The 142,398-nt window shown below is 41.6% G+C and overlaps 8 protein-coding genes across 13 annotated transcripts; 3 read left to right on the plus strand and 5 right to left on the minus strand.

Moving 5' to 3' along the window:
- Positions 1-2,479: 2,479 nt before the first annotated feature.
- Positions 2,480-31,324, minus strand: slc33a2 (solute carrier family 33 member 2). 2 transcript variants are annotated; one of them, XM_004544226.3, is made up of 6 exons: positions 31,219-31,324; positions 29,899-30,723; positions 17,095-17,242; positions 11,013-11,113; positions 8,292-8,401; positions 2,480-4,543 (listed from the first exon to the last, which is right to left on the minus strand). In XM_004544226.3, the coding sequence occupies exons 2-6, from the start codon at positions 30,596-30,598 to the stop codon at positions 4,346-4,348; spliced, it is 1,257 nt and encodes a 418-aa protein (XP_004544283.1). In that variant the 5' UTR covers positions 30,599-30,723; positions 31,219-31,324; the 3' UTR covers positions 2,480-4,345. The 2 variants fall into 2 exon arrangements, with proteins under 2 accessions (XP_004544283.1, XP_004544282.1); XM_004544225.3 differs by having other exon boundaries at positions 31,184-31,320.
- Positions 31,325-32,855: 1,531 nt separating this feature from the next.
- anxa1a (annexin A1a) lies at positions 32,856-38,124 on the minus strand. Its single transcript, XM_004544227.4, has 12 exons — positions 37,969-38,124; positions 37,255-37,331; positions 36,466-36,556; positions 36,127-36,221; positions 35,908-36,021; positions 35,566-35,656; positions 35,375-35,454; positions 34,808-34,952; positions 34,617-34,712; positions 34,449-34,507; positions 33,517-33,639; positions 32,856-33,365 (listed from the first exon to the last, which is right to left on the minus strand). Exons 2-12 carry the CDS (start codon positions 37,312-37,314, stop codon positions 33,306-33,308), a joined length of 1,014 nt encoding a protein of 337 aa, XP_004544284.1. The 5' UTR covers positions 37,315-37,331; positions 37,969-38,124; the 3' UTR covers positions 32,856-33,305.
- Positions 38,125-40,645: 2,521 nt separating this feature from the next.
- LOC143421462 (uncharacterized) lies at positions 40,646-46,588 on the plus strand. 3 transcript variants are annotated; one of them, XM_076890735.1, is made up of 5 exons: positions 41,358-41,456; positions 41,891-41,976; positions 45,148-45,281; positions 45,930-46,118; positions 46,277-46,588. In XM_076890735.1, the coding sequence occupies exons 3-5, from the start codon at positions 45,179-45,181 to the stop codon at positions 46,411-46,413; spliced, it is 429 nt and encodes a 142-aa protein (XP_076746850.1). In that variant the 5' UTR covers positions 41,358-41,456; positions 41,891-41,976; positions 45,148-45,178; the 3' UTR covers positions 46,414-46,588. The 3 variants fall into 3 exon arrangements, 1 of the variants encoding a protein (XP_076746850.1); XR_013101119.1 differs by lacking the exons at positions 45,930-46,118; positions 46,277-46,588 and adding an exon at positions 40,646-40,757 and having other exon boundaries at positions 41,081-41,456; positions 45,143-45,233; XR_013101120.1 differs by lacking the exons at positions 45,930-46,118; positions 46,277-46,588 and adding an exon at positions 40,646-40,757 and having other exon boundaries at positions 41,328-41,456; positions 45,143-45,233.
- Positions 46,589-55,316: 8,728 nt separating this feature from the next.
- On the plus strand, positions 55,317-64,907 carry kifl (kinesin family-like). Its single transcript, XM_076890512.1, has 20 exons — positions 55,317-55,386; positions 57,303-57,412; positions 57,970-58,062; positions 58,140-58,262; positions 58,451-58,543; positions 58,694-58,754; positions 58,842-58,984; positions 59,132-59,308; positions 59,437-59,597; positions 60,900-61,012; positions 61,209-61,312; positions 61,600-61,699; positions 61,777-61,969; positions 62,473-62,653; positions 62,758-62,995; positions 63,533-63,693; positions 63,783-63,887; positions 63,976-64,073; positions 64,162-64,240; positions 64,331-64,907. Exons 1-20 carry the CDS (start codon positions 55,317-55,319, stop codon positions 64,379-64,381), a joined length of 2,454 nt encoding a protein of 817 aa, XP_076746627.1. The 3' UTR covers positions 64,382-64,907.
- cyp1d1 (cytochrome P450, family 1, subfamily D, polypeptide 1) lies at positions 64,863-70,089 on the minus strand. Its single transcript, XM_004544228.3, has 8 exons — positions 69,924-70,089; positions 69,419-69,725; positions 68,722-69,327; positions 67,967-68,090; positions 67,767-67,856; positions 66,543-66,666; positions 66,360-66,446; positions 64,863-66,246 (listed from the first exon to the last, which is right to left on the minus strand). The coding sequence occupies exons 2-8, from the start codon at positions 69,707-69,709 to the stop codon at positions 65,964-65,966; spliced, it is 1,605 nt and encodes a 534-aa protein (XP_004544285.1). The 5' UTR covers positions 69,710-69,725; positions 69,924-70,089; the 3' UTR covers positions 64,863-65,963.
- Positions 70,090-89,601: 19,512 nt separating this feature from the next.
- On the plus strand, positions 89,602-95,319 carry LOC101472510 (aldehyde dehydrogenase 1A1). 3 transcript variants are annotated; one of them, XM_004544229.4, is made up of 15 exons: positions 89,602-89,688; positions 90,113-90,326; positions 91,058-91,218; positions 91,427-91,531; positions 91,762-91,902; positions 92,015-92,144; positions 92,287-92,348; positions 92,617-92,745; positions 92,877-92,990; positions 93,123-93,225; positions 93,583-93,767; positions 93,852-94,016; positions 94,118-94,275; positions 94,416-94,490; positions 94,661-95,319. In XM_004544229.4, exons 2-15 carry the CDS (start codon positions 90,266-90,268, stop codon positions 94,731-94,733), a joined length of 1,662 nt encoding a protein of 553 aa, XP_004544286.1. In that variant the 5' UTR covers positions 89,602-89,688; positions 90,113-90,265; the 3' UTR covers positions 94,734-95,319. The 3 variants fall into 3 exon arrangements, with proteins under 3 accessions (XP_004544286.1, XP_076746853.1, XP_076746852.1); XM_076890737.1 differs by having other exon boundaries at positions 89,613-89,688; positions 90,031-90,326; XM_076890738.1 differs by lacking the exons at positions 92,617-92,745; positions 92,877-92,990 and having other exon boundaries at positions 94,661-95,299.
- Positions 95,320-95,420: 101 nt separating this feature from the next.
- tmc2b (transmembrane channel-like 2b) lies at positions 95,421-107,916 on the minus strand. Its single transcript, XM_076890736.1, has 19 exons — positions 107,880-107,916; positions 107,270-107,665; positions 106,305-106,464; positions 104,423-104,513; positions 104,259-104,340; positions 104,051-104,157; positions 103,855-103,953; positions 101,917-102,059; positions 101,669-101,816; positions 101,093-101,287; positions 100,798-100,977; positions 99,964-100,122; positions 99,324-99,452; positions 98,691-98,758; positions 98,192-98,431; positions 97,758-97,883; positions 96,018-96,096; positions 95,795-95,921; positions 95,421-95,698 (listed from the first exon to the last, which is right to left on the minus strand). Exons 1-19 carry the CDS (start codon positions 107,914-107,916, stop codon positions 95,484-95,486), a joined length of 2,781 nt encoding a protein of 926 aa, XP_076746851.1. The 3' UTR covers positions 95,421-95,483.
- Positions 107,917-113,080: 5,164 nt separating this feature from the next.
- Positions 113,081-127,891, minus strand: tmc1 (transmembrane channel-like 1). The gene is made up of 19 exons (XM_024804427.2): positions 127,831-127,891; positions 122,413-122,884; positions 122,135-122,323; positions 121,951-122,041; positions 121,782-121,863; positions 121,503-121,609; positions 121,307-121,405; positions 121,071-121,213; positions 120,840-120,984; positions 120,548-120,742; positions 119,020-119,199; positions 118,794-118,946; positions 118,109-118,237; positions 117,927-117,994; positions 117,541-117,780; positions 117,335-117,460; positions 117,133-117,211; positions 116,526-116,652; positions 113,081-113,875 (listed from the first exon to the last, which is right to left on the minus strand). Exons 1-19 carry the CDS (start codon positions 127,865-127,867, stop codon positions 113,682-113,684), a joined length of 2,856 nt encoding a protein of 951 aa, XP_024660195.2. The 5' UTR covers positions 127,868-127,891; the 3' UTR covers positions 113,081-113,681.
- Between the last annotated feature and the right edge of the window lie 14,507 nt (positions 127,892-142,398).

Genomic DNA, 142,398 nt, shown 5'->3' on the forward strand with positions numbered 1-142,398 from the left:
CAGCCCTGGGTGTTGGGTCAGTGAGGATCTGGAGAGGTATGTCCATGGAGGGCCACACAGACCTCTATAGGTTAGGTAACAGCACCATGACTGCCATCAGGTATCAGGATGAAATCCTTGGACCCACTGTCAGACCCTACACTGGTGCAGTGAGCCCTGGGTTCCTCTTGGTGCACAACAATGTATGGCCTCATGTGGCGAGAATACACAGGCAGTTCCTGGGGGATGAAGGATTTGATATCACAGAATGGTCCCCTCGCTCACCTGACCTAAATCCAACAAAACACCTCCGGGACATTATGTTTTGGTTGCACATCAGACTGTCCAGGAGTGATGATCTGGTCCGGACCTGAGAGGAGATCACCCAGGACACCATCCGTCGTCTCATTAGGGTCATGCTCAGACTTTGTTAGGCATGCATTCAAGCATGAGGGGGCATACAAACTGAGTATCATTTTGAACTGCTGCATGAAATTTCCCACATAATTTTTCACACTGATTGTTTGGATTGATAAGTTTAATTTCCATTAGTACAGATATCCATATGATAATATGATATGTTTTTAAAGTGCTCCAACAGGACAGTAACTGGCCTTCGCATTCATAACCATTAGAATAAAAGCTTGCCTATAAATGCTTGGGGACAGAAGGCAAACATAGTATTCTGTAACACATATAATACCTTGAAGACTAATATGCTGACATTTTGGTTATACCATCAACATTAGATGCATTTTAAATGGTCAGATGGTATTTATTTCCCTAATCTTTCTTTGGTTATTTCAGGTAACAGGAAGTGTCTGAAATCTTTGTGTATCCCATCAAAAAATGTCCTAGAGTGAAGTTAGTCGAGATGGCAGAAGAGGAATACAAAGACTAAAGACAAAGCGGTGGGAAGGAGAGATGAGCTTGGAAGTGAGAGGAGAAGGAGACAGAGAGGGAGAGAGAGGTGTCCGTGACTCTCTTTCTCCAAATAAACAAAAAGTAAACACCGGTGGAGGAAACACTGTGACACTTGATGCTGCTGATCGCTCCTCCACCTGCCCACTCAGGTTTCCCAGAAGACCATTCTGCCAACCGCAGGACAAAAGCAGCACCAAAAGCCAACACCTCTCTCCCCCCGAAGCACTCGGACACAAAAGCGAGGGAGAAAAAAGCGATACAACACCTTTGTTTGCCGAGATTAAAACATGTTGCATTCTCTGCCTCCCTCCCTCTCTCCCCAGAGGTAACTCTACCAGGCAGGAGATGTGACTGTCAGCGAACTCTCTCCGTTCTAGGCAGCGCATAAAATCCGCCTTATTATTTCCGTGTTTCCTATTGTCTCGGTGTCATTGTGGCGAGTCTTGTGACACTGTGATTAGCTGATCAGGCTTGGCACAGCGTGAATGGGGCATCTCCTTTTGCTGTGCCTCCTGTGTGATACAGGTATAAAGTTGGTGATGTGACCAGACTTGTGCCCCAACCCAATTGTTAATGAACGAAACACAATCGCAGCTGATAAAAAGCAAAGGGAAAAAAACAAAACAAAACACCCTTACCTTCCCATATAGGGAATGCATCTCTGGTGATAACAGCTCAACAAAATCCACACATGGACTAACACAAAGCACTGCTGATTCAAAGAATAGGTACAGCTCTGTGTGTGCAGCAAATGCCTGATGAATTGAGCCATCTTGTCGTCGAGTTGGCAACAGCTCTTATGCAATTCCCAGGATTTTTATTCCACAAAGTTAGGAGTTAACATGTGCACCAACACGCACATCAAAACCACCAGTCTGTCACTACAATGGGCAACTGTGGCAGGGAGGTCAGCCCTCAGATGCTCACTCTCACCACAGGGAGGTTTGTGGCAATCTGGCAACTGCAGTAGGAGGTCTCACTCTCATCAGCACTGCTGGATCAAGACCACTTCCTTACCTTTCTTTACTCTCATCTGCACAGGCTTTAAAATAGAGCTCACAAATTATTTGCCTGCAGTTGTTTCAAACCTCTTTCTTCATACGAAATCATTTACAGTGATCTCTGAGGAAAAATTAAAGGAAAGAAGGGATTGTTTTATGGAGAGAAGTACAAACTTTGGAAAGGCTTATGGAGACCTAACTAAACAGATACATATAAGGCTCACTTGAAACTCTCCCCTTTATCCCGCAAGACAACAAAATGCCCAGATAACGACAGTGGGTGAAGAAGTGTAAAGTGGAGGTGTATTCAGGTGCCATGTAAGCTGGTTTAATCCTCCTTCATAGCATTTGTTGTGTCATTAAAGCTGTATGGGGTTGGGGATCATGTGACATGGGGCCTATTGACTTCTGTAGCCCTTAGCTAGGACACAACAGAGAGCCAGTGTGGTTTTCAGGGTTGCCACAAGTCAAAAGTGGATTTTCAAAGGCAGGTGTACCCTCAAAGACCACATAGGACCTTTTTTTTCTAGAATAAAAACGTGATAAAATTCAATAACAGGAAGACAAAAATAGACTCAACGTTTTACTCAGCAGTTTTATTTTTGTGCAAATCTCAGGCAACACAGTAGCTGAGAGACAAGAGATATGCTTTGCTTATACGTACCACAAGTCATCGGACCTGGCTACATGGATAAAAGAGTACAGATGTGCTATGGCATCCCTTTATGTGCCATGTGAGTGAAAGCAGTCTTTTTTTATTTAGATAAACGTGCTGAGGTTACTGCCTTTATTTAAAACCAGTCCATCGTTGTCCAACAATGAATTTTAAGACTTAATTTCTATTATTACATTCAGCTATGTGAAGGATTTTACTTTTATTCTCACCGAGCCTTGTAAGAAAAACATTCTACATTGCTGTTTCATTCGTATATTATAACTGGAGAAAATTATTTTCTATAGGATACAGTACCATAAAGAGTTACAGCATATAGAGCGTGTAATATTGTGCATTTGATATTTTTTTAACATGAAAAAACACAAAAAAAGTACAATGTTGTCAAGAACTGCAGTTTCCCAGTGATGTTGGTCATTCAAGTTTTCTTTAATAACAAGTTCGATTCAAAGGTGAGATGAGATGGCACCATGCAGTGTGTAAGGCTGAGGTTTCCTACAAGAAGCCAAGTGAAGGATGAATGTATTTGGTAACAAAAGAAAAGAAGTATTAAGGAGTATTGTACTCTGCAAAGAAATGAAACAGAATACAGTCAGGTCCAGTCCAGTCGGCTTGTGTTTGGACAGAGACGCCCTTTGTTGTTTGTTTGCAGTTTTACTCTAAAAGTCCACAAATGGATTTTTTTTTTAACGAAGCAGTACAGATTTGATTTGAATTTAGACTTTCAGCTTTAATTTAACATTTTACCTTACTGTGCTATTCACAGAGCTATTCTACTTTATTTAAGCTATGTTGTGCTTAATGTTTTGGCTGCTGTGACACAGTATTTTCCCAAGTTTTAGGATAAATAAACGATAAAATATTAAGTGTTTGGGTATTACAGCCATGTAACAAACAGTTTATCCACGTTCCTGAGCTACATGAGCTGTATGGTCCTCATTATTTCCCCATAATATACGACCCTGACTGTAAATACTAAATCTGTAACTCTTAATTCTTTTTTTTTTTAATGAGAAAGTCCCAGTAAATATGACTCTACATTGGTTAATTGTTAGATAGCATGTTGTATGTGTTGCCGCTCTACTCAGTCTGGCTACTCTGTATTTGCCTCCTGTGCATCGTACCATACAGCGTTGATACGAGGTAGCAATTTTTTTTTCCATTTACAGCTGTAAACCATACAACCCAGGAGAATGATTAACAAATTTACATACAGTTCATTATGACCGAACAAGCATAACAAAGAAGCAATATTGCTTTTGGCTACAGCTCTTATTGCTGTCTTATGACAATATTAAAATAGCTCAGATGATTTTATAAAAGGCTTTGATTTTTTTCCCCTTTGATTCCAAGTGATTCTTTTAGACTCCAAACTGCCCAACATTATCCACACCTCATCATCCTCCCTTCAGGAAACTCTACACACTAATCCTTACCTACCCAGTATCTGCAAGCCTCGCCGTACTCCAGTATTTTTAAGACTTTATATATGCAAAAATAAAATATCGCAAATCTGCCAGGGACATGATGTGCAATTAAGAAAACACTCAACAAGAAAAAAACTCTGTGACAGAGTACTTAAATAGCATGGCTGATTTTCCATTAAAAATGGCTGAGATAAACTTATTCAAGATCTCGTAAACTGAAATGAGTTTCTGAAGTCATGTGAGTTACATTTAACAGGATTCAAGAGCTTTTTAATGAGTCCAAATACTCAAATTATTTCACCACTGTTTCAGAACCTAAGCCAGGATGTTTCACCCTGATCTCATTTGGGCTGCTGGTGTTCCCTAAGAGCACCGGTGAAGGTAGCTGTCCACACGTGCAGGGCCGTTCCGGCAGAGAGGGTGAGGAAGAAGAGGAAGGCAACTTGGAAACCAAACCAATCCACCAAGCCTCCGGCCAGAGCGCTGAACATCAGCTTCCCCAGCACCTCGAGAGTAGCCAAGAAACTGTAGTGGGTCGCCTACAGGGAGAATTGGCAGCCGAGAGGTAGGATGAGGGGAAAAGAGATTAAAAGGGGAAGGTAAAGTAGAAGGAAGTGAGAGGAGAGAAGGGGAAATGGAGAGTTTGGGAAAGAAAGACACATTGTGAGTAAAAAGAGATAGCAGTATTGGGAGTAGAGTGCAACACAGTTACAAAAAAAAAACAACAACAACGTGAGACTTCATCCTATCCACCAGCACAGCTTATCACCTTCTGTCTCTTAGGCATTAACATGGTTAACACAATTAACCACTACAGGGAGAAACAGGGCGAGAGATTTGATCTGAAAACTTCTGGGAAAAACAAACTGCAAAAGAAGAGAAAAATCCAAAATGCTGGAATACTGGAAGAGAAAGCGTGAGATCATGGCCTGAGATGATGGAAAAAGGCCAAGTGAAGCAGGCTATCTGATCTCAGCCTTAGGCTTTCAAGAGCGGAGTGAGAGAGGGAGAACAAGAAGGAAAGAGATTACCTAATCTCCCCAAGCCTCCTCCCTCTGCCCAAGAGCAGCAGGTAGCTCTGACAAACATGGAACTCTAGTGACACCTAGACCATTACCTGAGCACATTAATTAAAATTAAGAAAAGCAGAATTCATTAGAACAAATGCTTCGAGTCCTATAATCAGAATACATTTACAAGAAGCCTGCACTGTTAATTGTGAATTTCCCAACTCTGGGGCTAATAAAGAAATCTTATCTTATCTGACAAAGAAATATTTTATCTACAAATTAGTTTTTGTGTTACAAGAGGAAAAAGATACCACACTTAACTTTATAGGACGTTTTTACAACTTTGTCGGGTTCAGAATTGTGCTTTTGTTTGCACACTGTCAACGAGATAAACAAGGGTAACATTACAATCCCTTAAATGTCCCGTGCTGCAAGAAATACTCGTGTTTCTTACTAAGTGACTAAGTGTTTCCTGCAAATTATTTGTATTACTGTAGGAACAGAGCCATGACAGTTAGTCCAATAATTTATCAGCAGATTAACCCTTAACTGGGATCACTTTGATTTCTGTTTTTTGTTAAAGCAAAAACATTTAATATTCTCTGCAGTAGGGCTGGGCCATATTATACCGTTCACGGTAATACCGGTATAATGTTAGGCAATGATAGGAAAATGAAATATCGCGACAGAATATGAGTAAAATGCGCATGCGCAGTGCCTTTGTTTTCATACACACATGGCAGATTGTTGAGTGAAACAGATGAACCAGAATTGGTTTGTAAAAATGGTGCAACTTCAGTGATGTGGAACTGGTTTGGTGTTTGTCCGTCAGATACACGACAAAGCACATTTTTTTGCAGAACATGCAAGCGGCCGTCGTTATTGTCGTATATGTCGGACTAAGATGCTCTTAAATCTGGGAGTAATCTGGGTCCTAAACTCCGTATGTTTCAGGTCAAACGAACACTGCAGCATCACTGAGAGTTAAAAACTGTCTAAATTCTTTCATCTTTAATAAAACGATCAGCATTGCTGCTTTACCAGGTGTAACTATGAAGTTTAACTTCCAGGCATCCATGAATACAAAATTTATTACATTTAATGGAGTTAGAAGTTAGCAGAAGCTAGCGGAAGTTAGCTCGCTAGTTTCGCTAGTTACCTAAGCATGATATTGCATGTTCTGACTGATTTCTGAAAAAATTCAAACGTACAGCTCTGCTTTCACTTCCAACATAAATGAAGACAGGAAACTAAACAGCAGTGACGTTTGTAGGGTTACTGAAGTTGGGCTAGCTGGTATATAATGATGTGCTACGTGATCGCTAGCGACACAGCTATGTTAGCATAACATAAACAGTGAAGCTGGAGGACGAACACTAACACTTTTCCACTTATAAAAGTTAACGTTAAGGTTCCTGATAGTTAGAGACAAATGCAATCGCATGGCAGGATGCTGTAAACGGACCAAACTTCAGTCAGGAGAACAACTGAGATAATCCATCCACAATACGAGGTTAGTTATACTGCAACAACATGGGAATAGAGCGGTTGCCAAAGAATTCAACATTAATGAATCAATGGTACAGAAGTGGAGGAAGCAAGAAGAATGAGTTTAATAAAGTTTGATTTATCTGACTGCTTTGTTTCACTTAATGTGCCTTATAATCCCGTGCACCTTATGGTCCGAAAAATGCGTACTGCACACTGCAGTTTAATGTTGCAAAGCACCTCTTTTTAACTTCAGTGGATATTATACATGGTTATGCTCAGGATATGTCAGCCCATTTCTACTGGAAATGCCTTTTGGTTAAACTTTCAGCAAGGAATTTGCATTTGCACTGTTACATTTTTATAAAGCTTTAATGTACATAAAAACCAGCTTCTTGTTTAAGTGAAAATAAATGGAAGGTTGTCTTTTTGCGCTAGTAATGTTGTGGAGTTGTATTTTGTCTCGCATCAATTATATCGTCAGTTATATCGTTATCGCAAATTTTCAAATATATATCGTGATAAATATTTTTGGCCATATCGCCCTACTCTACTCTGCAGTTCACTACCGTCTTTTCTTTTCTTATTTATGACTTTTTTTTTAGATTTTGGAGAATGGACCATGCTCACTAAATCAGCTGAGGGCATTTCTCACTGGAAAAAAACAAAGACTGAAAATCATATCAGAATCTGATGAGTGGTGAGTGGGGTCTGTGGTCTGCAGGCTGAGGTAGAGCGCTCTGAGAGCCTGTGTAACCACAGTTAAGTGAAGTGCCTTTATTCTGAGCAACTTGTTTAACGGATTCGGTTTCTTTCTCCTGGGGATCGTTAACAAGCACTCACAGTATCAGTTTTCTGTTACTGGATAGCACTACCTTCAGTAACGCACACATTTACACACCAAGCGCAGGTGAGCTAATGCTCTCCTCTCATGTATGTACACACAGACCAAAATCCCACACCGACACTACAAAGAAAAACAGCCAGTCTGTGTCATGAGAATCTCTCAGATTAACCTCTGCTCTCCTTGTGAAATGCTGTACTTGTTCTCTCTCCTTTCATTAAGTTAAATTTCATAACTGGATCCTGGTGTCTGTGCTTCAGCTTGTGATTTTTTTCCCCTTCATCTTTCTTTTTCACTTTAGGACTGACAGCAATTTAAATGATAATTTGTCACCTTCAGAGATTGACTGAGTGACGTCTGAATGGCTGTGTGAAAAACGATCACCTCCAGGCAACGCTGGCCCAGATACGACGGGGACAAAAGGAGTTATGTCAAAGAGGAGAAAATGAGCAAGGAGAGGAAAAAATTCAGAGTTGGAAAAGAGAGCGTTTAAAAGACTAGAGAATGACAAAGAGACAGGCAGTAGGAGGGACAATGTCAGCAAGGGGGCCAGCAATGCAAGGAAACTGGGGCTGCTGAAACTTGACATTTTCCAGGTGGAAACAGCTGATGAAAACTGACAGGTACAGGTGACAAAAGGTATGGCACTTAATGCTGAAAGATTTCCCTCTCCAGCATCACTTTGACAACCAAAGGAAATGAGCTAACATTACATAATTTAACCTAAACAGAGGTGGTTGGGGGGGGGGGGGGGGGGGGGGGGGAGAAAGACAGAGGGTGAAAACAATGAAAAGACTGTATTGTTGGCTTGTTGAGCCACAGGAGACCTAACAGTAAAGCACAACGCAATAAACATTAAAAAAGATGATGACAACAGAGCAAAACTTGTACATGAAAGCAGCCCTGGGCTAGTTAATGAGCTTGTTGGACAGAACTCCTTTTTACCTGAATGCTTTCCTCGGCCCTCTGAGTGCAATGCATCATGGTAGTGAAGGTGAGCGTGGTGATGAGACCACCCAGGAAGTGTTGAACACTCATGCTCAAGACTGCCATACCTGAGAAAGCACACACACGCAAGTAAAATGGATCAAAACCAGCCTTGACGCATCTGAGTCTAACTACAATAAGACAACAGAAAACCCAGCAGTTCCTTTTCTGAAAGCAGGCAGAAAGCTTGCAGCTTTACACGTCGTTTTCTCTGCTACACTACTCACTTTACAATTCTATGTTAAAGTGAAAGCAGAGAGACAAAGCAGCGAGAAACGGTAATCTGCTGAAGTGCAGCTCCCCCCCCTCAGTCCCAGTCCCCAAAACACATGTAGTGTATCCTCTGAGGGGAAGTGGCAGAGCAGTGTTAGTGGGGAAACAGAGGAACCACAGAGCCTATCTGTCTCTGCTCCCACTAACACTGAATTATTCACTCAAGCCGCCAGAGTTTTTGCCGAGCAAGACTCTTCAGTCAGCGACATAAGACTGGTGGAGTCAAAAAGATACACCGACTGATCAGACTGGAAGAACGGGAAGCGGAGGGTTATCATGTAATATTGAAAAATCTGAAACTGAATGTTTTTTTTCTGTTTTGAGGGTTTTTAGTCAAGTTTTCCTGAAATCTTTGTTCTGGGTTTAAAATGGAGGCGGGAGATGCCTTTACTTTGAGTTGGAGAAGCTTGATAGGGTAAGAGACGGGCTCAGGAGGAGATGAATGGTGTGAATGTGAATCCCGACCGGCTGTTCAGCGCAATCAGATGTGTCATTCAGACATTAATAAATGAATAACTGTCTGGAGGGAGACCTCTCCTACAGACGTCCTCCACGTCATGCATTAAGACTGAACGCTTGAACTATAGGCCACTGGTTAACACAAGGTCTAACAGCATTTGAAACTGCCAGTGACATTAGTACCAGGCTTTACATCCAAAGTTTGACCTTTCAAACTTGACCCACTTTTCCTTCTAAGGGTTCTTCACTTGTCATACAGCTGACACAAAAAGTGTTCAAAATCTCAAACATTTTATATTGTAGTCATTCATGATTTCAACAACTCTCTTTTCCCCAATCTTCCTATTTTAGTTGCTCCCATTAAGGGATCCCAATAGGATTGTTCGCCTCCATCTAACCCCTTGCATTCTTTTCCGTCACTCCAACACTCTGCATGTCCTCCTTGACTACATCACGAATCTTCCTCTTTTCTTCCCGCCTGGCAGCTTCATGTTCAGCATCCTTTGTCCAATAATCCCACTATCCCTCCTCTGCACATGCCAAAACCATCTCACCCTTGTCTCTCTGATATCCTCATTTCTAATCTTGTCCATCCTGGTCACTAAGCACCTGGCACCTGTCTTTCTGTCAGGGCCGCCATCTCCAAACTACACGTCATAAAAGGACTCACTACCAAGTTGCAAGCCTTTCCTTTCCCTCTTGCTGCCCTCACCTGTCACAAATCACCCCTGACACTTTCCCCCATCCACTCCAACCTGCCTGCACCCTCTTGTTCACCTTTCTTCTGTACCGTCTGTTGCTTTGGAGGGTTGACTTGAGATATTTAAAATCATTATACCTGTCTCTCTCTCTCATTCATACACATGTATTCTGTCTTACTTTTGCTGACTTTCACTTCTGTTCTCTTCAGAGCACACTTCCACCTAACCAGGCTCTCATCCATCAGCTCTCTACTTTCACTACAGAGCACAATGTTATTTGGAGACATCACAGTCTCTCCATAGGCTCCAGCTAACTTCATCTGTTAGCCTGTCCATCACCACTGGAAACAAGAAGGGGTTCAGGGTCCATCCCTGATGTAATCGCACCCCTCACTTCAGACCCACCTGTCACTCCTACCACACACTATACAAATTGCCAGTTTAAAGAAGAAGGTTTTGGAAGCCCTACTTCTAAACGTCTCTTGTTATATATCCGACTGGAGCGATGACGTGTTAGGCCAATGACTACAGGTCAGCTTCAAGTGCACATGGAAATGCATTAAATCTGAATGAATCTACTGAAAGATTTACATCTTATCCTGTCACAACAAATGTCTAATGTAAAACCCTGCTACCGAAGTCTTACTTAACCTCAATATCAAGTTACTTTCCTGTCACTGTCACTATAAACAAACAAAGAAACAAATAAATAAATAAATATCAGCTGCTTAACCACAGAACTAACACTCATTTTACACATATCCAGAACCTAAATGCACTAGCAGAAATACCATAAAACAATAGCATTGCAGTAAACCTGGGGACTATCATTGCTTGTGTCTTGCTGAGCCTGCCATAAGCACTGAACAGCATTATTTTTGCTGACTTCATTCCCTGCTGATAAAACTGTAACTGTGGCCACTGTTAGGCTTTGTAGCTTCACTGTGTTTGGTGTGTGTGTGATATTATTCACTGCCATTCACAATTCTTAAAACAAAGAATATAAAGATTCTAGGTTAATACGGGTCAGTGAGTATTAACACTTGTTTATTTGATTACTGCATATATGCTCATTGACATGATGACCAAACATGTAGCTCTTTGTTTTCATTGCCCGCTTCTGTCATATTTACATCAGAGCACCAAACATAAACCGGACTAAATAATCCAGAATTGTAGCATTTGTTAAAATATTTTGAAATCATTTACTTTGTGACCATTGTCTTATTGTGGGTTTGCTTCTCACCTTTCATGAGCGGTGATGGTTCGAGGACAGTGAGCAGAGAACTCTGGAAGACCATGCTGATTGTTCGCAACACAAACACGCGCCGCATCAGGGCCCCGATGCTGAGGAAAAACCAGCAAACAAGAAGATCATCAAAGAGCTGTTAACTAACTTTTAAGTGTATTGGTGAGCAGTGTGATACCTGATGAAAGCCACTCCAAGCTAATATCATTACATTTAGAGACACTTTGTTTGTTTCTTCGCATTTCACAGACGCACGCGCGCACACAGTTACATACGTGCACGTGCATAAGTAAACAAGTCCCCAGACACTAATTGATTCCCTGTTAGTGCAAGAAAATCATCCCCCTGTGGGTCTGGTTCATGACGTAATCAATAACCTAAGGAGATCCCCAGCATGAGAAAGATAATTAATCACTGTTAACATACATAAAAACACACACACGCACTCACACTGTTGTGTGACATCAGGGATTAACAATGCCAATCACTCAGAGGATACCTGCCACTCAAGGGACTGTGTGTGTTTGTTTATGGGGGTTTTTTGCATGTAATTATTTATGTGTTTTAAAAAAAGGTTGTGAGAAAGAAAGGGACACACAAGACAGGTTATCTGATTTAGTTAGGTAAGAAAATCTGAATTTATCTTTCATATTCAGACAGACTCTTTAAACATGTCTGCCAGTATAAATGTGACCGGAAACGAGGAGAAATAATGGTTCCCAAATAGATCTGTACCAGGGCTGTCGTGATTATATTTTCCAGCGGAGCTATCGACTATATTGATAAGTTATTTGATTACATGATTAATGGATTAAAACCTGTGCGTTTCAAAACATCTCAAAACCTAAAACCCAAGTTGATGCCATAAACTCTTTTAATTTAAATGTATTTTTATTTCTGTTCAAGACCCCCCCTCTTTCTTCTTTCACTCTTCCCTGTATCTTTATCTGGCTCTCTCTTCCCCCTGCACCCAGCGTTTCCTTACCTCTCTACTGGAAAACCAATCCTGCATCATTCACATGCTAAAGACATTCTTCTCTCTGTTGCTCCTTTGCCTCCCTTCTCAATGACAGCCTTTCATATCGCGCGCTCTCAAGAGATGCTGAGGGATGTGTGTGTGTGAGAAAAAGAAACCTCCCTGGCTGCCACCTCACACGGGCCAGGCCCAGATAAGAATAACTACGTTCTCAGGTTGCCAGGGGCAGTTGTAAAGGGGGTCACTCACTGACCACTCAGCCGTTTCTGATGGTAGTGAGGATATACCTTCCAACGGAGCTTTTAGAGGAGGAACAACAGCCCAGCCTAACTAACAGCCCTTTCTGTGTGTGCGTATGTGTGTGTACGTGTGTGTACGTGCAGGTGATGAGAAGTAGTAACCAAGTGGAGGAGCTGAGTGTACGTACAATCAGAAACTAGTTTTAACACTGAATCTACTACACATTTGTCATAACAGACCCACAGGCACAAACCACTGCTGTGCAATGATGTGATTTCACTTTTTAATTCTCACAGCTTGTAAAATCAAGTTAAAACTAAGGGGTTATCTTCAGCGGTCACATGAGAAAGCATCATACCAAAAATAAAAGAAAAACAGTTCATACTTGAGAAAAAGAATTCTTGATTCTCACAAAACAGGAGATGATTATACGAAATATTCACTCCACCTGTACAGGAATGGACTGTGAGAATCCAGTAAAAACATCACTTTTGCAGAAGACACACTTTCAAGCCAGAGTGAAGCATGTCAAGGACAACCCGGAAAAAGATTATGCAGACTGGAGGCCATCCTTTGGTCGGATGAGACAAAACTAGAACCACAGTACCTGCAAAGAACCCACACAGGGACAGGGAGAATGTGCAACCCCCACGCTCAAACCCAGAGCTTTACACACAGTTCAAATAAATTACTACTAGGGGAAGACAGTTTGAGACTGGATGAAGCCAGTGATTTATTTCCCAATGTACAGTCTTTGAATTTTATTGTACAATGGTTTTAAACCTAAAACATCACCAAGAATACTTACTAAGTATATTTTGGGTCAGTGCAAAACCTTGCAAAATGAAAAAAAGATTGGTAATGAAATTGATGGCTTGTACAAATTTAAAGGTATAATTTCCAGGCTAAATCTGTCTATCTTGTGCAAAATAACACATTTAGAGAGTATTCTCTGTGTTGTGAGGGTGTGAAGATTTTACCGCCTTTACAAGTTACATAGGTGTGAAATGGAGAGGGAGAGTGAAAGATCAAAAGCCAAAGTATGACAATGACATCTTTTGAAAGCACTTTCCCTAAAAAAAAAAAAAAAAAAGAAATTTTTGCCTTTGGAGGCTTTCTTTGTGTTTGCTAGTGTCACCTGACAAGTGGAGAAAGCCTGGAATCCAAGTGGAAGAAAAAGGACAAACAGACTGACATAAGAGAGAGCACATGGCAACTGATACATGTCAACAAACAGGCAAGCAAACACACTCATACAGCACTGACGCAGATAACAAAACAGGGCAACAGAGACTTTGCTTATCCATTAGCTCGTCATTATACCATGTACATCTAACATATGCTAATTACTTTATGCACATAGGTGCAGAATGTTCTAATCAGCAAAGATGTGAATTAATAGCAAGAATAAGGATTTATATTAAGACTACATCACTGCATGGAGTGGGAACTAACATAATATCCTCTGTCCAGGTATTGTTGTTAGTCACAGTTCCCATCGCATCACAATGGCCATAGGCAGGGCCGTCCTACAAAGTGATTCTATAGGCAGATCGAATAATCTTACATAACTGTGGTCAGGTGCAAATGGCAATTTTATGTCATCTGTATTTAACATGGAAAATGTTTAAAAATCATATTATTAACACAAAAGATGTTTATTCAAATACACCAGAGTCTATGGAAATTTGTCTTTTTTTATTATTGTAAGATTGACAGGTTTTGTTTTTTTTCCTGAAAAGGTTTTTGGTATAAACAGTAATTAACAAATCTCATAACTTTACGAATCTTTAAAAAGTTTTATAGATTACTTTTTTGGCTCCTCCCTTCAAGAGTCACCAGAGTGGATCATCTTCCTCCATCTCACCTGATCTCACCCCATTCCTAGCATCCTCTTCTGTCACACCAACCCTCCACATGTCCTCCTTCACCACAGCCACAAATCTTCTCTGTGGTCTTCCTCTTTTCCTCCTGCCAGGCAACTTAATCTTATCCAGTATCTGTACTCTATACATGCCTAAACCATCTTGCCCCTTTTTGTCTCCAAACTGCATCTAAGCTGTCCCTCTGATGTACTTGTTTCTAATCCTATCCATTCTGGTCACTCCCGGTGAAAAGCTGAGTATCTTCAACTCTACCACCTTTCTTTTTGTTAGTGTCACCATCTCCAATCCATACATCATAGATGGTCTTGCTAACATCTTGCAAACCTTCACTTGCCACTTTCCTTCTGTCATACATCACCACTAACACTCGTCTCCACCCACCCCACCTTTCCTGCACTCTCTTCTTTACCTCTCTTGTGAACTACTGTCCATTGCTTTGGACGGTTGATTCCAGGTATTCAAACTCCTTTACTACCCTTCACCATTCCATAAGCATTCTGTCTTGCTTCTGACTTTCATTCTTCTTTTCTCCAGAGCATACTTTTACCTCTGAAGTCTATCTTCCACCTCTTCCCTACTCTAACTACAGATCACCATTACCATCTATAAAGACCATAGCGCACAGTCTTCCTTCCTGACTCCTCTGTTAACCTATTCATCACTATTGGAAACAAGTAAGGGCTAAGAGCAGATCCCTGATGTAATCCCACCCCTGACAATGTTTATTCATCTCAAACTGTTGTAATTTACAATTGAATGTTCTAACAGGTACCTGTCTGTCACCTGTAGCAGAAAGTCTAGCATCTTATACCTGTCTGTAAAGGTGACAATTAAAAAAACTAGGTGGATATTGTGTCAAACTTGAGGGGTCCTTGTGTGTGTGTTTGCATTGTGTCTTTGCACACATCAGTGTTTGTCTGATGGATTTGCTGCTCATGTCCACGCTCCAGAGAGAGGGTTCCCATGCTCTCAAACAAGGCAGTGTTTACTTAAATTACTGCAAACCATATAAAGAGTGATACGAGGCTTAAAACATGAGATAGAGAAGTAAAGGAGACAGTCAGTGCACACAAAATCACAGATGAAAATAATGGTGGGTAAGTAATTTCTTGACAGCCACTCTTCCACTTAGACCCTTTCTGATAAAGCTTCAGTGAACAGTAGGTGAAACAAGTGAAGTGAACTTTTTCACCAGTTTCCTCAAATTTTTAAGGACTCACTACATACACACAAAGCACAATTTTTAAGGCTAATAGCTCTTTGAGAATTGTTTGATATTTCACGTTATGAAACCACTCTGGCCTATGCAACACTGCATACTGTGAAAAGTATTACTACTGTTTATTTCACCATCCTTAGTTAATCAGTGTGTTTACTGGACTATTATTTTGTCTCAGTTTTACTGAAGTAAACACTAAAAAGTAATTAACACTGGAAATACTCAAAGTCATTATAAATTTACAATAAATACTGGAGTATTATAAAAGATTAACACTATAGGACACTTTACTTTAGTTTCCATATAATGGCCCAGTACTGTACTCTCACAACATGCATAGTGTTCAGAGCACAAGTTAGCGACATGTTGTGCTCAAGTATCTGCACTAAAGAGGTGATTGTTTTGTGTGTGCGTTATGCTTGGACACCAGATGTGAAACCCATCCAACAAGACTAACACCTGGGCTCATCGGATGGTGATCATGAGAACACATGGCTACATCAAAAGGGAATGGGTTCTTCAAAGGGGAATGTTTTGACAAATAGTATGACGTTGAAGTCTGACCTAGCTAAAAGTAATAAACTACAAACGAGAGAGTACCATTTTATTAGAGCTGAATACCTGCTAGAATGGAGGCAGGAGGGGGAGGGCACAGTAGGCCATTCTCTATAAATTAAGACCCCCCCTCCTACCGCCCGGTGTGTCTGTCTTTAATAGGGTTTGATTTTGTTTGTCTACTGTTTGCATCCCCCAGGGCATTTTTGTCTCTTTTTTGTCTGAGCTTTGGGTTTATTGGAACTGCTTTTCAATAAACTCTTTTATGCAATTTAAACTTGAATCTACAGTGGTTTTTGTGTATTTTCTGACTACATTAGTAATAGTTTAAGATTTTTGTTTAGAGAGTAAATCAAATCTTCACCTCCAATTTTTGAAACAACAGAATAGCCTTGTTGGTGCCTATCAAACTATTATCTCTGCAGTTTATTCTTGGATTCAAAGAAAGAAATGGGTAAAAATTATGTGTTTTTGGTACAGCCTGCTTGTAACAAAGTACCTAAAGCTACAATTTAAAATTGGTTCTTTGCTACAGTTGTCTGTTATGTATAGAAAAATTACAGGTTCATCTCTTGAGTAAGGAGTCTTTTTTATGTATGAATGATTCAGGGGACAGTGTTATGTGGCTTAACAAAAAACAACTAAACAAAAATAAGAAACCCCAACAACATACTCTGAAAATGGTCAGGTTCAAGGACGAGACCGAAAATGAATGACAAAGCAGTCAATGTCCCAAGAAACATTTTATAGACCTTCAGAAAACCCAAAGAATTATTGTTCAAGGCCACTTTAAAAAGTGCACAGTACTATATAACAGAAATGGATAGACCTATAAGAAAGTGATTTTGCAATGTCTTCTTGGATTGATGGTGATGGACTTTTTTCAGTACTCTTTAGCACTTGATATTAAATAATCGATTAACTGAAGAAACCTACCTGCCAGGTTAGTTCATGATTAAATATCTTAGTTTCAAGCCCAGGTGACTATTACACAGTTTCATGAAGAATGTGGAGTTAGTAACATGCAATTTAAAGTTTTTCACAGGCATTTTACACATTTTTCAAGGGCAAACACCCCCCAAAGACGCCACTTAAATTGAAGGGTTTTGCAAAGTGAGACCACTTAAAAGAGTCACAAAATATTTCTGCCACAGAAAGGCCATGGTGAAACCAGTGATAAATGATGGTGCTGATGAAGGCTACCTAAACTGAGCGAGCAGCAGGCCTCCCAGGGACGATCCGCAGATGGAGAAACCCATGGCGATGACGCCGTTCCAGAAGCCGAGCTCCCTGGCAGTCATGTGGTGATCCAACAGGAACAGAGGAAACATGGTTACTGCACCCTGCTCACCTGCATACACAGTGATAGTAGACAGAGGTGGACAAGAAGAAGACGTCCAAATGAATGATGAATTAAAATGGGTGAAGGGTCAGGGTGGTGGTTTAGGGGTTGTAGGATACAATGAGTAAAAGACGCATTATCTACCGTATACATCTGACTAAGCATTGCTATTTTCACCAACGGTAAATATAAGAGACACTTTCTGAATACACATGCCTATTCCAATCACAGTCAAATATTATGAGGGTGCTGTATCAAACTGTTTAGCCTGCAACACTGAAAAATAAAACATGGTTTTCCTGGGATGACGACTGCAGAATCAAATGCGGAACATGTGGCGCACCCAGGCCTATTCCTGGAAAGTGTCAATAATAGATGCCTGACAAGAAAAAGAATACCCTCAGTCACTTTATCAAACGGGGGCCTAGCACTTTTCCTAAAGCACAAAAAGGAAAACACAACAAAAACACAGAAACTTCCACAGATGAAACAGACCGCACAAAGACCTTTCAGTCAAAATAAAAAGTTTCTGTCAGGCAGTAAGACTTTCTCTGTGTGGTATTGAGTGTGGGGGTAATGTTCTGCTGAACATTACAGTAAAATATTCAGTGGTGCCGACTATACGCCATTATTATATTAATGGAGACTGACTTCAGAAAGACAGTGGGACCAAGGAGCTGTATGAGTGACAGCTTGGCTCCCAGACTGCTGTCAAATACGACACAACACAACCGACGACTCACTCACTCAGTCAGCCAGGAGACAAACAAAAATAGAGAACGAGGGGGGGGAAAAAGACAGATGAAACAGACTGAAATGAAAAAAATAATAAGAGAAAGCCGAGGAGCTAGGTAGGGAGTGCAGCAGCGGAATTAGAGTGTCACTGCCGAAACAGCGGTGTGACAAGCCTGCGGAAATTCGGGGAAGGAAACGTGGATTCTCCACGTCTCCCTCCTCTGTCACTCATATTTTACTGCTGGAAATTTGCATATGGTTATCAGAGATGGGAATGACCATGTTCGAGCTTGTCCTGAAAGGTCATTTAGTCAGAAAGGATTACTTCTAAAACAAAAGTGTTTGACTGTAAAATATTTGTTGTTTAGTGCTTCAGAAAATATGCGAAACTGACCCAAGAACTGCCACTGCAGCAAATCTAAAAAGGTTTCTTACATCACACAAAGGAGGGAAACCCCATAAAATGTGCAGATTTTAATAGTGGTTGATTTATATTGCTAACTTGAAATGAATAAGTCACATGTACTAACAACACATAAAACCAGAAGTTTAAATTTCACAAAGGATATCCAGAACTTGTGCATAAATAATAATAATAATTAAGGAAAAATAATATTACACTGATGCATCACTAAAAATTAATCAATGTCTCACTATTTCAAAACTATTTTTACAATAAATCTAAAAAAGTTTGACTAATTATAGAATGGATTCAGAACAATTTTGACAATTCTTCAAGGAGCAAATTCAGATTCAGAGCAGAATGTTTTTGGGTTCCCGCCACACAAATGTAAAGACATGATGCTTTCCCTTTTTCTACATCCTGATAAAGTAAATATTTTTGAGTGCTGGTTGTAAAAAACAAAACAAAAAACCCCCCAAACAAACAAAGAAAACCCAAGCCATATTTTACTGCAGTCAAAGCAATTAAACGGTGGCGAAAAGGGAAAATCTGAGTAAATGAGTGGTAACAACGATGCTGCAGACATTAAAATCCTTGAACTTTAATGCACCTCGTGAGGAAAAAAACCAAAACACTGGAGATCATATTAGTTTTGATCATTGGTATCTTATAGAGATTACACTCATGAACAGTGACACAGGAATTTATTGTTTATTACAGTATGGCACATTTTTTTCAGCGGTCAAGTGCAACTTAAACGGTATAGCAGCAAATTTCTACAAAAAACAGTAAAATCCTTTCAGTCCACGCACTCCGTGGGTGATGTCTGTGCATTACTCACATTTTAATCTGTCATCCTCTGTGCTGAACTGTTCTGAGTTGCATCAACTGAGCAATAACCATGTTAGTCATAATAAAGTAAACACTGGCAGCAGCAGTACCCATGATGCCAGAGTTGTTTACCCATGGTTCTGCGCTCCTGTGCCTGTCTGTCTGTTGTTCAGCTCAAAGCTCAGAGCTTTCACAGTCCTGCCTTCAACTAATTATTTCTTTAAAGGGGGGAAGGGGTGGTAACATGCAGGCACGCACACACACACACACAAAACAAGGCTGATTATTCCTTTCTATAAATATTCTCAAAGCAACAATTGTCCATTTCAGCAGGGATTTCATTAAACATCCGCTAAGATTAAACAGAGTGGAGGGAAAATCAGAACGAATGGAACAAGACTGAAGGAGAGAGATGGCAAGAGAAGAAGAAAGTGAGGAGGGAGAAATAAAGAAAAGGTGAAAAACTAAGAGAAAACAGGAATACAAAAAAAAGAAAAAAAGGACGAAGAAAGAAATAGGTGAAAAGGGCAAATACATAAAATACATAAAATGATATGAGTTAAACATGACTGGAGAGATAGGACAGGGATGGAGACTGCTAGAGACAGAGGAAGAGGAGGAGGGGCAGATGAACAGAGACAATGTTAGGAGGTTAGTGAAGAGGAAACAGAGGAGGAATGGCAGGCTCAAAGAAAAGTGTTTACAGAGAGAGCAGAAAGACAGCATTATTTAACATTAAGAGTGACAGCATGAAGGAAGCTCTGTTTATTCTACTAATTTAAAAAGTGCCCTATAGTAGGGTGGTGCAGATGGACAATGATCTCTGGGATAAGCAACGATCTCTTGATAAGCAAGAGAATGTTTTGTTTTCTCATCAAAGCATGAAATTATTACCATCAATATTGCATTCATATGACAGTTTATCATGTCTCCTCAAATTTTTAGCTCTTGGTGTGAGTGGCCGTGAGAGAAAAACTGTAGGTGAAGAGTACAGGACAGACAGATGAGCTACTTTAAACATACATAAAGAAGTTGGAAGAAATCAAAAAGAGCCAGGCAAATGTTATGACATAATACTGTTTTAGCTGTCCAGCTGATATCTGTCCACTTCTGTTAATTACAGCAGACAACAAAGCTCTCCTGCTGGTATACTTTGTTATTTCTCTTTGTGCTGGAAGTGGGAAATAAGCTCCCCGGTGTGTCTTTTCCTCTCTTTCATCAGGAGCAGTAACACTGTTGTTTTTTGGGGCACACAGTATGAATCAGGGTGGGTGGCTAGCAAGTGCCAGTGCACAAACGAATAACAAAAATACAAAACCTGGCATTGATCGATGACACTGATGACTCATATCATTCTGATAGATATCAAAACCATTCAGTGAACCCACGTGCCCTATGGATGGAGAACAGATGACAAAAACATGCCATCATAGGATAAAAGTGATCAGATCAAGCAGGACAAGTGGGCCCAAAATATGCATAACAGAGATTTTCTCACTGAACTGGTCAACTTTTCCTTAACTCTTTACCCCCTTAAAAGTCTACTAGGAATAACCTTTGAAGCTCTCTTCTGAACTGAGAGGTTTCTGTCAGATGTCAGGCCTGCTTATAGAAAATGACTGTGTGTCCATGAGAAGTGCATCGGCTAGCCTTGGAAAAACCTGAAAACTATTGGTCATTAAACCACGTATTTATTGAAATATACAGAAATATCTAGAAGCGTCATTAAGGATATAGGGCAGGTCATCAAATGTCAACTTTATGGGGGAAAGAGTTAAGCCTCTCGGTTGTCTGTATAAGCGTGTTTGCAGCAGACGGGGGATAACTGGTTATACGTATAGGGATCACAGACAGATAAGCTTGAGATGAGGGGAAAAGGTCAACGAGGACATTGGGGTGAAATGCTGACATTCATGCTGCACCTTAAACAAAAGAGCTGGCAGAGCAGGTCCAGGAGAGATCACCGAGGACACACAGTCAACATTTAGTGACCCTTTATCACTCCCTGGTGAAAGCAAGGTAAAAGGAGACAGGTTCATACATACTACATGTCTCAGCAAAGCACTACACACACTCTCTCACACACACACTCACACACACAAACATAGGTATAAACACACACACATACACCTTCAGCTCTTTGGGTTCCCTCAGGACAGAAGAGTAAACAGAACCCTCTCTGAACACAATTACATATAATCCTGTGTATATTAGGCTATTGACACAAACAAGTCCCTGCAGATCGATGCAGATGTTCCCCATGGCCCGTAGGTCTCACGAACACTGAACACTGAACGATACATCATCACTCCAACTCAAACCTGCTACATTACTGGGCTGCTTATGCTTGTCACTTGTGTTTATTTTCTGAGTGCAGTATTACTATGCACATCCTTTCCATCTTAAGGCAGCTGCACAGTTTCCATTTAGGTTTTTAAAGCATTTCAAGCAATCAGGGGAATATCCTCAATAGTTGTCAATTAATAAAGGCAGCTGATGTTGATTTCAGTTCATTAAGGCAAATCAATCATAAATACCTGTGGTTCATGTGGTAAAAAGGAGGATTTATATCTTTAAATGTCTAAAATGATCATGCACCCATGGATAAATGTGTTTATTTCTCTTTCCATTTTGCTCTCCGTTTCTCAGGGCACCATGTGGCGGTTGTTCATTAATTCATCCCCTCCTTCAGCCTCCCTTCCTGCAGGCCTTCCTTTTCCCTCTGGAAAATAACCCCCACTCTCTCTCCAAGTTTTTCTCTAAATCTGCTAGCTAAATCTAATGCAGCAGTGCTGCATTAAATTCTTTCCTTGCAAACCTTATATATTTTTTAAATTGCTGAGGCATTGATGCAACTTTGTGGTTATCCTGGAGGCATTAGTTGATGGTGCCAATGAGCTGTATCACAGTACACTGCTGCAGTTTCTCATATTATGTTTCCTAAATTCATATATCCTCAAAGCCATTTTTTGAGCAGGAAATGCTAAAGTTAAAAGCAGGAACAAAGCTTCACTTCTACTGTTCATCCATCCATCCTTACACCTGAGCTGTTTCCTGGAGAAAGTCACCAGGGTTCACACTTGTCAAGCATACAGGGCCTCTGTTTGACAAGTGGTGGACTGCAAATTGCTGCTCTGATGTATTTATTTAGTATTTAAAAATTCTACTTATTATAAATAAAGGTGGCACAGGCACACTTGTACAGCAAAAAGTGCTTATATGGACACACAATCAGATTTTAACTTCCTCTATATTTATCTATTCATACACACTAAAGCATCTGTATTCCAAGGATAGAAAGCTGACTTTTAGTGTCTTTAACACATTCACATACATATAGTATCTAATAAATCAGTTCGCCTTATACCCACACTGATGTCCAAACACTCTTTTGTTTAGCCACGTGCACTCGTAGTATCGTGACTTAGCTAAATGTGTTTTCCTATGGATCAAATTCCAGCTTATCCGATATTTAATGAACTGATGTAAAGGAACCTCATGGAAGTTTGCTAACAACCAAAGTGACCAAATGCACCATGGGAATATTGGATGACAGCAGGACATCAAAATGTTTGTGTCCAACACTGAGCTTATTTGGAACTCATATCCACCATTGTTTGTCTCTTTTTTTTTTTGGCTTTTTCCCCCATTTTCTCCGTCTGCTTCCCTCCCCCTCGCTCCCTCCGTCCATTGCTCTACCCAGACAGTTCTCCCATCATGCCTGTAGCCTCAGATGGCACAGGGGTCACAGTTCATACACAAGGCTGCCAATGATTGGCCACAGTGTTGGACGCAGCACAAACTCAGAGTTCATTAGGGATAGATGAGGGAGAGGGGTGTAAGTTCGTATGTGTGTGTGTGTGTGTGTGTGTGTGTGTGTGTGTGTGTGTGTGTGTGTGTGTGTGTGTGTGTGTGTGTGTGTGTGTGTGTGTGTGTGTGTGTGTGTGTGCGCGCGCGAGTGTGAGAAGTTGGGGGTTCAGACAGGCAGATTACCGGTCTCACACAAACATACCCACATAGCCCTTGAACAAAAACAATACTGTCTCACATAGGCAATTATGCTGGCACATCTAGGCCTAATCTAAAATATTACACAACCATTTATTTTTTGTAATGCAAAGAAGGGGGATGTTTAAATCAAACCAATATGAAAACCTAACAAGTGAGAAGACTTTAAATGTATATCAAAGGCATTTATTGCTGTTATCATTAGCATCAGCCAATGGCATGCACGTGTGTGTGTGTGTGTGTGTGTGTGTGTGTGTGTGTGTGTGTGTGTGTGTGCATGCTATGTAACGGAGAGAGTGTGGGGTGTGGAGGGGGATGCTCCCGAGACAGATTAGGGGGTCCAGCCAGCCTTCATATTTTGTCTAGTAGTATCGTCTGCTGGGGCTTATCCGATTACTGAGCCACTCTCCCAAAACAGACACACACACACACACACACACACACACACACACACACACACACACACACACATATACATATATGTGTACATATACACACACACACACACACACACATATATATGTACATGTATACACACACACACACACACATATATGTACATGTATACACACACACACACACACACACCTCAAGACTATGAAAATATGAGGAGACAATTATATTCCCACCACCCACGCACAGTGTAAACACACGCACAGAAACACACATCACCAGGATGCGCCATCTTCCATTTCAGGTTCTGAATGCCACAGACACAAAGACACTCTAATCCTTACATAATCCCCTTCTGCTACCAAACACCAAACTCTGGCCACATCAACTCTCTCTCCCCCCATACACACAAGCTCAACTATTTCAAAACTACTTTAATTTTTTTCCCTTTCTTTTCTTTTTCTTTGCTTCTTGTTGGAAGAAACTTGTTCAAATTCAAAACTGTGCATTCAATTAAGAATGCATTTTCATCTCAACTTTGTATGTGTGTCACTGTGACTTTAAAAACAACTGCTTTATCTGTCTAACGTCTCCATTTCCCAATGTGCACGCAGGACATGCCTTGCAAGGATCACTTCTCTAACTTCTTCACTGCGCTTGTGAGTGCAGTACTCACAGAAACACCACCAGAGACATCTAGTGGTGATCTTTGGGCCCTACATCAACACAGCAGCGACTTCAGAAATTCAAACTGGGACGAAAAAGGGCTTGTTTCTAAAAATTCTGCATTTTATTGCCTCTGGAAAGTTAGACTGGACTGAACAGAAAAGAAATAAAAACAAATCAAGTGTTTTTATTTCTAAAATTGGTATTATAATCAAATACAGCTCTATGTTTAATACTTATTTATCCTATACCGGGCCTTGGTACAGCCTCTCAATTCATCCATTCTCTTAAACAAGCCTCCCTTTAAGCTTTGCGCTTATGGGCCTCTCATCAATAACAGAAGGTTGAGCAGCAGGTGGGTGGGGTTTCTGTACTTGCACCCATCCATCCATCCATTCTCATCCTTTTTAGGTTCGGGGGTGGGGGATGACACAAAGACAGACAACCATTCGCACTTACATTCACACCTATGGGCAATTTAGAGCTTTCAATCAAGCTAAATTGCATGTCTTTGGACTGTGGGAGGAACCCACGCAAACACAGGGAGAACATGCAAACTCCACACAGAAAGACCTGATGGTGGAATTAAACTCAGGACCTTCTTGCTGTGAGGCAAAAGTGCTAACCACCGTGCCACCATGCCGGGTGCCACTTGCAACTTTTACCATGTTAAACCATGTTAGAGGTATTTCCTACCTTTGACATGATACAAAGGCTGAGAAAACTGCTAAACTCATACATAAACTTTTTGATATAATAATCCGACACTGCAATAGTATAGACTCGCTGGCCACTTTGTTAGATACACCTGTTCAACTGTTTACTAGCACATACAGTGGGGCAAAAAAGTATTTAGTCAGCCACCGATTGTGCAAGTTCCCCCACCTAAAATGATGACAGAGGTCAGTAATTTGCACCAGAGGTACACTTCAACTGTGAGAGACAGAATGTGAAAAAAAAAATCCATGAATCCACATGGTAGGATTTGTAAAGAATTTATTCGTAAATCAGGGTGGAAAATAAGTATTTGGTCAATAACAAAAATACAACTCAACACTTTGTAACATAACCTTTGTTGGCAATAACAGAGGTCAAACGTTTACTATAGGTCTTTACCAGGTTTGCACACACAGTAGCTGGTATTTTGGCCCATTCCTCCATGCAGATCTTCTCGAGAGCAGTGATGTTTTGGGGCTGTCGCCGAGCAACACGGACTTTCAACTCCCGCCACAGATTTTCTATGGGGTTGAGGTCTGGAGACTGGCTAGGCCACTCCAGGACTTTCAAATGCTTCTTACGGAGCCACTCCTTTGTTGCCCGGGCGGTGTGTTTTGGATCAATGTCATGTTGGAAGACCCAGCCTCGTTTCATCTTCAAAGTTCTCACTGATGGAAGGAGGTTTTGGCTCAAAATCTCACGATACATGGCCCCATTCATTCTGTCCTTAACACGGATCAGTCGTCCTGTCCCCTTGGCAGAAAAACAGCCCCATAGCATGATGTTTCCACCCCCATGCTTCACAGTAGGTATGGTGTTCTTGGGATGCAACTCAGTATTCTTCTTGCTCCAAACACGACGAGTTGAGTTTATACCAAAAAGTTCTACTTTGGTTTCATCTGACCACATGACATTCTCCCAATCCTCTGCTGTATCATCCATGTGCTCTCTGGCAAACTTCAGACGGGCCTGGACATGCACTGGCTTCAGCAGCGGAACACGTCTGGCACTGCGGGATTTGATTCCCTGCCGTTGTAGTGTGTTACTGATGGTGACCTTTGTTACTTTGGTCCCAGCTCTCTGCAGGTCATTCACCAGGTCCCCCCGTGTGGTTCTGGGATCTTTGCTCACCGTTCTCATGATCATTTTGACCCCACGGGATGAGATCTTGCGTGGAGCCCCAGATCGTGGGAGATTATCAGTGGTCTTGTATGTCTTCCATTTTCTGATGATTGCTCCCACAGTTGATTTTTTCACACCAAGCTGCTTGCCTATTGTAGATTCACTCTTCCCAGTCTGGTGCAGGTCTACAATACTTTTCCTGGTGTCCTTCGAAAGCTCTTTGGTCTTGGCCATGGCGGAGTTTGGAGTCTGACTGTTTGAGGCTGTGGACAGGTGTCTTTTATACAGATGATGAGTTCAAACAGGTGCCATTCATACAGGTAACGAGTGGGGGACAGAAAAGCTTCTTACAGAAGACGTTACAGGTCTGTGAGAGCCAGAGATTTTCCTTGTTTGAGGTGACCAAATACTTATTTTCCACCCTGATTTACGAATAAATTCTTTACAAATCCTACCATGTGAATTCATGGATTTTTTTTTCACATTCTGTCTCTCACAGTTGAAGTGTACCTCTGGTGCAAATTACTGACCTCTGTCATCATTTTAAGTGGGGGAACTTGCACAATCGGTGGCTGACTAAATACTTTTTTGCCCCACTGTATCTAATCAGACAATCATATGGCAGAAACACAATAAACTTAGGCTTGTAGACATGATCGAGTCAGCCTACTGAAGTTGAAGTGAACAGAAAGAAATGAATTTAAGGGTCTTTGAATGTGTCATGGTTGTTGGTGGCAGACTGGCTGGTCTGAGTATTTCAGGAGCTGCTTATCTACAGGGATTTTTTTTCCAAACAATCATGTCTAAAGTTATGGAGAATGGTCGGAAAAGGGAAAATATCCAATGAGCAGCACTTCTCTGGGCTAAAATACCTTGACACTGACTATGTCAATACCCATATGACCATAGTGAACTCATCTTTTTGGTACACTGGTTTCTTGAAGATGACAAGGAGTTCTTTGTACTCAAGTGCCCTCCAGAGTCACCAGATTACAGTCCAAAAGAGCACCTTTGGGATGTAGTAGAACAGGAGATTCACATCATGCATGTCCAGCTGACAAATCTGCAGCAATTGTGTGATGCTACTAAGTTAATATGGTCCAAAATCTCTGAGGAATATTTCCAGCAGCTTAATGAACCAGATCAATGAAGAATTAAGACAGTTCCAAAAGGCCAAAGCAGGTCTAACTTGATACTAGCAAGTAGGGCTGCCACGACTAGTCGACTAGTAACGATTACGTCGACTATTAAAATCGTCGACGACTGATTTGATAGTCGACGCGTTGTTTGAAGCTTTGTAAGATCTCAGAAGACGCAGGAATAAGTAGTAGTATTTAAGAGTGTAATAACGGACTGAAACAGAAGATGGCAGCACTGCATGTATAAGGAGGCGAGGAATTACAAACCCCTCATCATCAGTGGCACGCCAGTGGAGAGAGTGGACAGTTTCCGATACCTGGGTGTCCACATCACTCAGGACCTGTCATGGTCCTGTCACATCAACACCCTGGTTAAGAAAGCCCGTCAGCGTCTCTTCTTCCTCAGAAGACTTAGAGACTTCCATCTGCCACTGAAGGTGCTCAAGAACTTCTACTCCTGCACCATCGAGAGCGTCCTGACGGCAAACATCTGTACCTGGTTTGGGAACAGCACCAAGCCGGGGTTCAAGGCTCATTAGAGCCGGTGAGAACACCGGACTCCCAGCAAATCGTTTTCAAACCCACTGCTGTCTTTCGCTACTCAGGTTAAACATGTAATATAAGTCACTTAGATAACTTAAAAATGTTACTGTTTGGCTTTTTTTTTAGTATTTTATTTGTTCCTGAGTAAATCGGTTTGGCTGAGAAATAAAGTTATAGTTTTTACACAGCTGAATAAACGTCAAGCAGACAACTGATTATCAGAAGTGTGAGATGCTTGAGAATATACTCCGGTGTCCTGTTATATTTTAGATAGCAAGGAGCAGACGAGACTGAGTTTATTAAACTACAGATTTCATTAAACTTTAATAAACTATCATCTTGTCTTTATTTTTAGTTAGCATGTACCTTAAACACTTCAAGTTGGAAGCCAGGGCTCTAGAGTGCGACCAATTTGGTTGCAAATACGACCAAATTTTTCAGTGGTGCGACTAAAAAAAAACCATTTGGTTGCACCTGTGCGACCAACTGTTCGGGTAGCAAAAAAAAATAAAAAAATCTGCAACCTTCCCTGTGGTCAACAACAGACACATATTATGCCCCTATCGTGGACTAAACCAATCAGAGATAGTAAGGGGCGGGACCTCTCTGATTGGCCGTGGTCCAGTTGAAAGTGCAGGTGGGAGTGGGAGGTGAGTAGCTTGAATAAAGCGATATCAATTCATTAAATCCTGAATAGACTTTTAAATATAACTGTGTTTGGCCAGAAATGCCAGATTCTCAGATTAAAGCTCACAAAACCATTTCAACAACAACCAAACAGCAAATGAGAGCAGGTACACGGATTCCACACAAAGACGTAAACACAGAGCGGACCGACTCATCAGAATCAACTTTGTCTTTCTCGGGCAGCCCGTAGACGGACACGCTGATCAATGTCGTCATGAATTTTGCTGTTTTGCTTCCACGACTATTAAAATCACACTCTATGCACAGCTAGCTCTCTCTCTCTCTCTCTCTCTCTCTGTACTTCAAGAACAGTTTCCCGTCTCCAATCTCTGTTTTCTGTATTATTCATTCGCTTATTACCCACCAGTCTACCGTTGTTTACAGCGCTGTCGGCTGCTGTCTTTTTCTTTTCTTTTTTTCACTTAAATGACCTCGGACAAGAAAGCCTATTTTTTCTGTTGTTCAATACTGAAGAAATTTAAACTTTATATGCAGAACATTGTAGAATATTTTTAAGGTTATCTGCTATAAAAAGCCAGACCAGGAAAATCTCCTTCATGTTTTTCTGTGTTTTATTCTCAGTTACTTTCACACAAAGGCATCTGCTGTGATGTTCACAATTCTGATGAAGTCAGTACTGATAAATGATCAGAATTATAATATTTCTGACTGTCTGGGGCTAAGTTGAATCGAATCGGGACTTTGAAAACCAGAATCGAATGGATTATAGAAATCAGTGATGATACCCAGCCCTAGTGAGCAGCCTAGGCACGACAGAAGTGGATGTAGCTGTAATAGGAAAAGAACTATTGCTAACTTCTCTGTTAAGTTAAGGCCTGATCCTTCTGAAATTCATAGCCAGTGCTCTGACACGGTGTCATCAATCTTTGAATGCTGAAAAAGCACAGTGTATCCAGAAAAACACATTATATTATATAAATTATTATAAAATTTGTGTACGCCTAACTTTAAAAAGTTAGGCGTACCGGTACGCCCATGGCAAAAAGTTAGTCTAGAGCCCTGTAAGCTAATGATATTTATATAAGAGCAGATGCATGCTGGTGCAATAAGCTGTATGTTTTACGTTCAATGGATGCATGATCTGATTAGTCGACTAATTGCAAAAATAATCGGTGACTAGTCGACTATCAAAATAATCGCTTGTGGCAGCCGTACTAGCAAGGCATTCCTAATAAAGTGGCCAGTTAAGTGTATAAGTGAAAATATCAAAAAAGGAAAATTCTGCTTTAAAAAGAAAAAAAAAACCATACACTATGAGAGAACAATTAAAAAACAAATCTATAACTACATTGACAATAAATACTGAGCATTATTGCCCTTCTGGAAAATAAGCGAACATTTATCACAACAGATCACTTTACCTAAACTTAAACCAGTGCTTGAATAATAATCAGACTTACCCAATTTGTATGTTAGCACATAGAGAACTGTCCAAGGTGTGCCAGGCACTGCCAGCAGCTTCCTCCACACCCTCCACGGCCGTACAGCATCTGCTCCCTGCCCTCCCTTTTTGCTGCCGTCTGCCTGCTGGCCCCTCACAGTCTCATCATCCAACACAGGGGCCCCCCACACAAACAGGGCTACACCAGCATACACAAATGTCAGCAGCATAAACATCCAGCTCCATCCAGCCACGTCAATCACAGCTAGCAGCCCACCTCCGGCAAACACTGACCCAGCTTTATACCCTACAACTTGTGCTGTGTTCCCAAGGCCCAGCTCCCCACGTCCTTTTAACAACCCCACTGCAGCTCCATCTACAGCAATGTCCTGAACAGAGGCCAAGGTGTTCATTGCCAGCAGGGTTCCAGCTACACCCCAAATATGTGCCTCTGGGGCCAGGGCAGCACTGGAGAGGCATGTTAGAGCAAGGCCAGAGACTGTTCCCACCAGCCAGCGACGCTTAGTACCAACTCGGTCCACCAAAGGCGCCCAGAGGACTTTGAGTACCCAGGGGAAGTAAAGGATCTTGGTAAAACCGATGCGTGTGAGAGAGTGCCCAGCTCCTCGCAGGTATACAGGAAGCAACGATGACTGGAGACCATAGGGAATGCCCTGGACAAAGTACAGCAGGCCCAAGAACACTAGTTTGTCATTCATGATCTATCCCCAAACGTGACCCTGTGGTAGAGCAGACACTGTCTTGGTCCATTGGTCAGGTCATCGTCATTGTTTTGATTAAAGGGGACTCCCTCAAATGGACTGGTTGTTCCAGGTGCGCAGGCCTGAAATAAAAGACAGAGTGTGAAATTAAAGGTTGTTACAGTGAACGTCCACAGCTCATACAGGCAGCCTTAAAAGGCTGGGTCTTCACTGCTGCTTTATTGCTTCTCTGCCCAGCTCAGTTACCAGCAACGTTGCCCCAGCTAACGAGAGCCCCCTCAAAGTCAATGACTCGTGCTAATCATGTTCAGTACTGTTGTCATTGCATCTGGTTCATCGTTTACCCTGCATCACAACTCAAACACGACTTTGCATCGTTTACATTTCACTACAGGTGCACAATTTAAGTTTGTTGCCTGGCTACCGTTAGCAAGCTAGCTTGCTCTCAAGCTAAACGTACTCAAGCGATTAGCTTAAAACATATTTCATCAGAAGTCCAGTATTATTTTTGGAATTTTATTTTGACCCGGAAGTAACTAGAAAAATATCAGCGTCTGTTCTAAGCAAAATCTTAAAGCATACTTAAAGGAAAGTTAGTTAGCTCTGTGCCAGCTAACCGGAGAGGGTGCTCCGCTTGTTTTCAGTCGGGATGAGCTTTGAGGTTGCCAGATTCTGGCCAAACAATCCCCCTTTCTGCGATGCTAAACCAAGAATAGTTTCTTCCATCATTTAAACTTGTTTTTTTTTTTTTTGACGTGAAATGATATATACCGGCTTTTAACCTCCTAGGACCTGGCGTCCACATATGTGGGTTATTTAGACCAAAATACTCAATTCTGCTCTACAAGGGCCTGATATCCACTTACGAGGACATTATACTGCTACTGTTCTATCAAAATTTTAAACTAATATCCTCATATGTGGCTCTTATTTTTCATAAAAACAAAAATAAGGTAAAAAAAAAAAAATCTGGTAATTCTTTGTTTTTACATTCATCGGGCCCCAATATGCCCAAATATCAAAGAAAAATAAAAAATGCATGCCATGCAAGAGTTCGGGTCTTAGGAGGTTAAATATTTTTATTTTTTTTAAAAATTTTTTTACAATTACCACGCAAGATATTTTCATTACTACCCATCTAGTAATCACATAACGGCTGAACACGCTTTCTGCATCTGGCTCGGTTTTCAAATCAACACCAGCATTTCTATATAGCACATGATGGGAAAACACGTTATATGGACTTAAGAGACTCATTTAAAATGTATTCATATTGTACTCATACTACCAATGTGTAAATATTTGGCAACATCATATAAAATGTCATGGAAATGTATGTCATGGTAATTTGGGCTTTTAGATGAAACTTTATTAATCCCTTGGCTGGGTTCCTCCGAGAAATTCAGTTTTTTGGTTTTTTGGGGGGTTTTTTTTAGATTAGGTGAAATTTTTAGATTAGATGAAAATTTTAATAATTTCTTTGAACTTTTCTTTTTACAAAGTGGATTTATTGCACAGAATACATATTTAATGACTTAGATCAGAGCATGATGCCACCACCACCATCATGCTCTTAGGTTTGAAATCCTCACATTTACTCCTCCAAACAGATATCTTGTAATTATGGCCTGAAAGCTCATTTCTCATCCAATCATAAAACATCTCCAAAAGACATTTGGCTCGTCCGTGTGGGAAGCTGCAAATTTCATTCGAGGTTGTCAATTCTGGAACAAGGGTTGTTGTTTTGGTGGGCACCCTTGTAGTTCATGGTGATGTAAAACTCACTTCACTTAGGAGTGTGACGCTGGCATTCCAGCAGTTTCCATTTCATGACAAGCTTGACCCTTGGTGGTTCCTAAACATCCTAACCAATTTCCTGTCATCTGTGGGTGACAGTTTGGGTCTTCTTCCAGACCTTGGTAAAGTGTTGATATATCCAAATAACTTGTACTTATGTATAATTTTCATAACAAATGATAAATTATCAGGGTTTCCCCCCCCTTTAGAAATAGCTCTAACAAATCTGGTTTATGCTGGCAAAAGTAAACTACTAGTTGTCAATCACGATCAAGTCAATAGGCCTTGGCTTTGTCCAGTTAAAGACATTGTAGAACCTTCAGCACAACTCCTTCCACCCTGGAAACATAACAATTCAAAGACATTCACACCCATAATGTATGCATGTAAACCTTGACCACTTATTTGTTCTCATGTCTGATATGTGTTGTATGAATTTATAAATAATCAAGACCACTTCAGTAAAAAAAGCTTTTATTTGCAGAACATCAAATCTCCTTCAAGAGCAATGGTAACATTAAGCTATTGGCATGTGGTGATCTGGATACATGAGCTGCACTGTGATCACATCAGCTTCTCTTTGGACTTTAGTTATAGAACCTAGTAAGTGCAAGCAAAGTCTGTCTAGAACATAGATCTTCTGGCATAATGCTATGAGATCTGCGCTGAAATAAAAAGGATTTCTCAGAAAGGAAACGGCCTATCTGCTCTGCCAACTCCAGGTTAGTATTCGCTCATTGCCAATATCATCTAACTATCATGACGTCTTGCAAAGAAAGACAGTCTTGTCAGGTCTCCACAAGCACAAAAGGCACATTATGTATTTAAGAGATAACAGGCGATTTTCCACAGTTGTACACTGGCATGGATATTCTGCTGTATGAGCTTTGATCCCAGCGATAGGCTGTTAGTTTTCACCCCCACAGAGAGCGAGCAGAATCTTCTCGTAATCATCTGCGGTGTCATCCTAAATGGGGAAAAATACAAGTTTGTTTTTTTTGTTTTTTTAAATCCATAAATCTTTACATGTTTTCTTTTGACATTTTTGTACCGTCATATGCACAATCCATTCAAAACTGAACATCTGGAATGGGTTTAACTTTTAGATGTTTGCTCACCAGAATGTCCTGGTAGAGTGTTTTGCCATAATTCTTCTTGTAGTCTTCCTTGATCCGCTTCATGTCAATTTCAGAGCGGCTCACCATGATGCGGGTCAAGATAGGCTTGCGGGTACCTTTACCCTGAAGGGCAGAAAAGAGCCAGTCATGAAACATTTATATTATAACATACCATTGATTATATTATATGTGGAAAAGATAACAGAAATATGAGATTAATGGGAATTTTTAAAAGTAAAAGGTTTTAGATTTGACTATTATTTCTATTTAGCGAAGAGCTGTTTTGCTACAGAACTTCAAGAACTGGACAAATTATAGGGGATTTACTCTCTATATCTATGCAACTGACTAAATGAAAGTCAGTTTGTAACTTAAAAACCATCCACCTAGTTATCTTGTTTAGTAAAAACAGATCAAACATGTCAAAAGGAGCTCCAGTGGGCAAAGGAATACCCTTTTTCAGCATTATGATGCTACTATGTTCAGACATTCACCCAGTGATAAATGTATTAAATGCATGAAGACTCCTTTGTCCATGGCTCAAGTTTCTCATGCTGGGACACTTCTCCAGTTCATGGGAGCCTATTTCCGACACTGACTGAGTGGTTTATTATTTATGTGACTTAGCAGATTGGCTAATTCACATAAATGATCTAAAGTTAGCAAATTCTGATCCAAAGCAGCCCAGCATTGTTCACCAACAGCTTGCCCAAGGACACGTCAATATATAGATGCAGAAACTGGGGACTGAACATCCAACCTACTAAATAGCAGACAACTGGCTCTAAAACCTGAGCCACATTGACAGCCAATCAGTTTTTTCAAATGGCAATTGGCATCATCCAAATTAAGGAGTACTTCTACATTAATCCACTTGTGAATTATTTTCCCTGTAATATTCAGTTGTTCCTGTAGCAGCACATATACTGTACCTTCATGGCCAAGTAGAGTTTCTCTGCAAAGAAGGCAGTTCTGCTTCCAGCACACTTCACTGTGAATATATATATTTTTAAAGTTTTAATCCAGTCCATCCAGAATATACTGATTTAATGCTAAAGTAATAGAGTTTAGAGGTTTCGTAAACAGAGGTTTGACTTTACCAACTGCTGTGAGGCAATTCTCAATATCTCCCTTCAGTTCGAGGTCAAGGGCTTTGGCCACATCCACTTTGCTGTACTTTTTGTACCTATCAAACACTGAAATAGAATACAGATTAGGTGCTATTCCTAAGAAGGAGATGTTAAAGATAAGACTTAAAAAATATATATACTTAACGGTGCATCAAACAGACCTTGACGGAGATGAATGGCACTCCTGCTGGTTAGGATGTCGATAAAGACAGCGCAGTTCGTGCCCTTCCTGGCCTCTCCCGCCTCATACAGAGCCCTGGCATCACTGTCAACCAGCTGCTCGCAAACTCCTTCAGTCCTGGCAGCCTGCGATATGAAGAAACAGATTGATTGGTGTACTGATGGAATCAAACTAGCTAATTAGCTAATTTAATAAATCATAGATATTTTTAAGAGTTGGAAAGCTGAAAAAGCACAGTAAGCACAAACAATGTTCTATTTAATGCCACTGAATTCACCAAGAAAGCTTCACATTTCTCAAAATTTAATTAAAATGTGGCTTTCAACTTTAAAATGTGAACTGAGTTTGTAAGATATCCAAATGAGAGTACACGTGACTGTATGTGTGCATGTCTAGGGAGTAAGTTTGCTTTTTATAATCAGCTCAGTGTTCCAGCTTCAGTGGGGAGTCTTAGGTTGTTTCAGAACTTAGAGCATCCTGGTGCTATGACAGAATAAATGATTTTGAGATCCTGCAACAGATCAGTAAATAAAACACACTCAAGTACCTTGCAGAGTGCAATGAGGGCCGTCCTGAAGTCTCCACTAGTGTCAGACTTGATGTCCTCTTCCAGCTCTTTCTTGTATTCTTGGCAAAGTAATCGCAAAAGTGGAATTAGTTTTCCCACTGACACTTGTGTCGTTGTTCAAATTTTAGCTTATGGAAACTGAAGATTGTTGCTTGAACTTTGGCACAAACCTTCCTTGTAGACTTTCTTTAGGTCTACGATCTGCCTGTTGGTTCGGGAAGCTAAAATCTCAATCAGAGTGTCCTCGTCTGTTCCCAGACCCTGAGGCAGAGATGCACAGATAGAAGGATTGAGACAAAGTCTCTTAATGCTTCACAAAACCAGTTAAACACCTTTTAGCCACCTCCCTTTAGAAAAACAAAGGATTAATATGTTTAAGTGGGTGGATATCATCATGTGCCAACAATAAGAGATCATGGTGATACCAGAGAAAGCATTTACACAAATGTAGTCAAGTACTCTAATAGCTTTTTCTGTCAATGTGCTCATCTTAGTAATGTGTGTTTGTGTACCTTCATTGCCAGTTTTAGCTGCTGGGCATCATACTGGGCAGGAGTTTTCAACAGAGCCAACACGACTTCCTCCAGATCTCCCTTCAGAGCATTTTTCAGGGCTGTGTCCAGAGGCTATGAGGTATCAACGGATGATTAAATGTATGATCCAGAGGAAGTAATGTTTCCTGTCAGTTTTGGAACTTCTTGCTCCGATCGTGTTTGTCTAATTGTCATTACCTTGCCGTTGGCCTTCTGGTAAGCCTCTTTGATCTGCTGCCTCTGCTCGTTGCTCCTTTTGACCAGAATTTCAATAATGGTGTTCTCATCCACACCTGCACAAGCGAGTAAAACAAGCATTCCTGTCATTCTGCAGCAGTATGACTGTTCAGCATTCATTGTTTGGTGTGTGTGATCCCACAGAGAACAGAATGTAATCACATATGATGGCCAGCAGAGGGTGTTAAGATTCTTGACAAGGAAGACAAGAAAGTCTGTACTTAACACTTAGATACACATTGCAACGCCAAAGCATGCTCGCACACGCTCCAAAGCGTCCCTCATGCATTTCAGCTTCACCTTTTGTCTTGATGGCCTTGTCCAAGACTGCTGCATCTCCACTAGGGTTGAAATTGAGCGCTGGCTTCACCGTTCCTTCATTCTTTAAAGCCTGAAACGTGCCAGATTATTGTGTTTGGTAAATACTTGTCTGCAGTTTAGAGGAATGTACAAGGTGGGATACAGGGGTGCATTTTTCAAATGTTTTAACTACAAAAGTGTTGAAACCCAGTGACTGTATCCTTGAAATTAAGGCAGAAAAAAAGGAGCCCCTACGGTTCCTCCCTTATTATTTCAGATGTCAACACAAAGCTTTTAAAATGTTGGCAGATGCCCTGTTTGGACTGAAGTGAACAATGAAAGAGTCCAAACTGTTATCCTACAACTTGTGCAACTTTTTCTAAACTTACTTTAAGAAATCGGTGAAAGGAGAAGTACCATTTTGTTCTGTTTGCAGAGTTTATAAAGGGAGGAGCTCAAATTCCGGCTTCAGTGACTCATACATTCCCAAAACTCTCTCTGGTTATCATTCTCTGTGCATATAATCTTTACAGTTCAGGCCCCTTTTTACTTTAATGATGTTTCTATAATTAATCTACCACCATTTTTTTTTTTTTAGTTAATTTCCTTCCTCTCTTCAACATCTAAACTCATTCAATCTTTTTATATCGACACCTCCTACGCAGCGATTTTCTACTCTGCTGTACTGCCAGATCAGTTTTTCCACCCTAGCATACCACAGGAAGAGACGGGGAAAAAAAGAAAAACAGGGTGTTTGGCCTTAGCAACTGGAACCACAGTGTTACGTACTGAATCATCGGGCATGCCCAAGTAAACGCTCTGCTCCAAGAAGGCCTGGATGAAAGACATGGTGGGGAGTGGTCTGTCTGTAAGAGAGGAGGAGAAGGAGAAAGTCAGCAGTGTTTGATCCAAATATGAACATTTATCATAGCATTTAAAGTTTTGTTTCTCCTTGTGAGAAACAGTTGAGCATCTAAAAATAAAGTTTTTTGTAAATGTTGCTCAAAGTAGTGACTCTTTTGGCAATCTTCTAAGTTCTAAAGCATTAAACTAAAAAAAAAAAAAAAAAAAAAAAAAAAAAAAAAAAAAAGGGGTTTCTTTTATCTGCTGTTGGAGAGGTCAAGTGCAAGTCCAGATATCTACTCTGATTTACAATAAGCAGTTTTCTATAATGACAAGCATCTGTAGCAAACACCCTGGCCACACCCACTCTCATCTCTGATACGGACATACATTATAATGTGGGATAGAACATATCTATTTATATCGATTGATTTTATGATAGAATTTGACTTCTCTATGTAGTTGGGACAGCCGAGCACGTCAAGACAAACGTTAACCTCACACTCCCCTCCGCCTCGTAAGTTGCACCAATCAATATACCTTGCTGCAACTTTAGATCTCATCGGGGAGAGGAGACCAAAAGCCATCAAATCTCGCTCCAAACTCAGCTGAGTTCAGAATCTACAACGCCAAAGATTTCCTGGGAGTCAAAAGACTTACCGTGTTGCCTTAAAGAGAAGAAGTTTGTCTCACCGAGTTTCCAGGGGCGTTGTAGTGACAGAAAGCGTGTATTTATACTCGAGCACAAACCACTCCTAGTGACGGGTCCAGCCCACGCCGCCCTCCGCGGCTACCATTGGGCTGAATCTCTGCTGTGTGCCCTCGGCAGCTGCAATCTAAACGCAACATCCGGATTCAGTAGAGAGCTGGCAACAGATCCTCCTGCAGATTTAAAACAGTCCCGTTGCTTACTTGAAAACATCTGCCGATCACGTGCCAGGTATAAAAAATGTTAATAAAAATTGTGATCTCGTGGACATGTAGGACATCTGGGAGTGGTGTGTTCAGGGTTGGGTTGCTGCTTGCGGCACAGGGAGGAGAAGGCTGGGCGGCAGGGGACTCTCTGGCTGGCTGGAGCACCAACCCGCAAAATAAAAAATAGAGCAAATTTCATTCATAATGTTGTAAATCCAAGCCCATTATAATTATAATTTGAATCTCGGGCTGTGCGAAAACCCAGAAATACACCCTAGACCAGCGGTCCCCAACCTTTTTTGACCGGTTTATGGCCGACAATATTTTCATGGACCGGCCTTTAAGGTGTCGCGGATAAATACAACAAAATAAAACTAGTACCGGTACCGAAAAAAAGAAAATTTATTCATAACACACGTGAAAAGACCCAGGAAAACCGAGTAAACGATAAAAACGATAACAAAATAACGCTGAAAACCGATAAAAACCCTGAAAACTATACATTTCACGCCTGAGCCTCAACTCTCGCGGCCCGGTACCAAACGACTCACGGACCGGTACCCTAGACAAAGTGAATCCGTGAACTAAGTTGTAGGTCTGTTAGGTTATGTTGTGGTGATCCTCTGGTTGGGGGATGTTTGTTCATACTGGAGTGCAAAATTAAAACCAATGGGAGATGGACAAGAAAAGGTCAAAGCCATCAGGTGCTCAGTTTAGAAAAAAGAGAAAAGAAGAGGAGGAGAAATGAGCAAAAGATACAGATAAGCAGATGTGTCATTGGATAATGGCAGGTCATGTATCCTGAAACAATCATAATCATAATTCTTTATTAATCCCTAAGGAAATTATGTGGGTTACAGTTGCTCCAAGAAGAAAGTGTAAAAATAGTAACAGTAACAGGCTAAACTCCAAACAATACATTATGTTACAGATTTTACACATTTAAGAAATAGTACCAATATATACAGATCACTCAATTATAAATATCAAGGATTAACAAAGGTGATTATAAATAAATATCAAGAAAATTGACAAGAACATTATAGAGTAGAAAAGAGCGTATGGATAAAGGGTGTAACTATTGCAGTGTTGACATTGTATTAGATGGAGAGGTTGTACAGGGAGATGGCCACGGGCAGGAATGATTTCCTGTGTCATTCAGTGGTGCTTTTTGGTAATCTCAGTCTCTCACTGAACGTGCTCCTGTTAGTAGCCAGCATGGCATGGAGTGGGTGGGAGGTATTATCCAAGATGGTCCTTATCTTGGACAACATCTGCCTCTCAGACACCACCCTAACGGAGTCCAGCTCCATCCCTACAACATTACTGGGCTTGTGGATCAGTTTATTTAGTCTGTTGCCATCTGTGACCCTCAACCTGCTGCCCCAGCATGCAACAGCATAGAGGATAGCACTGACCACAACAGAGATACACCAAGATAACACTAATTAGTAGGGATAGTGAAAACTTCTGTTTACGTTTGTTAGCCACTTGGCTATGATAGTAAACCGCAGACACTGATGTAGCTTACTGAATCTTTTGGACTGTGTTCAGCACAATATTAATTAGTCATTGTTGGGGTGATCGTGGCTCAAGAGTTGGGAGTTCGCCTTGTAATCGGAAGGTTGCCGGTTCGAGCCCCGGCTTGGGCAGTCTCGGTCGTTGTGTCCTTGGGCAAGACACTTCACCCGTTGCCTACTGGTGGTGGTCAGAGGGCCCGGTGGCGCCAGTGTCCGGCAGCCTCGCCTCTGTCAGTGCACCCCAGGGTGGCTGTGGCTACAATGTAGCTGCCATCACCAGTGTGTGAATGTGAGTGTGAATGGGTGGATGACTGGATATGTAAAGCGCTTTGGGGTCCTTAGGGACTAGTAAAGCGCTATATAAATACAGGCCATTTACCATTGTCAGTTGTTGATTTGTCCTATTCTCATTGTATGATGAATTATGATGGCTGTTTGTTAAGTGTATGCATACTCTCTCTCTCTCTTCATATATATGTTTGTGTGTGTGTGTGTTTCGCCAAAGGGAGTGTTCGTCCAGGGCGTCAAACATGTTAGGACCTCTACTGGTCTTACTGGTTGGTAGATCAAATATCTGTCTTTGACGTTCCTGCTGTTTTCTCTTGTCTTTGCAACAAGTGACGTTAAACAGTATGACAGCACTACTGTCATGTATTTATGTGGGAGTCCAGCATTACATTGTCTGTATGAATAACCAAGCTAACCAAGACCTCAAAATTTCTCCAAAGTCTAAGCCTTGGAGTGATGTCTGAGGTGTGTTGTGTTGTCATGACAGCAGGGTCAGGTTGTCATACTCCTTGAAGTCTGCATGTCTCAACAGAGTGTTAATGCTGTCAGTGATTACAATATTTTAACCCCGTCAGACTTTGTAATCAGACGGAACAATCGAATTCCCAGAGGCTAGTGGCGACATGCAATAAAACCTCTGTTACATATACGATATGTCCTGATATTTTCCAGTGATGAAAGACTTGTGTGATTAATTGGTTGGAGTTTCCAGACTGGAGAAAAAGGGTGAGTTTGATATCCAGGGTTAGGGTTGCGAATGTGGAGAAATAAAGGGAAACAGCAGGCAAAGCTGCATTTTCATTAAAGTGGTATCACGGGTGGATTTACCTCTAAGGAAGGTGTGTTAAACAGATGCTCAAGCTGTGGGCCAAATGTTCCAAATGAGTTTCTCAGTCTAAGAAAGAAAAAAAAGGAAACTGTAACAGAGACCCTCAGCCAAGGACAAAAGGACAACATTAGCAGCTGCAACTGATATGATTTTATTACAAAATAAATTCTATTAGCAAGAATTTCTGATTTTGTCTTCATTCTCTTCTTATTTTCTGTAGGTGGTGTGTTTTCAGTTTTATTAACTTTATTTGGGAAAGTGTAGGTTTCCAAGGAAAGAAAGAGAAAAAAACAGAGCCCAAGTGAAGAGTGTGTGTGTAACCTATATATGTGTCTGTTAGTATGAGGAAGCATCCAGTTACAATCTCTATCTCACACACGGGAAACCCGAGGACTGTTTATGGCATCTTTTTACCCTCTGGCTGTGCAGAGTTTAAGCTGGTACCCGGTGAAACTCCATCTCTGCAGGTTTAATATTTAAAGACTGTTTAGAGTTTGGTTCCCATAAGAGATCAGGATCATCTCGTTCTCCTGATCAGCACAGCAGCACCCTGGCCTGAATCACATCGAAGGGATCTGAGCTGCTCTGACAACCAGGTAGTTCTGCTTTTTTCTCTCTCTTTTTTACTTTTTTGTATTTAAATATACATTCATTTGCATATTTTTACTGTTTAGTGGATGCTGTTATAGTAAATTTGCACAAGTTTAGTAAAGGAAGCTGAAGATTTGTCCTGATACGGCACAGTGAAATGAGAGAATCTGAAAATAAAAATAGGTCCACAATGAAAGTTTGGGATTTTCAGTTTTTCCTGTTCTGAAGCTTGCAGCTTATAGTAGCTTGGAGTGGCTGACTGAAGGATTACACTCCTTGAGTGAAGCTGCTGAGTGGGCATTTAGACATCTGCACATAGTTTGAGGGCGCGATTGAAAGTTCAAGATATAGATCAAAATATTTGAGGATTTTCAGTCTATAAGTTCATTTTTTTTAGCTTTCAAAATTCAACATGATTTTTCCTTTTTGTGTGTTTCAGACGGGTCCACTCTCATGTGTCAACTTAACAGAGATCAACCTAAAGAATACACTGAAAAAAAGGGATTGTCCATCTCTTGGATTTATGTAAGCATCTTGCGTGTATTTAACACAATTGCCTCATGTTTTAAAGTTAAGTGTAACTATATAGTGTAGAAACTACATGATATGCAGAGAGGGTAGATTAAATTGTTCATATCATGTTCGAGTGAAGTAAGTCAATAATATATCAATGTTTAATCTCGCGACACTGCATGGGATTTCAGTCTCGTGTGCTTTGGATCGTGGTGTGAGGAAGGCATCCATCTCAGTCAAGTCGAGCAGCTGCCTCTACCTTTTTCGGTATACCGAAAAATATAAATTAGGTGGTTGTTAAATTAAAAAAGGCTACCTTGTAATTTGAACACAAAAATGTCATGTTTTGAGCCAACCATCCCTTTAACGTTAACTAGTAATGACTTCATGAACTTCTTCACAAATAAAATTCTTATCATTAGAGAAAATAATGCCAATAATCATCCCACAGATGTAATATCATCTACAGTTACTCTTAGTACCATTGATGTTAAGTTAGACTCTTTTTCTCCAATTGATCTTTCTGAGTTAACTTCAATAATTACTTCCTCCAAACCATCAATGTGTCTTTTAGACCCCATTCCTACAAAACTGCTCAAAGAAGTCCTGCCATTAATTAATTCTTCGACCCTAAATATGATCAACCTATCTCTAATAATCGGCTATGTACCACAGGCCTTCGAGGTGGCTGTAGTTAAACCTTCAAAAAGCCATCTCTAGACCCAGCAGTCTTAGCTAATTATAGGCCAATCTCCAACCTTCCTTTCATATCAAAAATCCTTGAAAGAGTAGTTGTCACACAGCTAACAGATCATCTGCAGAGGAATGGCTTCTTTGAAGGGTTTCAGTCAGGTTTCAGAGCTCATCACAGCACAGTGAAGGTTACAAATGATCTTCTTATGGCCTCTGACAGTGGACTCATCTCTGTGCTTGTCCTGCTAGACCTCAGTGCAGCATTCGATACTGTCGACCATAATATCCTATTAGAGCGATTAGAACATGCTGTAGGTATTACAGGTACTGTGCTGCAGTGGTTTGAATCATATCTATCTAATAGACTCCAATTTGTACATGTAAATGGAGAGTCCTCTTCACACACTGAGGTTAATTATGGAGTTCCACAGGGTTCGGTGCTATAATTCTGTTTACATTATACATGCTTCCCCTCGGCAGCATCATTAGAAGACATAGCATAAATTTTCACTGCTATGCAGATGACACGCAGCTCTATCTATCCATGAAGCCAGATAGCACACACCAAGTTGTTAAACTGCAGGAATGTCTTAAAGACATAAAGACCTGGATGGCTGCTAACTTTCTGCTTCTTAATTCAGATAAAACTGAGGTTATTGTACTCGGCCCTAAAAATCTTAGAAATTTTTAGGGCCGAGTGGTATCTATCCAGATTCTTACTCTGGATGGCATTACCTTGGCCTCCAGTAACGCTGTGAGGAACCCTGGAGTCATTTTTGACCAGGATATGTCCTTCAACGCACATATTAGACAATTATGTAAGACTGCTTTCTTCCATTTGCGCAACATCTCTAAAGTTAGAAATATCCTGTCACAGAGTGACGCTGAAAAACTAGTTCATGCTTTTATTACTTCCAGGCTGGACTAATGTAATTCATTATTATCAGGATGTCCAAAAAACTCACTGAAAAGCCTTCAGCTAATCCAAAATGCTGCAGCAAGAGTCCTGACAGGGACTAGAAAGAGAGAGCAGATTTCTCCTGTTTTGGCTTCCCTTCATTGGCTTCCTGTTAAATCCAGAATTGAATTCAAAATCCTGCTCCTCACATACAAGGTCTTAAATCATAGGTGTCAAACTCTGGCCCGCAGGCCAAATTTGGCCCGCAGCCTAATTACATTTGGCCCGCGAAGCCATACCAAATTACTATTAGAGCTGGCCTACTGGTATTATACAGCTAATATATATATATTGTTTAGTATTAAGCTTTGCTTGTTCCATATTCAGTTTTTCAGCAAAACGTGTTTGAGTCCATAAGAAAAGATTCATTCTTATATCTGGAGGAATAAATATATTTCAATAAATATTAACGTTAGCCCGCGACTTTGTTCCAGTTTTGAATTTTGGCCCACTGTGTATTTGAGTTTGACACCCCTGTCTTAAATAATCAGGCCCCATCTTATCTTAATGACCTTGTAGTACCATATCACCCTATTAGAGCACTTCGCTCTCGCTCTGCAGGGCTACTTGTTGTTCCTAGAGTATTTAAAAGTAGAATGGGAGGGAGAGCCTTCAGTTTTCAGGCCCCTCTTCTGTGGAACCAGCTTCCAGTTTGGATTCGGGAGACAGACACTATCTCTACTTTCAAGATTAGACTTAAAACTTTCCTTTTTGCTAAAGCATATAGTTAGGGCTGGACCAGGTGACCCTGAATCCTCCCTTAGTTATGCTGCAATAGACGTAGGCTGCCGGGTTTCCCATGATGCATTGAGTTTTTCCTTTCCAGTCACCTTTCTCACTCACTATGTGTTAATAGACCTCTCTGCATTGAATCATACCTGTTATTAACCTCTGTCTCTCTTCCACAGCATGTCTTTCATCCTGTTTTCCTTCTCTCACCCCAACCGGTCGCAGCAGATGGCCGCCCCTCCCTGAGCCTGGTTCTGCTGGAGGTTTCTTCCTGTTAAAAGGGAGTTTTTCCTTCTCACTGTCGCCAAAGTGTTTGCTCTTAAGAGTGGTTAGTTGCTGGACTCATGAAATTCACAAGATCGCACAAGATTTCAAACTGCAGGAAAATCACTGGAGTCATAAGAGGCAGACAACTACACACACACCACATGTATGCTGTTGCTATTTATTGTGGTGTAACCTGTCAAGGACAAAAACGTACAGAAAATTCTGCATCAAGCCTTGAGATCATAGCTACAACATGTAGTATTTAAGTGACCAAGTAGTATTGGGGTAAAAGTTATTGAATAGTGTTGAAATAAAATGACAAAATTGTGAAGGATTAAAATATTCCAAGAGCTCAACTTACTTCATCTGAACATGTTTCAATTATGCTTTATCAACACAAAATGCACAGGTTTATTGAATATGAATAAGTTGTGTTGTTTTAACTCAGTTGTTTCTGCCAAAGCAAAACAGTTGTGTGCAACCAATGTCCACTATTGAATGAAGTAAATCCAACATGGCCTTTTTTTTCAGTGTAGCAGTGACCTGCACCACATATTTATATACACAATGTACGTGAACTCTCCCGGAGCTGAGGGTGGATCCTATTCACTGACCTTCCTGGGAAAGAAAGTAGGAAGACATCGATCTGTAGCTCCTGCAGGCAAGCAATGTGAGTTTAAAAACAAAGTCCCATTACTAATGGCTTTTATTTGTATGCATGGTGAAAACAGCATCCTTGGGTTTTTTGTTGTTGTTGTTGTTGTTGTTGTATCTAATATCACATAAGAATAGAGCTGACAGAGGGTATTGGGGGCAGACAGATGAAGTTGGACATGGGTTAAATATTTCAGCTGCTTGGCTGCCTCCTTTGTAAAGCATTGAAGCAGCCAGTGCATTGAAAAAAACAGAACACATTGTTCCTAAAAGAACCTGGTTGAAAATCTAGATATGAGAACCTGTGGAACCAGATCGAAGCACATGCAAGCACACATACTCACTGACAAGTACACAGACTTACATGGCAGTTGCATTAATAACTGGTAGCCACTACATCTGAATAGAAATCACACCAGGTGTGTTTTTCACAATTATTTTTTATGTGCAATTGAATTCTCATGGGTTTAAAGGTCTTTATATCCCATGAAGATGTTATCAGTACCTTAAAGCTGTGTGTCCTCATGCTGCACCTCCTTTTTTGTTCTTTCACCTTTTCTCTGTCTACAGCCATCAAAAGTCTGGCAGTGGAGGGAAGGATCATACCTCATCTTTTCATTTTACTGTCTGTATTTAAAGTTCATATGTAATATGTTTCTCTCAGTTGCCTGGGAGACGACTTTCAGGTCTGCTTGCCCCGAGGACCGTGTGGTGTCTTCGAGGGTTGCTAAAGTCCCTGTGGCAGCGCAGATGCTGGAAGAGCTACCAGGCAGTGTACCAGAGCTTCAAGATGAAAGGCCATGCCCGATTATTCACAACACACAGCTTGACCAGTATGAGAAAACCACAGCAGGTCAGACCAGCTGACTTTCAGTTTTGCCCTGTTTTCTGCCTTTTACCGCTGGGCTCTTCTATAGCCTGCTTTTAGACTCATTCAACTGGATAACTGTGTTTGTATTCCAGTAACTTCCTCTCCAATTCGTGACATAATTTCTGTTTCTCTGCTGAAAGGTGTTTCTGTGAGGAAAGTTACAACACACCCACATTCCTGTACGAGGAACAAAAGAGGGGAGAGGGTGGGATGGGTTCGGCATGACACGGAGAATGATGAAGCTGTCAAACAGGGCCAACTTGTGGAATATTTTTGATTAGGGTGTGAGTGGCAAAGCTTCGAACTGAGAGAGAAAGTAAGCCAGAACTAAGTTTTTAGTTAACTAGAACATATTAATTGTGTTATAATCTACTTTTTGATTGCAGCCTTCAGAAATGTAAATAGACATTAAACTGAATACCATGAATCACTCAACATAAAAATGTAAGACATGTTTGGAATCTTAGAAATAAAATGGAAATGTTTCCAAGTGATTTATGTGTTTTCTTTTTCCCAAGAGTCCTTCCATGTAAGTGCAATAACATGATCATAAATGCGTTATAAAAAAGAGGCGCCATGAGAGTACAAACCTCAACCAGGTTAGCTCACTCTGAGCAGTATTTACTTGTAGGACAATAGTATTGTATGGGTGGACGCTCCCTTAGAGTAGAGTCACTACTCCTCCACTCGGCTGGCCTGGGAATGCCTTGGTGTTCCCTGGGATAAGCTGGAGGAGGTGGCTGGAGAACAAGAGGCCTTCATTTTTTTTTTTTTTTTTCTATCTAGGCAGCTCATTCTCTTGACAATACATTGTGTAAAGATAGTTAACATGTTGGGCCCAACTTGAAAAAAAGTCAGATGTGAAATGCAAAAGTGAGGTCAGAGGTCAAATGTCACATGATATTTGGATACCAGCTGAAATGTGACAGTAAGAATCCCCATATATCAGTATCATAATCTGAATGCTCCCAATACAAACCGATGCAGTAGAATTTTAAGCATTCAAGAAAAAAAATAAAATACATTTTATTGAGGTTTAACCTTATTTGACCTTGAAGAAAAGGCCCAAGGTCCAAAGTAATGTTATATTAAGAATCCCCATATATTATTCCATAAATGCATATACGCTGTCAATGCAAACAATGACAGTAAGAAACATTTTTAAATGCTCTTTATGGCATTACTGTATTATCACTTTGACCTTGAGATAAATGCATTGAGCTTGAACGAGAGGTCAGAGTTCAAATGTGACATAATATTTTAAACCTTTCTATGCTACTAATATATATATATATATATATATATATATATATATATATATATATATATATATATATATATATATATATATATATATATATATATATATATAGACAGTACATGGGCCAGCACAAGGCCAGTTGCAGACACACTGGTGGTCCTGTGCTGGCCCATGTGTGGATTACCTCTGGCAAACCTGATCTGGGCCACCAAACGGCCGTCATTCTTTGCGGTATGTGGGCCATGTGTAAGTTGTGTGCAGCCACGAGCTGCGAGCCATGTAATAACAACATGTGCCGGAATATAATAGTGCGAAAGTAACATGATGAAACTCTGTTCAGACAGTGCCTGATGCTTTTATATGCTCCCAGATTACTCAGTGTGTTTTATACAACATGCCACATTTACACACTTTCTCTAAAACGAGTGCTTCCTAACTACATTCATACACATTCACGACATGCAGACTGGAAGAACTAGGGATCGAACCTCTAACCTTCCAATTAGTAGGTGACCTGCTCTACCTCCTGAGCTACAGCCACCTACAGGCAATGACGAGTAAACCGTCACTAGGTTTTGGATAAAGCGTACACTCACAAACCTGTCAAATCTGCATTTGAAACGTTGGCTACCATAGCAGTATAGTATTGCAACATGGCATTTGGGTCTTTGTTACGCCCCACTTAATGAACGGAGTGTCGACTGGAGTGAGGGGTAACACAAAGTGAAAGGGAACACATGAACTACTGGAGAAATAGCTGTCTGTATACAAGATTTATTGCCTAAAACTACTATAGTACAAAAACACAGGGAAGCTCTTTTCTTCAGGGTCTCCAAGGCCAAAACAATAAACAAAACACCCCCTTTTAGCTAGAAATCAAAACCAAGTACTCACTAACCAAAAACAAAATACAATGGCTGAGCTCCCTGTCTAACCAAACCAGGAGAAAACAGGTGAAACAAAAATGGCAGAGAACCCCTACCTGCTTCCACAATGACAAACTAATTATCACAATAAGGGCACACCTTCGCTCACAATAAAAGAAAGAAAAACCAAAGTTCACAGAGGGTAAGTTCTCACACACATACACACTAAGGCCCGCTGCCCAAAACTCTACAGCTCACAGCTCTGGCAAACATGGGGAAAATGGCAGGGGGTGTGGCAGTTTAGGATGGCAGCCTATATGCCGTGGCTGACGAGCGGGAACACACCTCAGCTGCGGCTCATGAGGCAGACCTGCAACACAAGAAAAGGAGAAAAACAACTCTTCTACAGAGGGAGAGCCACTAGAGGTCAGCGACCGTAACACCCCCCCACATAAAATATCACATACAGTAAACAGACACCTTTAACAACTGCCACCAGGTCCGTTACTGGGGTTAAGGGGTTAATACTGGGTCCTGGACAGTGCGTCAGCCACCACGTTGTCCACACCTCTCTGATGTCGGATGTCTATGTTATACTCCTGAGCAAGCAACGCCCATCTCATCAATCTTTGGTTATGATTGTACATGTGCTTTAGGAATACCAGAGGGTTATGGTCAGTATAAACCATGACAGGGGTGGTGGTTGACCCCACGTACACGTCGAAATGCTGCAGAGCAAGCAACATGGCCAGGGTTTCCTTCTCAATGGTGGAATAGTTGAGTTGATGAGGCTTGAACTTAGCTGAGAAGTAGGAAACCGGGTGACTGATGCCATCAACTCCATCCTGCAACAGAACTGCTCCAGCGCCCGTAGCGCTTGCATCCACTTCCAGCTTGAAGGCCTTGCTGAAGTCGGGAGCAGCCAGTACAGGGGCACTGCAAAGGAGAGACTTGGCACAGTCAAATGCATGTTGGCACTCGCAGTCCATACGAAGGGTTCCTTTGGACTGCACAGACGAGTTAGGGGAGCCACCACTGTTGAAAAGTTCCGGCAGAAACATCTGTAGTAGCCCACCAGACCCAAGAAGCGTCTGAGCTCCCGTCTGGTGGTGGGCACCGGGTAGCTCAGTACGGCCTCCACCTTTGCATTCACGGGGCGCACCTGGCCATGTCCCACTTGTTTTCCGAGGTATGTCACTACCGCCTTGGCAAATTCACACTTTGCCAGGTTCAGAGTTAGGGAAGCCTGGGTTAAACGAGCAAAAACATCCCTCAGAGTACTCACGTGATCAGTCCAGCAAGAAGAATATACCACAATGTCATCCAAATACACATTACAACTGTGAATGTCTGCTAACACAAGGTTCATAAGTCGTTGGAAAGTGGCTGGTGCATTCCGCATGCCAAACGCCATCACTGTGTACTGCAAGAAATAGTCTGGAGTAACAAATGCTGAAATATCAGAGGCTCTGCTAGTTAGAGGAACCTGCCAGTACCCTTTTAACAGATCTAGCTTTGTTATGTAGGTGGCGGCTCCAATACTGTCTATGCAGTCTTCCATGCGAGGCAATGGGTATGAGTCAGGGACTGTGACTGCATTTACTCTCCTAAAATCAGTACAAAAACGAGGAGAACCATCTGACTTTGGTGTCAGCAGACATGGAGAGCTCCAAGAGCTATGGCTAGGTATCGCCAAACCATTTCCAAGCAGGTACTGTACCTCGTTTTTCATTAATTCCCTCTTGAGTGGGGGGCACCGGTATGCGTGTTGCTTAATAGGGCACGCATCACCCACGTCAATGTCGTGCTTTAACACTGGGGTTTTAGACGGTACATCCCCAAACAGACTAGGGTGCGCTTGGATCAGATCTTTCACATCGTCTCTCTCGTCATGAGGAAGATAGGAGAGGTACGTGTCTAAGGCACCAAGAACCTCTGAGTTTGCAAGCCTGCCGCTCTGCTGACCTTCACTACCCTTCACCAAACCATCATCATGGTTTATGGGCACAGAAATGAGTGAGATGGAGCCCTCGCGGTCGTCTTCCCTAGAGTGAAACAGTTTCAGCATGTTTATATGGCAGAGCCGTGTTTTACGCCTCCTATCCGGAGTGCGAACGATGTAGTCTGTGTCATTGACTTTGCTCTCTACCACATATGGTCCCGCAAATTGGGCTGACAGAGACGGACCAGATGTGGGCACCAACACGAGTACCTGATCACCAGGTTTAAAAGAACGCTGCACTGCCTTCCGGTCATACTGCCGCTTCATTTTCCCTTGGGCTGCTGACAGAGACTTCTTAGCTATTGCACAAGCATGGTACAAACGTTCCCGACACTGCGTGACAAACTCAAGCACATTTGATTGTGGCTGCACATCAGACAAAAACTGTTCTTTCAGGGCTTTTAGAGGCCCTCTCACACTGTGCCCAAAAACTAATTCAGCAGGGCTGAAACCAAGGGACTCCTGTTTTGCTTCACGAGCTGCAAACAGCAGGAATGGCAGTCCCTCATCCCAGTTCTTGTCAGTCACCAGACAATATTTTCGCATCATCAACTTTATGGTCTGGTGCCATCTTTCTAGTGCACCTTGTGACTGGGGATGGTAAGGGCTGGAAGGGATGTGTCTGATACCAAGTGATTGTAATGTCTGCTTGAACAGTTTTGACTGGAAATTGCTGCCTTGGTCGGTCTGAACAATTCTAGGCAGACCAAATGTTGAAAAGAATTTAAGTAGAGCCTTAATCACAGTGGGAGCGGTGATTTTTCGAAGTGGTATGGCTTCAGGAAAACGGGTTGTGGCACACATGATTGTCAAGAGGAACTGATTACCCGTTTTTGTTCTGGGTAGAGGACCCACACAGTCCACTAAAACACGCTCAAAAGGCTCCCCAACTACCGGGATGGGTTTAAGAGGAGCAGGTGGCACTGTCTGATTAGGTTTACCCACAATTTGGCAAACCTGGCATGTTTTGCAGAACTTGGCAACGTCTTTCTTCAGACCTGGCCAGAAAAAGTGCTGAAGAACGCGGTCATAGGTTTTAGTAATACCTAAATGACCTGACCATGGGTGTTCATGCGCAAGCTGCAATATGCCACCCCGGTAATCCCTAGGAATGACTATTTGGCGTACCACCCCCCAACCCTCATCACCTCCTTCCTGCTGTAATGCAGGTCTTGAGACCCATTTTCTTAGCAGTAACCCATCCTCAAGATAAAACCTGTGTGCCTTTTTATTGTTTGCTAACTCGCTTACCTCTTTAAAACAGTTAGCGAGTGACTCATCCTTTTCCTGAGCCTGGCTCAAACACTCACGTGAGACCGGCAAAGGAAGAACCTCAGACAGAGTAGCCAGACCCTGTTCATCGAGCGCTGGTTTAGAAGGGCTAGCAGCTGGCTCTCTGTCCCCAGTTAGAACAGATCCAAGAACAGTCTCACTTAGGTTCACTTCCTCCAGCTTCCGAGCTTGCGACCTGGTAAGAACACTGACAGAAAACACATCAGGGTGGGATTTCAACAGCTCGTCCTCTTCCGGGATACAGCTGGGTTTATCCACCACCTCAGGAACAGGGAGTACTTTGTCCCCAGCAATATCATTTCCCATTATAAACTCAACACCCTGAATAGGAAATGAGTTTCTTACTGCAACCTTGAACAAACCAGAGGCTAACCTCGACTGCACATGAACACAATGTAATGGTGCAGGTATGTAGGCCATCCCAATACCTTGCACTATTGTACTAGCGTTACAAGATGACTCATCACTGACTGGCAAAACGTCGGCCAATAGAAATGACTGCGAGCCCCCCGTGTCCCTCAGCATTCTCACGGGCTTTTGATCCCCAGGAAACCCTGTTAAGGAGACAAAACCATCGAAAATGAAGGGTTTAAAACACTTATCAGGTTCACTCATGGTCACATGGGGGGGGGAGCTCAGCGACTTGACTAGGCCAACCCCTTTGGCTTGTTTTAATTGCTGGGGCACTTGTTTACGTTTAAGAGCCAAACACTCAGAAACTATATGCCCCACTTTGTGACAGTAGAAACATTGTCTATCAGACTTGGAACCCAAGGAACCCCTATGTGGTTGAGGCTTTGTGTCCTTTTCCAGTCGTTCACGATAGTGTGATTCGGATTTACCCACAAACACGCTTTTGTGCGTTAAAGCAAATTCTTCTGCCAGGACAGCTGCCTCCTGCAAAGTGGCCACTTTTTGTTCATTCAGGTACAGCACTGTACGATCAGGAACACAGTTTTTGAATTCCTCCAACAACACCAGTTCACGCAATGCGTTGAACTCTGACACTTTGCTTGCGTGACACCACCTATCAAATAGTGTCCCTTTTTCCCTTGCGAACTCAAGGAATGTTTGAGCAGCGGATTTCCTCAGGGTCCTGAAACGCTGCCTGTAGGCTTCAGGCACCAACTCATAGGCTCTGAGTATAGCGCTTTTGACATTGTCATACACAAGACTGTCCTCGATAGTGAGAGCTGCGCATACTTCCTGTGCCTTACCAATTAATTTGCACTGAAGCAAAAGGGACCAAACCTCCTTGGGCCAATGTAAAGCCATAGCAATGCGCTCAAACGCATTAAAATAGGCCTCCACCTCAGTCTCCCTGAATGGTGGAACTAGGGCAATGTTTTTGCCCACATCAAATGCCGGAGGTGCAGGAGCAGGGAGAGAATTATCTGAAGGATTGCTATTGTTGTCTTCATCCTTCACTGTAGGTGGAGCAGAAGGCTCAGGAGACAATTTGTTAGCTTGCAACTCCAGTTGACGCAACCTAATAGATGTCTCAGCTTCTAGCTCCCGACACTTCAACTTGAACTCAAGCTCATCCTTACGTTCCCTTTCTTTGGCCTCAAGTTCAAGACGAACTAAACGTACCTTTACGCGTGCACTAACACTGGGATTACTAGATTCAACAGAGAAGGGCTCAAACCGTGGAAGAGAGGTTGGTGGCTTTCCCTCACCTGGTCTGACCACCGTAGGTGTCCCCGCCCCCTCCTCAGCACAAACCTGAGGATGACCAGAGGTTTCGAGGAGTGACGCGGCATCCCCCGAGACCACCTCTAAGGGGAACACGCCTTTCCCAACCAACCCACTGACAACAAGAGTCTTTAACTCGCTCTTCTTCATGGACTTGGCCACAAGGATGTCATAATGCGCGGCAACAGCACACAAATCCTCCTTCCGACATGCATCAAGCTGGTCCAATGCAGGCCTAGCTATAAAATCACCCAGGCTAAACTGTGCCATAACCCAAATAATCCCGGACGAGCCCCCACTTATGTTACGCCCCACTTAATGAACGGAGTGTCGACTGGAGTGAGGGGTAACACAAAGTGAAAGGGAACACATGAACTACTGGAGAAATAGCTGTCTGTATACAAGATTTATTGCCTAAAACTACTATAGTACAAAAACACAGGGAAGCTCTTTTCTTCAGGGTCTCCAAGGCCAAAACAATAAACAAAACACCCCCTTTTAGCTAGAAATCAAAACCAAGTACTCACTAACCAAAAACAAAATACAATGGCTGAGCTCCCTGTCTAACCAAACCAGGAGAAAACAGGTGAAACAAAAATGGCAGAGAACCCCTACCTGCTTCCACAATGACAAACTAATTATCACAATAAGGGCACACCTTCGCTCACAATAAAAGAAAGAAAAACCAAAGTTCACAGAGGGTAAGTTCTCACACACATACACACTAAGGCCCGCTGCCCAAAACTCTACAGCTCACAGCTCTGGCAAACATGGGGAAAATGGCAGGGGGTGTGGCAGTTTAGGATGGCAGCCTATATGCCGTGGCTGACGAGCGGGAACACACCTCAGCTGCGGCTCATGAGGCAGACCTGCAACACAAGAAAAGGAGAAAAACAACTCTTCTACAGAGGGAGAGCCACTAGAGGTCAGCGACCGTAACAGTCTTCTAACTAAAATAGGAAAATAGGAACATAAATAGTGCCATCATTGCCAGACCTGGCCCACATCTGGTTGACATACACTCTGCCACGACACCGGTCAGTCAGAAGTGCCAGCTTGATGCTGGATCCAGGGAAGACCTGTTTTCTATGAGCCCGGCCACATAAACCAAATCACAATCGAGCCAGATATGGCATGCCATCACATCGACAGTGCCATCTATGGCAGGCCTGGCCCATATCTGGGTGACATATGTCTTATCATGCCAGAAGTCAGCCAGCAGTGCCAGCTTGATACCAGATCTGGGCCAGACCTGCTTGCTATGTGGGTCTACAAGCAAGCTGGGTAAAAAAAAAAAAAGTAGACAAGCAAACAATGAAAGTATTTCACAAGCTTCCAGCTGTAAAGTATCATTACTATTTAATTCTATATATACATACAATACCAGTCAAAAATCTGGACACACCTTGTCATTGAATGTTTTTCTTTATTTTTTACTACTTTGTAAAGTGTATATACTAACTAACTATAGACGTCAAATATATGAAGCAAGATCTATGAAACTACGTCGGAAAGAAATCTGATTAATAACTCTAAATATTAATCAGATTAATATTTCATATTTGTGAAAGTCACCACTCTTTGCTTTGCTGACAGCTCTGCAAACCCTTGTGAGCTTCATGATGTAGTCACCTGAAATGGTTTTCACTTCACAGGTGTGCCTTGTCAGGGTTCATTTGTGGAATTTCTTGCCCTCTTAATTTCGGCTGGGAGATCAGTTGTGTAGTGCAGAAGTCAGGTTGGTACACACCTGACAGCCCTATTTGACAACTCTTAGAATTCATATAATAACAAGAACCAATCAGCTAAGTATAGAAAAACGACAGTCCATCATTACTTTAAGAACTGAAGGTCGGTCAGTCTGGAAAATTGCTCACGCAAGGACCGCCCCTAAAAAGGAAGACCAAGGGTCACCTCTTCTGCTGAAGATAAATTCATCCGAGTTACCAGTCTCAGAAATTGCAAAACATCTCTACATCAACTGTTCAGACGAGACTGTGTGAATGAGGCCTTTATGGTCAAATAGCTGCTAAGAAACCACTACTAAGGAAAAGTGTCCTGCCATGTCTTTGTGCGAGGCAGAAAAGGTGAATGGACAGTCTCTGGTTCCCACCATGAAGCATGGAGGAGGAGGTGTGATAGTGTGGTGGTGATTTGCTGGTGACACTGTTGGGGATTTATTCAAAATTGAAGGCACACTGAACCAGCATGGCTACCACTGCATCCTGTGGAAGTTTGCATTTAGTTGGATCATCAATTATTTTTCAGCAGGACAAAGACCCCAAACACACCTCCAGGCAGTGTAAGGCCTATTTGACCAAGAAGGAGAGAGATGGAGTGCTGCACCAGATGGCTTGGCCTCCACAGTCCCCTGACCTAAACCCAGTGGAGATGGTTTGGGATGAAATGGACCATAGAGTGAATATAAAACTTAGTTTTGGGTTATTTCACATGCTTTTATTTACTACATATTTCCATATGTGTTCATTCATAGTTTTGTACCTCCAGTGAGAAATGTAACGTAAAGAGTCATGAAAATAAAGTAAAACCATTAAATGAGAAGGTGTATCCAAAGAAAATTGTATATATAAATATATAAATTATATAAATATAATTAGATAGTTGGGTGAAAATTTACAATTTTCTTCACTTAAGCGACTTAAAAAAATAGGGAAACTGTTTATGTTTACACAGGGATTACAAAAAAAGCTTCCAATAGACAATATGTGCTTACAGAACCTGTGCCTTCTGCTTTTTCATATCTATTCAGTTTTGATTGCAACTCTCCAAAAACATGTGTTTAACTGTTCAAGCTGTTGCTCATCCCCAAACTCTTTGGATGAAGAGGTGGGCCGCGTTCAGGCGCTGGATCACTGCCAGCCGAAGGAAACACAATGGACAAGAGGTCAACCAAGGTGCTGTAAAAAAAAAGAAAAAGAAAAGAAAAGTGCACTACCTACAATATCCTACAAAGGATATTGTATGAGAGGAAATGGGGGTTATAGTGTGTGTGTGTGTTTCCCCTGCAGTATGGGTGTTCAGTTTCTGCTTACACAGTAATTGCGTTGAAGTAAAAGTAAAAAATGCAACAATGTAAAACAGTCTGTGACAAATCACGAAAAAATTTAAAAAAAATACGTAAAGTAGCAATAATAAAAGTGCTGGTGAAGGTGACCGTGTTTTATAGTGCCCAACATTATTAAATTTCTAAAGCATCAGTGTTAAAGCAGCATCTCACTGTTGCATTTGGATGAGGAGTAGCTAGGTTTTATAAATCCCAAACTAAGGCCAGAAAACCTCAAAAGCTAAATCATATCTGATATGCTGAGACAGGAATAATAATAAAAAAAACAGCTAAGTACAAAAAAACAGAAATACATGCGAAAAATACAAAAAACACTTTCATTTTAAGGAATCAAAGGACAAAATGGTTGGGAACCACAGATTCAGAGCAAAAACATATATGTTAATTTAATAGTACTTTAAATTTGCAATTTAGTTTCTTTCTCTGCTGTGAGACGAGTGTGACAGTGGGTGTGGTGGAGTGTGGAAAAGTTACTTTTTATTATTGTTAGTTTTAATACAGGGAGGAGTATGAATTGTGAATCTTGCGACACACCCCTGCATTCATGTCCTAATTTGATTTGTAATTCATTCTCTAGGCAGACCTTAAATTGGCTATCTATAGAATATACATAAATGGACAAAGAGAGCACAAGTTAACATAGGAATACAAGCAGATTATTCATGGCTGCATTGTTGATCCCTTTTTAGAAACTGTTTCAGTGAAGTTTTATGTGCCACATGCTGATTGCCCAACATGAACTGGCAGACAATGCAGTCTATCTAGTTTGTGCGTTTGCTTTTACAAGCTTAGTCATCATTTTAACATGATTTCCAAGTATACATTGAGAACTTTACCTGTGTACAGATTTAAAATCATGCTCCTTGTGCATGGCACTAGAGAGATAGGTTTGCTACTAATTATCACTTTAACTAAGCCCCATTCTCTGTAATAAACAGTCATTTGCAGCGTGCTCTTTCTGCAGGCTCATCAGAATCTCAGCTGCCAGGCAGGAGTGATGCAGATCAAGTTGGGCAGTCACCAGGTGGCAAGATCTACATCCCCTATGAGTCTGCTGAACTCTGCATTGCTCAGGTAAAACAATGAGGATCATCACAGGACAGTCGTGCAGACCAGTGGAGTTTTATTTAAAGTAGAACCAGTTTTACACTAGTGGAGGTATCACGGATTAATGTGTTACAGAGACAGCTCAGGTTGGATGATTCAGGGACAAAGTAAGAAAGGATATAATTAGTTTGTTTGAACTTGCAGATGGAAACAGATGACCTGCTTGGGCAACTCCAAAGTGAAATAGCAAAAAGAAGAAGAAAAACCAAAAATTAACATCCTAATCTCAATCAGCCTGTGATGCATGTTAGCATGGTCAAAAAAGACAAAGTAGCTTATTCTTCTTTCTCAGTGGATGATAAATATTTCTTCAGACCTTTTACTTAGTGCTTTGGCTGGTTGCGGGCATGCAAACACACAATGAAGACACTGTCAGACACTGTTGTTTTGCTCTCATTCACACTCACATGGCTGCCTTGATTGTGCCACTGTTGCCCTCGAAGGCATTTGATCAGGATCATGATACCAGGATGCATTTTTGTGTCTATCTGATATCTGTTAGTGACTGTGCGCTGTAAAAACAGATAGCCAAGGACATGGAAAGCATGAGTAAAAGGCATCTGGAAATGGTCCAGGAGCTGGAAGAGAACTTCCAGATGACAATGCAGGAGAACCAGGTGATGATGTGTGTGAGTGTCTGTGTGAGGGAGTCTACTAAAACAAAACAGTACTGACAACGGTCCTCTCTCATCAGGATTGTACCGTGCAGAAGATCAGATCTCACTATCAGAACAAGTTAAACACTCTGCGAAAAATCCTGGACATCTACCAGGAGAAGGTGGAGAAGAAGAAAGCCAACTGGGAGGCTAAAGTTGAGGTCGCAGTCCTTCTCCTATTTGCCGTACATGAACACCGCTATTGTTTTAATCTTGCTCATTTTACTGCAAATTTGTTGTGGTACATTTCTACTTTTAATTTTCCAGTTCATATTCCTTGTAATCCACATCTGAAATATTGAGTGGCCGGATGCATATTTACATGCATTCGTGTTCCTGTTTCCTGCAGACCCTGAAAGCTCAAAACGAGCTGTTGCTGAAGGAGCAGAGAGCTGAGAGGAAGAGGAGCATGGAAGAGGCCCTGCAGTGGCACAGAGAAAAGGTTGCATAGCAGTCTGGCAGACTTCATGGCCTCTTACATCAATCATTGATCTTCTGAATGAGAGCACACTCTTGTGGCTATATTTGAGAAGAACATTGAGTCTATTTTAACAATATAATCACATAGATTTTCTTCTTTTCTTTCAATTAGAGCAAAATGCTGGAACTGTTCTCCAACAGACTGGATGCCCTGCACAGTCAGCAGGCCTCCAGTGAGTTTATCTGCCATGATGTTAAAGTCTGTGAAACACCAAATGTTTGTGCCTAACAAATTATTCATACCATTTTGCCTTAAGCAGCATTGCAGGAGCTACAGATGGCCCGACAAGAAATAGGAAAAGTCCAAGAAATGTTGGTGGTCTCCACACAGGAGCAGCAGGAAACCACAGGGGAAGGTGAAAACCTGGAGATTGAAGGACTGTCAGCACAGCAACAAACAAGGGTGGGTTTGAATTTGTTGTTGTGACAGCTTGTTTCTCAAATAAAGGATAAAGCATGAAAAGTACAATAAGAAGAAAAGTTTAGAGTGTTGCTTTTTCTGTTTTGTTTTGATTTATGTTTGGTGGACTAACCCACTTTTTTAATGAAGGACTGCAGTGATTCTGATAAACCACTGGAGGGCGCTAAAGCTCGTCTAGAGGAACTAAAGGAGAGCCTGTACCAGAGGGAGAGGGAGATCACCGAACTGCTGGAGGCAGAGAGAAGCCCCATTCCTCCGGTGCCTCAGCCACCCTGCGGCGTTCTGCTTTCCCTCGTCATACACAAGGTGCTGCTCACACATTAGTTAATATTAAACTATGTGGAAAATCAACTGCCAGCAACAAAATCAAAGAAAAATCATCTCTTTTCCTCCCCGATTTATTTAGGCTGTTGCATCAATTTCTCTTTCTTTAGGCTCATGAAATCTGCAGTGCAGTGCCTGAAACCAGAGCCCTGTTAGACCAGATGATTGAGGACAATCGGGTTGCTCTGGCCTCAGCCAGAAACAAACTGGACCGACTCAAGAATGTTCAAGAAGAAAGCAATGACAGAGAGGATGCCACTGACAAAGAGGGGTTAGAAATTGAAAAAAACAAACAAACAAACAAACAAAAAAAAAAAGAAAGAAAAGGGAAAAAATGATTTCTTAATGGTTGTAATAACTGCTTAATTTCAAAATAACCTCCTGACTACCAGGAAAAAAAGTGTTGTCCAATCAATTTTTTTTAAATCCCCCAATGTTTGTAAGGCAATTAGAAGACTGAAATAATTTTTTGGGAAAAAAAAGTTAAAATATTTTTAGATATCACATGTCCACTGCAGAGGACATTGGAAGGCCAAACATGTAAAAATGAACTTTGATGGCAAATATTTGCTCCAACTCTTCACCAAGGAGAAGTTTGAACTCAAGGAACTGTAGTGGTTTCTTCCCCCAAAACTGCAAGTCATTGCTATACTGAAGCCACGAGTTGGTGATTGCCAGATCAAAAAGTAGAGAACTGCACATACTGTCAATTTCTGAGTGCGAGAGACTATCCTGTAGAAACTCAACATTCTGCAACAAGGTCCACGTCACCTATATTGGTAGTATAGCCTACTCAGCAATTGCCAGTGGCCTTGGCACATGGACAAACCTTTTGCTTTTCTTAGACCATCTGGTGCGTCTGTCCTGAGGTTGATTGCCATAGGCAGAGGATGCCATGACAACTGTCTTGTTGTCCAACCACTTAATGACAGCAAGTTCAGGTCTGAGTACCATCCCTGATGCTCCTCCATCTTTCTTCTTCAAGGGCTTATTCCCTATGATCTTCTTCACCAGACAACTCAAGATCTGGGTTTCCCTCATCAAACTGCAATAAATTTCTTTCTGCTTCTAAAAAGGACTCCTTTTCTGGTCATTTAAAAAAACAGAACAAAATGGAGGAAATGACTACAAATGTCCACTACGGAGGCCATTTGTTAAACACTTCAATACTATACTAAAATGAAGTTAGAATTAAGCATACTATGTTTTAATGTGTTATTAAGAGACTTATTTAAAATATGTTAACAACATTTATAGCTAAAAATTGCTCAATAAGAAGTTTTATGCACTTACTTTTCTTCTTCCCATAAAATGTGCTTGCAGCGATGGCCGCCATGTTCCTTAATGAAAAAACTAAAGTTCCCAAAGCTCCACCCCTTCACATTTGGTATCATTGGAAAACCCTAAATGTCCTCTGTAGATACCAAAAGGAGGCAATTCTTTAGTATGCAGTGCATGGGTGATATTCAGGTTTAGAAAGGTGCTCTACAGAGGACAAATTTGCATTGCGGGTAGTCAGGAGGTTTAAGTTAAGTTACACACTTTACTTTAAAGGTTTTCTTATATTTTACAGGTCAGAGAAATACAACTCAAATCTGTCTCTATTGCAAGAAACAGTGAAGGAAATTGAGGTCTGTCAAATCGCTTTAGGCTGCATTAAAAATGGAGAGAGCCCTGTGATGAATGGTAAATACATCTTATATTTCCTGAATATGTTGGCTCCAGCCAGTAATAGTAAATGAATTCATATAGTCACATCACATACATTCTTCACTTCTTTTATATAACAAAAATGTACATCTCATTGTCATAATATATTAGTAACTAGTAGTAAGTAATTAGTCTTTTACATATCACTCTTTTATTTTCCATCTCCACTCAGACTGTGCAGTTTCAGAACTGGAGGATATCCTGGGTCAGGAGGCAAGCCAAACCACGGGTGGAGTTAAGAGTGCCGGTCAGCAGCTTCTATTGCTGCAGGATCAGGTTAGTTTTTTACCACATCAGGTCAGATCTGTCCACCCAAACACTACAGAAACCACAGACAGAGGCATTAATCTGTCCACAGTGAGCTTTTACAGATACATGCTACTCATTAGGTATCACTTATATTATAAATCAACAGTCCAACAGGGTACCAAAGCAGCCCCATTGTTATTCTAAACATTGATTATAGAATATTTTAGCACAAAGTGCTGTAAATACTTGATTTTATGTAAAGCATTCCTCACTATGATAACTCTTCCCTTATCATCATGGTTTTTTTTTTCAAGCTGAAGCAAGAAAAAGAAGAGAAAAAGAAAATAATTGAGAACTACACTTCAGAAAGGACCCTGAGGAAAAAATATTACAATATGGTTGAAGATATGAAAGGTATGCATGTGTGTCTGTACTGCATGTAGCGCATTTTAGTTTCGACCTAAACTAAAAAGAAAAACATGTTTCTTCAGGTAAAATTAGAGTGTTTTGTCGGATTCGCCCTGCGAGCCGAGCCGAAGCTGCGCAGGGTGGCGCCATCGTTGTGGAAAAAATAGATGAATACTCTGTCACCGTAGAAACCCCTCGTGGACCAAGGGAGTTTCAGTTTGACAAGGTGTTCAGTGCTGAAGCCTCTCAGGAAGACTTGTTTCATGACACCAGCAGGTGAGGGGCCCGGCCCCGTTTATTCAATGTGACATAACAGACACAGGGAGTCCCAGATTTGTATCATAGCAACCTCTGTGAATCTAAAAAGTAGCTTCTACTATTTTAAGGTACCAGCTCAGGCTAACCAAAGCTACAGTTACCTAACATGTGCTGCATGGAGGCACTCAAGCTTGGGTTAAATTGGGATTTGTGCTGAGTGGGAGCTCTTATGCGTTAGACAAAATAAAATTCCTTCATTGCCAGTACACAGACGACAGTTGATGCTGCATTTGCTCATGCTGCTGTGCCACCTCTGTAGACTGTTTCGCTCAGTTTGGGATTCTGCTGCTGTGTAATGTTATGGCTATTTAGTAGCATTGAAAGGGAGCAAATTATGTTCAAAAACAGATTTCAAGAGTTGATGGAAAAGTAGAAACAGTGAGGTAGCTCCTGAGGTAACTTGACATCAAGCCTTCCATATATTTTGATGCTTTCAGCTGAAGAAAATGTTTTTCCCACAGGCTGATCCAGTTAGCTATCGACGGTTACAACGTTTGTGTCTTTGCATATGGCCAGACGGGCTCAGGGAAGACCTTCACTATGGTTGGGGACAAGGAACAGAAGAATCCCGGGATCATCCCGAGAGCTTTCAATGCCATGTTTGATATCATGCGCGAGAACAGCTCTAAATTCAGTTTTAAGGTAGCAGACATTATTTCACCAGCATATAAACAAACCATGTTTGGGAGAGAAAAGACGTTGCTTCCCTTTGTTCCTCTCTTCCTGGTTACTGTGCTTCCTTTTAGGTTTCAGCCTATATGCTGGAGCTCTACAATGACAGGCTGCAGGACCTCTTTGCGAGACAGGCTGGTGAGGCCCACGTACACACTCAATCCCATGGCCAGGCCAGGCGGGTGGAGATCAAGAGGAACAGAAAGGGAGTTGTGTTCGCCCAAGGAGCAGAGACAAAAGAGGCTTCCAGTGCCCAGGAGCTCTACGCTCTGTTCCAGCAGGCCTGCGCAAACCGACACATCTCTGCCACCAGTGAGCTCTTGATGCCGTGCAAAAGCCTCAAATAGGGTCCTGCTAATTGGTTTGGATTAATCGTGTTAGTTACAGTTATAGCAGTGGGGTGGCATTTAGGTACATCATTACAGATCTGGAAAGCAGCAGAGCAACAATATGCTGATGCTAAACCTTTTATATATATGTATATATATATATATATATATATATATATATATATATGTATATATATATATATATATGTATATATATATATATATATACATATATATATATATATATATATGTATATATATATATATATATATATATGTATACATATATATATATATATATGTATACATATATATATATATATATATATATATATATATATGTATATATATATATATATAGAGAGAGAGAGAGAGAGAGAGAGAGAGAGAGAGAGGGAGAGAGAGAGAATCTGAGGACTGATTATTAATCAGCATCTTCTGAAGTCGCACTTCTTAAAATACCAGAAATATATAAAAATCCATCTTTCTTTGTCCTGTTGTATTTTTGTCATTTTTTAAGAGATGAACGTGGAGAGTTCCCGCTCTCATCTTATTGTTGGCATCATGTTGGAGAGCAGGAATCTGACAAATGGGAGTGTAAGCAGTGGGAAGCTGAGCCTTGTAGACCTGGCAGGCAGTGAGCGAGCAGCCAAAACAGGTGCCAAGGACCACCAGCTGAAGGTCTGCTCCTATCTTGTTTCATGGGTCAGTGAGTGGTTGAAAGATTTGTCATGACTTCTTTAAATTCTTCCATGTTCTCCTCTGTGCAGGAGGCAAACTCCATTAACAAGTCTTTGAGTGCACTGGGTGATGTGATCTCAGCTTTATCTGCTGAACTGCCCCATGTGCCATACAGGAATAGCAAGCTAACACAGGTAATAAATTAAAAAGGCAGTATTCTAGTTTTTCAATTCTGAACTCCAACGTAAGCAGTTCAACCAAAATGTGTTTCATCTCTCTCAGGTGATGCAAGACTCTTTGGGTGGAAATGCTAAAACTCTGATGATCGTCAACACCTCTCCTACAGAATACAATCTTGACGAGACGCTCACATCTCTTATGTAACAGAGAGAGAAAAAACAGTGTTTTATTGTATTTTAGCACTAAAAAACTCAACAGAATAACACTTGAACTCTCTGAACTTTGCAGTTATGCAACAAGAGTGAAGGCCATAACCAACAACGCTCAGAGAAATGTGGAAAGCAAAGAGATTGCCCAGCTGAAAGAGGTGCATGCCACTTTCACAGTCAGCTATTCAAATATGTACATTTCTATTTAGAATTAAACCATAAAATAATGTGAATGTATTTTTTTCCAGGTGATCATGAAACTGAGATCTGGGCAGAGCGTGGAAGAGGAAGATGTTTGAACCGTTCTGCGTCGTAATAGTGAATAAAGTTATGAGTAAAGATTGTTAGAGATGTTCACATATTAATTTAGCCATAATTAGTTGGACAGACATCACAGTGCAGTTACTGACAGTTGCTGTGAGGATTGCGTGTGGTTTCTTAATGAATGTATAGAAACGGGCCCCCACAATAAAAGGCTCCATGTGTAAATGAAGATGTGAATAGAAATCAGTAGGTCATTCAGTTTGCACGTGTTTGTGTGTGGCCAGTGAGTTCAGTGGCTGTGAATAGACATGCAATAGCACGCAATGTTACACTGTTGTTGACAAGAGTTATACCGATGAGTTTGTAAAATTAAAGCTTTAGTTCAAAGGTCAGGGGAATTGTAGGAAATGTTAAAATCTGTTAATGTATCAAAGAAAATTTGTCCACTTGTACACAAAAATCTACGGAATATAAAAATACGGCACTGTGACACAGATCTCGTGACGAAAACAATATTTATTATTTAATATGTATCCTTAGTTAATATTTATTATTAAAATAATCTATTAAAAAATTAAAATAGGGTTAAAATGCTTGCATTCTACTTTACTTAATACATTTCCATAGCTTGGTTTTCTGTACTTAACATATCTATCTAGGTAGATAAGATTGTTTTTTTCGTTTTTGTGTTTTGGAGGCACCCTTCTGAGCTAGTCCTCCCCTACTCACTTCAGAGTCAGCCTCACTGCCATCATCATCCATGAGTCACTCAGAACAGTGTGAAGGTACAGACAGAAAGCCAGTAAACATTACCACACAAGCACAGGCACATTATTGTTTTCAGATTGCATGTTTTATACAAAGCCACTGTCTGCAGCTGTTTTATGTGACTCAGTTTTACTCTTTCTATAATTACTATAGAAAGAGGCTAACTGTAGGCTGTATATGCTTTAAAAAAAAACAATTTCCAACATCAGCTCTACTTTTTCTTTCAAAAATAGTCCAAAAGTTAACATTTTATGCATACATTATAAACAATAACTGCCTTAAACCTAGTGGTATTAGTGCTTTGAGATAATTTGAATATTTGTTAGTATGTTTGTAGTTTATATAGCACACTTTTTTTATGTGATATTATTTTACCTCAACATGACGTATAGAGGTCAGGTATTTACAATAAGAATAAGTTATTCAACTTGTAATATTCAGGTGAAACAGTTCATTAAGAGCTATCAGCTGAAGTCTGTCCTTCATAGTTTCCAAAAGAAGGCACTCATCAAATGTTCACAAACAAAAGTTTAACAACAGCTAAAAGTGTCTATTCTATTTCTATTTACAAAACTATTAATGAAGTCATTGTGGCTTACCCTGCTGCCAGTGACACTCATCCTCATTCCTCCGTTTTAAACTGTGACCAGTCACTTAAGATACTAATGTAGCAGGCAGATGGACTGAATGCTGTAAAATGACCTCATGTTCGCTTTGTGTATATTTATCTTTGTGTCTGTGCTTTGACCACATTTGCCAAACTGAGCACAAAATAGTAATAACGACAATTAATTTCCACTGTGACATTCCAAAACATCCGAAAGATCATCATTTGAGTTTTCAGACGGTCTAAAATCTCTGGGAAATGGTAATCCTATATGGACGTGGTTTCATAGTTAGACCAAAATCAGTGCTGAGATCCAGCTCCTGCCCTGGAACATTTTCAATACGTAGCCCATGAAGAAGCGTGGTAAGAAACACAAACATCTCCAAACGTGCAAATTCATCGCCAAGACAGCGTCTTTTTCCCATGCCGAAGATCTGGACTTTCTCTGTCAGCTCTTTGTTCAGGAGTCCACATGGATTCAAGAAACGCTGTGGACGAAATGTCTCAGGATCGCCCCAAAGATCACTGGGAAAGAATGAACATTTTAACAAATAAACAAAAATGTTAAAAAAAATCCATAGTCTTAAAAGATAAAAAGAACGAGACAAAGTAGATTTTTACTGCTTTCGGCTACTCACGTATCATGGTTGACTTGATATTGATTAATGAAGACGCATGTGTCTTTGGGAATGAAATACCCATTAAATGTGATGTCTCTCGTGGTGCTGGAGAGGAAAAATATAATCAGAGGAAAGTGATAAAAAAAAACAATCTACATGCTGAAAAAACAAATTTACTGCTGTCAAAACTTTAGGTCTTACCAGTGTGGTATGGTAAAAGGGACATATGAAGCATGACGAAACACTTCATATATGAAGGCCTCTGTGAAAGGCATCTTGGCTTTGTTGGAAAACCTGGGCAGCTGGAGTTTGCCGATATGCTCATCTTAAAAAAATAATGATAAATAATAAAACATAATCTGTATCTCATCTTTTGGGTCTAAAAAAATGTGACATAAGTTGTGATAAACTTGCAATTTTGTTAACGTTATTTACATTTTTATTTTCATTTTTATTCTTGTATTCTAATAATATGTCTTTTTTTTTTTTTTTTTTAATTTAAACTTAACATAAACTGATTTCCAGGCTGTGGTTTGCTTTCTTTCAGTTTGTAAAAACTTTATGCACATGTACATCATAAAAAATTACAATTTAAAATATGCTGATCCTTTAGATTACTTTATAAATATTGCTCCACTAATAAGGCTTTCGGTACTGTAAACAACAGAATTAAAGCCTCTTAATTAAATGAAATGTAAGAGATGAAAAAGGGAATAATGTCAGACTATGTCTGTTCACTGCCTTGCGTGTCAGCGCCTTTGTGTCTCCGGGGAACCCTCTAACCCCTCTCCTGTTCTGATTCATCCTGCCTCCTCTTAGTTCTCTCTGTCTCTCTCTCTCTCGCTTCATCTCGCCCTCTGTGAAAATACAACGTGCCTCAGAACAGACAGCACCAGTTCTCTGAGCCCACTTCAAAAAGCGTCAGCAAATTGGACTGATCTTTTGTGAGTTTCTCTGGTCTGATTCTGTCTCTCCAAAAAGCGTGCTCGGTTGGCCGTTGTTCAGTCTTTTTAATAAGGATTCTCCCTGATACTGCAGACATCACAGACGGCTGCATGCTCATGTATGGCCTGTGCATAGCTGCTAATGAGAGGTGCATTTCCACCCGTTTCTTGTAAACTGTGTGAATCCCATTTGTGGTGAATATTTTAATAGATAAGAACTACATTTACTACTGACTTATGCTCATCAGTGATGTGGGACTTAAAACGATTAAGGAGCAACCTCCTATTTTTGGTCTATGAGAAACAGAATGATTATGAGTCCGTCATCAGAGCAGGAACAAGAGAGGACTTTCCTATTTAGCATACCCTGAATTCTCTGTAAGCCGTGTATTTACCAGTTTCTAACAATGGGTGACTTTGGTGAAGAGCCGAGCACACTGTACAGCATATGAGTTTGTTTTATTGGAGCATAAGGCATCACCTATTTCCTGGTTTATTTTATCCTGGATGTCAGGAAACTTGATGAGGTACAACAGGCTCCACTGCAAACCAGCGATGATGGTGTCGAATCCTTTGGAAAACCACAAAAAAGGGGGAAAATTCATTATCACCATTAGGATTTATTACTGGCATAATACAAGCGTAAAAGCATCATAATGTGAAATTTGAAGTTTGCCTAACCTGCTCCAAAGATGTCTATGACAGTGTGAATGATCTGGTCGTTAGAGAGCATCGAAGTATCCTTGCTTTCTTCTCTTTCTTCACAAAGTGCAATTAGAGCGTCTGTAATGTCCCGGATACGGTTCTGCGAACACAGATAACTTTACTCCTTCCAACATCAAGCAGCTGTCACTGCTCAAATATAAAGTTATCTACTTTAACTGCCAGCTTGCTTTAAACCTTAAAAGTAATTAGGGAAGGGACAGTAATCAATTCCAGTAGAGTTGCTAATTCCTAATTAGAGTGCGTGCGAACATTTTAGCCATCTCTGCACAAGAACAAAAAAGGTCCATCACATGGAACTTGTTAGTTATTTTTTTGGCTACAGTTACGATCATAGCTACCAATGTATGAGTTCAATGTCATATTAAAGAGCCGGGATGCAAATTAGTGGCACAGATCTAAAGAAAACAACACCAATAGACACATTATTTACAACATAAGGCTGTGGCGACATCTATTAAAGGTCACTGTGCAAAAGATCAGTTAAAGTTAAGATAATATAAAAAAAATATAAATAAAATGCAATATTCACAAATCATTAAGAAGCCTAGTTGCTGATTATTATGAAACTGAAGTTTATGTCAGTAAGTCATGTGCAAAAATGAAATAAATAGAACTTAAGCAAACAGTGATTATATGGCATAGATTGTACTGTCATTTTCCCCCATTTAAACTAAATTCTTGCCTACATGTAAGTCTGCATACTTAATTACCTTATCAAAGGTGTCAATGTGTTCCTCAATGTTCCGCTCCATGAATCTGTTCATCCTGCGAACGTACTGGACTATCTTTCTCAGAGATGGACTCGGAAAGTAGCGAAACACAGGGAAAAAATCAGCCAGGTTCCCCGCTGCAAAGAGCTTCAGGACCTCGTTGTTGACATCAACAATAGTGAGAAACTCCTTATCACTGTAGTCATACCGTTTCCCAAAACAAAGCGCACAAATGACATTTGCCACTGAGGTTACCAAGGTCGTTGCTGGGTCTATACCCTCTGTTTCTTCTTTTGCAGCTTTTTCTCGAATCACCTGCACCATCCCTGCAGCCTCTGCACATATGTGCTCCTCTAAGAGGCAGGTGGCACCAAAACCCCTTGGCTCAGCCTGGGAGAAAGACCTGAGGGCATTCTTACACAGCTTCTTATGGAGCAGCCACACAGGTCCGTAGTTCTCATTGAAAGTCATGCTGGTCCCATTGGCTATAGCAGAGAAGATGAAAAGGTTAGGTCGCCCCGCAAAAGCTTCCCCGTGTCGAACCAGAGCCTGCCTGATGGTGTTGTACCCACTCAGAACGACAACAGTCAAAGAGCCAAGGCGGAGCTGGATCCATGACACAAACAAATAAATTAACTCATGCTCACTCTGTTGATCTGAAACTAATAATACAAAAACTATATATAACTATATGTACCTTGAAGATGTCTCCATACTGAAGCCTCAACCCAGTTAGAGAGAGATGAATCTGATCCCCGACCTGGAGCAGATTCCCGACAAGGGGCCACGGTTTGGGGCCAGGAGGTGGGGGATATTTTGTGTGGTCCAGCTGGGAGTCAAGATGGAAGTGGAAGAAGGATCTCTTACTCTTTTGACCCCAGATAACCATCAGGAGGAGGGTTAAAAGACAGAGTGCAACAGTTACACTAGATAGAGAGCCAAAAGAGTTCTCCTTGATTGGCAGAATCCCAAACAGCAGCGGCCTCATGTTGCAAGTAGAAATACTGAGAGATAAGAGAGAGAAAGTTGAAAGTGAAGAAACAAAAAAAACAGATTTATCCTTGAAAGGGAGAAAACAGATCAGATCCTCGTTAAAAGAAAAGAAAATGTGCCTCATTACTGTGTCCTGTAAAAACCAAACAAGGAAAGAATATTAAAAAATAAAGAAATGATAAGAAAGCCATACAGTAAGATAAACTCACCATACAGGGCCCTCGGAAACTTGGCGGAGAAAAAAATTTCCAACTCAATTTAGACAGCAAAGAGCAGACACCAAAATATTAGGTAGTCAGAGGTTTGAGGTCTGACCCTTGGGAACTTGTGATGAGAGTGGCTTGCATTACGGGATGTCCCATGCAGCAACAGCAGCCAGGCCCCCTGCAGAGGGAGCTGCCGCCCATTCACAAAAGAGAGGCACACATAGTGAGAAACTTGGATGAGTCCGACTGAGCCAGCCAGAGGACTGCATCAGCCAATTTAACTACAGACTGGAATCTTACACAGCACGGGCTCCTCCTCGCCAGTTCTTACCTTGACTGGCAAAGGTAAATTGTAAATGGTTTTTATATAGCGCATTTCCTACTCCACTGGAGCAACCAAAGCACTTCATACATGGAGACTGTGTGATGCAGTGCAAAGGCTAAAAATGTTTTTCAAACTCATTATGTTTTTAATGACCTCAGTGAACTGCTGTCTGTGATCTGTGTTGATTTTGACTGTGTAATTATTGTTGGGGATTTTAACATTCATGTGGACAACCCTCAGGACAAAGGGACTAAAGACCTGAGTAACACTCTGGGCAACTTTGGGCTGACTCAGCATGTAACAGAGGCCACACATAATAGAGGACACACTCTTGACCTACTGATCTCCAAAGGCCTGAGCATTTCAAAGGTTACTGTGTCTGATGTGGGCCTGTCTGATCATTACTGTGTTTTCTTTGAAAGTAAAATCTCAGCCCACACAAATATATCAACAACAGTGATCACAAAACGGTGTATAACTGAACACAGTAGTGCAATTTTTAACCATGTCTTGCCATTAACACCTGACCTGCCCAGAGGGTCAGTCAATGAGCTCGTCAATAGCTTCAATGCTAACATGTTAAATGTAATGGACACTATTGCTCCCATTAAGGTGAAGGTTATCTCTGGAAGGAAAAAGTCTCCATGGAGAAACTCCACACTGGTGAAAAATGAAAAAAGAGAGTGTAGGAAAGCTGAGCGCAGATGGAGAAAAACAAACCTCCAGGTTCATTATGACATTTATAAAGAGAAACTTCACAATTATAATTTACAACTGAGGAGTGCAAGGAGGTCCTACTTCTCTGACATCATCACTAAAAACAGCCATAATGCTCGGGTCTTATTTTCTACAGTTGACAGGCTAACAAACCCTCCTGTGTCAGTGGCAGCTGAACTTCATTCGACCATGGCCTGCAATGACTTTGCCAAATTCTTCACTGAAAAAATCCAAAAAATTAGACAAGCAATTGGTACATCAACAGCAGATCCAGGATATGTACTGTGTCCACCAAAAAACTGTTTAAACACCATGAAACAGTTTCAACCTATTAACAGCAAAGACCTGGAGGACATCTTAGGTCAACTGAACTCCTCCTCCTGCTGTTTAGATGTCCTGCCAACAAGTTTTTTCAAAAAGGTCTCAAAGACTTTAGAGTCAGACCTGTTACAGATCGTCAACTTTTCTTTATTATCAGGTGTGTTTCCAGAATCACTAAAAACTGCTGTAATCAAACCTATACTGAAAAAGGACAATCTTGACAAGACACAAATGAACAACTACAGGCCGATCTCAAATCTCCCGTTTTTAAGTAAGATCATTGAAAAAGCAGTTTCTCAACAGCTCAGTTACTTCTTAAAACAGAATAATTGCTACGATGCCTTCCAGTCAGGTTTTAGACAGAACCACAGCACTGAAACTGCTCTGACCAAAGTGTTTAATGACATATGTCTGAATACAGACAGTGGAAAAATGTCAGTCCTAGTTTTACTGGATCTCAGTGCAGCATTTGATACAGTTGACCACAACATATTACTCAAACGACTGGAGAACTGGACAGGTCTTTCAGGAACTGTACTAAACTGGTTCAAAACATACTTAGAAAACAGGAAATACTTTGTATCAATAGGTAACTTCACATCTGAGCAGACAAGTATCACATGTGGAGTTCCCCAAGGTTCCATCTTGGGACCCCTTCTGTTTAACATCTACATGCTCCCACTGGCACAGATTATAAACAACAACAAAATAAACTATCACAGCTATGCAGATGACACACAAATATATATCACAATGTCACCAGGAGACCGAGGCCCTGTACAGGCTCTTGGTAAATGCATTGAGGAAATCAATGACTGGTTGTGCCACAATTTTCTCCAGCTAAACAAAAACAAAACTGAGGTAATAGTCTTTGGCGCCAAAGAAAAACGATTACAGGTCACCAGAGAACTTCAATCTATACATCTAAAAACCACAAACCAGGCGAGAAATTTGGGTGTAGTGATGGATGCAGACCTAAACTTAGAAAAACACATTAAGACAATAACAAAGTCAGCTTACTATCACCTCAAGAATATATCAAGGATAAAAGATCTGATGTCTCAACAGGACCTGGAAAAACTAGTCCATGCATTCATCTTTAGTAGGCTTGATTACTGTAACAGCATCTTTACAGGTCTACCTAAAAAATCAGTCAGACAACTACAGCTCATTCAGAACTCTGCTGCTCGAGTCCTCACTAAGACCAAAAAAGTGGACCACATCAGTCCAGCTCTGAGGTCCTTACACTGGCTGCCTGTCCATCAGAGGATAGACTTTAAAGTTCTGATGCTGGCCTATAAAGCTCTGAATGGTTTAGGACCAAAATACATCAATGACCTCCTGACCCAGTATGAACCTTCCAGATCCCTCAGGTCATCTGGATCCGGTCTTTTATCAGTTCCCAGAGTCAGAACCAGACACGGAGAAGCTGCATTCAGCTTTTATGCTCCTTATATCTGGAACAAACTCCCAGAAAGCCTCAGATCAGCTGAAACACTCAGTTTATTTAAATCCAGGTTGAAGACTCACCTGTTCTCAGCTGCATTTGAATAAAGCACCAAATCCACACTTTAAGCTTAAATTTCAAAACTTACATTTAACTACTGATTTTATCTACTGTTCTGATTTTATCTGTTTTGATTTTATATACTGTTTTGTTTGTTTGTTTGTTTGTTAATTAGTTAGTTAGTTTATTTGCTTGTTTTAATCAATTTTAAATCATGCTTTTTATTTGTTCTTGTTTCTAATATCTCTGTAAAGCACTTTGAATCACCTTGTTGTTGAATTGTGCTATACAAATAAACTTGCCTTGCCTTGCCTTGCCTTGCCTATCATTACCAGCTTCCTGGCCCTGACCACCAGAGATGTTTTTAAATAAAAACTTAACACTTATACAAACAATGTTAGTTGTTAGTTGGATGATTTGTTTATAATTTAATACTGCACTGCCTCTTCAGCTAAAATCTGACTACTTATGTCTTCACTGTGCATGATTCAGTTCTCTCTTGATGTTTTAGGCTGTAGACTGGAAAATAAACTGCCAGACTGCCCCACTGCCTGTGGACCGATTATCTAGACATAACAGGATTTCATCATCACCAAGGAGCCACCAGGTTGAGGATCACTGCTCTTCAGAACCAGTAGTATCAGAGTGAAATGAAATGTATGGAGTGTATTAGGAAATCCATGTGCAACTGCATGTATTCCAATCCTCTGTCGAAGAAACAAGACGCGGTGTAATGGGTGATTGCCCTGAAAGCAAAGAGATGGATTTCAACCCTGCCAAAAGGATCTGATACCTGACCCACGCCAACAGTTCTTCATTCACTTATAAGTGGAGAAAATGTGAGATTTAGGCTACCCTGCATGTTCCTGTCTGATAGGCAGGAAATGAAGACTGCAACACAGCAGCATTGAGCGAAACAGCTTAACAATGGGAAATGACTGTGTCCCACCCTGCCTGTTTATGTGCTGCCTGGTCAGAACATGCTGGACCACCCAAAAAAAAAAACTATTTTGAGCTAGGAAAGTATTTAGCAACTCCAAATGGCTTCCAGAAGTCTAGCCCTCCCCACTCACTGCCACACCATCATACAGGCGCTTCAGCCTTCAATCCAGTCAGTCCCCATACAGTCCAGTGTAAAAATGTTAACTTTATATCATTAAAAAGCTTGTTTACAGTCTAGTGCAAAAAAATGGTTTGGCCCTCTATGGATAGTTTCCCCCTTCATAATAATTATCCACTGTGTACTCAAGCCATAGTGGATACGCTATGGCTTAACGTTATAGACATAAGTGACAGATTTCCCAACACAGGAAGCTGCAGCTAGTCGCTACATGCCAGTCCTAATCTCTGCTAATTTGAATCACTGAAATGGACCACATGTTTGAGCTGCCAGTTTCTTTTCAACGATTTTGATTTAAAGTAGTCCATAGCACACAATAAATACCGGATATGTGGGTCTCTGTATTTATTCAGCCTGCTAAGTTTGCTGATAACACCAATTCCTGGTTAAATTCCCTCTAAATGTTGAGGAAAGCCACTTCAGTGTTCCCTTTATCACTTTCTCTCACATAGGATACACTGGACCATCATTTCTTGTCTCACGATATAAAGAAAAAAAGCAGCCGACCATTAACAAAAACAAATGACGAACACAACTGACGACAAGTGACGTCAGTCATCAGAAACTACTGCTTTTCCATCTTTGCCATAATTTTGTATGTTTTAACCTTTTAAAATGCGTTAAACTAATGGCTGATGCCTAAACACAACACTGCTTTATTCAAATATACTTTTTATGAAGCTGTAAAACAATTTGCAACTTTGGGAAAGCGCCTTAGAAAAGGGTGTTCATATTTAAGTAGATTTCATAATTCAGTTCAAAACAATTTCTTTTTTTATATATATATATATTAGGGGTGCAACGATACACAAAATTCACGGTTCGGTTCGATACTTTGGTGTCACGGTTCGATATTTTTTCGATACAAAAAAATGTTCATGCATTTTTAATTTGTCATTTATTAAAATTATAAATATATATTTTAACTCAAAAGTACAGTTTTTAAATTTAACCCTCACCCTTGTGCGTGTTTTTTATTTTGACAGCGAATGCGCACCTGCGGACCACTTATGTGCAGCCCTGGTTATTTAGCTCATCATATTGCAGCCACAGAAATTCTTTTGTCCATGAAACCATAAAGCTGCACTTTCTTTTTGCCTTATAGTCTGATTTGTCATAACTTCTCCGTTTTGTGGTAAGCTTTTCTTTGGCTGTCACTTCTTCACCATGACCTGTCTTATTTGGCTCAGCAGAACTGAAATGCTTTTACACACGCACTCACATAAGCTCAGCGATTCTCTGCGCGATCAACCTCTCACATGTGTAAGCTGCGGGAGATTTCACTTGTCATGTTTGCATAGTAAGCTAACGATTAATAAGACGATGTCAGAGGAATTGGTGCACAAATTATCATCACTCACAGATCAGTGCTGTCGCTCTCTATACACAGTTCGCACGATTGCAAAGTGAAAGCATATGTCACATATTGACAGTGGCTCACCGATGCCAATGACATAATTACCCAGCTACATTTCCGAAAGAATGCAAAAGCATTGACATATATTTTTCCTTCCTACAATAGCCCGACGGGCAGGGAAGAGAAAGATTTTGGTAGCTCGACTGAAAAAAATCGCTAGCTCCGGGACGTCGGGCTAGCGATATTGCGAGCCCTGTATCTGATTGAGGAATCACTCATCTTTGGAAAAGAGAGTTTATTACAGAGAAATGGCTCTTTCCAAAATAAAAGCAATACTATCCGCTTCTTCTGGGCTATATTCTCAGCAGCATAAGGAGAATCATGTGCTAACAGCTGTCTAAATGACTCGGCTAAAGTTAGTAGCATGCTTGCTTTTTTTTTTCTGCTTCCACTTGTCTTTGCACTAGGATGATGTCGGCATAAATGTGCAGTCATATTCGTTGTGTTCCCACTAGTGCTTTCAGGTTAATCTCGTTGAAATGACCTTAACGCCACAACACGGCAAATCTCCGTTAACGAGCTACCGCCGATCGCTCCGTGCATGGGGCTAGACGGCCAACACGTTAACGAGCTAACTGCGCTAACACACTAGTTCACACCAATGTAATTGAGCATTGCATGGCACATCCAACATACTGTTTTACTTTAGTCCATGACTCGCTTACCTTCAGGGTCATACGTCACATGAAAACCAAAATAATTCCAAACGCCAGATCTGAATGAGAGTGGGGGAGGTCCATCTTGCAAGGAGAGCTTAACTTCTGTCTCGCTAGCTTGCCCTGCGCTCTTCCTTCTGACTATGCTGTCTGTGTTGAGCGCTCAGTGGATCTGCGCTCGACAGTGCAGCCTAGGCGGAGTAGTCGAACACAGATTCACTGAGCGCTCAACACAGACAGCATCGTCAGAAGGAAAATTGATAAAATAAATTACAAATGTTGTATTGTTCGATACATATGCGTACCGAACCGAAAGCACTGTATCGAACGGTTCAATATCGATACGAATATCGTTGCACCCCTAATATATTGTAACGATGGTTAAGTGTTACTGGACAGTGACATGTTGGTTTTCTCTGCACACTGTTGTTGTTCCTTTAAGATTCATGTTTGGTTGGGCTGCAGGAAGTAGTGAGGGTGGTGTACAGGAAGGGGTGGGGGGACCTGGTTGTTCTGTGTGGGTGCCAGGCTGAAGAGAGGTGTAGTTCGAGAGCGCTTCCCCCTGAGTTAACAACCCGCTGGCTTATGTGCCGAATAAACGGACAAACTGAGACCCCAACCGTCTGGTTCTTGTGAACGTTACATTGGTGTCAGAAGTGAAGAAAGAAAAAAGAACCCCAGAACGCCCGAGACCCTGTTGCCGGCGACGCTTGCCGTTACGAGACGAGGATGTTGCCGGGCAGGATTAAGAAGGAGACGGAGGAGACGGAGGAGAGGGAGGAGAGGGAGGTTCGTCCGCGCTCGCCCGCCCATGGAGTGAGGGAAACGGCGCTGCGGCTGTCTGCCGAGGCTGGATTTTCTCCAGGTTTGACTAGGCTCGGGAACTGTTCGCACAGCGGCCGCGATTCCGGCGGGAAGGAGTCGACCTCGCTTGGCGCGCCGTCACGTGATGTAAACAAACATGGCGGCGCCCAGCAAGCTGCAGCGAATATAAAAACGCCTAAGTTCAGCGGCAAGACGCCATGGGAAGTGTTTATCGCACAGTTCGAGCTGTTAGCTGTTGCAGCTGGCTGGTCTGAGGAACATAAAGCTCTCCAATTGGCTTTGTGCCTGTGTGAGGATGCAGCTGCATGCCTGCTGCTGCTGACCGAGGAGCAGAGGGGAGATTATAATGCTCTGGTCGGAGCACTTCAGAGGCGCTTCGGGCAGTATAACCAACCAGTGCTGCTGAGGTCGGAGTTCCACAACAGACGCAGATTGCCAGGTGAGCCCCTCCGCATTTTGGCCCATGAAGTCGAGTGCCTTTGCCGGAGGGCGTATGACAGCATGCCACCATCAGTGCAGGCGGAGTTAGCTCGGGACCAGTTCCTGCAGGCCCTGAGCCCTAAAGAGCTCCGCATGCAAACTCAGCTTGCTCGGCCGGCCACACTCAGTGCAGCCCTGGAGCTAGCGTTGGAGAGGGAGATGCTTGCAGGATCCTCTGGGGGCGCTGACGACGCACACGTGGTGAGGGCTGTGTCAGCACCTGTGGAACAGATGGAGACGCCAGCGGGCCTGTGCAGTTTGGTGCAGACAGCTTCGCTGCAGTCGCCTTCCCCTCGGGCTGGCCCACACCGCCGACCTCAGAGCTGCTGGGGATGTGGACAAGTCGGACACCTCATCAGGCAGTGCCCCAAGCTTGCAGCGGTTCAGGGAAACGCCCACGGGCCCGTGTAGGCGGGAGTACACGGGCCTGGGAGAACGACATCCCCACACCACCGCCACCTCCACCCGGTGCGGCCATCACTGTGGGCTGGACCCAGGTTGGCGGCTTTTGCCATGTTCCAGTGACGATTGCGGGGGTGTCCTGTACGGCCCTGCTGGACACGGGATCCAATGCAACGCTGGTCCGACCCGATATTGTCCCAACCGGAGCTGCTGTACAACCGACTAACGTGCAACTTAAGACTGTGACCGGTGATCTGGCCCCAATGAGAGGGAAGGGAGTGTTCCAGTTCAAGGTGGGGGACCTCGGTGTGTCTTATGCTGCCTGGGTGGCTGACGTGCAGGACGCCTGCATCCTTGGGCTGGATTTTTTACGAGCCGGGGATGCCCAGCCTATTAAAGTGCGCCCCCGCCGCCTGCCCCTGGCTCATCAGGAGGCTGCAGACAGGGAGCTGTGTGAAATGATGAAGGCGGGCATCATAGAACCATCTGATAGCCCGTGGGCCTCCGCGGTGGTGATGGTGCCTAAGAAAAAAAGTCCTAGGATGCGTTTCTGTGTGGACTACAGACCACTCAACAAAGTGACGAAGAAAGACTCTTACCCCCTTCCCAGGATTGATGAGTCCCTCGACTTAGTAGCCGGGTCCTCCTGGTTTTCCACCCTGGACCTGCGGAGTGGCTACTGGCAGGTGCCACTGTCCCCGGAATCCAGACCGAAGACAGCCTTCTGCACTAACAGGGGACTATGGCAGTTCAAAGTCCTGAGTTTTGGCCTTTGCAACGCTCCTGCGACCTTCGAGAGGCTCATGGACAGTGTGCTGGCTGGCGTCCCACGGCAACGGTGTCTGGTTTACCTGGATGATCTTCTAGTGCACGGGAGCTCCTTTGATGCTGCCCTGGATGCCCTGAGACAAGTGTTGGAGAGGGTGGTGGCTGCAGGCCTGAAGCTGCATCCCGACAAGTGCCACTTCATGAGGAGGGAGGTGGAGTTTCTGGGCCACAAGCTGGGTCGTGAGGGCATCAGCACTTTGGAGGAAAAAATTCACACCATTACCGAGTGGCCCACACCAGCAGACCAGAAACAGCTCAAAAGCTTCCTAGGACTGGCGTCTTATTACAGGAGGTTTGTGAAGGGCTTTTCCTCCATAGCCGCACCACTCTTCCACCTGCTGCAGAAGGACCGTGACTTCATCTGGACCCAGGACTGTCCAGATGAAGTCACGGTCAGGGCTCCCAGGGCTATTACTGGGGTCAACAGCGGAGGGATGTGGAGGACTTTTGCCGCAGCTGTGATGCATGTTCCTCACACAAAGGGCCACAAGACCAGTCCCGGACTCAGCTTCAGCAGCAACCAGCAGGAGTCCCAATAGAGCGAGTAGCTGTGGACGTCATGGGCCCATTTCCTCGCACAGACAGAGGAAACCGCTATGTTCTTGTGGCCATGGACTATTTTACCAAGTGGCCGGAAGCATACGCCATCCCAGATCAGGAGGCTGAGACGGTCGCTGATGTATTAGTGGAGGGGATGTTCAGCCGCTTTGGAACAGCAGAGACCCTCCACAGTGACCAGGGGCGTAACTTTGAGTCCAAGGTATTTGCTGCCATGTGTGAATGCCTTGGGACTAAGAAAACCCGCACCACCCCACTTCACCCCCAAAGCGATGGGCTGGTGGAAAGGTTTAACAGGACGCTGGCCCAGCAGCTAGCCATCCTTACCTCAGAACACCAACGGGACTGGGATTACCATCTTCCCCTTACCCTCATGGCCTACAGGTCGGCAGTGCAGGACTCCACCCAGTGTACGCCTGCCCTGCTCATGTTAGGGAGAGAGCTGAGAACTCCTGCAGAGTTGGCTTTTGGGAAACCCCCGGACGCGCCAGAGGCACCACCGGGCCGGGACTACGCAAGGAAGCTGCAGGACCGGCTGGATTCTGCACATTCCTACGCCCGAGAGCAGCTGGCGAAGGCAGGCCTGCGCCAAAAGAGGAATTACGACATCACCACTAAAGGGAGGCACTTCCGTGCTGGGGAGCTGGTGTGGGTCTACAGCCCAAAGAGGAAGAAGGGACGGTGTCCTAAACTGGATAGCAGCTGGGTGGGGCCTTGCAGCGTCCTAGAGCGAGTGGGGGAGGTTGTTTACAGGGTGCAGTTGCCTCCTAGGGGGAGGATAGTAGCGCTGCACAGAGACCGGATGGCCCCCTACAGAGGACAGTCCCTCCCCTCCTTTCCAGAGGGACGTGTACAGAGCGTCCATGACCCTGCTCAGAGGGGCCCCCGACCGGGGCTGCGTTCCCCCCCCTCGGACTCTTCACCCCAAAGCCCCGAAGCTCCGCGTCCTCCTCAGGGGCTCAGGAGGTCAAGGAGGGAACGTAGGCTACCGCCCCGCCTCAGAGACTGTGTCGTTCCCTCGGGGACGAGGAACTTATTGCTGGGGGGGCAGTGTAACGATGGTTAAGTGTTACTGGACAGTGACATGTTGGTTTTCTCTGCACACTGTTGTTGTTCCTTTAAGATTCATGTTTGGTTGGGCTGCAGGAAGTAGTGAGGGTGGTGTACAGGAAGGGGTGGGGGGACCTGGTTGTTCTGTGTGGGTGCCAGGCTGAAGAGAGGTGTAGTTCGAGAGCGCTTCCCCCTGAGTTAACAACCCGCTGGCTTATGTGCCGAATAAACGGACAAACTGAGACCCCAACCGTCTGGTTCTTGTGAACGTTACAATATATATAGCACCAAAATCCCAAAATCTCAAAGCAGTTTATTATTTAAAGTTAAAGACCCCACAATAATGGAGAGAAACCCCGAACCTGAACATAGAACAACACAGTGGCAAAGAATCTAAAACAAGCTTCTTCTTTTTTTTTCTTTCTTTTTCTTTTTTTTTAAAATTACTATTGTTTCCATAAGGAATGAGTGACAGCACAGTGGCTACGTCCATGTTTTATATAGAGTCAGTGGAGCCACTAATAATTGCCATCCACTTCTTGAAAGGACAAGAAGCACTGTGTCGGTGAGAGCAGACTGCTGGAGGCCACTGTGGGGATAGTTTAGGCTCTCGTAAATTAAATTAGCTCCTCGTTGAAATTGAGAAACTCAGTGACGAACAGCGACCAACCTCTGCTGGGAGTTATTCATTTATTTATTTACTTATTCCTGAAAATTCACTCAGAAGCCCGGGGCTTGATTATGTGACATCAGTACTTCTATCAAAGCCGGAGCGTCCTGATAGGCTACAGAGTGGACGCCCCTCTCTGGGAGGGGAGCTTTGGAGCACTCGGTGAAGGTGCTTGTTGGTGGTCACAGGGCGGAAAGTACGTACAGGCTACCCTCAAATGTAAGCTTGACTGTGGTGCGCATACGCATATATAGCTAACGACCTTGCGCATCTTTGAGAGCGGTTGCTATTAACCGGTCTGTGCGTTCAGAAGCTGCAAGAGTGTTTGAGCATTTTGAATCTATACGTTCACCTTTCTTTTATATCCTCAGGTCCAAAATTGGACAAGGCCCACCCCTCTCCCCCCTGTACTTCTTGGAAGCAACGGCTGTACCAACCTTTATTTGTCTCCGATGCACGGGCCACCGGGACTGCTCTCGCTCTGCAGTTTATTTACAGTGTTTCCTCAAGCAGCTGCTGCAGATTTACTCAGAGAAGCGTCCCCCTCCTCATCTCTCAGTTTGTACATCCTACTTTCTTTTGCGTTTTAATCCCTCCCACAATAGATACAGGCCGAGGAGCAGACGAAGAGGCTTGCAGTGAAAGGAGTGTGTGTGTGTGTGTGTGTGTGTGTGGGGGGGGGGGGGGGGGGGGGGGGGCGGTAACAGATATTTTTGCTTAAAGTATAAGAATTATGGTTTGCTATAACCGCCTGCTACTGAATTTGATGACCTCAGATGTCAGATAAATATAACAGTTTGATGAAATACAAAACTGATATGATCAGACAGCTGAACATTGAACACAGCTGAACTAAAATAATCTACAAACATAAAGGATCTTAAGACTTGTTGATCCTGTTAATCTTTTCTGCAAAGTATGCATTACAGCTCCCCTACCTCCACTCTCCCCCTCCACTGTCCTCCAGATACATTTTAGTAACGGACCTGCTGGTGCACTTAGATTGATTTCCAGGTTACAGGCAGGAGGATGGATGGCACAAAATTGTAAAATTACACTAATAAGATGGATAAGCTGCATCACTCATCAGTTATACTCATTTATTTTTCTCTTTCCCTTTCACAAAGGATAGTCCAGTTCTGTTGCTGAAGGAAGTAATAAAGGAGGTGCTGGAGCAGCTTTTTGAGAATTTGAACAGCTGCAGAAGCTTCCAGGTTACTACGCAAAGGTGACTGAACACAAGCAAGAGAGAAGTGAGTCCAAAGTTCTGCTAAAAGGAAATGACCTTGTTTGACCTGGAACCACAACTGATGGGAATGCCCCTTGTCTTTCCTGTTCTCTTTGATTTTATTATATACCATTTCTTGACGCAACACTCCCAGGGATGCGTGTCTCTACCCAAGGTCTCAGATCTGTTTTGAGTTAGGCAAATGCAGGATGCTTTCTTTAATGTATGCAAGTTGCATACATTAAAGAATGTTAATGTTGCATAATGCAACATTAACATTTACCCAGTGACCATGAACCACCTTTGTTTGGGCACTGAAGTGACAAAACCTGAACAGTTGCTGCAGTTACCTAAGAAATATTTAACACACATTCTCTCCAGAGGCCTGGAGGTGAGTGAGCCAACTAGTTTCTCTGACTGAGAGATTGGTTCCTGTCTCACAAGAGAGCAGTGTCATCTCCCCACATCTCCCCAGTGGCAGATGACACTGCCCTCTTGAGGGAAAATAATGTTACTCCAGGCCAACAAAAAGTTTTTTTCAGTGGCAGAAGCAAGCTTCAATAAAACATACAGTGCTGTGCACACCTTGTGCTAGATAAGCTACCATGGATGGCTCCAGAGTCAGTAAATTACTCAAGCCAGACTTTTCAGTGGTGTCAGGTCCAAGTACTATCCACCATCCAGAAAGCTTATAAACTGTAACAAAAAAAACAAAAAAACTCAAAATTTGGGCCTCACAGACAGCATATTCATCACCTACAGTCTTATAACTGACAACAACAGGGTCATATAAGCTAACTTTAAGCTGGTAGACAACAAAGCTAACTAGCAACAGCTCACAAGCCCGACTTAGCTGAGGTGTTCTTGATGAGGGGAAGACCTTAAAACATGGGAGCAGATTGTGAAGGTCATGTGCTGACGTGGACTCACATGTAAGAACGTATTTGCATAGCACATTTTTACACAAAAACTACAGAATTCTTTATAACAAAATACCAGAGAATAGAAATAAAGGTTAACCAAATGCAAGTGTGAAAACATGCGGTTTTAGCTGTTTTATGAAGGCGATCACAGAGTCCACAGATTTCAAGTTCAGTAATTCATTGTTCACTTGCTCTGACAAGCAAACACTGAATTACAATATTTTATACGTGATGAAATAAATGCATGAATAACAGTTTCCAGTTCAGAGTGTGACACAATGAGACTTTACTTGGAAATATTTCTTAAGTAACACAAGCAAGCGATTTGACATGAACGTCCAACATGCAAAGGTTACGCCAAGGTTATCATGGCCCTGAGTCTGTGGACTCAGTGGTTTTGATTATTATCTTATGTTTCAGGTTAATTCTTGTTAAGATTTTCTTGTTCTTATGGTTTGGTTTCTGTTTTGTATTCTTAGCTCCTCCTGTTCTGTGTCTCTGTGCCTGCCCTGGTCCTACGTCTCTGTGTTCCCTCCCTGTTGCCATGTCCGTGTCATATCACGTGTCATCCCATGTTTCGCACTGTGTGTTATCATGCATATCATTCTGCGTGACTTTCTGCATTTTCTTCTGCGAGTCATGGTTTCAGGTTTGTTTAGTAAGTTTTTCCCAGTTTAGGTTTATCTTAGTTTCTGTTGTTCCCATGTCCACTCAGTCTGTATTCTCACCATTTTGAAAATAAAGTTCACTCACATCAAAGCCAGTGCCTGGCTTTTGGGTCTCTCGTTCACGACTCCACATGGCTGCCGCTGCAACCGTGACAAAAGTTCCAGAGAGAAGATTTAGCAAATGTGGCACAAGGACCGAGTTTCCATTATCTTAGACTTAAATCTGTCAGGGGACAAATAAGGACTTCTGCTTTTTCTTTATTAAGTCAGAGCACCTACAGTGGGGCAAAAAAGTATTTAGTCAGCCACCGATTGTGCAAGTTCCCCCACTTAAAATGATGACAGAGGTCAGTAATTTGCACCAGAGGTACACTTCAACTGTGAGAGACAGAATGTGAAAAAAAATCCATGAATACACATGGTAGGATTTGTAAAGAATTTATTCGTAAATTAGGGTGGAAAATAAGTATTTGGTCACCTCAAACATGGAAAATCTCTGGCTCTCACAGACCTGTAACGTCTTCTGTAAGACGCTTTTCTGTCCCCCACTCGTTACCTGTATGAATGGCACCTGTTTGAACTCATCATCTGTATAAAAGACACCTGTCCACAGCCTCAAACAGTCAGACTCCAAACTCCGCCATGGCCAAGACCAAAGAGCTTTCGAAGGACACCAGGAAAAGTATTGTAGACCTGCACCAGACTGGGAAGAGTGAATCTACAATAGGCAAGCAGCTTGGTGTGGAAAAAATCAACTGTGGGAGCAATCATCAGAAAATGGAAGACATACAAGACCACTGATAATCTCCCTCGATCTGGGGCTCCACGCAAGATCTCATCCCGTGGGGTCAAAATGATCATGAGAACGGTGAGCAAAGATCCCAGAACCACACGGGGGGACCTGGTGAATGACCTGCAGAGAGCTGGGACCAAAGTAACAAAGGTCACCATCAGTAACACACTACAACGGCAGGGAATCAAATCCCGCAGTGCCAGACGTGTTCCGCTGCTGAAGCCAGTGCATGTCCAGGCCCGTCTGAAGTTTGCCAGAGAGCACATGGATGATACAGCAGAGGATTGGGAGAATGTCATGTGGTCAGATGAAACCAAAGTAGAACTTTTTGGTATAAACTCAGCTCGTCGTGTTTGGAGGAAGAAGAATACTGAGTTGCATCCCAAGAACACCATACCTACTGTGAAGCATGGGGGTGGAAACATCATGCTATGGGGCTGTTTTTCTGCCAAGGGGACAGGACGACTGATCCGTGTTAAGGACAGAATGAATGGGGCCATGTATCGTGAGATTTTGAGCCAAAACCTCCTCTCATCAGTGAGAACTTTGAAGATGAAACGAGGCTGGGTCTTCCAACATGACAATGATCCAAAACACACCGCCCGGGCAACAAAGGAGTGGCTCCGTAAGAAGCATTTGAAAATCCTGGAGTGGCCTAGCCAGTCTCCAGACCTCAACCCCATAGAAAATCTGTGGCGGGAGTTGAAAGTCTGTGTTGCTCGGCGACAGCCCCAAAACATCACTGCTCTCGAGAAGATCTGCATGGAGGAATGGGCCAAAATACCAGCTACTGTGTGTGCAAACCTGGTAAAGACCTATAGTAAACGTTTGACCTCTGTTATTGCCAACAAAGGTTGTGTTACAAAGTAGCCTATTGAGTTGTATTTGTGTTATTGACCAAATACTTATTTTCCACCCTAATTTACAAATAAATTCTTTACAAATCCTACCATGTGTATTCATGGATTTTTTTTTTTTCACATTCTGTCTCTCACAGTTGAAGTGTACCTCTGGTGCAAATTACTGACCTCTGTCATCATTTTAAGTGGGGGAACTTGCACAATCGGTGGCTGACTAAATACTTTTTTGCCCCACTGTATGTAGGATCTGTAGCTAAGAATTATCTTGGGACTAAAAAGAGATATATAACTGAATGTCATCTGAATGTAGCAGTGATTAAAAAAATTTTCAAAACGTGCTGAAGAGCCATCAGATATAACAGAAAGGGCCCTAAAACAGAACCTTGTGGCACGCCATAGGTAATAGAAATAGAAGAGGACATGTACTTCACTGTGTTTATGTCATCACTGGTCATCTGCATTATTAAAGGAGTGAGAAGTGTCTTCACCTAGGCCATGTGGGGGTTGCAATATCCCATACGACATGTGTTGTTTTTATACACTGACGTGAGCAGTAAAACCTTTGAAGTGCAAATTCCTGAGAATTTTACTGAGAATGAATTATGACACCTTGTGATCTGCCTGTACTGGACCCCTGGTATGAACAATGTAATTTCTGTAATGTGTCACAAGGGAGTGCTCTTCATCTGATTGTCCACTGACATGCATTCCCAAATCATTGCTGCTTACTACATGTAGCTGCATATATTTAGGCTGTGAATTAAATCATTAGTGCTTCATGTTGGGAATATTTACTAATCCTAAGAGAATGACATATTCACCTAATTTCAGAACAATGCAGTAAATTACAAACACAAGTCTTTGCATTCCTCTACCTCTCATTTTTTTCATTTCTACTCCTTTTTCTAATAAATTCGACTAATAAATAGCCCTAACTAATTCCAGTGTCTGCTCACTCACCTTTTCTCTCGGTAAAAATGTAAATGGCCTGCATTTGTATAGCGCTGTACTCGGTCCCTAAGGACCCCAAAGCACTTTACACTACATTCAGTCATTCCCCATTCACACACTGGCAATGGCAAGCTACATTGTAGCCACAGGTGCCCTGGGGCTCACTGACAGAGGCGAGGCTGCCAGACACTGGTGCCACCGGGCCCTATGACCACCACCAGTAGGCAAACATGGAGTTAGTATTTTGCCCAAGGATATTTAGCATGCAGCCAGGAGGCAGCCTGGGATCGAACCACCGACCTTCTGATTAGTGGCTGACCTGCTCTGCCACCTGAGCTACAGCCACCCCATGCATGACTGCACTGTCTCCAGTTCTTTCACCATCTCCTACTTTCCATTTTTTATTCCCTTTCTTTTTTCTTGCCCTCTATCAAACTGTCAATTTAGGTCAAGTTCAGCTGTGGGACACACGGGCGTCTGAGGCCGACCGACAGCTCCTTTGACCTGGTGGTCCACATCCTATGTAGACAGAGGCAGTCCAGTTTTGTCTTAACTCTGGCAGACACACACTGACTCTCTGGATGGTAGAATTTCTATGAAGCAATTGTGCTCCATATGTTCGAACATTAAAACAAGGCCAGAGTTACAGATTTAATACTCCATTCAAAACGTCTGAATGAGTTTGTGTACATGCTCAATGTATAGCTAACCTACGCAGCCTTCTTCGCTAAGATTATTACTTCTAATGGTGACAATCCTCGCATCCTATTTAAAATTTTTAACTCAGTGGTGAATCCTCGTCCCTCTATGCCACTCTCGTGCTCCCCAGGTCTCTGTGAAAAATTTTCAAACTACTTTCTAGATAAAGTTTTATCTCTTAGATCTACGCTTCCTTTGGTGGCTGACAGTATGTCTAATCCTGACTGTTCTGCTGCCTTACATCAATTTGAATTAATTTCACTTCCCACTCTGAAGCGTATAACTGAGAAACTAAACAATACTAATTGTGTACATGATGTTCTTCCATCTCGTATAGTCAAGGATTGTTTTAATGTAATTGGACCCTGTCTATTGTCTATAGTGAACCTCTCCTTGCTTTCTGGTTATGTACCTTCAGTTCTTAAACATGCTTTTATTCAACCCGTTTTAAAGAAAAATAACCTGGATCATAGTGATTTTGCCAACTATAGACCGATTTCCAAGCTTCCTTTCTTGGCTAAAATCCTTGAGAAGGTGGTTCTACTTCAACTGCAGACCTACCTGGACGAGAATAATATAAATGATAAATTCCAATCAGCCTTTAAACAACATCATAGCACTGAATCAGCGCTGCTTCGTGTTTTTAATGATCTTTTACTTATGGCTGATAATGGTCGTCCTTCTGTTTTAGTTCTATTGGATCTTTCATCTGCATTTGATATGGTTGACCATAACATCCTAGTCGCAAGATTAGAGCACTCTGTTGGCATTAAGGGCACTGCCTTGGACTGGTTCAAATCTTACCTCTCCAATCGGCTTTCTTCGGTACATCTGGCCTCATCTTCCTCTTCCCCTGTACCTGTTTGCTGTGGTGTCCCCCAGGGTTCTGTGTTAGGCCCGACCCTTTTCTCACTGTATATGCTTCCTTTAAGCGCTATCTTTGAGAAATACCACATTGCTTTTCACTATTATGCGGATGACATCCAGATTTATTTTGAGTTACATGATGATCTCGCTTTATCTTTAAATAACTTTCGTGAGTGCATGAGTGAGGTCAAGAAATGGCTGTTGGCAAATACTCTTATTCTCAATGAAAAAAAGACTGAAATTATGATTTTTGGCAGTAATGCCCTTCGCGCCAAACTTCAAGATGCCTTTGGCTTTCTTACTAGTTCTTTCTCTGATACTGTCAGGAATCTGGGTGTCTTGTTTGACAGCTCCTTTAAACTTGATAAACAGGTGTCTGCTGTTGTCAGATCTAGTTTTTATCAGCTTCGTCTCATCTCCAGGGCCAGACACTATATCCCGTATAATGACTTAGAAAAGCTCATTCATGCTTTTGTAACGTCAAGACTAGATTACTGTAACTCACTCTATTCTGGTCTCCATGTTACCCTTCTACATAGATTACAGACAGTTCAGAATGCTGCGGCACGTATTCTTACTAAAACCAAGAAGTTTGACCATATCACTCCGGTTCTTGCTGAGCTGCATTGGCTGCCTATCAAATACCGTATTCAATTTAAAATTTTGCTGCTTATGTTTAAAATTATCAATAATACTGCACCAACCTATCTTAAGGAACTTTTAAACCCTTATGTCCCTGCCAGGGCTTTAAGGTCATCCTCGCAGTTATTGTTAGTTCAGCCCAGATCTCGGTTGAAATCTAGAGGCGATCGATCGTTTGCCTTTGCTGCACCTGAGTTATGGAACAGCCTCCCGATTGGCATTCGGGAGTCTGATTCTATTCTTTCTTTTAAAGCACGCCTTAAAACTTATCTTTTTGAACTTGCCTTCTCTACCCGTTAAATGCTGACTGTTAACTGTGACCTATTGCATTAACTTTTTACTATTCCTTCATTCTTGGTGTTCTCTATCATGCGGCACTGGGTCTGCTATAATCTATGTGTTGCAGTCCATTTTATTAGTGGCTTTCTACTGTGAACATTGTCTGCTGTTCTTATTATATTTGTTATTAATGCTCTTAACTGTATTATTTTATTGTTTTTTTGTAAAGCACTTTGGTATGCCTAAGGCTTTTAATGTGCTCTATAAATAAAGGTTGTTGTTGTTGTTGTTACGCAGACCCCACCTGACACTAGGATCGAGTATGTGTTGATCAACATTGACTATGTGCTTCCCTAATGAGGAACAAACCCTTTGGAGATAAGTAGACCCAAAGAATCTAGGTTACTTATTTACAGTGTGCTGTAGTTCCAGTCCAAACTCTTTCATAGAAAAAGGCTTCAAGTCAAGTGTGTGACAAATAAGAGGTGAACGCATTAGTATGGGAGGATGGTTTTCACTATGTTTTCAACACTCCCTAGATGCAGCTCTACAAATCTTCTCTTTGTTTAATGAGGGTTAAATCAGGTTGTGTTGTCAAAGGGGATAATTCTCAAAAGGATGTGTGTATATCGAGACAGAAAATGGGCACACCAGACAAAATTATGTGATCACATTGTTCCTGGGAGACAGTGAAGCAGCAGGAGGCCCCTTATCAAAGCAAACATCTTCCCAATTATGCTTGTTGACTTGGAGGTGGGTCTAACCAGGCAACTGGGCTGAACTGATTCATAGAAGACAGAAGTAAAAATGATGGCAAATTCAAGATTTTCAAGATTTTCGGGCTTGGTTCTTCCTCTTCAACATCTAAAAAGTTTATTGTATTGTAAAATTATCTTGGTAAATGTTTAGAAGTGTGCTTAACTTAAGGCGATTTTGAAATGGAAGATTTATGCACAGAAAGATTTAACAAAGATTTAACAAGGTAAGATAACATCTAATAATCTTAGCTTAGCAGAAAAATGTAACTCAGGGGTGTTAAAATTATCCACAGAGTCCCTTTATATTACCACCAATCAGTATTCTGATATAGATGGTGCTAATTATTTATTTATTATTTATTGCCAGTGTACTAGAAGCTTTCTGAGTAAAATATTAATAAGCAGTAATAGTAAATCTGCAGGATTCAAATTGTAGTGAAGGAATAAAAATAGTGAAGTAGAAGAATTATTTAAACACTGTCAAGTTGATAAATTCCCGCTGATTGCAAAAATGGCTAATAATTAAAAATGTGTCTAACCATACTGTACTTCCATTGTCACGTCAGATGATTAGTGAGCTTGCCGCCTCCCGGGACACATGAGGTAAACTGGGATTGGGTCCATCTTAATGGTTATTTGCACGTGCAGGCAGACCCTCAAATGACCCAGGAGAAATCCTTCTGTGACAGCGCGCAATCCTGCGCATTTCTGCTTTCTGACGCTGAGAGCTGAAAGTATATAAAGAAGCTCGGAGACTCTCCGGTCAGCTGACACCGAGAGGAAGGAGAGAGCAGCTGCAACATGCCTGTGATCGGAGTGGGAATACACCAGTCGGGGGGAACTGCATCAGCATCACCCACAGGTAGAACAATTTTTTATGTTTACGTAATGTAATTCCACAACCATTTTCTAATGTTTGTTGAAAGACCAGATAAAAGTGCTTTTATAATAATAAAAATAAAAATAATTATTATCATTATTTTTATTATTGTGACAGACATAAATGTTCAAAAGTAATAGGCTTAATTTGCCAGATTTAAAAGTCTGTAAGTGCTGTATTGACACATAGTTATGTATACATAATCTATTGTCTGGCTTCTCTACAAAATTATACAAGTGATATAGTAACATATTCAAACTGTCTTTTATCTGACACAGAAATCCACAATGCCTTAATTAAACTTGTTTCTTCCATATGAGCCCATGCATGATCAGGTTTTTCAGCAATTACAGTGAAATGCACCTCTGCTCATATTTTGCCCTGGCACAGCACTTGATGTTCTCAGATTCTCTCAGTTTAATTAAGGTCTAGTCCATTCTTCTGAGCTAGCAAACCATGTCAGTGCGTGGTCATGACCCTTGACCATCCGGTTTAAAAAAGCTGACAATGCCAATAACTAATTTGGCACAGTTTCTATTTACTCCACTGGGTTGGGATAGCATCGTGTGCACAGGGTTACTATCCTCACTCAGTGACCCAAATGTTAGCTTTCGCAATCACGTGTGTGTGTATGTATCTGTGTATTCACACACCTAATCAGACAAAGAGACTTGAACAACATTGTGTTCCATTTCTGTTTTTTGTTTTTTCAGAAAGAAAAAATTACAGCCTGAGCTCCCAGCCAGCCAATGGTTATGAACATCAGTCTGGAAATGGGTTCAACCACCAGGACCACAATTCCCAGAATGCAGATGGATTGGAGACAAATGCACTGCCCACTCCAATTGCAAACCCCCAAATTGTTTACACTAAGGTAAGCTGCAAGCCAAGAAGCAAAGCATATTTATAAGATGAAATAATTTGAATATAGGAAATATTTACCAGTCCTTTATCAGTTAGGATGCAGTAATTACCTGGAACAGCATTCAGAGATGATACCCCACACTGTGTGCTTATCACTGTAAAGTCAAAGAGTGAGGGGGATATATCACACAATCTTTGTCTCTATCTTTCACCATCAGGTGTTCATCGGTAACGAGTGGCATGAGTCATGCAGTGGCAGAAAGATTCCTGTGTATAATCCCACCACCGAGAAGCTGCTGTGTGAAGTGGAGGAGGCCGACTCAGTGAGTATTTTACACGTCGCTAGTAAGTTAGATGAGCTTTACAAGAAAAGCTTTTGAATGTTTATGGAGCATTATTATGACTTACATTGTGAGCACTTTTTTGTACAACGTCTAACGTGTTGTATGCTGTGTAGATTGGGAATCTCCTTAAAGCAAATTTTTCAAGTAAACACATAAACTTGATCTGGCGTGATTGTGGTGGAAACCTCCTTAACTTGTGCTAATAACAGGACGATGTAGACAAGGCAGTGAGGAGTGCCAGAGCTGCTTTCCAGATGGGATCACCGTGGAGATCCATGGATGCCTCAGACCGAGGCCATTTACTTAACAGACTTGCTGACTTGGTGGAGCGAGACCGGCTCTTGCTAGCGGTGAGAAACACACATACACGTACCTGAAGTAAATCATCAGTAAATGTTGCTCCACAAAACATCACGACTGGATTATAATGACGCTGTGTGTGCTTTTTTTCTTGTTTTCCAGACACTAGAAGCTCTAAACTGTGGCAAAGTTTTCCTCGTGGCATATTTTGTAGATCTGATGGCTACAATCAAGACCTTGAGATATTACAGCGGCTGGGCAGACAAGATTCACGGAAAAACCATCCCCGTAGGTGAGTTAAATTCGGTTTTTTTTTATTTAGATCAGAGGTTACACGTGTTTCCATATTTAAAACCATCAGCACAACAAAAACTGGATGCATTCAGTGCTATAATAAATGAACTGTGTGTGTTTTTTCTTTTTTTGTTTTTTAGATGGAGAATATTTTACCTACACACGGCATGAGCCCATTGGAGTATGTGGTCAGATCATTCCTGTAAGTGAAATAAACACTAAAGGATGGCAAACATTCAACTGTTATGTTACCAAGTTTTTGTGTTTTTTCAGTGTTTACATTCAGCCAGCTGTGAGTAAAGTAATGGTCCTGAATGTGGTGAAAAAAATTTTAACCTGTTTTTTAGCTGAACCTGAGATAATTTGTTGATTGGTTCTGATTGTGTCACATTCATTATCACATAAATCTTTTAAGCCAAAAAGTCTTATGAAGCGAAAACTGAAAATTGAGTTTGCACTTTGGCATTCAGTGGAACTTCCCACTGATGATGTTCGTGTGGAAGATTGCTCCTGCTCTGTGCTGTGGGAACACTGTAGTCATCAAGCCAGCTGAACAGACCCCTTTATCAGCTCTGCATATGGCTGCACTCATCAAAGAGGTAGTTAGATTCAAATTACTAATCACCCACAACAATCTTATGCAATTATATAAGTGCAAAAACTGGCGCAAGTCCATTTCTTACTGAAAGAAGATGACTGAGTGGCTCTCTTTTCAACTCTCTGTGTTCAGGCTGGGTTTCCTCCTGGAGTGGTTAATGTGTTGCCTGGTTATGGTCAGACAGCAGGCTGTGCCATTTCTCACCACATGGATATAGACAAAGTAGCCTTTACCGGATCTACTGCTGTTAGTATAAATCTCAGCACAGTGTGTCTGTGTGAACAGCTTGCTCTCTTCTGGTTTTGTGCATTTCACTCATGTACAAATGAACTCCTTTACTGTAACCATGCGGCTCACATGGTTGTCACTGGTTACCAGGTTGGAAAACTCATCCAGAAGGCTGCAGGTGAAAGCAACCTGAAGAGAGTCACACTGGAACTTGGTGGAAAAAATCCTAATATTGTCTTTGCAGACTGTGACTGTGAGTGGGACCTTTTTTCACTTGATTACGTCACATTTCTCTCTTTAAATGTCATATTCTTTTATACCTTTACCATGTCTAACCATTTCTGAATTGAACAAATAAAGTGCAGCACCATATTAAGTCACACTTGTGGTGTATAAATCTTTCTTTTAGATTTGATATCTTTATATGATATATCTTGTAGTAGTATTATCTTACTGTAGTGGTTTTCCCTAACAAGTGAATGATCCCTCGTTTGAACCTGGGAGTAGAAGAATCCCTTTGGGGTCGTGTCACAAAGGGCATCTGTTGTTAAAAAGAAATCTGCCAACTACCAGCAGTTAAAGGTGGCTTTTCTGTGTATATGTCTTGCAGTAGAGTACGCAGTGGAGCAGGCACACAGTGGTCTGTTCTTCAATCAGGGCCAGTGCTGTCTGGCAGGATCCAGGGTGTTTGTAGAGGAACCAATCTACGAGGAATTTGTCCGCCGCAGTGTAGAGAAAGCCAGATCCAAAGTCCTGGGAAACCCACTCTTGCCAGGCGTGGACCAGGGACCACAGGTATACTGTGGCCTGAATACTGTTACACCAACTAACAAGTCAGACAGGTCAGAATAATATGAGCTTTGTTTATTTTTTCCTCAGATCAACCAGAAGCAGTTTAATAAGATAATGGAGCTAATAGAAAGCGGGAAGAGAGAAGGTGCAACTCTGGAGTGCGGTGGCTCTCCAGGGGGTCAGCAGGGACTTTTCATCCAACCCACCGTGTTCTCAAATGTCAGAGACCATATGCGTATCGCTAAAGAAGAGGTACTCACACCCCCAACGGTGGAGCACATATTAAAATACGTAGTCTAATTCTACTGCTCATTTTTTTGCTTTTGTAAGATTTCTCTACCATCCTCTTGCAGATATTTGGCCCGGTGCAGCAGATTATGTGTTTCCGCAGCATAAGTGAAGTCATCGAGAGAGCCAATGCCACACAATACGGGTTGGCAGCAGGAGTCTTCACTAATGACATCAACAAAGCCCTTACAGTCTCCTCTGCTCTGCAAGCCGGCATGGTCTGGTATGGATCACATCCTTTGCACAGAGCATGATAACTGAAGCCTCTCTTAAAGTCCCATTAGACTTTGGAATAGTGCAGCTACTACTATTGTATGCCTGTTTTTAAGGAATAAGGTGAAACTAATGCTGCTTTAATTCTAGGGTGAACTGCTACAATGCCATGAGTATTCAGTGTCCATTTGGTGGCTTCAAGATGTCTGGGAATGGGAGAGAACTGTGAGTGTTGCCATTTTGAAATCTAAGGAAATTAACCTTTACATTTGCTGCATTAATGTCCATCAAACAACTACGTAATCGTTGCTTTGAGACTTTGTAACAATGCACTGCAACTTGACTAGTAAACTCTTTCTCTTTTTAATCAGTAGTGCTTGTTTTTCTTATTTCAGGGGGGAATATGCACTGCAGGAGTACACTGAAATCAAGGCAGTCACAATCAGAATATCACAGAAGAGCTCATGATACTGCCAGTCTACATTTCTCCTGTTTAAACCATCAGCCAGAGTCAGATCATTAGATCATGCTGCACCTGCATGTTTTGTAGCCACTTTGTGAATATTTATTCCATTTTCTGCACAGACTTTCTTTATTTTTGTCATATACCGCCAGGGTTACATGACTTTTATCTATGGTGGTCCTCTAGTGTACAGGTTTGTAAACAGATTGTTCTTTGAAGTTTTGCTTCTCGTGTGTTTGATAGTTTAGTTACACCGTAAATGGCAATTTTTCATAAATAGAACATTTTAATAGATGTCATGCAAAAAATTAGAAAGTCACTTTAAAAACTATGTACAGGGATTTCCACATGAAATCAGTCGTCTGTATAGATAAGCAGTAAACTGTAGACTGATTCCACTGTAGTAAACAGGAAAAAAAGCCGAGTCCTTGGTAGAAGTTGCTGAGACATAGAGTTTGTTGACATTTTTGCAGTTGTAATACTACTGACACAGATAACACACCATTTCTGTATCTTTTAACTGAGTCGCTGCAGTAACTACAGACTTTTTCCAGTGTTAGGTATGACTGATGTCTCATCTACCATGTTGAAAATACTAATTGAATGCTTTTCATTCATATAATAAAATTCCAATAAGAAATGATGTTATGAAATTTGTGTTCATTTGCATCATTGCAGTAAACCCCAAATTGATTCCTCCTCCATATGCAGCTGGAGCCATCCTAGCAGATATCTGTAACTGTGAATCATGCTTCTTATGTCCTCGGAGGAGCGCCCCGACCTCTCCCTCTGCCAGGCCCAGGAGGGCCCCTGAGATGTCCAGGAGGCCCTCCCCGTGCCCGAGGAGGATGGGCTACTGGCCCTCTGGGGTTTGTGGCAGCCAGTGACACCTCCTTTTGCAGGTTGACCCCTTTCCCCGCTGATCCTGGCTTCATTTTGGTAGACTTGCTTCCCTTCTCAATTACAATATCTAAAAAGACAGATTGAGAGTTGGAAAACGTGGTCAGGTCAGTGGGGTGTTAATTATCCTACAGTATATGCAGCTGAAGCCTGTATATGAGTGTACCATGAGGCGGCTCTTCCTCAGTGGGAGGCGGTATTAGAGATTTATTTGGCAGAAGGTCCTCCAAGTCTTTCATTACTTGATTAGTGCTGTCCTTGTTGTTCCTGCGGTTCTTCTCCTCGTCTCGGGCCTGAAGTGATGACCAACAAACCCGACAGTCATTTGATTTGAATCTAATCTTGAACTTTTGCTTAAATATGGGAAATTAAGAGAAATTCATACTGACCATTTTCATCTTCTTTTTAAGGTCCAGGTTTGCCTGTTGGTATCCCTTTGACACTGTGTTAAGGTAGTAGATGGCCAACCTGTTACACAGTATAAGTCTTTTACTGTGCCACTGCAGATGGATTAGATTACAGTCAGGCTTTGCACACAGTGCTAGATCATATTGTTCTGTCATTTTGTTCTGTGTTTATGTACATGCACTGATCATGGAAATTTTAGGCAAATTTATATTTTGTCTGGGTGCCATGACGTGTGTTACTTCGCCTCATCAGTTACAAGTTTAAAAGAACTGTTGTTAAATTCATAAGCTGCACAGGTAGCTTATCTGCTCTTTGTTATCTACCCAAACGTAATGTGATAATGTCAGAGTGGAAACAAAACACTGTTCGCAAACACTGGTTTTCTTGCCAGAAAGCTTAGGGTGAGCAAATAAAATGCCACTACACTGAAAAGCAGCTAATGAATAGCCTCCTGAAACTTAAGCTGCCTGCTTAGATATACCACTCCAGGGCTCAGGCCAGCTACATGCATATGAGAAAGACAGCACAAAAAGTATCCACTGTAGCCACCTGCCACGGGGTAGGCCACAAAAACAAATGGAAGAATGGAAAATTCAAAATACTGAGCCAGGTGTAAAAAGCAAGAAAGCTAGGTTGGGTTTGTCTGCAGGGAAACTTGTTGCTTGTGAGAAGAGATGACAGAGATGTTTGTACGGCAACTACCACAAAAATATTCACAAGCATGCGTTTTCCCCATTAAGAGCCATAACAAGGATAAAGACTAACAAAAAAAATCCACAGGACAGCACACATGTTTTATTTGTGGATTTAAATTTAAATGGAGGATTAAAGCTGGTCCTTTCTTTAGGAGCACCTGTACAGAAACTAGACCTGCCAGCTGACCACAGTAATTAAATTTATTAAGAAAAGAGATTGTTTGTTAACTGTAAAATGTGTTTGCTTACTTGACCACATCTTCACCACAACTATAGATGCCACTGGTACTGCTTTTGTCCTCTTTCCCTGCCCTCATCCCCAGTCGGTTGCGGCAGATGGCCGCCCCTCATTAAGTCTGGTTCTGCCCAAGGTTTCTTCCTGTTATAAGGGAGTTTTTCCTGTCCATTGCCTGTTCATAAGGGGTCATCTGATTGTTGGGATTTTCTCTGTATTATCGTAGGGTTTTTACCTTCCAATATAAAGCACCTTGAGGGGACTCTTGTTGTGATGTGGGGCTAAAGTGAATTCCTCAAAATCAGTGCCACTCAGTTAGGACAATGTGATCCGCCACACCACAAAATCAGGAACAGATGGACACCTTAAAATCTCTCTACTCTCTGAATTCTTCAGATCCTAATCTGGGTGAGTATCTGACAAACACATTCCATAGAGACCAACCAAGACTACCCTCCGATTATCACGGCCCACATTTTCACTGTACTCCTCCAAGAAAGGCTGACTTTTGCTGCCACTGTGTGGTAGTGTCAAAAAAGACAGTGTAAGGGTAACATCACCACATTATCAGTATTCACTAAGATAGAGACAACTGAAATGCACACAATTTGTTTTTCTAAATAAATAATAAGATTGTGTAGGCAACCTTAAATATATTAGCAGTGCACAAAAGGTTTCATTTGTTTTCTTACATTTATCATGCACGCTTAAAAACACACAAAATGTAAAAATGTATCTTCATTTAGCAGGTACAGAAGCCATGTTTGACTTATTATTTAAATTATACTTACACCATGAGGAGGACGGCAGGCATGATGAGTCCAGGATTGGTGGCATATGTAAAAATGGTCCCTATGAAAGCTGGTAAATCCTGTGTTATAGTCTCCATAACCACATCGTACATCCTGTCCTGACCACTGGGGGGATATTGTTGCTGTTATCATTATTGTTACTAACCCTTGGATTTAAAAAAACACAAAAACAAAAAAAACATGTGCATGCAGAAGTATGCTTGAGAAACCTGCCAAGACGCTGCAGATTAAAAAATTTTATTATTATGTACATTCTTTAAGTTGACTCTAATAATTATGTTAATGATCATCTAGTGAATCTGAATAAGCTTGTTCATGCAGATTATTAACCGAATAAAAAATGTAAATCTGCAGAAAAAGAAAAAAGATATTCATGCACCACCTTAGATCTCTTATTTTAACCTCATACTGACCTGAATGGACCACAGTCGAAGGACGGGGGCAGGGTCATTATCGTGTAAACGACAGGAAGCAAGCTAAGGAAGAGCACGAGGAGCAGCAGGCCCATGTAGAAGTTGTTGGACCTCGATGCCTTGAAAACTCGCTCGTGAGGAACATTACAGGCCATCACTGCCCAGCACTGGAAGTACATCGACGTCAGGAGACGCAGCACATTCAGACCCACCAGACCTGGAGCGTAAAATGCTCCCATCCTAAGAAAAACAACATATTAAGCAACACTGTTCAAAAAGGAAAAAGATCACGATGCAATTTCAAACTAATCAGCCACTGAATAGTGTAATTAGTGTTATTAGAGATTTTGTGATTGCTGCATTAATGATAGGCGGATCAAAGAAACGTGAGCTGTGTTTCAGCAGAGGGAAGCTTATTAGTGAGCTATTCATCTCATTAGAGAATCTCCAGTGAAGCAGAAAGGAGTCAGAAAATAAAATCATCGATGGAGTAATTCACCATATCATTCCTTGATTGAAGATAAGCCCCAGCACATTCCCACTGATGTCAAACTCTGCATATGATGGCTGGAATAAACACACAAACAACATGATTTGCATGTACTCCTGAATTAATAAACAGCAGGTCAATACACTTTGCATTTGTTGCTCTCTCTCTCTTTCACTCTGTAATTAAGTTCTCATTGTAGTGTCCTGTTTCATTCTATGTTCAGGATCACCTGTCTTGCCAGATGTCATTGCAAAGTATCAGGTTGATGTAGATGCATTACGAACTGCGGTGGTAAACCCTTGAATTAAAGCAGAAAGTCTGCACCTCCTCCTCTGTTCATGTGTTCAGTAATACCTGAATGATAATGACATAACCACTACTTAAACTGACACAATCACCTTAAATTCCCATGCAGGACTTGAGACAAGTGGTGCAAGTGCAGACTTAAACGTTTTATTTATTTATTTATTTTAATTGTGTTAACGGCAATTGAGCAACAATCAGTTTTGAGGCCTGCTGAGGCCTGTTCCCTGCAAACATTGCTGATGAGCACGACATTATTTCAGTCAAACAAACTAAGATGGACATATGTTAAGGGCACGGGACACTGTGACCCACTGACACACAATTAGGAGTACTCACGAATCCGGCCTCCAGGTCCCAGCACCAGCAGTAGTTGAGGAAGCGAACAATGATAGCTCGCGCAAAGTCACCGATCAAGATAGTCAAAAAGGTTACCTGCATGTCTGATACGATAAGTTTCACAAATTCCTGCAAGGTAAAAGTAAAGACATAAAGAAAAGAAAGAATTGTGATGTTGTCCCCAAATACTTAAAATCAAATGTTTATTTATTCAAATACTTAATTTTTAAGGGAATATGCTTGGTATGAACTAAATATATACCAATCAAATAAGTTTTGTTTGATCAGAAAATTCACATTTTATAATGTACCTATGTAACAAGATTACATGGAACATTTACATGTAATGAAATTAGTCAGCATCATGGGCAGAACGTATGTAGAGTCTATGACCCCTACCAAATTGAGACAATGTTGCACTGATCACTGCACTAGCATAGATAAATAGACCAGTTTGGAGATTTATTTTTTTTAACTATGCAGGTTATTAATGAACTTGTGCAACACAAATTGTGACCGGTGATTCTATGAGTAACTGTGATGTGATTATTGTGTTACAGACAATTTAGTGTAATTACAGTAATGCAGTACTTTGTAATGTGTTTCCCTCAGCACTGTTATACATAAAGCTTCTACTAACTATTCCCACTGCAGTCTCCCAACAAGGTCCTCTGACAGCATCTGCAGGATTCACGACCAGTGGAGGCACATCCGTCGTGTTGTAGTAGGAGCTGTAGTTGGCATTGTACTCATGTATAGCCCATTCAGTGGCATTCTTGAGCTCCTGCTCCGTTTCCAGCTGAAAAACATTTAATGCATCAAAGAAAAATTAAGGTGTCAGTGTTCATGTAGCATATTTCATACACACATAAATGTAGTTTCCAGGTTTTAAAAAATAACTGATTATTGGGAATTTGGGAAGGACTGTTTATTTTCTGCTTAAGATGTGAGTTAAAGGTCCGATACCACTGTCGCTTAATTTAGCACAAATACAGGAACAGTAGCCAGGATCTGACTGAGGAAAACAAAACCTGCATAACCGGCTATGAGGTTTAGGGGGCAATATTTCACACACATACACACAAACACACACACTCATTTTCATATCTTAGCAAGGATATCTAATTGACATAATGCTTTCCCTAGCCGCTTACCCTAACCGTCATCATCAATAAATGAATGCCTAACCTTAATCCTCAGCCTAAACCTAACCATGACCTAATTGTAACCCTGACACTAAAACCACATTTCGAGCATCAAAAGTGCCTTCAACGTTGTGGGGACGCACATTTTGTCCCCAAGTGACTGTTGGTCAACACACGTATAGTGGCATGTCAATTTTCTGTCCTCATAAATGTGTCTAAACATGTGTGACAAATATGCAAAAAAACCAAGACTTCTGCAGTGTACATTACTTTTCACATCAGTGTATAAATGCAACTGTAACTAATGCATGAAGGCACATCAGCCATACCTTGTCATTAACTTCATCAAAGAGAGCAAAGAGGAAGGTGTAAAGATTTCCCAGGAAGAGGGCGAAAATTCTCCCCAGCTGCCACTTAAGGGCAATACGGGGATGATAATCTTCCAACTCTGCAATGGTTTCAAACAGTGGAGGACACACTAGTCCCAATAGAGACATCACAAACTCCACCTGATACAAAAGACAAGAGAGAATGTAAACATTTATTTTTTCAAGCCTCAACTATCCCAACTTTTCATCGCTCCTTGTGTCGGAAAAGAACACCATGTGCTCAGTGTAAACCTGCCTCGTTCTTTTGAAACCACGTGAGAGACGCTGGATCCATCTTAGCAAAATCCTGAGAACGTTTCACCACAAAGTAGATGAGATAACCACTGCCACCGAGACAGCACAGGATCATAATATTTGCCAGAATCCTGAGGAAACGTTGGAGATGGATGTTTTCATCCTTCTGGTTCTCCTTTTCATCTACAATGGACTCCTGCATTACAAATAAAGAAGCACTTAAGATCTCTTTCAGTTTCAAGTTACACAATTTAGCACCTTCACATTTCAGAAGTTTAAATCTCCCTGCAAATGGCGCCAGGACAGTTTTCCCCACTTTCCTTATTAAGTAGATTTTTATGATTAACCATCTTAAATTGGGGCTCAGCATATGAAAATGTTGACGTGGAGTACATTATGCTCGCACCTCTCTCTTCGCTGTAACACTATAGGGGATGGAGAAATCAGTGGCAAATTAACAAGTGGGATGTGTTTGCTGGCAGCAGGAATGACATGCCCAACATGGACCTATTTTATTTACACCACATATGAAAACTTCCTTCTGAAAATCCTCCAACATGCACACACACACGCTAACCTTAAAGCTGGTGGTTATGGAGGCGTACTTATTATCTGCAGTTTCGGGGTTTCCTATGAGGTAGTCCCAGCTGGTGAACATCTTCCAGCTGAAGGTGAACTCTCCTTCATCACCCCCATCTCCTCCCTCATTTGCATTACGAGCCATCCTGAAGAGACAAACAAAAAGAAATGATAAAGAAACCCTAAAAAAAAAAAAAAAAACTTCTACATGATTTTCATCTGAATGCCCGCATATGTCTTGCCTACGTTCTAATGACAACCATTAGGCTGTATCCAAATATTCCAACACCAGTGAGCAGGTATGACAGAGGGAGTCTGAACTTCAGCACGCCAATGTTTCGTTCGTTGTTGTAGTAGCCATAAAACAAAATAGAGTACTTGCAGTATCCCTGTTGATGAGAAACAGAAAGGTATAGTCACGCATACATGCAAATACAGTCTGTACTCAAGGTAAGTTTCTCACCACACCAATGTATAAATAACATTAGAAAATATCAAAATGGTGACTGAAACAGCCATGCTATCATCTCTGAGGGTGTAAAGGCTGCTATCTATATTGCTAACATGCGAATGTTCATTCTCTTCTGCTTATCAGGGTCACAGGGGGCTGGAGCCTATCCCAGCTAAAATAGGGCAACAGGCAGGGTACACCCTGAGCAAGCTGCCACCCTGACACAGGGCTAACACAGAGCGACAGACAACCATTCAGACTTACACATTTGGGCAATTAAGAAGCACTAATTAACCCAACCCCACCCAGATGATGTAGTCAAACTCATGACTGTTCTTGCCTTGAGATATCAGTGCTAAGCACCATTGTCCATCCATCCATCCATTTTCATCTGCTTTATCCGAGGCTGGGTCGCGGGGGCAGCAGCCTAAGCAAAGAGGCCCAGACCTCCCTCTCCCCAGCCACCTCCTCCAGCTTATCCGGGGGAATACCAAGGCGTTCCCAGGCCAGCCGAGAGATATAATCTCTCCAGCGTGTCCTGGGTCTGCCCCGGGGCCTCCTCCCGGTGGGACATGCCTGGAACACCTCACCCAGGAGGCGCCCAGGGGGCATCCTTGTCAGATGCCCGAACCACCTCAGCTGGCTCCTTTCGATGTGGAGCAGCAGCGGCTCTACTCTGAGCCCCTCCCGGATGGCCGAACTTCTTACCCTATCTCTAAGGGAGAGGCCAGCCACTCTTCGGAGGAAGCTCATTTCTGCCGCCTGTATCCGCGATCTCGTTCTTTCGGTCACTACCCACAGCTCGTGGCCATAGGTGAGGGTAGGGACGTAGATTGACCGGTAAATTGAGAGCTTCGCTTTTACACTCAGCTCCCTCTTCACCACGACGGACCGGTGCGGCATCCGCATTACTGCAGCTGCAGCCCCAATCCGTCTGTCGATCTCCGGCTCCCTTCTCCCATCACTTGCGAACAAGACCCCGAGATACTTGAACTCCTCCACTTGGGGCAGGAACTCATCCCCGACCCGGAGTGGGCACTCCACCCTTTTCCGGCTGAGAACCATGGCCTCAGATTTGGAGGTGCTGATCCTCATAACCACCATTGTGCTGCCATGAAGTTCAAATTGAGTACCAGAATTCAGAAGAAAGTGATTTAAGTGATCCAGGAATTCTTGTTGGTGCCAGCAGGCCGGTCTGAGTAGTTCAGAAACTGCTGATCAACTTGTGCCTTCCTACACAACCATCTCTAGAGTTTATAGAGAATGGTCCAAAAAAGAGAAAATATCCAGTGAGCTGTAATTTTCTGGGATAAAATGCTGTTTCAATGCCAGAGGTCAGAGGAGAATGGCAAGAAGCCTTTAAGCTGATAGAAAGGGAACTAAAACCAAGATATGCAGAAAGCCTCTCTAAACATCTTAAACCTTGAAGCAGGTGAGCTACAACAGCAGGTGATGCTCCCCTCATCTAAGAACAAGAAACTCAGGCTGGCTACTTGAACTTGACACTGAGTTAACTGAACTCTTATGGCATCCACAGTCACCAGATCTTACCAAAACATTATCAAAAGTTAAAAAAAAAAAAAAAAAACCAAGTATTAGAAATTTAAAAAAAAATGTATTTTTCTTTTCTTTGGTATAAGGGCAAAAACTACTGTTAGCCAGTCTGGGGAAAAAAGAGAGCTCGTGTGTGAGGAAAAAATGAATTAAGGGATGCATGAAGCTAGGATCCTCACACCAAAGTCAAAGAGCACTGAGAAGTCCATGGCTGTGTCCTGTTCAGATCGTGGCACAGTTTTCCGGGGAATGGAGCCATAGGGGAGACCCATGAGAACCTAAATGCAGAGAAGAGGGATGGAGAGATGGATGGAGAGAGCTCAGCATTTGCCACATTAGCTATTGGCTGCTAGCATACATATAGACAAAGCCTACCTCTGGCAGCACCACCAGACCAAACATGAACCCGAACAGGATCAGGTTCAGGCCATACATCCACCTCAGAAAAATGAAGTAAGATGCCACCGATGATCCAAAATGACCTGGGGGGAAGGGGGTGGGGTGAAAATACATAATTGTGAGGACAGCTTATTAGCAAATGTAAGATTATAGCTTAGTGATTATTTGGTTTTGTGGTACCAACTTTCTACTTCCTTTATCTTCCTCTCCCAGGGTATACAAGCTGTTTTGAAGTTCTCAAAGTCCCGATTAAACTTGATAAGTTTCTAGGGGAGAGTGCAGAGAAGCAAACTTAAACAATATTACTCAAATTATAAATCAATGCATTTTGCACAGTGAGGACATTACCTTGGTCATCATGACTTTAAACGCATACAACTTCTTGCCTTTTCCTTTCCCGAGAGCACCTTCGAATTTTTCAACAAACTCCTGGGCCTCCCTGTTTCAGGCAGTACACAAATGTTCAGCAATGAAATACCATCCATGCCCACATCCAACTGAAAATCATGATCTACTCAGTGAATTAATTATTTAGTTAGTGAACAGGATGTACAAACAACAGGTTTGGAATGATTTACTGATTGATGACACGCTGCATATGTTAAGAGCACTGGCAGGAAGACACAGCAAGCAGGAGGTCAGCTCACCACAACAACATGCATTAAACAGTGTCAAGCTCATGAAAAGTTAAGGCAACTCGGCTATCATGTTCCCTTTCCAGAAACTTGCCTACATACATAACAAACATACATACTTACCTCACAAACACACACTGACTTACACAAGCCTTACCCCTGGCTAGGAAGCCAGAACAGTTTGCTGTCTTCTAACATATCTAACAGGCTGAGATACAGCCAGCTTGGCTTGTGCTGAGATTTTATAGGACCCTGTTGTCATGTATACAAATTCCACAAAGGGCAGAATTTCCATACAGTGCATCCAGAAAGTGTTCAGACCACTTCACTTGTTTCACATTTTGTCATGTTACAGCCTTGTTCCAAAATGGATTAAGTTCATTTTGTTCTGCATTCAATATGTCCATTGTGATGTTGAGTAAACAAAATTTTCCTCGAAATTCTTGCAAAAATCACATACATGTACTGTAAGTATTCTCACACTTTGCTCAATACTTTAGCAATGATTGTAGCCTCAAGTCTTTATGATTATGATGCTACAAGCTTGAAACACCTATTTCTGGGCAGTTTCTCCCATTCTTCTTTTCAGAACCCTTCCATCAGATTGGATGGAGAGCACAGCCATATTCAGATGACTGTGCTTCAAGTCTGGGCTCAGAGTTGGCCACTCAAGGACATTCACAGAGCGGTCACAAAGCCACTCTTGTCATCCTGGCTGTGCGTTTAGGGTCGCAGTCTTGCTGGAACATAAACCAGACCAGTCTGAGGTCCATAAAGCATCTAGTTCCTGCTGCTGAAAAACATCGCCACAGCATGATGATGCCACCACCATGCTTCACTGTAGGAATGGTATTGGCCAGGTGATGAGAGGTGTCTGCATGATGATGCAGACATGACGGGCCAACGAGTTGGCATTCAGGTGGCTTCTGTCTGGCCATTCTGCCACATGGGCCTGATTGGTGGTGTGCTGCAGAAATGGATGTCCTTGTGAAAGGTTCTCCTTTCTCCACAGAACAATACTGGAACTCTGTCAAAATGACCATCAGGTTCTCAGTCACCTCCCTGTCTAAGGCCCTTCTACCCGATCACTCAGATTGGCCATGCGGTCAGCTCTAGGAAGAGTCCTGGTGGTCCCAAACTTCTTCCATTTACAGATTATGTTGGAATATTGGAATAAGGCTGTAAAACAATGTGGAACAAGTGAAGTGCTGTGAATACTTTCCAGATGCACTGTAGATGAATAAAAGCCTAGATCTAAACATTTGCATAGGTTGCAGGACTCAAAAGAAGAAACATGCTTTGCCCTGTCTAAAAACACATTTTTTTAAAGTAGTTTTGTCTGTTTGTATAGTTGAGCATTGATGAGTGGAAGTACCAAAGAGGTAAAGTAGCAGTGAGCAAGATTTAATAATAAATGTCCAACTTCACATGGTATTAAAAGAAAATGTGCACCAGCAAAAATGGAGTAATAAGCAATTTTAAAAAGGCACTCAAAATGAACAACATCTTTAATGAACAGAAGTTACGGTTGTAACAAAAAGCAGGCCAAAGAAGAGGATTAAGAGTTGGCCACAGTTTTTTGTTTTCATTTTTACTTTAGCAGTACGAGCCTCCTCTTCATCCGCCAAGGTTTGTTCCTTAATGTAGCAATCAGCTTCTTCTTTTCTTCTACTTGTTCTTTCAGGGCAGCGATCTCTCCCTCTGACATCGACTCTTCATCAGACTCGTCTTCAGACTCGTCTTCAGAGGAAGAAGCTGGAGAGCTGCCAAAGGGAAGCAACCGTCACTCGCAATGACTTTGAGAAGGCATAATTCTCACACGATTCATCACCTCAAGAAAAGCTTTCCTGGTGGTTTTAATTAGTAGATTTATATCTAACTGCACACAGTGCAGTGTTCACTTAATAACCCCAGTTCCAAAAAAGCTGGGATTCTGTGTAAAATGTAAATAAAAACACAATGCATTGAGTAGCAAATCTCATAAACACATATTTTATTCACAATGGAACAAAGACAACAGATGTGTAAATGTGAAGATGTACCATTTTGAAGCACGTTTTGAATTTGATAACAGCAATCCCGTCCCAGCAATGCGGTCAAATTGATTGGCATTTGATAGTACAGATGGACAATAACCCAAAACATACAGCCGCTGCATTAAAGGCCTGACAGAGCATTTAAAAGGAAATAAAACAGCATCTGGTGATGTCCATGAGCTCAAGACTTCATGGCATCATTGTCAGCAAAAGGTTTTCAACCAAGTATTAGAAATGAACATTTTATTTTCAGTTATTTAATTTGTCCAATTACTTTTGAGCCCCTGAAATGAAGGGATTGTGTTTAAAGAAATTGCTTTAGTCCCTCAAATTTTTATGCAATTTATTTTGGACAACCCACTGAATTAAGGCTGAAAGTCTGCACTTCAACTGCATCTGAGTTGTTTGAATTAAATTTCATAGTGGTAATTTACAGAGCCAAGAAAAAAAAAACACCTATATCTGTAAATATTTATGGACGAAACCGTAGGTGAAATACAGCTCTCAGAGAATACTGCACCTGCTCTGCTTTCCATTCTTCTTTTTCTTGTCCTTCTCACTGCCTTTATTTGTCTCGTCTTTGCCTTTAACATTTCCCTTCTTCTCCTTATTCTGATCCTCTTTCTCCTGTTTGGAAGGCGCTCTTCCTCCTTTCTTCCTTTTACCCTGATCTTCTTCGCTCTCCTCATCACGCTCCTCATTTGCAGCTTTCCTCCTGGGAGCTTTGGCTCCTTTCTGTCTCACCCTTCGTTTGTCTTCCTCATCGTCTTGGTCACTGTCTTGGGGCTTGGTCCTCTTCCTTCGTCCCCTTTTCCTTGGTGCCTCATCTTCATCTTCTTCATCATCCTCATCATCACTGACCTGTTTGGTTTTACGCTGTGCTTTGGCTCTTCTGTTTTTGCTTCTCCTTCTGGCCTCATCTAAGACACACACACACACACACATACAAATATATATTATTTTTTTACACAAGGTTTGATATTGAAAATGCAATAACATGTCCCTGAACAAATACAACCATCAACAATAAGAACTGACAAAAAGGGCCGAAAATGCCTTAAAAGCTATAAACATTTTCAAAACGTTTTTTATTAAATTAAACTAAAGACAGAAAAATTGTCCCATATGACTTACCTTCACTCCCACTGTCCAACGTAGCATCCACCTCCATCCCAACTGAACAGATGCATGAATACAACCATTTAGATTCAAATGTTTAAATAAATATAGCAATGAACGAATGAGTCAGTTTTCCCTATAATAGCATTAAAACATCTTCTCACCATCTTCAGCCTGAATTATAGCATCGTTTTTCCTTTTTGGAGGCATCCTTCTGATCTTTTAGTTATTTATATATTCTTTTTGTCCCCTACTCACTTCCGACTCAGTCTCATCTTCATCCATGAGTCACTCAGTTCACTGACACAGTACACTGTGAAGGTACAGAAAGAAAGTCAGTATACATAACCACATAAGCACACACACACACCACACACACACGCACACACACACCTCTGTTTGTGCTGCTCAAAGGCTGGGCTCCATGACAACAGCCAAAGAAACCCAGCCCTTAGATGATAATCAGGAGCCAGAGAGAATCTGAGAGACAATGGACTTGTCTATCAAAATGTTAACTGATATTATACAGGGGAGAGATATAAGAAGATATAAATTTTTGGTGATTTAACACTCAAGTTTATTTGAATTGGATAATGACCAATATCTTGAGTCACTGTCATATACAACATCTAGCAATGCAACAAAACCGTTTTGAAAAGGAAAACTGATGGTCGCCTTCACTTACTTGCCACCCCGTTAGGAGACACCCAAGCAAATGCAGAAATAAAGGTTGGGCCACATTAAAGTTGGATGAAAGCTTAAGTAATCCTGAGTGAAACAAGTCGCTGTATTTAAATACTATACACAACGTCTTCTAGGGTGTAGAACGAGCAAACTAGTGGAGTAAAAATCAGTTATGTTACTTTAAAGGCAAGACACAAGCTGTTGATTCAATAATGGGTCCTGATTTTTAGGTTAAAGTACAGGGTGGACCATTTATATGGATACACCGTAATAAAATGGGAATGGTTGGCGATATTAAAGTCCTGTTTGTAGCACATCAGTATATGTGAGGGGGCAAACTCCTCACGATGGGTGGTGACCATGATGGCCATTTAGAAGTCGGCCATCTTGGATGCAACTTTTGTTTTTTCAATAGGAAGAGGGCCACGTGACACATCAAACTTATTGGTAATGTCACAAGAAAAACAATGGTGTGCTTGGTTTCAATGTAACTTCATTCTTTCATGGGTTATTTACAAGTTTCTGGCCACTTATAAAATGTGTTCAATGTGCTGCCCATTGTGTTGGATTGTCAATGCAACCCTCTTCTCCCACTCTTCACACACTGATAGCAACACCGCAGGAGAAATGCCATCACAGGCATCCAGTATCCGTAGTTTCAGGTGCTGCACATCTCATATATTCACACCATAGACAATTGCCTTCAGATGACCCCAAAGATAAAAGTCTAAGGGGGTCAGATCGGGAGACCTTGGGGGCCATTCAACTGGCCCACGACGACCAATCCACTTTCCAGGAAATTGTTCATCTAGGAATGCTCGGACCTGGCACCCATAATGAGGTGGTGCTGTCACGGTTCTGGGTCAGTATTTTGAGTTTTATTATGTTTGGGTTTTAGTTTGCATCGGGGATTGTTTTCTTGTTCTCTTGTTGTGTTTATGATGATGATTATGATGTTTATTATTAGAGTTCCATGTTTCTGTTTATCTGGGTTTAAGATGCGGGTTTAGTTTCTTATGTCATTTCCTGTCTGTCTCTCGATGTCGAGCCTGCGTGTGATGTTTTATTGTGAAGGTCTGTGTCATATGTGAGTGTGCTCAGTTTACGTTTCCCCTGTCCCGTCAGCTCAGATTCCTCCCAGCTGTGTTGCCCTCCTGTCTCTCATCCCCTGATTACTGGTGTGTGTATTTAAGCCCAGTGTGTTCTTCTGCCTGTTGCCGGTTCGTCTGTGTTCCTCCGTGCCAGTCTGTGTTACTCGGTGTCCTGCTCGTCGTCTGCCTCTCTGCCCTTTGTCGTATGCTCCTAGGGCTGTTATTTTTTAGTTCTCCCAGTTTAGGTGTTTTCAGTTATTTGTTATGCCCCACTGTCTGTTTGCCACTACACCTCTGTAAATAAACTCAACGGCATCTCATCCACTGCATGCATCTTGGGTCCTTCTTCTAACTCCACACGGCTCGCCTCGGCAGCCGTGACAGGTTGCACCATCTTGCTGGAAAAACTCAGGGAACGTGCCAGCTTCAGTGAATAAAGAGGGAAACACATCATCATGTAGCAATTTCAAGTATCCAGTGGCCGTGAGGTTTCCATTGATGAAGAATGGACCCACTATCGTTGTACCCCATATACCACACCAAACCATCACTTCTGTTATTCCAACAGTCTTGGAGGGATCGATCCAATGTGGGTTAGCGAGTGCTACGCTGTGGGCTCTTGCTGAAAGAAGCTAGGACAGCCACTGATGTTTCTTCATTAGTGACAGTTTTCTTGCATCCACATTTTGGCAAATCCAACACTAAACCAGTTTCACGAAACTTAGCAAGAAGTTTGCTAACTGTAGCATGGGAGATGGGTGGTCTCGTAGGGTGTCTTGCATTGAAATCTGCTGCAATGACCCGGTTACTGCATTCACCAGATATCAACACGATTTCGATTCGCTCCTCACGTGTTAACCTCTTTGACATGTCAATGGCTGTGAACAAAGAGAAACTTGTAAATAACTCATGAAAGAATAAAGTTACATTGAAACCAAGCACAGCATTGTTTTTCTTGTGATATTACCAATAAGTTTGATGTGTCACATGGTCCTCTTCCTATTGAAAAAACAAAAGTTGCATCCAAAATGGCCGACTTCTAAATGGCCATCATGGTCACCACCCATCGTGAGGAGTTTGCCCCCTCACATATACTAATGTGCCACAAACAGGACTTTAATATCACCAACCATTCACATTTTATTACGGTGTATCCATATAAATGGTTCACCCTGTAGAATAATAAGAGAAGGTGATAGCTGCTGTCATTTCTTCTGTTAAAGTGAAACAAAACTGCAAATAAATTCAGTTTAAATTAACAGGAAGCAGCAATTTTTGATTGGTCAAATTCATTCAGTGTTTTGACAAGTTGTTTGTGATACTGCCTGGAAGAATTCCTTAAACTAACACAGCTGAATGCTGCTAAACATGAGGTTGTCCACTGGACGGACAGACAGATAGAGATAGATAGCCTAGATTTGATACATATGGATAAAACTTAAATCAAGAAATGTTTCACCATTTTGTAAAGGTCTCTGCAAAGCACAATTCTCCACAATTACAGGTATATGTAACCGGGTTCAGGTTCTGCGGCAGCATCTACAAGTAAAGAACTGCCCAAGCTCAAAGTCTAGGCTATCACCCAAAGCAATCATAGAATAGATCATTTAATTAAATGCTCCAAAAGGCACTGATACCAAAAACACAGTCAGCAGGTCCATTTAGTGAAGCTGAAGTGAGCTTCCACTTCCTGTGTAAACATATGCTTATTTCTAGTGAAATGCTGCTCATTATCAGGGCCCGACTTTGTTTAAAAGGCTGGTCTCAAGTAGCTCCTTTAAGAAGTGCAGTTTTTGGCACTTGAGCATTGCCTGTGCTTGGTCTCAACAATTTCACATGTTTCTGTGAAGCATGTTGAGTCTTCTGTGAAAACTCAGGCAGGGCTAGAGAGACAACCGTACTGACCTTTGCTCTCAAACCCAAAACTGGACACCCTCCAAGGAATCAAATCAGTGCTTATACTACCACAATGCCTCACTTCTTCCTTCTCTGTTATTAGTGAATAAAAGATGCCCATTGCAATCACCTGACGTTGAGATATCCGGTAATGTGCAACCTGTCATGGCTCAGTTTTCTGCCACATTGAAGAGAGGGACACCAGAAGAGAGGGACACTGGGGGACAGAGCCAAAACACAACTCCAGAAGGAGGGTGAAACAGGGGTCATCAGAGGACTGAAATTACCTGGACAAATAGAGTGTGGGGCAGATTATGACTGAGTCTTGGTGTACAGAGAGGATGCAGATTCTTTATTGCTTATCAAAGTTGCGTCAGCTTTCACTAAATATTGTGATTGACAGCCCCTTGGCTGCCGGTGAAAGAACAAAGCATAGAGACTTACTCAATTCTCAGGATCTCAAATAACTGCAGAATTAATACTTAATGCTTACTCGCCATGAATTGATCATGAGCATCAGTAGAAGTGGATTTGACTGACACTGAAGGTCTGTCGCATTATGAGCTTGCTAGCCTGTTGTCATAAATAATGTAGAAACAACAGTTATTCCTCAGCAGCCACCTGGAAATTGTACAGATCTAAAACTTCATCAAATCAAATCTGCACAAAACTGAGATGAAAGAAGTGTAAATATAGACTGTCATGTTACTAAAGTTCAATTAATGTTAGTTTTGGCTAACGGTGTTACGTCATTGATTTAAATGTCAGGTTGACTGACAGGACTGTTCAGTGTCCAGCAAGTGCAGAGTGCAATTAGCTGTAGGGACACTTGATAAGGCCGCTCATTTATCAGATGATACGAGTCAGATATCTCTGCTACATGATGCGGGTCAAATCTGAATTTTTGGCACAGTTTTGTTCATTTTGCTTTGGCAAAAATTAATAACCTGGCTTCTGATGTGGCACTTAAAACTCATGGATTGTATCATATTTACCACATGTAGATAAAAAATTAGAGTCAAGCTGAGCATCTAGTCCAGCAAGGAACATGTTACAGAAAGACTGGAAACTAACTGAATTGTTGTCTTTAAATGTTTTTAAAACTAAACTCAAAGGCCTACAGGCTGCCTCAATAATGTGTAATTGTTTTGTGTAATTTTAACTTTGTTTGTTCGTATGTATTTGTCTTGAAATGTGCTGCCTCTTGGCCAGGACTCCCTTGAAAAAGAGGTCTTTGATCTCAATGGGACATTCCTGGTTAAATAAAGGTTAAATAAAAAATAAAAGAGGTGAATGATTCATTTAAACCTTGGTAGTTAGGTTAAATGGCCTCCGTGTCTAATGAATTGTTTAATACTTTGGCCCGGTCACAGTTCTAAGAAACTACCAGGCTGGTTACTTTGAAGGCTGAAGAAGTGAAGGAAGACCCCATTATATTTTGGTGTCATAGCACCAGTAAAGGGTTGAGTTTTATTCATATATGTCCAAATGAGGCATTGCTGGATTCCACAGTTCAAGATCATTTCAAAGCAAGACATCTGAAATTGTATTTTTTTTAAAAAGGCTTAAGAGGGTTTTTTTCACAATCTAGTTTTTCCCCACATTCAATATAATCAATCCAGAGGAATACAGTCAAATTTGGCTTAACCTGCAACACAGAAAGTACGGTTTTATCTTGACCGATCAAAAAAAAAAAAGCTAGATTACTGGACTCTGGAGCCATTCTTAGGAAATACAGATATTTATATTCTTAGAAATACAGATGAAATACAGATATTTGCGGTATTTGAAATTTCCAGGCTAAAAACATGGTTCTACACATCATAGAGAAGTGGACTGTTAACCTTGTTGGAAGTCTGCAGATCCAGAGGGTGCTTTTAGTTGGTTAATAGCTTTAAGACAAGGACTACATGAGAACTTTAATGTAAAATTAAAAAGAAAACAAAGCACTGATTTTGTTAACATATATTTAGTAAACAAAGGAGTGACAGTACAGTTCATCTATCTTTTCATCATATACACAGACTGTAAAGGAGAAAAAAAACGTATTCATAAGAAGCGATTAATGTGCACTAACTACTATCAGTCCAGCATGAATTTCTCAGTAAAGTGCTTTATTTTCCCATATTTGTTTTGTGTTGTTGTGTCAGTGTCTCTGCAGGCTCGGCACCCTGTACATCCTGGGCTCAGTTTGCCGAGCAAAACCAGGCAGGTATCCAGAAGGCCCGTGGTTGCCACGGTCGTGGGTCCTTGAGCCTGAGTCTCTGCTGGACGGCATCTGGCTTCCTCTGCCGCCAACAGGAGGAGGGTTCTGACCGCTGACGTGGATATCTGTATCATCTGCAATCAAAATAAGAGGAATCTATGATTTCAGGTGTGGGGACAAAACAATGACACTGCTAACCGCCATCAACACAGAGTATAATCCAGTGGGGAAAATAACATTTGACAGTTCACACTGTAAACCTTTACTGCTAATATTACGAAGACTAATACTGCTTCTGTGTTCCAGATTAATCTCTATTCTTGAAAAAAAAAATCTCATTAGCTAATTCAGCAAAAGTTGTCATGCTATGTAAAATCTAAATAAAAACAGACTGCAATGATTTGCAAGCTCACTCAACTTTACAAATCATATTTTATTCACAATAGAAGAAAGAAAATATATCATATGTTTAAACTGAGAAGATGTACAATTTTAAGAAAAATACTGACTTATTTTGAATTTATGATAGGAAAATATCTCAGAAGGTTAACATGCAATAGGTCAGTAACATTGATTGGGTTCTTTCTAAGAGTGTCTTGGAGAGGTAGAGTTTCTCAGAAGCAAAGATAAGCAGAGGCTCATCCATCTGCAAAAAACTTGTGTTTCCAAATTTGTCGCATGAAACTGCAAGCACTTTTCATGTGTATCTTTTACTGTTTAGAAGCAACGTCAACCTCTATTATGTATGCAACAGAAAATAGGATAAATGTAGATATATCTATATGTTATATATACTATATAAATAGAGTTATAGTTTGTATTCACATCTACTGACATTATTTTATCATTATTTTAATATAACACAAGGTTCAGTTAGCTTTGCACAAAAAAATAGAAACCTCCTCCAAAGAGCTGCTTTTCACTTTCTTGGTTTGACTATATTTCAGAGCCAGTACTTTTTTACTTTTACTTGAATAAATTAGTTGAATTAGTACTTCAGTTTTTCTGGAGTATTTTTAACAGTAGTATTTGTACTTCTACTTAAGCACAGAATGTCTGTACTTTTGCCAACACTCCTGAGCACCTACAAATGGACATTAAAGCACATGCAAAGAAGACATGCTGTCTTCTCTGGGTCAACACTCATTCAAAACCAACTGAGCCAAAGTGGAAAACAGCATTATGCTTAGATGAATTGAAATTTCAAACTCTTTTTGGAAAACATGGATGCTATAGCCTCTGCAAAGGCAAGTTTAGACCTTTGAGGGTTCTCCAGCACCCCCAAATTTAGAGCACTGGAAATTCAGAGCACCCCTAAAAGTAACTAAAATAATAATTGTGATGACAGCATATCTTAGTACTCTTCATTCATCCTCATTATCTTCAGATGTTATATTTTCCTAAGTTTTCTATTGACAGAAGTACAGGATAGAATGAAAACAGGTTTAATATCCAGTGTTGTTGATGTCATGATGTTACAGCGCGCTCCTACAGAGGTGTTGATGCTTCAGCAGTGTGGCTTGTCATCAATACACTAAATAAGTCTTAATATTGGTATAAACTGATGTGGATCAGTTTATGTCTTTCATTCACATTTAACTTTTCGGTGACGGCACAAAGACTGAGAGAAGAGGATAGAGAGGGCTGATGACAGCAAAGAGAGAGAGAGAGAGAGCAAAAAGAGGCAGGTCAAAGAGAACATGTGGTCAAATTTATCAAAAATGATAAAGGCGCAACTTCTGTTTTACCCATAGTCAATAATGATAATTTCACAGCTGTGTGTTGTACTGTTGTCCATTGTGGATCCCTTACTTGCTCTTATAATAATTATTATGAGATTATATTTTTGGTATTTTCTAGTTAAGTGTAGAGGGTGGAAAGAGCGAGAGACAAGACAGAGATTCTAAAAAGAGTATATTGGTATGAATGGCAGCATTTTACAGGATTAACTCCACTCTAAACATGGCAGGATGACTCCCACTACATTGATGTGATGGAATACAAATATGTTATCCACTCGTGAAATTGGGGTACATGTTGCTCTGTGCTGAGGTTGCATAACAAAGGGAGTATTTATATGAATTCAAAAACTTTAATATAAAACAACTATTACAGTTTGCTTCATGTACAAGTCTATGGAGTGGCAGGGTGATTTTCCAGTGTCTATACTGAATAATGCTACTTTAAGTGCTTGATGATTTGGTGGACTGCCTCTATGTAATTAGAGACTGACATAATGTTGTGCATGTTTTTCATCTTACTTCTTAAACTCCTTTAATAACTGAGCCTTTGCCGCAGGTTTGATCACTTTAAGGCTCCATTTTAAAATGGGTGGATTAGACTGAAATCTCTGATTATTCACTCTGAATTATTCTGAAACACTACAATAGATCATCCAACTAATTGGGTAACTTGGGGTTGAAAAGGTGAAAAGGGTTGTAAACAGCATAAAAGAAGAGGGGACGTGCCCCTGCCCCAAGGTTTTTGAGATGTGTTGCTGTCATCAAATTCAAAATAAGCTGATATTTTTCTCAAATGGTAAAAAGTAAATAAATACATTTTTTTTAAAATCCAGTATTTGATATTAATATAACACTGATGGTGCTGTTAATATTTCTCTTTCATTTTACAGCATCCCAACTTTTACTTTTATGTTTGTTAATTTCACAACAAAGTCAAATTTCCTAAAACAATAAGATGAATCTTGAAGTTGTGAATTATCTTAAATCATCTTAAATCTTCAGGTTTACCTTCTTTATTAATATTTGAAATCAAAAGACTCACCTTCTTGATCCTGTACTGAAGCATTGTTGTTCCTTTGTTGCTCTTGTGCAGTCTTTCTGGCCTCCTCCAAATCCATTTGAGCTTTCAGTGCTGCTCGTTTGTTCTTCCTCTTGTTCTCCTCATTTTGCTTAAAAAAAATCACCAAGAGACAAAAACAAAACAAAAACAAAAGATACCCACACGTGTTATTTTTCAGATCACTCAGAGCAAGCACGTACATTTACCCAGCATCTCTTCTGCAGATTTGTTATTGGTGGAACCTGTAGTGGGTTTTTGGATAGATCTGAACTGTCAGGCTTTGCTGCTCTCTGCTGGAGAGATAACACTAATACAATTGCGTGACAGCAGTCATGCATCACAGTGGCCTCGGGCGGTCTCTTTGTGAACTTCAGTGCTGTTTGAAAGCATACCAACTGCTAAAATTAACTATGAAAACAAACCTAGAGAACATCCAACTTAGATACATGAAATTTCTTGGGATATTTTTTACTCTCAAAACTCGTCACTTGATTCTGAATGCTATCCAGGTGCAATTTCTGGTCAGAGAAACCACAAAACAGCTACAGCAGTACGTGCTACATTAGAGGAAAAGCAAAACTGAAATTACCATTTGTAGCTTTTTCTTCAGCTCCACATTTGCTTCTCTGTAGCTTTTGGATGTAGATTGCAAGTAATAAATGGCCAGTCTGAAAGATAAAATAACACATGATTACCACCAAAGTTCTTACCACTTTAACACTGAAAGAAAATGATGACAGCATTGTGAAATATACTTATTTATGGATTTACATAGTCTGCTGTTAACTCACACCATAAGAAGTATGAAGGGTAGCACCAATCCAGGGTTAGAGGCATAGCTGAAAACTTTGCTAAACCATGGAGGAAAGTCAGACTCCAGAGTCTCGTGGATCACATCAAACATGCGGTTCTTACCACTGTCAAAAAGATGGTAGTGGTTATAAAAACCCAAGTCATTTTTATTTTAAAGCTAGATACCCTGAACTAGTGTCATTACCTGAAAGGTCCACAGTCAAATGAAGGGGGAATGGAGACAATGGTGTAGATGGCAGGCAGTGTGGACAGAAAGAGGATGACCAGCAACATGGCCATGTAGAAGTTGTTGGAACCAGAGGCTTTGAAGACCCTTTCTTGTGGCACATTACAGCACATAACAGCCCAGCACTGCAGGTACATGGAGACATGGAGCCGGATGACGTTTAAGGCAGGCAGACAGGGCGCATAGAAGGAACCCATCCTGAAAGCAAAGATTAGAAAAAGCAGGACAGATGCTGAGCTAGTAAGAGGCTTTTATCAATATGAAAACCATGATGAACCTAGCTGAAAGTAAAACACCATCCTGAAATAAGAATCTTCTGAGTGAAACAATTGCTGCTTTCCTACCATATCATTCCTTGATTGAAGATCAGGCCCAAAACGTTCCCACTGACGTCAAACTCAGAGTAGGATGGCTTTTACAAATGAGAAATTAAAGGCAACTATTACTTTTGCCACACTTTTTTTTTCTCCAAAGAGTGACATTTTTAAATTCGAGTAACAAATAAGTGATAGAAAAGATGACTCACAAAGCCAGCCTCTAGGTCCCAACACCAGCAGTAGTTGAGAAAACGAACAAGAACTGCTCTCAGGAAATCACCAATCAGCAGTGTGATGTAAGTTGTCATTGTGTCAGATATGATCAAGCGAACAAACTCCTACAAATTAAGAAATCATTTAGCATTAATTTCTCGTCAACATCAAAATTAACATCATCACCCACTCTGAAAACAACAGTTTTATTTCAACATAAAAGCCCCTGAACATTTGTAATGTTTATCGCTTTTAACAATAAGATCAGAGTATGTTTCCTTAGTTAATGCAACAGAAATCCATTAATACAAAGTTAACTAAAGTACAAACTGCAACTACAATGTTTACTTTGATTTTCAACTAAAGCATTATAATAATGGGGGAAATAATTATTTGAATTTGTAAGTTAGTTCATTTCAGCTCAGAAGTATTAATTTATTTGCATGTCATTGAGTGAAATAATGATTTGACCTCCAAACAAAACATGGCTAAATACTTCATGGCCTCGTCCAGTGGCCCCTCATTGCAGTTAAATTATTTTACCCACTATATTCATGTGATTGTTTCATATTGTCATTAATTTTATCATTTCCTTATTTATTAGTATCCACAGCCTAATGCCATAACAACAATTACATCACTTAGTTACATAATAGTACAGACGCACACATGCACACTGACCTGGCCTACCATTGTCTCCCAGCAAGGCCCTCTGGGCACATCAGCAGGGTGGATTGTGACGGGTGGAGCAGTACTGTTTTCTAAAACGGTGCCATTGTAAAGACTGGCCTCCCACATGGTTATATTAAACTTCACTACCTTTTCCTCTTTCCTCTGAGACAAACACTTTGGATTAATCATCCTATAAAATTACAATCTCATAAATCGATACACAATGACTTCTCACTTTAAGGTTGATCTCATCCATGAGTGCAATAATGAAGGTGTAGAGATTTCCCAAGAAGAGGGCAAAGATGCGACCGAGCTGCCACTGCAGGGCAACCCGCGGGTGGTAGTTCTCCAGGGTGCTGATTACATCAAACAGCATCGGACAGAACATCCCCAGTAATGACATGACCATGTTCACCTGAGAAATACATCAGAAAACTAATGTAATTACTCTGAGGACAACTTGGGAGTGCATGGGTTTTTTATTTAGTGTGTAACTTTGTATAACGCCTTACAAAAATGACATTTGATGCAACTGAATAGCTGGTGGCTGTGATCGCTGTAAATCTGGGCAGAATATTACCATTGACATGAACGGTGTGCACTCCTGTGAAAACTAAGTACATGCCATGATTGCAGAGTTGTAGCTCATAGGCAGGTCTTTAGCTTTCAGACAGATTTTCAGACAGATGTCCTTTGATGAACATTTGACTCTAGAATACTTTAGTATGCATTTATTCAGTTCAATATCTGCAAGGTCCTAGTTCCTGTGGCTGTGAAATAACCCTAAATCATCAGCCCTCCACTACCATGCTTAATAGTTGGTATGAGGCAGTTTTGCTGATATTCTGTGTTTGGTTTTTACTGTGTTTTTCACAAACATGGTGCTAATGGCGAAACATCTCCACTTTGGTCTTGTCAGTTCAGAGGACATTGGTCCAGATGTCTTGTGGTTTTTTCAGGTGAAATTTACAAACGTAAACTGTGTTGCTGTCTTCAACATGGTCTACATAAAGTCTTGTGAAAACTTTATTTTTCACATGACTCAAAATGTCAGTTTAAAATTTCTTCCTCAGTGTAATTCACAGAGCAAACTGAGAATATTTTAACAACTCACCTCAAACAGCTTTATGTAGAACACGTGGTATGTGCTACAGCTAACGAACTTCAACATTTAGATCTGGGTCTAGGTGAGTTTGCTCAGGTATGGAACTTGTTACTTATCTGCTTCATCATCAGCCAATATTTAAGAAACATCTCCAACATCCAGTCAGATTACGCGTTTCTCCTGACTGCTAAGCAGGCTTCTTTATGCTCTCCTGTAAACTTTAAAGTCTAACGCCTTTATTTCGATGCTTTCCAGTGTCCCCCAGTTCCCATAGAGAAGTTCACTTCTCAGATTTACTTACCCGTCACAGTCAAACTGGTCCATTCCTCCAGAAATACTCACAGCACTCTCACCTGCTCTCACCTTGTGTAAAGAATCTTATCTGGACTCACCCACCACACCCCCTCTCCAAATGACCTGATCACTTTCCCAAAATGCTCCTTAGTGACTATGTTAAACTATAAAACTCCTTTCTTTGGGTTTGGATTGCACTTTTTATTGTCACTATTTTGGCCTTGGACAAGAACTGCAGGACAAATTCTAAATATTATTTAATTAAACCTCAGCAAGTTTTGCTTGCAGCCAAAATTATTCATAAACTTCCTTTTGTAAATGTTATTTCTCATTAATTCCCCCTCTCTCTTTCTCTCATGTCTACCTCATTCCTTTCCCACCACGTGTGATTCTCCAGTCCATCTAAGGCAAATTTCTGAGAACGCCGCACTACAAAGTAGATGAGGTATCCACTTCCTGCTAAGCAGCACAAGACCAGGAAGTTGGCCAGCACACGCAAGAATCGAGTCAGATGGATGTTGTCATCCTTGTGGCTCTCTTGCTCCTCTAAGATTGCCTCCTATAGTGGTAGAAGAAGTGGTAGAGTGTAATGTACTGTATGATACTTGGCTTGCATTAATCAGCATACTGGAAAGCAGACAGTGAGCTGCACTAACCTTGAAGCTGGTGGTGATGGAAGCAAACTTATTGTCTGCTGTTTCAGCATTTCCTATCAGGTAGTCCCAGCTGGTGAACATTTTCCAGCTGAAATTGAAGCTGTTATCATCGCCGACCCCTGATTCATTTGCATTACGTGCCATCCTTTAATTTAAAAGTAAGTACATGATTCACTAAAACACTGTGGATAGAATAGATTTGTCTTTTGTATATAGACATAGCAAACATACGTTCTGATGACCACCATGTAGCTATAGGCCACTGTACCGACACCAACCAGGAAGTAAGACAGAGGCATGCGAAACTTGAGCCAGCCCACCGTACGTTGATTGTTGTAGTAGCCATAGAAGAGGACTGAGTACTGTGCGTAACCCTGTGGATACAATACTTTAATTGGGGGTGACTATTTATTACTACATCAGAGGAGAAATTGCCAACAAAGACAAATAAAATAATACCCACTGACCCCAAAGTCCCAAAGAACAGCAAAGTCCATCGCACTGGCCTCCTCAGCTCTGGGGACAGTCTTTCTTGGCATGCTCCCATAAGGTCGCCCCATTAATGCCTGTAAGCAAAATGCACAGAGAAGGATTACATCGTTTTTGGGGGGAAATGCAAAAGACATAATTCAGGTGCGGTGCATGAAAAAAAAGACAGCATACCTCCGGTACCATAACCAGGCCAAAGGTCAGACCAAACAAGATCATATTGATGCCATACATCCACCTCAGAAAGATAAAGTATGAGGCAACTGAGGAGCCAAAATGACCTGCAGAGCAGAGTACAAAATAACATATGAACAAATGAATATGTGCATCTGCTATAAAACCACAATGTAAGCTATCCTGCTTCTCACAGAAAAGATAAGGCCTTGGAAATTAGAAATGATATATGCGACTATTGAGCAGCCCTTTGTATTTAAAAAATAAAAGCACACCTACTTTCAATCTCCTTTATTTTCATCTCCCATGGGATGCATGCAGTTTTGAAGTTTTCAAAGTCCCGTTGGAATTTCATCCATTTCTAATGATATGAATAATTTTTTTAATGAATCGTGTATTTGTTTATGTTATTTAATGATTACATAAAGAAGTAAAAGTAAGTCCTCACCTTGGTCATCAGGACTTTGTATGCATAGAGCTTCCTGCCTTTTCCCTTTCCCAAGGCACCTTCATATTTTTCCACAAACTCCTGAGACTCCCTGAAATAAAAAAGCAAATATTAGAGTTCAAAATACTTCTGGTATTTTGAATTACAGCAGAACAAATCAGAATGATTTATCCATATGAAGTACCTTAAAGTGACAAGTTTCTTTTTCATTGGCCAGGGTTTTCCCCTTAGACTTTGGATCAGTTTCTTCCTCTCATCCACTGCCTCCTTCAGCTTCTCCAGCTCCTCTGGAGAGAGACACTCCGGCCTCACCACATCCTTGTCATTGTCCTCTTCTTCATCATCATCCTCTTCGCTTGTCTCTGGCTCTGAACTGAAGCATTAATGTCTTTTAGGGCCCTTTTTTTGTCTAACTGACAGAGTTTTCCATAGATAAGGTGAAATTATAAGATGATACACTACCTTGTTTCAGCCTTCTTGTGCTTTTTTTTTTTTATGTCCCGGGCTTTTTCCTTTACCAGCTGTTTACCTCCATCTTCTTTCTTCTCTCCCTTTTTGGTACTTCCCTGTTTCTTTTTTCCCTTATCAACATTTTCATCAACTTCTCGCACTTCCTCCTTCTCCATTCTGCGTGTTTTTTCATTTCTGATATCCTTTCTTGCTTTTGTTCCCTTGCCACCTGTCAGTTGAGCTTCTTCCTCTTCGTTGTTCTCTCTTCTGCTTGTTTCTTGTTTACTCTTAGCTCTTTTTCGCTTGCTTCTTTCTCTTTTCTCAGATATGGCCTGTAAATCCTCTTCCCCTTCTCCCGCTCTTGTTCCTCCTTTTCTTCTCTCATTTCTCCTCTTCTTTTTCTGCCTGTCACCATCTCTTCTTTTTGTTCTGTGTGTTTTACTCTCATGTTCCTCTTGCAAGGACAAATCTGCATCTTGTTCACCTGCAGTTGACATTTAAACATTACTTTTTGTTAACTTCTTACTATTTATACTCACATAACACTGTCAATCTGTCAGTACTGTTGCTTTCTTTTCACTGCGATGCTCACAGAAAGTTATCTTTTGATACTGTGAAGTTGGCTCGTGCTAAATTAAATAGTTTCCTTTCCTCTCTCATGCTATCACATGTTTTAAGGCATGATAGTACTGTGATGACTGAGGAAAATCAAAAGAACTTCAAATGATTTTCAAAGTGTGTTGGTGGCAACAGTAGTGGAGCATCTGTGTGAAGAAACGAAACACGAGCATGGAATTATTTTTCTGCCAAAAGTCAAACATAAATAAAGTCTAATAAAGTTTTTTTGTTTTGTTTTGTTTTTTCTAGTAATTTTGCTTATTTAAAGTATTTTTAATAAACAAGCTGAAGACTAACCTTCATCTGCATAAGTACCTGCAAAATCCAGTCCAGTGTGAACAATGGGAGACAGATATTTTATCAATGAAAATTAATTAAAGAATTGAGTATACCTTGTTTTTTTCATCTTAGCCATAATAACTGCATTTGCCTCATAATCGTTTTATCTTATGCTTCATTTTTAAATTCGATAATCTGTGGTATCATGTCTTTTAAAAATTATGTTCTCACACAAACTAAACTTTGTTTTAATCATCAGGGCAAGTTTGATATGAGCACACTACAAATAGATGAGTGTTCATCACATTGGAACCCATTAAGTCTTTGCAATTTTCATGACCTTGAGGCTCCCCTCTATTTTCTGTTACCAGAGTCCCAGCTTACAGTTTTCCTCAAATGTTAAAACACAAAAGCCAATCCTGTAACCCAAATGACCAGTAGTCTAAACACATTTACTAAATGTAGCCACCATATACCAGTACCATAAACACATGTCACATGAAGACACAATTCACAAAACACAACCCTCTGTACTCATAAATCTAAACACATTTTTCCTTGCCAAAACACATGTTGCAAAACAACTCTGCTCATATTCTCAAATGAAAGCCCATGTGATGCAAAATGCTTGCCACAGTCACCAATCTGTGAACACAGGGAACACACCTGGCGTCAGTCACTACACACAACGACTCAAAATTGAAGACACCTGTTGCTAATGATGTGACCCCACCTATAAAAGCATAGTTTGGTGAAGATGCCAAACAATCACAATGGATGAAGGCATTCGAGCGTGCGGAAGGAGAAGAGCTGCAGGCCAAAGAGGGGATGAGAGGAAGGAAGAGGTGAAGGCCTAAGAAGAAGAGGAGTTCGGCGTAGAGGAGGAAGACAAGGAGGCCAACAAGAGAGAGGAGAAGGTCCAGGTGGGAGAAGAAGACAACCTCGCACCATCATAACAGATGATATGCGAGCAACAGTAATTGATCATGCCATTGTCCATGGCATGACAATGGCTGAAGCGGGACGAAGAGTACATCCAAACCTGAGTAGGTCCACCGTGGCCACCATTATCAAGGCATTTAGACAACACAACAGGTATAGTACGCTATTGCTTTCTTTGTCACACTACAGTTTTACAGGCCTGTGAAAGTGGTCTGTTACCTTACATGTAGTTTTACATATAAATCAGTCAATTGACAACACATGTTTCTTTCTTTAGAGCTGAAAGAATGCCACATAGAGGTGGGAGGGTTGCCATATTCACAGCGGCACAAGAAACCCTCATTGCAGATATGGTCCGTGAGAACAACTGCATTAGACTCCGAGAGATCAGAGACAAAGTCATTGCAGATAATGTAAACTTTGAGAACATTTATGCTGTCAGCGTGTCCACAATAGACAGAGTTCTCCGGCGCCAACAGATGAGGATGAAACAGGTCTACAGGGTTCCCTTTGAGCGCAACTCTGCGCGACACATAGGACAACGTTACGAGTATGTGCAAGTACGTATACATCCATGTCCACAGTACAGTTAGTGGACATACTGTGTTGCTTAGTAGCCTACATTACTTCTGGACAATACTGTGCTACCTGATTGACCGTTCTGAACACCTGTACGCTTTCCCATGTTCACAGAGGATAATGCAGTTGGACGCGATGGCCAGACCCCATGAGTACCTCTTCCTGGATGAGGCTGGCTTCAACCTCCAGAAACGAAGGCGAAGAGGCCGTAACATCATTGGCCAGAGAGCCATCACTGAGGTTCCTGGCCAACGGGGGGGGTAATATTACTCTTTGTGCAGCTATGGGTACGGAGGGGCTTGTCCACCGGTATGCTGTCCTTGGGTCTTACAACACCCAACGTCTCCTCACCTTCCTAGAGGAGCTAAAAGACATCCTCCTGGACCGTCAACAACACCATCCTAGGCTAGCACATCACATGTATGTGATCATTTGGGACAACGTCCGCTTCCACAAGACACACCAAATCAGAGAGTGGTTCACCACCAACAGTGACCACTTTTTAAACGTCTGTCTGCCTCCCTACTCCCCTTTCCTGAACCCTATAGAGGAGTTCTTCTCATCATGGAGATGGAAGGTGTATGACAGACAGCCATACACAAGAGAGAACCTCGTACGGGCAATGGAGCTGGCCTGTGCTGACATCCCAGTGGAGGCCTTCCAGGGATGGATTCACCATTCCAGGGCGTTTTTCCCACGGTGCCTAGCAAGGGACAATATAGCCTGTGATGTGGATGAGGTGATGTGGCCCAATGCAGCTCGGCGACATGATGCCGCACAGTGACTGTGTAATACTGTAAAATGACCGTGTAGACAATAAAGACTTCACACCCTGATCATGTTTCCGAGAGTACTGTTGTGTGCGATTAGATTCTGTTTTTTGCATTGAGTTGTGTTACAGTAGTGTACGTACATGCAGGATGTTTTTATAGATTTATAGTCTTCATGTGAAACTCACAAATCTAAATGCCTAATCCTCTGCAGGGTTCTATGACGATCCGTTACTGTACAGATTATAAAAATATGCATTGGCAGTTATGAACCAAAGAACCTTCTCACAAATTGAGCATTGTGTTTTCAATTGTTTTGCTGTAGTGTGTAATGCTGTGTATAGTGTTTACAGTTTTGACAGCTTCGAGCTGCTCTCTTGGTGTGGGAGTTTGAGTTTTGCAGTGGGAAGGTGTGGTTGTGTTTATGTAGCTTTAGAGAAGGGTGTTGTGTTTGGACATTGGGGGACCTGGTGGTAACGTTTGTGACATGTGTTTTAGCATTTGAGAAAAACTGTAATACAGTCAGTGGCTACTTCATTAGTTACACTTGTTCAGCTGTCTTTTAAAATCAATATTTAATCAGCAAATCATATGGCACCAACTCAATGCATTTAGATGCATAGACGAGGTCAAGATGACCTGCTGAAGCTTAAACTGAGCATCAGAATGGGGAAGAAAGCTGCTCTAAGTGACTTTGAATGTGTCATCGTCATTGGTGCCAGATGGTCTGAGTGTTTCAGAGATGCTTTAGTGTTTACAGAGAATGGTTTGAAAATGTCCAGTGAGCAGCAGTTCTCAAGGCTTTTTCTCTGGGTGATTTCTGCTGTGATGTTTGGATTGTAGAGTCAAAATTTCTGATTCCAGTAGGATAAGTTTCCATAAAATGTCCATTGAGTATATATGAATTTAAAAATTAAGACTAGTTTAGTTGTATGGGAGCATATTTGTAGCAAAGAATGTGCCTTTTAAAGTGATGCCTTTAATTTAAGGGTCCACAGAAAAGACAAACTTAGGTCTTAGACAACTTTTTTAAGTTACTCAGCATGAGTGATGATCATAATTAGATTACTGGAAAGTTTAAGATCTCCTGGTTAAAAACTGACAAATGTGTGTCATTATTGATCATGTTAAGTCCTAATTGATACAGTATAATGTTTTAAAGTGCAGATTTAGTATAAAGTACATATTGCAAACACAGAAACTACAAAAATAATAAGAAAGGAAAGATTTGCTGAAAGCAAGACATGTAGGCTTCCTGCTATTTCACAGACCAGATGTTGTTTTAAGAGCTTTTTTAGGTTTGCAGCGAGATGAGTAGTATTAATTCTTTCTCTTTCTGAATATTGTATTCCATGATATAAAACATTTTTAACATTATCGTGCTGTGTTTTTCCTGCAACTTTACATTTGTTATTTTTAAGATAAATACATCTGACTTCTCTACAACATAACTAAACCTTTTAGATAACCTCTTTATAAATCCAGCCCTTCTGTTTTTGGTTTTTTTTTCACATCTCCAATACCACAGTGAACCCTTTCACTGGTGGAGCTTAACCTACCTCATTATGCACCTCGAACTATTGTGCACTAAAGGGGGATGAAGAGGAAAACAAAGAGGACCACTGACAGACTGAACAGATATTTATGTAGTCGGCCTTTTGATGTGTGTCCTTAGTGTAACCGGAGTGGCCATCACATGGGTCATTATGGCTGGGTGCAGCAGAAGGGCACAAAAGAGGCAAACAATGGCTTAATGAAGGGAGACGGGATGACTAAGCCCACAAGGATGGGGGAGACAGCCAAGGGCAAGAGGCCAGCTCCCAAATATGCAGCAAAGTGAACAGGAGGCAAGAACTGGGTGATTAAACATCTTTGTGCTGGGCAATAGCTGGCGTTTTAATGATTTTATTAATTAGAGGCAGACATCAAGTAACTGTACTTCATCTTACTGAACATTAACCTCAATAAATTAGGATGTTTTGTCAGAAAAATACACTCAAATCAGTTATCATAGCTACAACTACCACAAAGACCAAAAGCTCTTCCTCTATTTAACTAATGAGTATTTACCAATATCAACATTTTCCCTAATAAACATGTTGATATTTGTGTAGAAATTAGATTTTTTTTCCAGTAAAGGCCTGTAAATCTAATCGACTTGTATCATCCCAGCCACAAAGAATTAATGTGTTGCCGTCATAAAAACTCTGAAGAATATGTAAAAGCATGCTAATGGGCTTACTGTCATTCTCAGAGGTGATCAGACTGTCCCGAGGCATCTTCCTCTCATGGTCCTGGAAGAATTTCTCCACCATCCAGAGGTCATGTAAGCTAGAAAAAGAGTAAAGCTACAGTGTTTCAGTGGTCTTACGCTGGTCTCCCTCCTTTTACATCTTCTGCATCTCAGGTGAGGATGCAACTTATCCAAATGTGTGTGGGGGTGGGGGTGAGTGTTTAGGGCTGGTACATGATGAGTAATTCGCATGAGAAGTTTACTTTTTCCTCGCCACCCACTGACCCGAAACAGGGACATTGATAGCCTGGAAACCCTAGAGCCACACAATTTCACTAGCAATCAATTATTCAAAACAGTTATGACTTTCTTTATGTGGCTGTGTGTGAATGTTTATGAGCGAGTGTGTACTTGTAACTATGCAGGTGGAAAGACCAAAGCAGAGGGGGTTAATTGAGCAGCCAGCCAAAGTGAATGTCAGTACTGTTTGACATATGGCTTTGTGTAATTTCATTGTGACTGAGTTGCTGGGGTTCAGTGAGAAATGGAAAAGTGACGTTTAAAAAGTTGCATTCACCTTACAATACCTGAAATACCTAAAAATACTACCAATACCAATATCTATCAGTGTCCTGAAAGCATTCAATCCATCCATCCATTTTCTACCACTTACCTGTGTTTATGTCGTGGAGGCAGCTTCAGCAGAGAAGCCCAGACTTGCCTCACCCCAGCCACCTTTTTCACCTCATCTGGGAGGACGATGAGTCATTCTCAAGCCAGCTGAGAGATAAAATTTCTCAAGTGAGTCCGAGGGCTGCCCCAGGACATCTTCCCAGTACGACAAAAAACCTTGCCCAGGAGGTATCCTAGCCAGATGCCTGAACCACCTACTCTCTACTCCAAGTCCCTGTCAGATAACTGAGCTCCTAATTCTATCTCTAAAGAAGAACCAAGCCACCTATTGAAGGAAACTAATTTCAACCACTTTTAGCAGCACTTTGAAGTGCATGTCTCTCTTTTCACGCTCCACTCTCCCCTCACTCATGGACAATACCCAGACATACTCAATTGGTGATTTCAATTTCTGTCACTGTAGACTGGATGGGCAAACTTCAAAGCACCTTTAAATATCCTCAAGACGATAAAGACCTGGTCCAGTGTTCCTCATCCAGGGCGCAAACCGAATTGCTCCTCCTGAGTCTCCCCTGCAGTACCTTGGGTACCTTGGTATCGACTTCCTTGGAAAAAATGATGAGTGTGAGCCCCCTATATTTGGGGGTCCCACTCTGGTCCCCCAGGGCAACAATCACCCCATTCTCCCAATCCAGAATCACCACCTCAGTTCATCAGGCAATGTTGCAGAGACGTGAGTCTTGTCTTGCAAGTCTTGTTCCTTTGTCTTACTGAATTCCTCATGCACCTGAATTTTCACCCCAGCTACGACTAAAGGTGCACTCCACTGGTGGTGCCAGTACCTGTCAGCTGCCCCTGGGGTTCAATAAGCCCAATAAGCCTGACAGCTCCCTTCACCTCCGATGTCCGCAGTCTGGTTGTGGGATTACCGCCACTACCTAAACCAACTCCAGAGTGGAACAGAATTCAGCCCCTCTACAGGAAACTGGTTCCAGAGCCCAAGCTTTACACTGAGGTGAGGACAGTTATATTTAGCCACTATTTCTCAACCTCATGCACCAGCTCCGGATCCTTGCCCACCCGAGAAGTAAACTGGACCCTTGATTCAAGGAGGGTAAAGGGTTCCGATTTTCTTTATTTACATACCCAGCAGTTCAATGAAACTGTTTTCCCACACACTTTCTTCAACATATATCCCCGTCATTTCTGAATAAATAGTAATATGTGCCACGTAGTATGTGTTTGAAATAAATAAATTTGGATTTAATTGTGTTTTGATGCAAACTGTTGAAGAACATACTGTAAAAGTGGTCTTGTCTGACTCCAGTATGTCTGGTTTTGAGCCTAATTCAGAGCCATTAAGTCTGTTTTGAGTCTGCTCTGTGGCTACACAAAAGTATGAATGTTTTTAAAACTTACATTTGAGCTTAAATATCCTTTTTTTTGTTGGTTGGTTAGTTAGACCTTAGTTTCTTCTTTGGATTTAGAGAGAAGGTGAAAATATTAACATTTTAGAAAGTGGCTCATACACAACAAACCATGTGATCATTAAATCAGATGTAGAAAGATTTTTTTTCAGTTAAAGAAATCACATTAATATATAATAACAACAGAATAAATGATGGATATTAGACTCAGACGATTAAAAGAATTGGATGAACTTATAGCTCATAAAAATGTAACTCTTAGATACGGAGAGATGAAATCAAGGTTAAAGAACCTGTAGAGGGTGGTGTTGCTCTACACTGAGTCCAAAGTGGATTCCAAACAACAGGAAGAGACAGGATGACACATCAACCTTCTTAAAGTTATGTTTTATAGTCACGTGACTTGTTTTCTGCATGACTGTCTGTAACCTTGTGCAGGAAAGCCCAGAGTTTCAGAGACATGACACCATGTTTGTGTGCATGTGTACAAGAAAAAAATGGGAAGGGTATCGGCTTTCTAAAGCTAAAGTGAGATGCAGCTATGAGAGTGTCAGTGAAGTGGCAAGATGAGGAAGGTTGACAAGGCTACTAGAGCAGAGAGTGACGTTTTTTGTTTTTTTTTAAAAAGCAAAATTTGTATTCTGCTGCTTTGTAGCCAGAGGTTTTTGTCACACAAGGCTCCAAACAAATGAACCGACAGTCTAAACCTGTGTTACATGAGACCTCTTGGATGATGTGGCCAAAAGCTTGGCAGCAGAATTTGGACAAAGCATTGCCAAGGCAGAGGACAGGGTATTGCAAATTTGGAGTAAAACTTGTCTAAAACAGGCCTCTATTGTAAATGAGACATTGAGTCTCAATGGAATTGCCTGTATAAGAATAGGTTAAACAATACAATAAAAACAAAGTTATCTCACCTGAGTGTGAATATAGCAATATCCCTTTCCTGGCAATCTTAAAGACATAAAGACCTGGATGGCCGCTAACTTTCTGCTTCTTAATTCAGATAAAACTGAGGTTATTGTACTCGGCCCTGAAAAGCCTAGAAATATGGTATCTAACCAGATTCTTACTCTGGATGGCGTTACCTTGGCCTCCAGTAACACTGTGAGGAACCTTGGAGTCATTTTTGACCAGGACATGTCCTTCAATGCACATATTAAACAAATATGTAAGACTGCGTTCTTCCATTTGTGCAACATCTCTAAAATTAGAAATATCATGTCTCAGAGTGACGCTGAAAAACTAGTTCATGCATTTATTACTTCCAGGCTGGACTAATGTAATTCATTATTATCAGGATGTCCAAAAACTCACTGAAAAGCCTTCAGCTAATCCAAAATGCTGCAGCAAGAGTACTGACAGGGACTAGAAAGAGAGAGCAGATTTCTCCTGTTTTGGCTTCCCTTCATTGGCTTCCTGTTAAATCCAGAATTGAATTCAAAATCCTGCTCCTCACATACAAGGTCTTAAATAATCAGGCCCCATCTTATCTCAATGACCTTGTAGTACCATATCACCCTATTAGAGCACTTCGCTCAGACCTACCATTTATCAGTTCAAACATCCAACGACATGAATGCTTTAAAAGCATCAACATCAGCTCTTCTCTGACAGCATGGTGGGAGTTTCTAAAATTGACGGCGTCTTCATTAATCCCATGCAAACGTACACCTATCTGGAACAACCCTGACATATTACAAAACAATAATATGATAAACTTTTCAGATTGGAGTGGTAAAGGAATCAAATATTTAGAACATATACTAGAAGGAACAGAATTTATTTCATTTGATGGACTAGTTACACAATATGGGATCAACAAGAAAAGATTTTTAGAATATCAACAAATTAAATCCATAGTAAAAAAGAAATTTAAACCGGGTCAAGTTGAACTACAAACACCACCAAGTGTGGTTCAATTTCTTACTCTTAAAACCCCCAAATTACTATCCAAAATATACAGAATGCTTTCTAAAACAGATGAATCAATATCACTTCCTATTGCAAAATGGGAAGCGGATTTATCAGTTAACTTAGACCTAAACTTCTGGTCTCAGATTTGCTTAAAAACCTTTCATCTAATTAGAAATCCCAGTCTTCAATTAATTCAATACAAAATATTACATAGAGTGCACTATACAGGTCATCGGATGTTCAAGATGGGCTTTACGTCTACCAACAACTGCTCACACTGCCAAACCAATTCACCGGACAATTATATCCACGCTCCTTGGTTCTGTCCACCAGTTCAGAAGTTTTGGCGCGAGATATGTGAAGACTTATCGAAGTGTCTGAAATGTAACATTCCAACTTCCCCCTTAGTGTGTTTGTTGGGCAGCTTAGATAATGTCACTTCAGAAAAGAATATCGCCCATATGGTTTTCACTGCCCTATGCATAGCCAAGAAAACAGTCCTCATGAACTGGAAAAATAAAAATAATCTTAATTCTAACCAATATAGAAATTATCTATTAGATTACATTAGTCTTGATACAGCCTCTGCCACCACATCAGATCAATTGCTCTGGGCTCCTTTGATCAGCTCCATCACCTAGTGGGGGTGGGGGGTCATAGTTTGGTCCCGCCTTCACTGTTGTGATTGGTGTGGGGGTAGGGACAGGCTTAGGGCGTCGGGGGGTTCCCCGGAGGCATCTTCCTTGGGGGGCTCAACCCGGGGTAGCGGTCATGTCCGGTTAGGGGCTCTGTTGGCTCTCAGGTGACTGTTTCCTCGCGGCTGCGTGCAGCGGGGCTAGGGGAGGGTCTGTGCTGACGGACGTGGGTTACTGACCTGGTAGCCTGGCTGCCCCTGGGTGGGTCCGGGATGGGCGTGAGGTTCTGGGGGCGCTCCGTCTCTGGGCTGGGACCCGGACCGGGCCTCGGGGGCTTGGGTCCTGGTTGGTGTGTTGCCGGGGTTGTGGGCGGGTGGGTGCATGGGGGCCCAGCCCTGGAGCAGGGTGCCGCCGGTGCATCGAGCCACCTGGGGGGCTCTTCAACTGGTGGGGGAGATTGTCACATCTTGCAGGAGCTTTCTTCTCTTCAGGAACTCTCTGCAGGAGGGGGAGATACAGGAGAGGTGGAGGAAGATCTCAGCCTGGGTGTTTATTGTCTTATGTAGTCTGGAAGATGAGTGGATGGTGGGGTGGGTGCAGTTTTCTCTGTGGTGCGGTTGGGTGGACTGTCCCGGGCTCTGTGGGGCCGGGAGGCGCTGCTGCACTGGGCCCAGGTCTGGATGGGCCTGGGCCCCCTTTCCCTGGCGGGTCGCGGAGTATGGGGGTGCCTACTGGGGTCAGCGGGGGAGCTGGCCCCAGGGAGGGGTCACTTGCCCCTCCCTTCCTTCCCTCCCCATCTCCAGCTGCCTCCCTCTTCCCGCTCCACCACAACCACCCACACATGCAGGACCTTGGAGTAGGGGTATGTCACCAGGGTGCAGAGGAGGCTACCCCCCCCCCCCCGTCCCCTTCTGGCTGCCTCTGCCTCAATTTTATCCCACAACTTAGACATTCACATTACTCACACTCTCATTACACATAGGATCTTGGGGGTGGGCACGATACACGGAATCCAAAGTACCATCAGGGTGTACACCCCACCCCTGGCGTCGTTGCCCACCTCTCAATTTTAAATACACGTAGACATTGAGGGCTAGCAGGAGGGACCATGCGCTTACCTGCTGCTCTCTGGCAGGTAGCTCCAAGCCCTCCTGGGTTTTAAATGCACCTTAAAACACACATGCATCAACACTACAATGAGCGGGTGGAGGGAGGTTTGGAGTCTTCTCTCACCCCCATTCTCTGCGACCTGCTGGAGCGGGGGGGCTAGGAGGAGGAGTTGGCCGTCCGACTGCGGTCTGGAGTGTTGGGCCTTCCTGCTGCTGCGGAGTCGGGGCGGTCTGCCTCCCCCCACCGCAGGGAAAAGGGTAACACCACCTGGGTCTGGGTGCAGTTCCCCCCTCCAGGGGCAAGGGTACCTAGACCCGGTTTGTAGAGTACGCTTGGGGAGTGTGATCGTGTGTACAGTGTCTCTTTATGTCTGTCTCCACGTTGGTTGAGTGTGGAGTAAGTGCATATGAGAGCATGAGGGTGGGAATGGATGTTTGTATCTGTGTGTGCCTGTATGTCTGTGTCTATATGTCAGGTTGGGTATCAGACGCCACCTCTCTGGGGACATCTCAGGCCCTCCAAGGCTTGGAGGCCTATCTCCCCCTACCACTACCTCCCCTGCCAGTGGCGGACTCCCTCAGACATCGGTGCGTTGGTGGTTCTTTGTGTCCGGGGATGGGCGTCCAGGTACACACCGGCTCACTCCTTGGCGGCCGCTTATCGGGGCCTGGAGCCTGGGGCTCGCTCGGGCCACTTCGGAGGTGGGGTGCCCCCGGCCTCTCGGCCTGGGGCTCGGTCACTCAGGCGCGGCTGGCTGCCGGCGGAGCTCACGGGCGCGTCACTGCAACTCCCCCTGGCTTCTGCTCCGCGGCTGCTGAGTGAGCCCTCATCTGGGACTCTCCTCAGCTCTCTCTGGGACAGTGGCGCGGCTGCCCCTCTGTTGGTCTTCCTTGGTCTCTTGTGTTCTGGGGGCCTCTGGATGTCTGGAGTTTTGATCTCCTCCATACCTGCTTCATGCCCTGGAGGACGGGGCTGTGGCCCCCCCCCCCCCCCCCCCCCCCACACCCTCTAGCAGATTATTACATGAAGGAACCTTTTAAAAAACAAAAAACAAGCGCGTCCATGCTCACAGGTGTACACACGGGTGATCACACCCACAAACTACACCCTTTTTGGCTCCTACCTCAAAGCACACTGTGTTCTGTTGATCTTATGTGCTGCACAATAATGTTTAATATTTAGTATTTACTGTCATATTCCCATATATCATTGTGATGTTGTTTATTCTATTACTCTTGTTCTCTTCTGCTTGTTTTCTTTTTTCTTTCTCAGCAGGTGATCCAGGTGATTGATATATGCATTTTTTTTTTTCCTGCTCATTCTGTTGGTTTTTGTCTTTTGCCCTTCTCCCCCGTCCCTCTTCTCAGCTGTTTCTCTTTCCCTCTTTCTTTCTCCCCTTCTTTCCCCCAGTCAAGTCTGTCCCGTATTCAGTAAGTGAAAATAAAATAAACAATAAAAGGTGAATCAAATGGACCATTACGGCAAGGCTGGGATGGTCAATTTGGTAAAGTAAATCCATTGGGCATCTTTGTTTGCCTTTAGACAACAATTCTGATGGCAAAAGAGCCAAACGGGACAGGCAAAAAAAAAAAAAAAGAGCACTTCGCTCTGCAGGCCTACTTGTTGTTCCTAGAGTATTTAAAAGTAGAATGGGAGGGAGAGCCTTCAGTTTTCAGGCCCCTCTTCTGTGGGACCAGCTTCCAGTTTGGATTCGGGAGACAGACACTATCTCTACTTTTAAGATTAGGCTTAAAACTTTCCTTTTTGCTAAAGCATATAGTTAGGGCTGGACCAGGTGACCGTGAATCCTCCCTTAGTTATGCTGCAATAGACGTAGGCTGCCGGGGGATTCCCATGATGCATTGAGTTTTTCCTTTCCAGTCACCTTTCTCACTCACTATGTGTTAATAGACCTCTCTGCATTGAATCATATCTGTTATTAATCTCTGTCTCTCTTCCACAGCATGTCTTTTATCCTGTCTTCCTTCTCTCACCCCAACCGGTCGCAGCAGATGGCCGCCCCTCCCTGAGCCTGGTTCTGCCGGAGGTTTCTTCCTGTTAAAAGGGAGTTTTTCCTTCCCACTGTTGCCAAAGTGCTTGCTCATAGGGGGTCATATGATTGTTGGTTTTTTTTCTCTGTATCTATGAAGCGCCTTGAGGCGACTTATGTTGTGATTTGGCGCTATATAAATAAAATTGAATTGAATTGAATTGAATTGAATTGAATTGGCAGAAACATAAGGGAATAAGCAATTCACAAGATTGTTGAACTTCAAAGCCTGGTGTGTTGAGATACCTACATTAAGCAGGATAAGTTTAATGAAAGAAGATAAAGAGATAGTAGTTTACGTCACGTTTAAAACAATGTCCTGAAAATTTTTAGGTGTAAGAAAAGTATGTATCATCTTATATAGAGTTAATACAGATCATCAGAGGCGTGTCTGAGGTGTGCAATTAAATATTTTCTGCATAACAAAGGTAGGAGATACCTGTTAAGAATATCTATTTTTTGCACAAAAGGAAGCACAATGCATACAGCCAGAGGCACATGACAGATCACAAGACAGAGATTCAGTTACGAAGGTGTGATACGGTAAGCAAGAAAGTCCTGTCTGACAGATACAAAAGCTGTTCTAGAGATACTTCCCTGCCTGAACCTCACAGCCAACATACAGGTATACATATTAGGTTGTAAGTACTTGGAGAATGGCACAATTTTTCCAATTTTGTAACCACAGTGGATTCAATTTTCAGATATGAGGATTGCTTTTAATACTCGGTCAATGACTGCCTGAAGTCTAGAATCTGCGCACTTCACCAAATATGTTCTGCTAGGTCTTTACTACAGCAACCATCAGTTGCTGCTCACTTGTGGGTCTCTACCGCCCACCTTTAATTTTTGTCTTCAGTAATTGCAAAGCATGCTCTGTTGGGTTGCAGTCAGGTGACTGTGTTGACCATTGAATAATATCCAATTTCTTTACCTTGAGAAACTCATCGGTTGCTTTTGGAGTTTGCTTTGGCTCATTATTGATTTGCCCAGTGAAGTGTTAGCTAATCAGTTTTTGGAGCATTTAGCTAAATCTGAGCAGAGAGTATAACCCTGTACACTTCAGAATTGTATCTTTCTATTTCTATTAGCAGTCACATAAAAATAGTAAATACCTGAGATCCTGTTCTACTGGCAGCCGCACATACCAATGCTGTAACGCTTCCTAAAACATGTTTGATAATGTGGTTAATCTTTCTTCTGTCCAAAGAAGAACCAGTGCAGCTTCGTTTAGATTTGTTCTGGCAAAGTCTAATCTGGTCTTTCTGTACTTGAATTCAACCATTGGTTTGGACCTTGTTGTAAACCAAATATTCTATAAACTTGTATTTCAATTAATGAAGGTCTCTCTTCATTGTAGACTTTGACAATAATAGTTCAATGAGACTGTCCTCAACTTGTTGGATATTGTAAAGTGGTTTTCTTAAAGAACGAATTTGGCAATCATTCACTTTAGTTGTCTTCCTTTTTCTTCCAGGACTTTTGGTCTAACTGATCTTACTTGTGTCCTAAAATTTTGCTGTATATTCGTTTGGATTACTCAGTCTAAATACAGATTCCATCATTTGCGTCAACATCTCTTTGAGCCTCATATGAGCATTCCAAGAATTGAACTTGCTCCCAAATGCAAGTTCAACACTCACTGGGAATCACTGACTGCAAAGTTTGTTATGGAATAATCAGGGAATAAAGTTACCTTGCTATGAAACTGCTTGTTACTCATTACTTGTAGATTTAAAGCATATTCAAAAGCAACACATTCACATTTATTCCAGTACAAAAATGATTGTGAAACAAAATTTAAACAATTTAAAGGACTCTGAGAGCAGCAGTTGCTACTGAATGCAACCAATAGAGACCAAAATGAAACTTATTAAAAACTTGGAATTTGTAAGACACAAGTGAGCTGATGACCGGTCATTTTCTCTTAGATTTTACTCATCCAGCAAAACTTGAGAAGCTGCTTAAAAGACAATTTTGCCAAATGGCCAAATGCAGTTAAGATTTTGTTAAAAATAAAAGATGAAATGTTTCAGGTCGATGAAAAAGAAAAAAGACTCGGAAAAACAGAAAAACATGCCCACTTTGTTTGGGGGAAAGGTGAAAGCACACTTTTTGTCCTCAGCACTACTGCAAATTCCTCAGACAACCCACGCCTTTCTTGCTATGAGTTGGCATTGTTTACCGCTGCACCACCATGCTTTCTTAGCATGTGGGAGCAACAAGCCTTAACGGTTCAGAAGCCTGTACAAACAAGCCCACCTTTCATCTTTTTTTAGCTTCACACTGTCTAAAATATAGTATAGATGACATTTAAGAATAAAAAAAATGGTTGGTTGCTGGAAAATATTATATATATAAAAAATATTTGTAAAAGTATACAAAACAAAACCCAAAAGAGACATATTTACTGGGAATAATAATAATAATAGAAATTATACAGAAATATACATAAACTCATACATGTCTAAGAGACTGAGCGAGTGAGCATGAAATGATAGGAGCATGTTGAAGTGCATGCAACGCAGAGTTTATCTGTGCATTTCTGTTGCTCTTTAGTTAAACAGCCAATGTAGATATCAGTGTGCAGGCGTTAGACAGTGATTCATCATTTGATAAAAGACTACTGAGACCTGCAAACTGCCCGCATGTACTGTATGAGTCAAATAGCATTTCTGTAACAGAATATGTCTGTAGCCAAGCCCCCTGTCCCCTAATGCAGGCCAGAGAAAAGCAGCATAGACTTAGAGGAAGGATGTCTAGTGAGGGTTACAGGCACTGTACTGTACTATGCCAAAATAAATATGTGGAGTTTTTGTGTTTGTGCGTGTGTGTGTGTGTGGGGGGGGGGGGGGGGGGGTCTATTTTAGAGAAGCATCACCAAAACCAGTTCTTTTCCAGCTGTACTGGGTAATAAACACAAATTCGTAAACACTTTCTGCAGAAAGCCTGCCTGTGTTTCCCTGATAACAACAATCTACCAGTGAACTTTGTATAGCATTTATTTTGCCTGAGTTGCACGACTGTTGACACTAAATGTAAAGCAGCAGGAGGTTTTGGCCCTAAGGGTAAAACTTGGCTGTTTTTGTCAGGGAGAAAGAAGAGAGCTGAGAGGACAGTGCAAGCTAATCCAGGTGTGACTCAGACTATAGACATTTGCCAGGGGGGACTAAAAATGACGTAATCATTGTAAACAGAGACCTGGCATATAAGGATGTCTAAGGCACAATGTTTGATGTGCACTTTCAATAGATTATTTACCCCAAAGACTATCTGGGATGAGTGACTGCACCTGAGCAAAGATTAGACCCATTTATCAATAGTACAGACTGTAGAAAAACAGGCGTCTTTAAGTGTTGCTGTTGGCATTTTGCCAGGATTAATAGCAAGTCTTTACTACTTGCCCATCTAGATGTTTCCCTGTCTTGTGTTTTTTTCCCTCAAGAAATTCCTTCTTCCTGTTTCTGGGTGTTTCTGAGGAGGGGATTTGACTATTTCTCCAACACGGAAATAAATGCTTAAAAAAATACCTTCACACTGCAATATATCAAAAGCAGGCAGAGGGGGAAAGGGGAAAATAAACGGTTTACATGGATGAAGAGAAAGTGAGCTGCTCAAATTTGCACACCATGTTCACGGGCCAGCAACAGATGTGTGTAGGTGTGAGCGAGAGACAAACAGAGAGCATGGTAAGTATGCGTGAGTAAAGCAGCGTCATCGAGCAGGCAAGCAGGCCTTGGCAGACTGTGGGTGTTTTTATGGGTGGGACTTGGCTGCTGCAATTGACAGATTACAGTGGTGGAGGCGTGGCTTGCCCTTGCAGTCAGAGGAGCACGTGGCTAGGCCCGTCTGCACGAGGGAGCAGCAACAAAGACCAGCCAGTCTGGGCCACAGGACATCTGCTGCACACCAACACACACACACGCACACATGCAGGGGTTCACATTTGATCACCACATGCAGACATGTGGTCAGGTCATACATAGAGTGTCTTATATCAGCTGTGAAGGGCAAACCCACACAGAGCCTGTAAATGGAAACTGATTTTTTTTTTAAATGCATATGCATCACCTTTTCATTGGCCTTTTACATGAACCATGTGTGCACAAGTCTATACACACACTCCATATTAATCCAACAATTACCCAGATACCCGTGTACAGTGAGGCCTGTGTGTGAAGAGGAAAGAAGGAGGAGGAGGGACTTTAGATAGAGACTGTGGTGGGAAACTTTTGGGGAACTCCTCCCTGCTCACAAATAACAAGAAGCACATTCACGAGAGGTTCAGGGGAGGTGTGCAGTACCAGAACAAGCAACAGACTCAGTGGTCCTTAATTTGAGCCTGTTGTGCTGCTCATTCTTCCCCTTTAATAGTTTGAGTCTCTTTAATTTTCTGTCTGCCTATCTCTTGGAAGCATTCTCTAATTCCAAAGTGCTTCACTGAATGTTTCCTGAACATTTTCAGCAACAGGAATTTTCAGCAAATCTCTCCCTGATCTCCCACCACATCAGATAGACACAGTCTGTTCATGAAAAATGCTTCTCTTTTTTTTACTGTAGACCACACAAACATCTACACACAAACAGTACCACCCCCTTCTTTATGGGGGCTGCGCATGAAGCCGAGCGTAGACAGAGCAGGGTAGGGAGATCAAGTTTAGAACCGATGGTTTTAGTCAGAGCTTATCAAGCCCCACACACAGCTTATGTAAATGGATAAGCTGCCATCTCCACCACTAGCCCCTTTATCGACAGTGTCTCACCACACCGACGCCAGACACAGGCAAGCTGTGCCTCTGTGTGTGTTTGCACATGCATGTGTGTGTGTGTGTTTGTGTTGGGTCGACCAATATCTGCCTAGTAACTACAGACAGACTGCTCCAGATTCACATAAGTAATCCTCACACCCTTACACAAACACACACACGCACAAGAAAACACACAACAAAAGAAAACAAAAGAAATTGTAGGCATCTGTTGCCACGGCAGCATTGTTACTCAGCCCCTCACGTGTATGACATGTTAATGTATAAAAAAGGGACATACTGCTTCAACAAACAGATACAAAAGCCTAGCTATGACAGCGAGGGGGATGGGTAACGATACTCAACACCTCCCACTCTCTCCTCGGCTGCCCCCTCCTCTCACTGAAAACCGTGAACCTTCACATACTGAACAGATATACGTTTCAACACATGCTCCTTCTCGTCTGCTCCCTGCAGGGCTGTGTATTAACACAACACATGCGCACAAAGACCTCAGTGTAATCCCAGTCTTCCATCCACCCTTCTTCATTCACATATGAAAAGCTTTCGGGCTAATGTCAACAGAGGGATAGTGCTACACGCATGTATGTACACACAGAAGACCATTAGCATGAAACTGCAGCGTGGTGGGTTGCCACAAGCACTGTTTTGAGCCTGTGTTGTAATATGTGAGCTGTGAGTTAAACTGTAACTGGAATCTTTTTACTGAGGTTTGATTAGAGAAGAAAGACCGGGTTATAAAGGCTATATAAAAGAAGTCATGGTCATCAAAGCTTGTCTTTCTGAAAATCTCAAAAGATAATAAAACTGTGATGCCACGTGATATTAACTTGTACAAAAAACACGCTGTTTTATGATAATGTAAGGAGTCTTCCTTAGGGTTTGTTGGCATGCATGCACTATGTTCCTTTAGTTATGTTGCTTATTGGAGATCAGTTGCTTTATTAACTCTCCAAATCACCCAGTCAAACACAAAGCATTTCAGTCGTTTCATGATTTTTACCTTTCTTCTTTTAAAATACTTTACTCTTAAAATATACCATAAAAATAACGAGTAAATATGCAATCAAGTAAACCTGTCCAAATGGACACAGCACAGGAAGCTAATAAAAGACAAGTAGGTCAGACCACAAGCTGTCCTCTGTTCATCTGTGTATGATGAAACCAGTTTTAGCAGCAATGTTTCCGCATGTGTGTGTGTGTGTGTGTGTGTGTGTGTGTGTGTGTGTGTGTGTGTGTGTGTGTGTGTGTGTGTATAAGAAGGAAAGAGAAGGACTTCCCCTTGAAAAAGTCAGCTGAAGATCAGCAGTCACTTTTGCTTTCACTTAGCTACCACCATTTTTCAGTTTCCATATAAAGCTAGTTTGAACCGGATCAAACACACTGAGAAATCTCAGTGATTTCCAGACTTCTGTAAGCTTCTAGATTTCCACGAATCGACACACAGAGAGATGACAACATCCCCCCGCCCCAAACACAAGCTCACACCACCCGACTTCAACACTTTTTTGTTTTTTTCAGCTCTGACCTGTAGTGCCTGGGGATTTGTGTGATGTTATGCTGACAAGGTGGGAGGGGATATGTAGAGACTTGTTAGACCTTAAGGCACAGTACCCTATGTATGTACTTAATTATGTAGTATGACGCATTTGCAAGTGAGTGGAGAGTACAGGTGTATTTTGTATCATAAAAACAAATCCAGTGGATGTAATGCTCTGGTGGCTGTTGATGTAAAAACAATGGGTTAAGTCAATTAAAGCGACCCCTCAAACTTTGTGTCAACTATTTTGTTTCACTATAAACATTTTTTACCACAAGGAAAGACTTTATTTTAGAAATACTGAGGGCCAAAGTGCCTTTGCTGCCAATTTGACATTTGACAAGCCACCAAAAATAATTTATAAGATGTTTTCTACTTTTAGTAAATTAATTTAACTGGAATATTTAACACAGCTACTTTGGTAATATAGCCTTACCCATAATGGCACAATTTGGACTACTACTTGTATTTGTGCAGAATAAGATATTTTGCTGTTCTA

Source organism: Maylandia zebra, linkage group LG12 (genome assembly GCF_041146795.1).
Source record: "Maylandia zebra isolate NMK-2024a linkage group LG12, Mzebra_GT3a, whole genome shotgun sequence".
NCBI lineage: Eukaryota > Metazoa > Chordata > Actinopteri > Cichliformes > Cichlidae > Maylandia > Maylandia zebra.

What these genes read in the sequence shown, in the direction of transcription:
- slc33a2 (XM_004544226.3), bottom strand. Translation starts at nt 30,598, where the DNA reads ATGAATGACAAACTAGTGTTCTTGGGCCTGCTGTACTTTGTCCAGGGC. An exon ending in TGTGCTAACATACAAATTGG is followed by an intron (nt 17,243 to 29,898) that starts GTAAGTCTGATT and finishes CTGTGTATGCAG; the next exon opens with GTGAGCAGGGTGCAGTAACC. An exon ending in ACCATCACCGCTCATGAAAG is followed by an intron (nt 8,402 to 11,012) that starts GTGAGAAGCAAA and finishes GTGCTTTCTCAG; the next exon opens with GTATGGCAGTCTTGAGCATG.
- anxa1a (XM_004544227.4), bottom strand. Translation starts at nt 37,314, where the DNA reads ATGTCTTTCATCCAGGCCTTCTTGGAGCAGAGCGTTTACTTGGGCATG. An exon ending in TGGGCATGCCCGATGATTCA is followed by an intron (nt 36,557 to 37,254) that starts GTACGTAACACT and finishes GGCACGTTTCAG; the next exon opens with GCTTTAAAGAATGAAGGAAC. An exon ending in ACCAGAAGGCCAACGGCAAG is followed by an intron (nt 36,022 to 36,126) that starts GTAATGACAATT and finishes GATACCTCATAG; the next exon opens with CCTCTGGACACAGCCCTGAA.
- LOC143421462 (XM_076890735.1), top strand. Translation starts at nt 45,179, where the DNA reads ATGTACGTGAACTCTCCCGGAGCTGAGGGTGGATCCTATTCACTGACC. An exon ending in AGCTCCTGCAGGCAAGCAAT is followed by an intron (nt 45,282 to 45,929) that starts GTGAGTTTAAAA and finishes TGTTTCTCTCAG; the next exon opens with TTGCCTGGGAGACGACTTTC. An exon ending in GTATGAGAAAACCACAGCAG is followed by an intron (nt 46,119 to 46,276) that starts GTCAGACCAGCT and finishes CTCTGCTGAAAG; the next exon opens with GTGTTTCTGTGAGGAAAGTT.
- kifl (XM_076890512.1), top strand. Translation starts at nt 55,317, where the DNA reads ATGTCTTTGTGCGAGGCAGAAAAGGTGAATGGACAGTCTCTGGTTCCC. An exon ending in CCGACACATCTCTGCCACCA is followed by an intron (nt 62,996 to 63,532) that starts GTGAGCTCTTGA and finishes TCATTTTTTAAG; the next exon opens with AGATGAACGTGGAGAGTTCC. An exon ending in AGATTGCCCAGCTGAAAGAG is followed by an intron (nt 64,241 to 64,330) that starts GTGCATGCCACT and finishes ATTTTTTTCCAG; the next exon opens with GTGATCATGAAACTGAGATC.
- cyp1d1 (XM_004544228.3), bottom strand. Translation starts at nt 69,709, where the DNA reads ATGAGGCCGCTGCTGTTTGGGATTCTGCCAATCAAGGAGAACTCTTTT. An exon ending in ACATTGACACCTTTGATAAG is followed by an intron (nt 68,091 to 68,721) that starts GTAATTAAGTAT and finishes CTGTGTTCGCAG; the next exon opens with AACCGTATCCGGGACATTAC. An exon ending in CATAGACATCTTTGGAGCAG is followed by an intron (nt 67,857 to 67,966) that starts GTTAGGCAAACT and finishes GGTTTTCCAAAG; the next exon opens with GATTCGACACCATCATCGCT.
- LOC101472510 (XM_004544229.4), top strand. Translation starts at nt 90,266, where the DNA reads ATGCCTGTGATCGGAGTGGGAATACACCAGTCGGGGGGAACTGCATCA. An exon ending in TGCATCAGCATCACCCACAG is followed by an intron (nt 90,327 to 91,057) that starts GTAGAACAATTT and finishes TTGTTTTTTCAG; the next exon opens with AAAGAAAAAATTACAGCCTG. An exon ending in CCCAAATTGTTTACACTAAG is followed by an intron (nt 91,219 to 91,426) that starts GTAAGCTGCAAG and finishes TTTCACCATCAG; the next exon opens with GTGTTCATCGGTAACGAGTG.
- tmc2b (XM_076890736.1), bottom strand. Translation starts at nt 107,916, where the DNA reads ATGGAGGTGGATGCTACGTTGGACAGTGGGAGTGAAG. An exon ending in TTCAATCAAGGAATGATATG is followed by an intron (nt 98,432 to 98,690) that starts GTGAATTACTCC and finishes TGTTTTTCTTAG; the next exon opens with GATGGGAGCATTTTACGCTC. An exon ending in TGAGGAAGAGCCGCCTCATG is followed by an intron (nt 95,699 to 95,794) that starts GTACACTCATAT and finishes CTGTCTTTTTAG; the next exon opens with ATATTGTAATTGAGAAGGGA.
- tmc1 (XM_024804427.2), bottom strand. Translation starts at nt 127,867, where the DNA reads ATGCCTCGGGACAGTCTGATCACCTCTGAGAATGACA. An exon ending in GAAAATAAAGGAGATTGAAA is followed by an intron (nt 121,610 to 121,781) that starts GTAGGTGTGCTT and finishes TCTGCTCTGCAG; the next exon opens with GTCATTTTGGCTCCTCAGTT. An exon ending in GGGAGACAATGGTAGGCCAG is followed by an intron (nt 118,238 to 118,793) that starts GTCAGTGTGCAT and finishes CTTAATTTGTAG; the next exon opens with GAGTTTGTTCGCTTGATCAT.